Raw genomic sequence first — 144179 nt, 5'->3', positions numbered from 1 at the left:
ACATAGTTGCACGCTGAGTCATTATGCAATACAAAGGCCGTTGTATAAAAGATTACAAAGGCTAAAAGCCATCTTTGTCGCTCTGGAGCGGATGTGATGTAAACAAACACATCAGGGTTGCACTGTTATGTGTTTGTGTTGCCGTGAGCCCACTCAGCAGGTACGTGACTTGACGTTGAAGGGGAACATTATCAGCAGACCTATGTACGCGTCAATATATACCTTGATGTTGCAGAAAAAAGACCATTCCTTTTTTTAACCGATTTCCGAACTCTAAAAGGGTGAATTTGGCGATCGAAACGCCTTTCAATTGTTCGCTGTCGGAGCAATGACCTTTCACCCGTGACGTCACAACAGGAAGCAATCCGCCATTTTCTCAAACACATTACAAGTCAAATCAGCTCTGTTATTTTCCGTTTTTTTTTACTGTTTTCCCGTACCTTGGAGACATCATGCCTCGTCGGTGTGTTGTCGGAGGGTGTAACAACACCATCAGGGACGGATTCAAGTTGACTTACGTGGAGTGTGCTAATCAGACATATCAATGGTCACGGCATGCTAATCGATGCTAAAATGCTATTTAAGCATCATTATGCCTCATTTGTAGCTATATTTGCATCCAGCCTTTCCCTCCACCCACTTTTAATGCCAAACAAACACATACCAATCGACGGATTCAAGTTGCACCAGTTGTCAAAAGATGCGAAAGTCCCTCGTTTGTTCTGAATCTGAGCTAATGTGGCTATATAATAATCATTATCCATGCGTTTGTTACGTCTCGCCTCGACTACTGTAACGTATTATTTTCGGGTCTCCCCATGTCTAGCATTAAAAGATTACAGTTGGTACAAAATGCGGCTGCTAGACTTTTGACAAGAACAAGAAAGTTTGATCACATTACGCCTGTACTGTATATACCTTTATATACATATATACATACATATATACCTATACTGTATATACCTTTATATACATATATACATACATATATACCTGTACTGGCTCACCTGCACTGGCTTCCTGTGCACTTAAGATGTGACTTTAAGGTTTTACTACTTACGTATAAAATACTACACGGTCTAGCTCCATCCTATCTTGCCGATTGTATTGTACCATATGTCCCGGCAAGAAATCTGCGTTCAAAAGACTCCGGCTTGTTAGTGATTCCCAAAGCCCAAAAAAAGTCTGCGGGCTATAGAGCGTTTTCCGTTCGGGCTCCAGTACTCTGGAATGCCCTCCCGGTAACAGTTCGAGATGCCACCTCAGTAGAAGCATTTAAGTCTCACCTTAAAACTCATTTGTATACTCTAGCCTTTAAATAGACTCCCTTTTTAGACCAGTTGATCTGCTGTTTCTTTTCTTTTTCTCCTATGTCCCACTCTCCCTTGTGGAGGGGGTCCGGTCCGATCCGGTGGCCATGAACTGCTTGCCTGTGTATCGGCTGGGGACATCTCTGCGCTGCTGATCCGCCTCCGCTTGGGATGGTTTCCTGCTGGCTCCGCTGTGAACGGGACTCTCGCTGCTGTGTTGGATCCGCTTTGGACTGGACTCTCGCGACTGTGTTGGATCCGTTATGGATTGAACTTTCACAGTATCATGTTAGACCCGCTCGACATCCATTGCTTTCGTCCTCTCCAAGGTTCTCATAGTCATCATTGTCACCGACGTCCCACTGGGTGTGAGTTTTCCTTGCCCTTATGTGGGCCTACCGAGGATGTCGTGGTGGTTTGTGCAGCCCTTTGAGACACTAGTGATTTAGGGCTATATAAGTAAACATTGATTGATTGATTGATATCTTTCTGTTCTATCCGCCATGTTTGTTTGTATTGGCATCACGCAGTGACGTCACAGGAAAATGGACGGGTGGATACAGCGATGGTGAAAATAAGGCACTTTGAAGCAGTTTTTCGGGATATTGCGTGATGTGTAAAACATTTTTAAAAACTTCAAAAAATAAAATAAGCCACTGGGGACTGATTTTTATTGGTTTTAACCCTTCTGAAATTGTGATAATGTTCCCCTTTAAGTTGCTGGGGCTGTGTCACCGCGAGAGGGAGGGACTTAAGCCATGAGACAATGCTGGTGTTTGTGCAACAGCCCCTGAGTGGAGGCTGGCTTGCTCTCGCTTGGCAACCACCGATGCGCTCATGGCTGACCGGAGAGGAAAGTGGACGGCTTGATCGCGGCTGTGAGATGCACCGGCGCAGGTAGGACGGACGGGATGGCAGAATATTGTTGTTGTTTTTTTACCAACCCTACTTTTCTAGCCTGGGAGGTATAGAGGTCGGCTAGGGGTCTCTTGGGTTTTGGCACGGTCACTTCCCCTCGGAGTGTGTGAATGCAGCCTGGCTGAAAGAAAGTTGCACTGAAAGAGGGATCAGTGAGAAGCATGTGCAGAATGTGGCTGGGATCCAGCAATGAAAACAACCGAGTTTAGGATAGGGATAGGATGCGGTAATTAATGATTAATGACAACATCTTTTGTAGTCGGGGCTCACGTGGTTAGAAGGGTATGGAGACGGTTTATGGTGGTAAGAATAGAGGTGGAGAGATTAAGACAAGATTAATTAGAGAGATGAGGGAAGAGGAGGAAGTCAGGGGAAGAAGAAATGAAAAGACAATATTTGTCCTGTAATATCTGCAATATTTAATATCCTCATGGTGTGCATGTGCTCTTATCCAGACCAAAGAGACTCTTGCCTTGTTGTTCTGTGTTATTATATCCACCCTCATGGCCGATTTGTATTTGGTTCATCTTATGCAATCCCGTTTTCTGTATGTTTTCCATTCAAGGCAGCAGTGGGAGAAAGTTGATGCAGTGGCGTGAGGGCAAGGGGCGGAAAAGAAAAAAAAAGCAAGAGGGGCTGGCCTTGAAGATACAGACCCGGGCATTGGTTTGGACCAAAACAGGAAAAAAAAGGGCGTCCACTCCTGCAGTGTCAGAGGAAAAAAAAAAAAAAAAGCAGTCCATTGGTGTCACGGTAAAAGAGCGCTGTTGAATTTGTTTGCAAAAGTACAGTAGGCGACCTTCTGGGGCTCAGCGCCGAAGTGTGGACAGGAAGAGGAGCTGTGGGCCAACACAAGCAGGATGACGGAGAATAAGATAAGGTCTTTGTTTTGTTCGAAAAAATCCTATTACTGGATACATATGTTCGACTCTAAAAATATGTTTTACTTTAATCATTCTATTTGATTATTGGTCTTAGCAGGCGCTTGTTGTGCCGAGAGCTGCGTGTGAATGTGTGCATGCATGTGTACCATGTGTCTATATGTTGATCCCTTTGCAGCCTCCCTGCTAAGCTGATTAATGGAGGCGTGGCGGGCCTTGTTGGTGTGACATGTGTATTTCCTATTGATCTGGCCAAGACCCGCCTACAGAACCAGCAGGGTGCCCAGGTGTACAAAGGAATGTGAGTACAGCCCTCACGACACACAATTAACACTAATATGTTCCTCTAGTCCCAGCATTTTTTGGTATATGTACAAACCCCGTTTCCATATGAGTTGGGAAATTGTGTTAGATGTAAATATAAACGGATTACAATAATTTGCAAATCCTTTTCAAGCCATATTCAGTTGAATATGCTACAAAGACAACATATTTGATGTTCAAACTCATAAACTTTATTTTATTTTTTTAGCAAATAATAATTGGCCGCAACAGGTGCCAAAGTAGTTGGGAAGGGCATGTTCACCACTGTGTTACATCACGTTTTCTTTTAACAACACTCAATAAACGTTTGGGAATTGAGGAAACTAATTGTTGAAGCTTTGAAAGTGGAATTATTTGATGTTCAAACTGATAAACATTATTTTTTTTGCAAGTAAGCATTAACTTTGGAATTTGATGCAAGGAACAGGTGACAAAAGAGTTGGAAAATGTGGCGATACATACTGATAAAGTTGAGGAATGCTCATCAAACACTTATTTGGAACATCCCACAGGTGTGCAGGCTAATTGGGAACAGGTGGGTGCCATGATTGGGTATATAAACAATTTCCCAAAAAATGCTCAGTCTTTCACAAGAAAGGATGGGGCGAGGTACACCCCTTTGTCCACAACTGCGTGAGCAAATAGTCAAACAGTTTAAGAACAACCTTTCTCAAAGTGACATTGCAAGAAATTTTGGGATTTCAACATCTACGCTCCATAATATCATCAAAAGGTTCAGATAATCTGGAGAAATCACTCCACGTAAGCGGCATGGCCGGAAACCAACATTGAATGACCGTGACCTTCGATCCTTCAAAAACCGACATCAATCTCTAAAGGATATCACCACATGGGCTCAGGAACAGTTCAGAAAACCAATGTCACTAAATAAAGTTTGTCGCTACATCTGTAAGTGCAATTTAAAGCTCTACTATGCAAAGCGAAAGCCATTTATCAACAACATCCAGAAACGCCGCCGGCTTCTCTGGGCCCGAGATCATCTAAGATGGACTGATGCAAAGTGGAAAAGTGTTCTGTGGTTTGACGAGTCCACATTTCAAATTGTTTTTGGAAATATTCGACAAAGGGGAAGCGAACCATCCAGACTGTTATCGACGCAAAGTTCAAAAGCCAGCATCTGTGATGGTATGGGGGTGTATTAGTGCCCAAGGCATGGGTAACTTCCACATTTGTGAAGGCACCATTAATGCTTAAAGGTACATACAGGTTTTGGAGCAACATATGTTGCCATCTATGTGCCGTCTTTTCAGCAAGACAATGCCAAGCCACACTCAGCACGTAAAAAAAGGGTACGGGTACTTTCCTGGCCCGCCTGCAGTCCAGTACTGTCTCCCATCAAAAATGTGTGGCGCATTATGAAGCGTAAAATACGACAGAGGAGACCCCGGACTGTTGAACAACTGAAGCTCTACATAAAACAAGAATGGGAAAGAATTCAACTTTCAAAGCTTCAACAATTAGTTTCCTCAGTTCCCAAACGTTTATTGAGTGTTGTTAAAAGAAAAGGTGATGTAACACAGTGGTGAACATGCCCTTTCCCAACTACTTTGGCACGTGTTACAGCCATGAAATTCTAAGTTAATCATTATTTACAAAAAAAAATTAAAGTTTATGAGTTTGAACATCAAATATGTTGTCTTTGTAGCATATTCAACTGAATATGGGTTGAAAAGGATTTGCAAATCATTGTATTCCGTTTATATTTACATCTAACCCTATTTCCCAACTCATATGGAAACGGGGTTTGTATTTTAGTATTACTACCCATGTGTCCCTTACGTTTCCCTCTCTAATGCAACCTAACCAATGAAAGCAGTTCATAGTCGGGGTTTGCTACCATTAATGGAGTTTTTCCTTGTCTCCGTCACCAATTTTAGACTTGTCTTTTGTTAATTAGTGCTATGTAAATACAATGTACTTAAAATGTAATCAACCGTTTTAAAACTGCTGGACGTTTAAAAAGGTTACAGGGCAGCATTTGCCAGGTACTCCAGTTGTCAGAGCTAGACATCCATCCATCTATCCATTTTCTACCGCTTGTCCTTTTGGGGGGAAAAATAGCCTTGTTGGGCAAAATACAAATGTCCACCGCAGAGGACACAGGTTCTCAGGGGAATATACACATGCACGAGCGATGGTCCATACGGGCTTCAATCTATATTGTGATATAAGTGCAGCCTCTTGCGATATCGATATATATCACAATATATCATTTGGTGTATAAAAGACAACACAAGCATTTCAAAACAGGTTATGAAGGCTCCTGATGGAGCTGCTGACATGTGTGGTAACATATTGTCAACGATCAGGGCGCATGGTGATGCGGGATTTTTGTTCTCCCAGGATGCAAACTTAAAACTTGATTTAATTATAAAATAACAATACTGGTACAAAAACAGAAAACAAACCGACTGGATGAGGTGCCGAGCGCACCGGAAGCTAAAGCTAACACTTAGCACAGACTGTGATACTTAGCAGGGGCTAGGAGACAAGAATAAACAAACGCGGCAGTCGCGTGATGCTAAAACAAAGAAGCCAGACCGACTGACTGGCGAAGGCAGGCTTAAATAATAATGTCAGTGATGACAAACAGGTGTGCTTCGGGTACGCGAGCGGCAGGTGAAAGTAATAAGTTGCTATGGTAACAAACTCAGGTGCATGAACAGGTACAAAAGGAGTCCGAGACCAACAGAAAAACACACGTGACCCGAAAACCCAAACAGAATATGATCCGCACAGTGGATCCTAACACCTATTGTGTCATTTAGAGTTGTGTAATTTTATTTTAAAGTATTATTAATGTTTTTGCAAATTTTCTGTTGATATTTGGTTACTTTCTGTCGTACCATGGCTCTGCTTACACTTCTGAAGAGCAGGCTTTGCCGAAGAGCAGTAAAACCCTGAAAAGCAGGGAAACCTGCAAAACAGGCCTGAAGGGATGAAATAGCCTCAGTGCGATCAGGGCGCATGGTGATGCGGGACTTTTGTTCTCCCAGGATGCAAACTTAAAACTTAAAACTTGATTTAATTATAAAATAACAATACTGGTACAAAAACAGAAAACAAACCGACTGGATGAGGTGCCGAGCGCACCGGAAGCTAAAGCTAACACTTAGCACAGACTGTGATACTTAGCAGGGGCTAGGAGACAAGAATAAACTTACGCGGCAGTCGCGTGATGCTAAAACAAAGAAGCCAGACCGACTGACTGGCAAAGGCAGGCTTAAATAATAATGTCAGTGATGACAAACAGGTGTGCTTCGGGTACGCAAGCGGCAGGTGAAAGTAATAAGTTGCTATGGTAACAAACTCAGGTGCATGAACAGGTACAAAAGGAGTCCGAGACCAACAGAAAAACACACGTGACCCGAAAACCCAAACAGAATATGATCCGCACAGTGGATCCTAACTCATATTGTGTCATTTAGAGTTGTGTTATTTTATTTTAAAGTATTATTAATGTTTTTGCAAATTTTCTGTTGATATTTGGTTACTTTCTGTCGTACCATGGCTCTGCTTACACTTCTGAAGAGCAGGCTTTGCCGAAGAGCAGTAAAACCCTGAAAAGCAGGGAAACCTGCAAAACAGGCCTGAAGGGATGAAATAGCCTCAGTGCGATCAGGGCGCATGGTGATGCGGGACTTTTGTTCTCCCAGGATGCAAACTTAAAACTTAAAACTTGATTTAATTATAAAATAACAATACTGGTACAAAAACAGAAAACAAACCGACTGGATGAGGTGCCGAGCGCACCGGAAGCTAAAGCTAACACTTAGCACAGACTGTTATACAGGGGGTAGGAGACAAGAATAAACTTACGCTGCAGTCGCGTGATGCTAAAACAAAGAAGCCAGACCGACTGACTGGCAAAGGCAGGCTTAAATAATAATGTCAGTGATGACAAACAGGTGTGCTTCGGGTACGCAAGCGGCAGGTGAAAGTAATAAGTTGCTATGGTAACAAACTCAGGTGCATGAACAGGTACAAAAGGAGTCCGAGACCAACAGAAAAACACACGTGACCCGAAAACCCAAACAGAATATGATCCGCACCGTGGATCCTAACACATATTGTGTCATTTAGAGTTGTGTTATTTTATTTTAAAGTATTATTAATGTTTTTGCAAATTTTCTGTTGATATTTGGTTACTTTCTGTCGTACCATGGCTCTGCTTACACTTCTGAAGAGCAGGCTTTGCCGAAGAGCAGTAAAACCCTGAAAAGCAGGGAAACCTGCAAAACAGGCCTGAAGGGATGAAATAGCCTCAGTGTTTTTTTTCCCCCCTGACTTAAGGACTATTGCTCTGTACTCCGGTATTGAGCACTGTTTTAACGGACAAACTACAGTAGTAATTTCCACAACTCTTATTTTTTTGTGATGGAGTGATTGGAGCTAATACTTGTTGGTTACAAAAAAAACAGTCATTAAGTTTGGTTCTTTTATGAATTTAGTATGGGTCTACTGAAAATGTGAGCAAATGTGCTGGGTCAAAAGTATACATACAGCAATGTTAATATTTGCTTACATGTCCCTTGGTGAGTTTCACTGCAATAAGGCGCTTTTGGTAGCCATCCACAAGCTTCTGGCAAGCCTCTGTTGAATTTTTGACCACTCCCCTTGACAAAATTGGTGCAGTTCAGCTAAATTTGTTGGTTTTCTGACATGAACTTCTTTCTTCAGCATTGTCCACATGTTTAAGTCAGGACTTTGGTAAGGCCATTCTAAAACCTTAATTGTAGTCTGATTTAGGCATTCCTTTACCACTTTTGACGTGTGTTTGGGGTCATTGTCCTGTTGGAACACCCAACTGCGCCCAAGACCCAACCTCCGGGCTGAGGATTTTTGGTTGTCCTGCACAATTTGGAGGTACTCCTCCAATTTTAATTTTCAAATTTACTCTCTGTACATCACCCGTTCCATTGGCAGCAAAACAGGCCCAGACACTACCACCACCATGCTAGGTGTGGTGTTCCTGGAAATAAAGGCCTCACCTTTTCTCCTCCAAACATATTGCTGGGTATTGTGGCCTAACAGCTAGATTTTTGCTTCATCTGACATCAAATGGACAAAGATAAGACCTTCTGGAGGAAAGTTCTGTGGCCAACAATATTAAATATAATTGTTAAATAAAATCTCGGCCTTGTTTTTATTGAATATTCAGGCCTACTGCGCTACTGCATTTTATTGTGGGTCATTATGGTTGTACCTAGAGAGCAAAGTTTTTTCTGGGGTGGTAGTTGGTGAAAAAAAGTTACAGAACCACTGATCTAGCGCTAAATGCGTGGGACGGCATGGCGCAGTGGAAGAGTGGCCGTGCGCAACCCGAGGGTCCCTGGTTCAATCCCCACCTAGTACCAACCTCGTCATGTCCGTTGTGTCCTGACCAAGACACTTCACCCTTGCTCCTGATGGGTGCTGGTTGGCGCCTTGCATGGCAGCTCCCTCCATCAGTGTGTGAATGTGTGTGTGAATGGGTAAATGTGGCAGTAGTGTCAAAGCGCTTTGAGTACCTTGAAGGTAGAAAAGCGCTATACAAGTACCGCCCATTTATCATATATGGGATTCTGGGTATTTGTTCTGTTGTGTTTATGTTGTGTTACAGTGCGGATGTTCTCCCGAAACGTGTTTGTCATTCTTGTTTGGTGTGGGTTCACAGTGTGGCGCATATTTGTAACAGTGTTAAAGTTGTTTATATCACAACCCTCAGTGTAACCTGTATGGCTGGTGACCAAGTATGCCTTGCAATCACTTGTGACCGGCCGGCACGCAGATAACATGGTGTAAAAACGGGCGCGACGACATGTTGTAGACATGTTGTGAAATACGGTAAAGACGTTGCCATCACGGCACGCCCTCAATAATGTAGTTCGAGTGATAATCGGAGACTGTTTTCCCCGAGTGATTTCTGGGAGAGGCACTTAAATCCGGAAACCTCCCGGAATAATCGAGGAGGTCGGCCATTATGCAGCTGAGCCACATCAGAGTGGTCAAAGAGCCGCGGGTTGCTGACCCCTGCTGTAGATGTAGAGAAAAACACTATTGATTTTGGGTATGTCTTTTCCAATCAAGCCCATGCTTTAGGACAGGGGTAGGGAACCTATGGCTCTAGAGCCAGATGTGGCTCTTTTGATGACTGCATCTGGCTCTCAGATAAATCTGAGCTGACATTGCTTAACAGGATAAGTAACGAATAATTCCACTTGTAATCATAGTGTTAAAAATAACATTCAAAATATAAAAAATTCTCATGCATTTTTATGTTCAAGAAGTTGCGTTAATGGCAAGAAGTAATTTATTTATTATTGGTTAGTGTTGGGCTTGCCCTCCTGGGAGTTCTTCAGACCACCAAGCACCGACATGAGAGCCTGTTTTACGGTAAAATATTGTTTAGTTTTTTCAATTAGTCTCTGTTGCGTTCCTGCAATTGTCTTTTTCTCTTTCGTCCTCACTCACGCTCTGGCTCCAGCTCCAACCCTGTCTCTCTTCCTGGCTGCTGCTTATAATAGAGCGACAGGTGATAAGATAAAAAGTTCCAGGTGGGCCTTCTACACACCTGTCGCTGATTTCGAGGCCGGTCCTGACAACATCTCGCTTTGCTGCAGGCCCACAGGCCACGCCCCCTCCACAGTTTGCTTCAGACTAACAATGTTATTACAAAGAATAAGAGACTTATTATACTCTGGAAATGCTGGTCTTACTTAAAAATGCACTCGTTTAGTTGTGTTCAGTGTTAAAAATATATCATATGGCTCTCAGGGAAATACATTTTAAAATATTAGTGATCCCCAAAGCCCAAAAAAAGTCTGCGGGCTGTAGAGCTTTTTCATTTCGGGCTCCAGTACTCTGGAATGCCCTCCCGGTAACAGTTCGAGATGCTACCTCAGTAGAAGCATTTAAGTCTCACCTTAAAACTCATTTGTATACTCTAGCCTTTAAATAGACTCCCTTTTTAGACCAGTTGATCTGCCGTTTCTTTTCTTTTTCTTCTATGTCCCACTCTCCTTTGTGGAGGGGGTCCGGTCCGATCCGGTGGCCATGTACTGCTCGCCTGTGTATCGGCTGGGGACATCTCTGCGCTGTTGATCAGCTTCCTCTTGGGATGGTTTCCTGCTGGCTCCGCTGTGAACGGGACTCTCGCTGCTGTGTTGGATCCGCTTTGGACTGGACTCTCGCGACTGTGTTGGATCCATTATGGATTGAACTTTCACAGTATCATGTTAGACCCGCTCGACATCCATTGATTTCCTCCTCTCCAAGGTTCTCATAGTCATTATTGTCACCGACGTCCCACTGGGTGTGAGTTTTCCTTGCCCTTATGTGGGCCTACCGAGGATGTCGTAGTGGTTTGTGCAGCCCTTTGAGACACTAGTGATTTAGGGCTATATAAGTAAACATTGATTGATTGATTGATATTTGGCTTCTTGGCTCTCTCAGCCAAAAAGGTTCCCGACCCCTGCTTTAGGAGGTAACTAATGGGATTCTTGCCACCATGCTCTTTTTATTTCATGGTAACTGGATTGTCCGGTCATATGAAACATTAGAGAGGAACATGAGCAACAAGAACAAATCTGTGTCCTTATAAGACCCTGAGAGATCATGTGCTGGGCTGTCCTGCCTCCTGGATGGGTGTGGCCGGACGCCCAGAATGTGGTTTTCCACTGTGACTCACAGATGGAAAAATAGCAGGAATGACTTATTCCCTTCAAGGCCTAATGATAATAAAGTTGGATTTTCAGCGCCGAGTAGAACATTTGTAAAGACACGATTATTCTGTGTTCTAAGTTCCATGCTGCAGTGATAATCCCATAAACATAGTGGTCGAGTTCAGTCTTTGTCTTTTGTCTTTATAGGTGGGACTGTCTGGCGAAGACGGTGCGCTCAGAAGGCTATTTTGGATGCTACAGAGGTATTCTTTGCATTTCTACTGCCTGTCACAAACAAACCTGCAGCTGTGCTTTACTATAAACGTAAACCCTGCCACCCACTCGCTTGTTTTTCTTGTCCCGCATTGGAGTAAGCTTAAGCCGCTGCCTTGAATCATTCTAATTCTGTTTTTCTTTGGGACCGTGTCATTAGTTTGTTTGTGTCCTTCAGGTGCAGCAGTCAACCTCACTCTTGTCACACCAGAAAAAGCCATAAAACTGGCAGCCAATGATGCCTTCAGACAGAAACTCTCCAAGAACGGGTAAACGGCAAAACACTAGATTTGAAGTTCACAAGGTGTAGTCTGAGCTCAAGTAAATAAGTGAAGTGAATTATATTTATACAGCACTTTTTCTCTAGTGACTCAAAGCGCTTTACATAGTGAAACCCAATATCTCATTTTTACATTTAAAGCAGTGTGGGTGGCACTGGAAGCAAGTGGGTATAGTGTCTTGCCCAAGGACACAACAGCAGTGACTAGGATGGCGGAAGTGTGGAGGGGGTCCGGTCCGATGACCATGGATGAAGTACTGGCTGTCCAGAGTCGAGACCCAGGATGGACCGCTCGCCTGTGTATCGATTGGGGACATCTCTACGCTGCTGATCCGCCTCCGCTTGGGATGGTTTCCTGTGGACGGGACTCTCGCTGCTGTCTTGGATCCGCTTTGAACTGAACTCTCGCGGCGGTGTTGGAGCCACTATGGATTGAACTTTCACAGTATCATGTTAGACCCGCTCCACATCCATTGCTTTCGGTCCCCTAGAGGGGGGGGGTTGCCCACATCTGAGGTCCTCTCCAAGGTTTCTCATAGTCAGCATTGTCACTGGCGTCCCACTGGATGTGAATTCTCCCTGCCCACTGGGTGTGAGTTTTCCTTGCCCTTTTGTGGGTTCTTCCGAGGATGTTGTAGTCGTAATGATTTGTGCAGTCCTTTGAGACATTTGTGATTTGGGGCTATATAAATAAACATTGATTGATTGATTGAAGTGGGGATCGAACCTGCAACCCTCAAGTTGCTGGCACGGCCGCTCTACCAACCGAGCTATACCACCCCATCAGTAGAAAGTGAGAAACAGTTTCCCCACAATGAATAGTCTGTCATTTCCAATCAGTAGAAAACTCGCTGGTTAAATAAAAAATAACTTAAATCCAAATTTGCCAGGGTTGGAAAAATAAAATAGCAGATCCACGTGGTGGGAATATTCCGGGACCATTTAGAATAGAATAGAGTTTTTATTGTCATTATTGCAGTGAACTGGTTCAAAGAACAACAGAATTGGAGCACATCCCCTAAGGTGCATATACACTTTGGTAATATAAATAGCAAAAAACATAGAAATAAGAGATGTATCCATATATATATATATATATATATATATATATATATATATATATATATATCCACACACATGCATGTATGCATAGATATGAATATATATACACACATATAACATTATTGCACATTATAGTCCGAAAAAATAAAAAATAAAAAGACACTCAGTGCCTGTTTAATGCTACTCTGGCTCTTGGGTAAAAGCTGTTTTTTAGTCTATTTGCTCCAGCTTTTAGCACCCTATAGCAGTGGTCCCCGTACCAGGCCGTGGCCTGATTGGTACCGGGCCGCAGAATAATTTTTTTATTCATTTTTATATATACATTAAAAAAATAAAAATAAAATAAAACATTTTTTTTTAAATAAATCAACATAAAAAACACAATATACACTTACAATTAGTGCACCAACCACAAAAGCCTCCCTTTTTCATGACAAGAAAAAAGTGAAGTGAAGTGAAGTGAATTATATTTATATAGCGCTTTTCTCTAGCGACTCAAAGCGCTTTACATAGTGAAACCCAATATCTAAGTTACATTTTTAAAGCAGTGTGGGTGGCACTGGGAGCAGGTGGATAAAGTGTCTTGCCCAAGGACACAACGGCAGTGACTAGGATGGCGGAAGCGGGAAAAAAAAAAAAGGTTCCCCCCTGGGCCGCAGGACAAATTAGTGAAGTGAAGTGAATTATATTTATATCTTCTATGTCCCACCCTCCCTTGTGGAGGGGGTCCGGTCCGATCCGGTGGCCATGTACTGCTTGCCTGTGTATCGGATGGGGACATCTCTGCGCTGCTGATCCGCCTCCGCTTGGGATGGTTTCCTGCTGGCTCCGCTGTGAACGGGACTCTCGCTGCTGTGTTGGATCCGCTTTGGACTGGACTCTCGCGACTGTGTTGGATCCATTGTGGATTGAACTTTCACAGTATCATGTTAGACCCGCTCGACATCCATTGCTTTCCTCCTCTCCAAGGTTCTCATAGTCATCATTGTCACCGACGTCCCACTGGGTGTGAGTTTTCCTTGCCCTTATGTGGGCCTACCGAGGATGTCGTAGTGGTTTGTGCAGCCCTTTGAGACACTAGTGATTTAGGGCTAAATAAGTAAACATTGATTGATTGATTGATTGTTTGATATATAGCGCTTTTTCTCTAGTGACTCAAAGCACTTTACATAGTGAAACCCAATATCTAAGTTACATTTAAACCAGTGTGGGTGGCACTGGGAGCAGATGGGTAAAGTGTCTTGCCCAAGGACACAACGGCAGTGACTAGGATGGCGGAAGCGGGAATCGAACCTGCAACCCTCAAGTTGCTGGCACGGCCGCTCTACCAACCGAGCTATGCCGCCCCAACTATAACTGAGTTGATGATTTCTGCTGGTGGTGTGCCTCCGGATTTTTTCAACGCAAAAAATGTGCCTTGGCTCAAAAAAGGTTGAAAAACACTGAATTAGATCATCTCCCACGGCACATTGGAATGTATGTTACGGCCGCGGCACAGTGGTTGAAAAACACTGCCTTAATCCACATGCAGATGGAGTTGGATAGACCCAGGTCTGACAGTTTGGACAACAGGTATTATGGTGTTAAATGCCCAACTATAATCCACAAAAAGCAGGCCCCCCCCCCCGTCTCCAGGTGACCCAGGGAGGAGTGTAGGGCTGTGGCGATGGCGTCCTCTGTGGACTTGTTGGCTCTGGAGGGCAAACTGGTGTGGGTGGAGCTCGGGAGGGAGGACTCAGGTAATATGGGTCCGCACCAGCTTCTGGAAGCACTTCATGGCTATAGCTGTAAGTGCGACTGGACGCTAGTCATTCAGACAGCTGACAGAGTTTTATGCAGGTGCAACTAGCAAATAAAGAAAATGTTTGACTCTTTAATAAAAGCTGGATGGATGTTGCTGCATTGAGGAATGTTGCATCAACTCGACCCTCCCTCTCCAAACAATCCTGCTAGCGCATGGGTGTCAAAGTCATTTCAGCTCAGGGGCCGCATGGAGGAAAATCTATTCCCTGGTGGGCCGTAATGGTAAAATAATGGCATGATAACTTAACAACAAAGTGAAGTGAAGTGAATCATTTTTATATAGCGCTTTTTCCTCAAGTGACTCAAAGCGCTTTACATAGTGAAACCCAATATCTAAGTTACATTTAAACCAGTGTGGGTGGCACTGGGAGCAGGTGGGTAAAGTCTCTTGCCCAAGGACACAATGGCAGTGAGTAGGATGGCGGAAGCGGGATTCAAACCTGCAACCCTCACGTTGCTGGCCCGGCCGCTCTACCAACCGAGCTAAACCACCACAAGACAACTCCAGGTTGTTTTCTTTGTTTTATCTTGGCCAAATATATAACAAGTTCTAGTTTGTTGAAAATTCTGAGGAAATTGGTGCAGCTTCAAAAACACAAGAAGGTTCTTTTTGCAAAAATGTATACAGTATATCTATTTTTATATTGCTATTTTTATCTTTGGTATGAGAATTATTATGTAACAACATTTATTAATATTTTTTTGGTTCTTTGTTGTGGGCTTCACGGTGGCAGAGGGGTTAGTGCGTCTGCCTCACAATAAGAAGGTCCTGCAGTCCTGGGTTCAAATCCAGGCTCGGGATCTTTCTGTGTGTAGTTTGCATGTTCTCCCCGTGACTGCGTGGGTTCCCTCCGGGTACTCCGGCTTCCTCCCACTTCCAAAGACATGCACCTGGGGATAGGTTGATTGGCAACACTAAATTGTCCCTAGTGTGTGAATGTTGTCTGTCTATCTGTGTTGGCCCTGCGATGAGGTGGCGACTTGTCCAGGGTGTACCCCGCCTTCCGCCCGATTGTAGCTGAGATAGGCGCCAGCACCCCCCGCGACCCCAAAAGGGAATAAGCGGTAGAAAATGGATGGGATGGTTCTTTGTTGTTGCTATTTTTGTATTATGACAATTTATTATTGGATCATGTTGTACTGCATTTTAATCATTTGTTCTGTGGTTGTGTGATGTTTTTTGCCTGGACCTCAGGAAGAATAGTCTCCACTGCGGTGTAGACTAATGGGGATCCTTAATAAACTAAACTAAACTAGATTTCTATCTACAAAGCCAGGAATAAATCAATCAATCAATCAATGTTTATTTATATAGCCCCAAATCACAAATGTCTCAAAGGACTGCACAAATAAACTTTAAGTCACAGTTTTTCTGGAATTGAAAAAAAAAAAAAATCACAACATGTTAACTCTTCTAAGTATCAAAGACCTCCTTTGTCATGTCCACGGATCAATCCAGTGCTATCTCAACAAACCGTAAGAAACGGAGGTAAAAACGATTCAAAAGGGTCAAGTTCACTTTTCTCGTGTTTGGCAGAAACATTTTGGGGCAACGAGGGTGCCAAATGACTATTTGTCCGAAGAAAAAGGAGACATTGGGCGGTTTAGCTCGGTTGGTAATGCGGCCGTGCCAGCAACTTGAGGGCTGCAGGTTCGATTCCCGCTTCCGCCATCCTAGTCAATGCCGTTGTGTCCTTGGGCAAGACACTTTACCCACCTGCTCCCAGTGCCACCCACACTGGTTTAAATGTTACTTAGATATTGGGTTTCACTATGTAAAGCGCTTTGAGTCACTAGAGAAAAGCACTATATAAATATAATTCACTTCACTTCACATAAAACGGCAGGTTTTAAGTTTCATTTGGGTCGACGCAAATCCCATAGGGGTGATGACTGGATGGTCAGCGCCTGAGAGCTGCGACCTACCACCATGACCTTGAACTACCTTCCCTCTGTTGCTAGATATCTGGAGATGTATGTTGTAATATGTATATGTGCCTGGCTTGGGAGTTTTTTTTCCCACTCCAGACTGGGCCCCCTTAGGAGCCCAGTCTGGATTGTATTTTTTTTACTCATCTTTCCCCAGCGTTGACCTTTTTCCCATCTTTTACGGGGCGCCTTATGACGACCCATCAGCGTTCTTGTTCTGTTTTGTCTAATCTTGAACAGGTTTGTGCTGAAAACAAAGTTTTGTTGTACTTGTGCAATGACAATCAATCAATCAATCAATCAATGTTTACTTATATAGCCCTAAATCACTAGTGTCTCAAAGGGCTGCACAAACCACTACGACATCCTCGGTAGGCCCACATAAGGGCAAGGAAAACTCACACCCAGTGGGACGTCGGTGACAATGATGACTATGAGAACCTTGGAGAGGAGGAAAGCAATGGATGTCGAGCGGGTCTAACATGATACTGTGAAAGTTCAATCCATAATGGATCCAACACAGTCGCGAGAGTCCAGTCCAAAGCGGATCCAACACAGCAGCGAGAGTCCCGTTCACAGCGGAGCCAGCAGGAAACCATCCCAAGCGGAGGCGGATCAGCAGCGCAGAGATGTCCCCAGCCGATACACAGGCAAGCAGTACATGGCCACCGGATCGGACCGGACCCCCTCCACAAGGGAGAGTGGGACATAGGAGAAAAAGAAAAGAAACGGCAGATCAACTGGTCTAAAAAGGGAGTCTATTTAAAGGCTAGAGTATACAATCAATCAATCAATCAATGTTTACTTATATAGCCCTAAATCAATGAGTTTTAAGGTGAAACTTAAATGCTTCTACTGAGGTGGCATCTCGAACTTTTACTGGGAGGGCACTCCAGAGTACTGGAGCCCGAAATATAGCCCGCAGACTTTTTTTGGGCTTTGGGAATCACTAATAAGCCGGAGTCCTTTGAACGCAGATTTCTTGCCATCAATTGAATAAATATAAGCAAGTCACTGTGATTAATCAAAATGGCCACCACAAAGCGGCACAACATTGTTAAGCAGAACAAAATTGATCCATGATTTTCCTTTTATATTTACAAATTTAAAAACTGAAAATGAAGAGTTGCTTGACCTATAAAGACCTATCCTATCCTTATTACATATAACTACATTTCACTTATGTATTCTTCTCCAACCTAAATAAAAAAAAAAGTCCAAAACTTTCTTTCGGGACTTCAAAAATCCTGAATTCTGAATTTGCTGGAATTTCCAAACATTTTCCACCTCTTTGTAAGCCGACACACTCCACAGTCATTTAGCATCTTGTAGGAGCAACACAACAAACAATAGGTTGTTTGCATAAGTGTATTGTTTATGTTTGCTCTGTCTCTGTCATCAGCCATTTACCCCTGTGGGGGGAGGTTCTGGCAGGGTGCGGGGCTGGCACCTGTCAGGTGGTGGTAACCACGCCCATGGAGATGCTTAAAATCCAACTACAGGATGCAGGGAGGCTGGGTGAGATATTCCATGAAATATTATTTCTACAGTCTTGAGTTTGGTCTCATTATAGAGATCGAAATCCTTTGTTCCGCGACAAAATGACGTTCTGTGAGAAGAATGCAGGCTCACATTTGATTCCTTTGATCAGCTGCCCAGAGGAAGGTCCCGACCTCAGCTCAGGCTTCTGGTCCTGGTCCAGCTCCATCATTGGTGGCCAGCCGGCCAGCGCGGTCCAATCCTCCCCAAAGGACATCAGCCACCAGCATCACAGTAGAGCTGCTGAAGACGCGAGGTCTGGCGGGTCTCTACCGGGGAGCAGGGGCCACCTTGATGAGGTACCACACACACACACACGTTTTTTTTACACATTTATGGGTTGCTAGCACAGTACAGTCGTTCATATCAGTGCATTAAGTATCATAAGTTAAATGTCAATAATGTCTGGGATAGGCTCCAGCTCAGGCCCGGGAAAAATACGGCCCGCGGGCCACATCTCCCAGCCCACTTCTCCAAAGTGGGCTGGCTCAGAATGGAGGACAGAGTAAAACAACTTGCACTGAGCCTGGTCTATAAAATCCGCTACACCTCCCTGATACCGAAGTACATGTCAAACTACTTCCTTAACGTAAATCAATCAATCAATCAATGTTTATTTATATAGCCCCAAATCACAAATGTCTCAAAGGACTGCACAAATCATTACGACTACAACATCCTCGGAAGAACCCACAAAAGGGCAAGGAAAACTCACACCCAGTGGGCAGGGAGAATTCACATTCAGTGGGACGCCAGTGACAATGCTGACTATGAGAAACCTTGGAGAGGACCTCAGATGTGGGCAACCCCCCCCCCTCTAGGGGACCGAAAGCAATGGATGTCGAGCGGGTCTAACATGATACTGTGAAAGTTCAATCCATAGTGGCTCCAAGACAGCAGTGAGAGTCCCGTCCACAGGAAACCATCTCAAGCGGATCAGCAGCGTAGAGATGTCCCCAACCGATACAGGCGAGCGGTCCATCCTGGGTCCCGACGAGCGGTCCATCCTGGGTCTCGACTCTGGACAGTCAGTACTTCATCCATGGTCATCGGACCGGACCCCCTCCACAAGGGAGGGGGGGACATAGGAGAAAGAAAAGAAGCGGCAGATCAACTGGTCTAAAAAGGAGGTCTATTTAAAGGCTAGAGTATACAGATGAGTTTTAAGGTGAGACTTAAATGCTTCTACTGAGGTGGCATCTCGAACTGTTACCGGGAGGGCATTCCAGAGTACTGGAGCCCGAACGGAAAACGCTCTATAGCCCGCAGACTTTTTTTGAGCTCTAGGAATCACTAATAAGCCGGAGTCTTTTGACCGCCATAACCACAACACCAGGGGGAGCTCCACAAACCACGTTAAACCCAGATTTCGATCTAACAAAGGTCTTAACTCATTCTCTTTCTATGCCACATCAATGTGGAATGCACTCCCAACAGGTATAAAAGTAAGTGCATCTCTATATTCCTTCAAAAGCGCTCTAAAACAACACCTCCAGGCAACTTCAACACTTTACTAATACCCTCCTCCATTCACATCCCATCTCCCCGGATTATAAACAACTCAAATGTACTTCTAATGTATATACTTGTTCTTATGCTATGTGAACTCACTATGTTCTCTGCTGGCTGTACATATCCTACTAAATAAGACCTACACTGTTTCAATGTCCACATTTCTCTGTTGATGCAATTGTTGATGACTGAAGTTCTGATATCAACCAAAGCTCCTCATCCCACCCCCCGGATTGTAAATAATGTAAATAATTCAATGTACATACTCTGATGATTAACTTGTGTGATGACTGTATTATGCTGATAGTATATATTTGTACCATGAATTGATTAACGTGGACCCCGACTTAAACAAGGTGAAAAACTTATTGGGGTGTTACCATTTAGTGGTCAATTGTACAGAATATGTACTGAACTGTGCAATCTACTAATAAAAGTATCAATCAATCAATCAACATGCAGCCCATTAAGATTTTCAATCCAGCCCGCCGGACGTTCTACATAATTCATTTTAGACCTTTAAAGGCCTACTTAAACCCACTACTAGCGACCACGCAGTCTGATAGTTTATATATCAATGATGAAATATTAACATTGCAACACATGCCAATACGGCCGCTTTAGTTTACTAAATTGCAATTTTAAATGTCCCTCCCTGTTGAAAACGTTGCGGGATGATGACGGGTGTTTGTGACATTATTTGTTGGAGGGGACATTTTATCTCGGCACCACTTACAGCTAAAAGTCGTCTCTTTTCATCGCACAATTACACAGTATTTTGGACATCTGTGTTGCTGAATCTTTTGCAATTTGTTCAATTAATAATGGAGACGTCAAAGAAGAATGCTGTTGGTGGAAAGCGGTGGATTGCAGCTGCCTTTAGCAACCCAAACACAGCCGGTGTTTCTTTGTTTGTCGTGAAGCTTTAACACAGAGCGGTCAAGCGAACATGTTTTCTCTACGTCAACCAGCAAGTTTTTGGATGGGGAATTGTGATATATATCTTACCGGAGAAATCATTGGATTATTCGTCGTCCTGCAGCAGCTGTTTAAAAGGCAGCTGTGAGCTTGGCTCCTCGGCTTCTTTCTGAGACCTCGAGGTATGTCTTTACAATTTTTAAAATCTCACTAAAACACTATTAAAACAATAAGCAGATAAGGGATCTTCCAGAATTATCCCAGTAAATGTGTTCTAATTACATCTGAAACGCTCACAATGCCGCCGCCCGGAGCCGTCGCTTTATTTTTTATTCATTCTAGTCCTTCACTATCAATATCCTAATTCACGAATCTTTCATCCTCGCTCAAATTAATGGGGAAATTGTCGCTTTCTCGGTCGGAATTGCTCTTACTGCTGGTGGCTCCCATTAAAAACAATGTGAATATGTGTGGAGCCCTACAACTCGTGATGTCACGCGCACATACTTCCAGTACAGGCAAGGCTTTTCTATTAGCGACCAAAAGTTGCGAACTTTATCGTGGATGTTCTCTACTAAATCCTTTCAGCAAAAATATGGCAATATGGCGAAATGATCAAGTATGACACATAGAATGGACCTGATATCCCCGTTTAAATAAGAACATCTCATTTTAGTAGGCCATTAAAGTACCAGGTGTGGTGAAATTCGTCCTCTGCATTGGACCCATCCCCTGGTTCGCTCCCTGGGAGGTGAGGGGAGCGGTGAGCAGCAGCGGTGGCTGCGCCCGGGAATAGTTTTTGGTGATTTAACCCCCAATTACAACCCTTGATGCTTGATTGTCCCATTTTTATAGTCTTTGGTATGACTCGGCCGGGGTTTGAACTCACAACCTACCGATCTCAAGGCGGACACTCTAACCCAGGGGTCACCAACGCGGTGCCCACGGGCACCAGGTCGCCCGTAAGGACCAGATGAGTCGCCCGCTGGCCTGTTCTAAAAATAGCTCAAATAGCAGCACTTACCAGTGAGCTGCCTCTATTTTTGAAATTTTATTTATTTACTAGCAAGCTGGTCTCGCTTTGCTGGACATTTTTAATTCTAAGAGAGACAAAACTCAAATAGAATTTGAAAATCCAAGAAAATATTTTAAAGACTTGGTCTTCACTTGTTTAAATAAATTCATTTATTTTTTTACTTTGCTTCTTATAACTTTCTGAAAGGCAATTTTAGAGAAAAAAATCCAACCTTAAAAATGATTTTAGGATTTTTAAACACATATACCTTTTTACCTTTTAAATTCCTTCCTCTTCTTTCCTGACAATTTAAATCAATGTTCAAGTAAGTTTATTTTTTTTATCGTAAAGAATAATGAATACATTTTAATTTAATTCTTCATTTTAGCTTCTTTTTTTTTGACAAAGAATATTTGTGAAATATTTCTTCAAACGTATTATGATTAAAATTCCCCCCCAAAAATATTCTGGCAAATCTAGAAAATCTTTAGAATCAAATTCAAATCTTATTTCAAAGTCTTTTGAATTTCTTTTCAAATTTTTGTTCCGGAAAATCTAGAAGAAATAATGATTTGTCTTTGTTAGAAATATTGTTACGCCTGTTCGGCATTGTGACGGGTTCAATTCCCTCGTGGCTGCGTCAACAAGTGAACAGAGCAAAGGTAAGAATATAAACAATTTATTTAACGAAAAGGATCTATGAAACAAAACACTGGTGCTAATGAAAGGCAGACCAAAGACGCTAGCATAAAAGCTAGGATATACAAAAATGAGAACTAAACTGGCACATAGACACATTAAAGAGTAAAACAAAACATACAGCATGAGAGCCGGAATAAACAAATGGCTGAGCGTGAAAAGCTAGCGAGAATATACATACGATGTAGAGTGCAGGCGTAACTTGTTGCGTGAAAGCAAATTTGGATCCCAGACTGAACGACAAAAGATGCAGGGTTATATAAGGCAGGTGATTAGTGAGGACAGGTGTGCAGGGCCGTGAGAAACAGGTGAAAACTGATAAGCTACCATGGTGACCGACATAAACAGGAAATAATAGGATCAGATGGAGAGTGAAAATAAAAATGGAACCCATCCATCCATCCATTTTCTACCGCTTATTCCCTTTCGGGGTCGCGGGGGGCGCTGGCGCCTATCTCAGCTACAATCGGGCGGAAGGCGGGGTACACCCTGGACAAGTCGCCACCTCGTCGCAGGGCCAACACAGATAGACAGACAACACTCGCACTCACATTCACACACTAGGGTGGAACAATAAACAATAATATGTGGAGGATCCAAAAAGCGGATCTAAACAAATATAGCTTGGTCCAATTTTTTATATATTTTGACAAAGTGCAGATTGAATTTTAATTTATTTAAAACATGTCATCAAAATTCTAAAAGTAATCTTAATCAGGAAAAATTACTAATGATGTTTTATAATTTATTATTATTATTTTTTTTTTTTCAAAAAGATTCGAATTAGCTAGTTTTTCTCTTCTTTTTTTCGGTTGAATTTTGAATTTTAAAGAGTCGAAATTGAAGATAAACTATGTTTGAAAATTACATTTTCTTTTTTTCCCCTGATTTCTTCTCTTTTAAACCGTTCAATTAAGTGTTTTTTTCATCATTTATTTTCTACAAAAAACCTTCTGTAGAAGGAAAAAAAATGTACGACGGAATGACAGACAGAAATACCCATTTTTTATATATATATATATATATATATATATATATATATATATATTAATATATATATATATATATAGATTTATTTACTTAAGGTAAATTGAGCAAATTGGCTATTTCCGGCAATTTATTTAAGTGTGTATCAAACTGGTAGCCCTTCGCACTAATCAGTACCCAAGAAGTATCTCTTGCTTTCAAAAAGGTTGCTGACCCCTCCTCTAACCACTAGTCCACCGAAAAAAAAAAGTATTAATAAAACAAATCAACATTAACAACTGAATGTATAGAATGTGTTTGTACTTGAAGTCAAACCTGGTCATTACTCTTTAGATTGTTACCGTGTGGATTACATAACCAACATGTTTGTTGTCGTCTTTCCTGACACCTCCTAATCAACACTAATCAATACGTCCCTCCAGCTATGTCTGGCTGCCATGTAGTAACGTGAAAGGCTCGCTCCCTGCTTGCATCCAATAGCTATTTGTCGTTTTCTTTTCCGTTTATCTCTACCACTCCTATTCGGACATGTTGAATTCTGCAGGTGCCGTCGTTATTACCTGTCCCAGACACAATCATAACTGGACACCATCTGCTTTCACACTTTTTCCAGAGATGTCCCCTTCTCAATGATCTACTTCCCGCTGTTCGCCAACCTGAACTCGCTGGGCAGGGAAAAACAGGGAAGCCCGGGCGAAGTGCAGGCCCGAGCGCCTTTCTGGCAGTCCTTTGTGGCAGGTTGCTCCGCAGGCTCAGTGGCAGCTGTGGCCGTCACGCCGCTGGATGGTGAGGAAGGAAAGCAGAGCGCCATTAGAAAAGCTGAACTGAATTGTAGCTGCAGGTCATCTTATTAGAGCTGCTCAAAAGATTGATTCACAACCACATTGCGATTGTCAGTGATCCCGATTCCAAATCGATTCATAATTTCCGAGAATCCCCCCCCCCAAAAAAAAAATATATATATACTGTATATATGTCTTGATTGGATTATCCAGAGAATATTGCTCGATACCGTGGTAGAGCGCAATATGTAGGTGTGGGAAAAATCACAAGACTACTTCGTCTCTACAGAACTGTTTCATGAGGGGTTCCCTCAATCATCAGGAGATTTTTAATGGAAGCATTCACATACAATGGTTTATATAGGGCACAGAGTGGGTGGGTACAGGCAGGGGTGGGGGCATGATGATTGGCTCATGTGTTACCTAGGAGGTGTTTCCGTCTGTGGCGGCATGTTGAAATGATTTCACTGCGCTTGTTGAGGGATGATAGATCTGGATGATATATAATAAACAGTTTCTCTTTTAAGCATAGGTTGCATCTTTTATTACCACTGTTGTAAGGTGTGCTGGATGCAAGAATTTGACATGTTATGGAATATTCAACATTATTGTCTTTGAGGTTCCAAATGTGTTTGCTGAGTTCTGTAGAATTCTGAATTGCTGAATTCTGTAGAATTCTGTAGAATTCTGTAGAACCAGACTTTGCGGAATTCTACAGAACTCAGCAAACACATTTGGAACCTCAAATTGTGGGTTCTTCCGAGGATGTTGTAGTCGTAATAATTTGTGCAGTCCTTTGAGACATTTGTGATTTGGGGCTATATAAATAAACATTGATTGATTTATTGAAAGACAATAATGTTGAATATTCAATAACATGGCAAATTCTTGCATCCAGCACACCTTACAACTGTGGTAATAAAAGATGCAACCTATGCTTAAAAGAGAAGCTGTTTATTATATATCATCCAGATCCATCATCCCTCAACAAGCGCATGAAATCATTTCAACATGCCGCCACAGACGGAAACTTTTCCACCTCCTAGGTAACACATGAGCCAATCACCACACCCTACGCCTGCCTGTACCCACCCACTCTGTGCCCTATATAAACCATTGTATGTGAATGCTTCCATTAAAATCTCCTGATGATTGAGGGAACCCCTCATGAAACAGTTCTGTAGAGACGAAGTAGTCTTGTGATTTTTCCCACACCTACCTATATATATTGTATATATATGTATATAAATAAATATATATCTACACACATACACACATATATATATATATATATATATACATACAGTGGGGCAAAAAAATATTTAGTCAGCCAGCGATTGTGCAAGTTCTCCCACTTCAAAGGATGACAGAGGTCTGTCATTTTCATCATAGGTACACTTCAACTGTGAGAGACAGAATGTGAAAAAAATCCAAGAATTCACATTATAGGAATTTTTAAATAATTTATTTGTAAATTATGGTGGAAAATAAGTATTTGGTCAACCATTCAAAGCTCTCACTGATGGAAGGAGGTTTTGGCTCCAAATCTCAGGATACATGGCCCCATTCATTCTTTCCTTAACACGGATCAATCGTCCTGTCCCCTTAGCAGAAAAACAGCCCCAAAGCATGATGTTTCCACCCCCATACTTCACAGTAGGTTTGGTGTTCTTGGGATGCAACTCAGTATTCTTCTTCCTCCAAACACGACGAGTTGAGTTTATAGCAAAAAGTTCTATTTTGGTTTCATCTGACCGCATGACATTCTCCCAATCCTCTGCTGTATCATCCATGTATCCATTTTGGTATAAACTCATGCATAGTATTCATACAGCACTGAACATGCCCTTTCCCAACTACTTTGGCATGTGTTGCAGCCACAAAATTCTAAGTTATTATTTGCAAAAAAAAAAATAAAGTTATGAGTTTGAACATGAAATATCTTGTCTTTGTAAGGCATTCAACTGAATATGGGTTGAAAATGATTTGCAAATCATTGTATTCGGTTTATATTTACATCTAACACAATTTCCCAACTCATATGGAAACGGGGTTTGTATGTATGATGTGATTTCTTTGATGGAAAAAGCCTTCAGTAACAAAATGTCTTTCCCACCCGTAGTCATAAAAACCCGCCTGCAAACACTGCAAAAAGGTGAAGGGGAGGACAGCTACAGAGGAATCGCTGACTGCACACGGTAAATATTTCAGAATAAAAACAGTTATTTGTCTTATTGCGATCTGTTTGAGCTGTGATCGCGTGTCCTTCTGCAGGCGCATCCTGAGGCGAGAGGGCCCGTCGGCGTTCCTAAAGGGTGCAGCGTGTCGTGCGCTGGTCATCGCCCCGCTTTTTGGCATCGCACAGGGCGTCTACTTTCTCGGCGTCGGGGAGACGCTGCTCGGCTTGCTGGGATAGCAAACACGACAAGTTTTGCTGCCTCAATCAGCAGATCCATGAACACAAAGAGGGTGAGGAGGAGAAGAAGAAGAAGGTGTCCTTGTGGGGACCCTGCAGGCAACAGGGTGGCATTGGGTAACAGGGTCCTCTTTGTGGGCTTCATGTCCTGAAAACCAGCCTCATTGTTGCAATAGGAGCTGGTTCTTCAACCCCCAAAAAAGATCATCTAGTCTCGTTAAGGCTGTGAGCTAAAACTCGTCACGATTAAACGACAATCATGCATAGTATTCATACAGCACTTATTGAATCTACAGTGCCTTGCAAAAGTATTCACCTCCTTCGGCCTTTTAGCTACCGTATTTCCTTGAATTGCCGCCAGGGCACTAATTAATTTAAAACCTCTTCTCACTCCTGCGCTTACCAAAGGCATGCGGTAAAAGTAAGCATGCGCTAATTAATTTAAAACCTCTTCTCACTCCTGCGCTTACCAAAGGCATGCGGTAAAAGTAAGCATGCGCTAATTAATTTAAAACCTCTTCTAACTCCTGCGCTTACCAAAGGCATGCGGTAAAAGTAAGCATGCGCTAATTAATTTAAAACCTCTTCTCACTCCTGCGCTTACCAAAGGCATGCGGTAAAAGTAAGCATGCGCTAATTAATTTAAAACCTCTTCTCCTGCGCTTACCAAAGGCATGCGGTAAAAGTAAGCATGCGCTAATTATTTTAAAACCTCTTCTCCAGGGGTCACCAACCTTTTTGAAAGCAAGAGCTACTTCTTGGGTACTGATTAATGTGGAAGGGCTACCAGTTTGATACACACTTCAATAAATAGCCAGAAATAGCCAAATTGCTCAATTTACCTTTAACTCTGTTATTATTAATAATTAATTATATTTATCTTTGTGGAAACACTGATCATCTTAATGATTTCTCACAATAAATATATATAGAAACAGATAAATATATAAAGAAAGGGGTATTTCTGTCTGTCATTCCGTCTTACATTTTTTTTCCTTCTACGGAAGGTTTTTTGTAGAGAATAAATGGGGGGAAAAAAACACTTAATTGAACGGTTTAAAAGAGGAGAAACACGAAAAAAATGAAAATTACATTTTGAAACGTAGTTTATCTTCAATTTCCACTCTTCAAAATTCAACCGAAAAAAAGAAGAGGAAAAACTAGCTAATTCTTTTTTTTTTTTTTAATTATTGTGCGGACTGGTGGGCATTGTGATGCCGGGTTCGATTCCCTCGAGGATGCGTTGACGTGAACACAACAAAAGGTAGGATCTTAAAGTATTTATTTAACAAAAAGAGAGCTCTGAACAGAAATGCTGGAGCTAATAAAAAGGCAAACCAAAAACGCTAGTATGAAAACTAGGAAATACAAACAGAAAACTAAACTTGGCATGAAAGCACAAACGAGAAAACAAATCATCAGTATGAAAACTGGAATAATCAAGTGGCATAGCATGAGAGCTAGCGAGACTAAAAGTAGAAAAAGTAGCAGTCGTCACTTGTTGCATGAGAGCAATTTATGAACCCAGGAAGAAATGAACAAAGAGGCTGTCTTAAATAGGAGGGTGATTAGACCAAACAGGTGTGTGTGGACCGGGATTGGCAGGTGGACTGATGAGTTACCATGGTGACAGGCTAAACAGGAAATAAACAGTCACTTGACGGAGAGTGATACCAGAAAGGAAAAATAACTAATATGTGTAGATAGGAGCAGCGGATCGCAACAATTATAATAATTAATGGAACATCATTAGTAGTTTTTCCTGATTAAGATTACTTTTAGAATTTTAATGACATGTTTTAAATAGGTTAAAATCCAATCTGCACTTTGTTAGAATATATAACAAATTGGACCAAGCTATATTTCAAAGACAAATCATTATTTCTTCTAGATTTTCCAGAACAAAAATTTTAAAAGAAATTCAAAAGACTTTGAAATAAGATTTAAATTTGGTTCTACAGATTTTCTAGATTTGCCAGAATATTTTTTTTGAGTTTTAATCATAAATTTGAAGAAATATTTCACAAATATTCTTCGTCAAAAAAACAGAAGCTAAAATGAAGAATTAAATTAAAATGTATTTATTATTCTTTACAATAACACAAAAATAATTTACTTGAACATGATTTAAATTGTCAGGAAAGAAGAGGAAGGAATTTAAAAGGTAAACAAGTATATGTGTTTAAAAATCCTAAAATCATTTTTAAGGTTGTATTTTTTCTCTAAAATTGTCTTTCTGAAAGTTATAAGAAGCAAAGTAAAAAAATAAATGAATTTATTTAAACAAGTGAAGACCAAGTCTTTAAAATATGTTCTTGAATTTTCAAATTTTATTTGAGTTTTGTCTCTCTTCGAATTAAACCAGACCAGCTTGCTAGTAAATAAAAAAAAAATCAAAAATAGAGGCAGCTCACTGGTAAGTGCTGCTATTTGAGCTATTTTTAAAACAGGCCAGCGGGCGACTCAACTGGTCCTTACGAGCTACCTGGTGCCCGCGGGCACCGTGTTGGTGACACCAGCTCTTCTCACTCCAGCACTTACCAAAGGCATGCAGTATAAATTTGAGTGTGATGTAAGCTTGGACCTTAAATCCTACTGAATAGCTGTTAATCTTCTTCCCTTTATGCGATTTCAAATTACCGGTATTGAAATCAGCCTCCTCCATTTTGAAAATGATGACAGGAGTTTGACCAGGCGGTAGTTGAAGGCAGGCACTTACTATATATGCCCTGCGGCAATTCAAGGAAATACAGTATTTTGTTACATTTCAAGCTGTTTTTAATCAGAATATTACGAGATGGATCCGTACAAAATAGTCTAAACCGGGGGCACCCACATTTTTTTCCCTTCCAAGGACCAAAGTGAAAAAGTGTTAATGGCATGTGACCTAGCCTAAATGTAAATAATTAAGTTCATGTAATTATTTAATTAGACGGATGAATAACTTTTATTTGGAGGCCGCAACTCACACCTCCTGATGTTTTTCCCCATTTTTTATGTGTACCAAACATGTTTTATTCCAGTTCACGAAAACTTGAATTTAATTTGAATAATGTTTTGAACGACGATTTTATGGGGAAAAATTTGGTTAAATACAGTATTTATCGGACCATAAGCCGCTATTTTTTGACCCCCGTCGGCTTATAAAACGGTGCGGCTAAATTATGGCTTTTTCTTCGCTACCGGTCACGTTTTGTATTCAACAAATTGTTTTCATAAAACACTCGACAGAGACACTGAAAAGGTGTTGTTGTTGTTTGTGCTATGGCGCCCTCTTTTGGACGACTACTCTCACTGCAGGTGCTGCTGGTCGAAAATGTATTTCCTGTTCCGTTCTTAGAACCGGAAGTACATTAGGTTTCGTTAACTATTCGTAGATAGCGTTTCTGCTCGAAAGGATTCTTCATTCATCACTCCAAGCAACGTACAACAAAAACATTTCACACCTACTAAACTGTGTGTGATGTCTGTAGTAGTGTTTTCAAGCATATTTGTACGTGCTATCACAATGTAATCAAGCTAGCGTCGTTTGCATTAGCAAATATGCTAACACATTTACAAGTGTGTGTGTTAGTATTATTAATTTACAATGGCATTTTTTTTGTATTGTTTCAGTTTCGTAAATTCGCCAAAATACTACCGTGGAATTAATTGTGAAGTGAAGTGAATTATATTTATATAGCGCTTTTCTCTAGTGACTCAAAGCTCTTTACATAGTGAAACCCAATATCTAAGTTACATTAAACCAGTGTGGGTGGCACTGGGAGCAGGTGGGTAAAGTGTCTTGCCCAAGGACACAACGGCAGTGACTAGGATGGCGGAAGCGGGAATCGAACCTGCAACCCTTTGAGTTGCTGGCACGGCCACTCTACCAACCGAGCTACGCCGCCATTGGTCTGTTTATATGACTTCTGTTTTGTTTGATCAGCCGTTTTACTACCCTGTGACAGGCACCGTTTAGAAACAATTACGGTATGTAAAATATTAAAAAAATATATTTTATACTGGTATATATCTGCAGTTTATAGTCCGGTGAGGCTAATATATGTAAACATATTAATTTCTTATAAACCGGTGCAATCTACAGTCCTGAAATTACGGTCATGTTTCCTTTCAAAAACGCAAATTTCAAACATAAATTTTGCCTCGACTCCCTCCAAGGATCAAAGCCGGTATGTCTGACCTGCAAGTGACGTACGATAGAAATGAGGTGAAAGGAAATTTGCTATTATATTCTTCTCACTGATGGAGCAGGAATGGGCTTGGAATAAGTCTGTTTCAAATAACATGAAGCAGCCTGTAGTTAAATAATTGAGATTTTACTTGCGTTTAACGCAAAATGGGGTCCGAAGTGTGTGATCTGCGTATAAACAGGGGCAGCCCTGGTTAGATTGCAAAAAGTCAGCCAACGGTAAATGACAGAGGTCAGTATGAATATTTACAGTGGGGCAAAAAAGTATTTAGTCAGCCAGCGATTGTGCAAGTTCTCCCGCTTAAAATGATGACAGAGGTCTGTAATTTTCATCATAGGTACACTTCAACTGTGAGAGACAGAATGTGAAAAAAAAATCCAGGAATTCACATTGTATGAATTTTAAAGAATTTATTTGTAGATTATGGTGGAAAATAAGTATTTGGTCAACCATTCAAAGCTCTCACTGATGGAAGGAGGTTTTGGCTCCAAATCTCACGATACATGGCCCCATTCATTCTTTCCTTAACACGGATCAATCGTCCTGTCCCCTTAGCAGAAAAACAGCCCCAAAGCATGATGTTTCCACCCCCATGCTTTACAGTAGGTATGGTGTTCTTGGGATGCAACTCAGTATTCTTCTTCCTCCAAACACGACAAGTTGAGTTTATACCAAAAAGTTCTATTTTGTGTCAGAGTTATTTGGTGTTGAACCCCAAGATGCAGAGATGGAGGCAGGCATGGAATGTGAAAACATGATTTAATTAAATACTAAGACAAAACCAAAACCAAAAGGGTACAAACACAAAGCGCGCAAGAGGCGGATAATCATACAAAAGGAGGTAGCCTGGGAGCTAGGAAATAACGAACAGGAGCTTAGCGTGGAAGCTAGCGAACAGGCAAACAGAAGTCGTACTTGTATAATGAAAGATAAAACGGAAGCAGGGAACACAAAACAGTAAGCTACAAACATCAACTGAATATAGCTTACCGCTACGCTGCAAAGACAAGGTAGGACACGACAGGAGCGATAAAACATCACAAGAACGACTAGACGTGACATCGACAAGACAATACAATGATCCAGCCCTGACTGGAGGAACATCCATCCATTTTCTACCGCTTATTCCCTTTTCGGGTTGCGGGGGGCACTGGCGCCTATCTCAGCTACAATCGGGCGGAAGGCGGGGTACACCCTGGACAAGTCGCCACCTCATCGCAGGGCCAACACAGATAGACAGACAACATTCACACACTAGGGCCAATTTAGTGTTGCCAATCAAACTATCCCCAGGTGCATGTCTTTGGAGGTGGGAGGAAGCCGGAGTACCCGGAGGGAACCCACGCAGTCACGGGGAGAACATGCAAACTCCACACAGAAAGATCCCGAGCCTGGATTTGAACCCAGGACTGCAGGACCTTCGTATTGTGAGGCAGACGCACTAACCCCTCTGCCACCGTGAAGCCCCACTGGAAGAACAAAGCAGGTAAAATAGGAGCTGGCTGATTGACACCAGGTGTGACCAGATGCCAATCAGCCGCAGCTGAGTGAAAACAGGACACAGGGAGACAAACAGGAAGCTGAACCAAAATAAGAGCACTAGACAGGAACTAAGGACAGGAAACACTAAACACACAGAGGAGAAGCTAAAACACAAACAAACTGTCAGTGGCAACTCTGACAGTTTTGGTTTCATCTGACCACATGACATTCTCTCAATCCTCTGCTGTATCATCCATGTATCCATTTTGGTATAAACTCAACTCGTCGATGCCTGCCTCCATCTCTGCATCTTGGGGTTCAACACCAAATAACTCTGACACAAAATAGAACTTTTTGGTATAAACTCAACTTGTCGTGTTTGGAGGAAGAAGAATACTGAGTTGCATCCCAAGAACACCACACCTACTGTAAAGCATGGGGGTGGAAACATCATGCTTTGGGGCTGTTTTTCTGCTAAGGGGACAGGAAGATTGATCCGTGTTAAGGAAAGAATGAATGGGGCCATGTATCGTGAGATTTGGAGCCAAAACCTCCTTCGATCAGTGAGAGCTTTGAATGGTTGACCAAATACTTATTTTCCACCATAATCTACAAATAAATTCTTTAAAATTCCTATAATGTGAATTCCTGGATTTCTTTCCCACATTCTGTCTCTCCCAGTTGAAGTGTACCTATGATGAAAAGTACAGACCTCTGTCATCATTTGAAGTGGGAGAACTTGCACAATCGCTGGCTGACTAAATACTTTTTTGCCCCACTGTATTACATTTTGAACGCCATCATTGGTGGCCAAAGCCCCATTGTGGACACGCCTAATCTAAACAAGCCATTTTCATTCCAGTTTGTGAGGCAACAAAACACAAGTTAATACTTCTGCCAGGTACTGTATTTACACCTGCACTGTTATGCATCCCTCCCACTCCATCCGTGTGCTCTGAGTTGTAATCTTGGATTCCCTGCCTGTGCGGCCTGTCAGTAGGTTGTTTGCTAATCTGATGATAATGATTTAATCCCTGCATTAGCGTAAAACATACACACACACACGCAGCTCACTTCCAACAAACTGTAAGCCTTGACTTCCTCCTCTTCAAAGCTTGAGAGCTAAATAAATTGGACCAAACCCTGACTAAGTACGAACGCCTTATTGTTGTAAGTGGAAAACAAACTATGAGCTGTTTTGAGTATTATTTTGGAGTACCATTTAAAAAAAAAAAACACTAAAAGAATTTTTCTATACTGCAAATGCATTATTGTAGTTTATATACAGTGGGGCAAAAAAGTATTTAGCAAGTTCTCCCATTTAAAATGATGACGGAGGTCTGTAAAAAGATCTATTTTGGTTTCATCTGACCACATGACATTCTCCCAATCCTCTGCTGTATCATCCATGTATCCATTTTGGTATAAACTCAACTCGTCATGTTTGGAGGAAGACAAATACTGAGTTGCATTTCAAGAACACCACACCTACTGTGAAGCATGGGGGTGGAAACATCATGCTTTGGGGCTGTTTTTCTGCTAAGGGGACAGGACGATTGATCCGTGTTAAGGAAAGAATGAATGGGGCCATGTATCGTGAGATTTGGAGCCAAAACCTCCTTCCATCAGTGAGAGCTTTGAATGGTTGACCAAATACTTATTTTCCACCATCATTTACAAATAAATTCTTTAAAATTCCTACAATGTGAATTCCTGGATTTTTTTTTCCACATTCTGTCTCTCACAGTTGAAGTGTACCTATGATGAAAATGACAGACCTCTGTCATCATTTGAAGTGGGAGAACTTGCACAATCGCTGGCTGACTAAATACTTTTTTACCCCACTGTAATTAGACTACCGTATTTCGTTGAATTGCCGCCGGGGCGCTAATTAATTTAAAACCCCTTCTCAGTCCTGCGCTTACCAGAGGCATGCGGTAAAAGTAAGCATGTGCTAATTATTTTAAAACCTCTTCTCACTCCGGCACTTACCAAAGGCATGCAGTAAAAATTTAAGTGTGATGTAAGCTTGGACCTACTGAATAGCTCTTATTCTTCTTCCCTTTATGCGATTTCAAATGATTGAAATCAGCCTCCTCCATTTTGAAAATGACGACAGGGGAATTTTGACCAGGCGGTAATACTAAGCATGCGCTAATTATTTTGCGAAGCGAGTTTGACCCGGCAGTAATTCAAGGCAGGCGCTTACTTTATGCCCGGCGGCAATTCAAAAAAATACGGTATTTCATTTCACCAATGTAGAAAACAACTGTTTATTTACAACTTGTAAATAAAGATACACAAGTTTTCCGTCTCCCACTTGTTTATTACTTTGGTTTTTGATTATGAAATACTTTGTAACATTAGTAAAGCTGCTCTTTGTTGGCTTCTGGACACGGTGAAGACATTTATGGTTTCAATTACATTCAAAGTATTCACCTGGGTTAAAACAACAACAACAAAAGTAAGGCACTGGGGTGTGTGAACTTGTTGTCGGACTAGGATTGTGCAACAAAGCTCCCCTTTCGGAAGAGTGTTCACCAAACATATTCCACCTGCGTGCACGCTGCTCCCTTCAAATCCACCGTTAATCTGTGAACTTGCGGTTGGGGTTGGCGCCAAACAAGGACACTCGGACTTCAGGCATCATCTGCACAGAGGATGAGCAGCATCCATAGGACACAAGTTAAATAACAATATGAAAGCAGAGAAGATCAGACACTAACGTACATACAGTATGTCCTATCTGCATTATTTGTGAACATACAAAGCAGAGTTTACATTGTCAATGTGTACTTTTGTGTTGTGCAACATGTGAAATGTGCAGTACTTACACATGAAGGCCAAAATTATAACCCCTCAAAAAGTACACATTTTAATTCTGCACCAAGCACTGAAATAACTTTGTGGACTGTAGTGCCCTCTACAGGCCAACACATGGAAACTCTATTGGTTGACTTTTAAAGCCCTCCAAAACAACCTCATAACCCTCTATCAATGTTTTGTATACACACTGCAAGTAAACATATAATGTAGTAACAAACATGTTCATAAAAATATGTAATATGTACAATATTTACCGTATTTCGATCATTCTAAGTAATACCGGAACTTATTTCCTCGGCGCAATTATTTCAGTTTCCAAAGCATTGCACTTGCGACTTCAGGCAACAAATGTGTGTTCCTGCTTCCGGAAACAAATGCTTCTGTGTTCTAATCATGGTAGACTTAGTAACAGTTAACAAAGATGATGACTATTTTTTGGACAAATGAGGATTCTTATATTTTTGAAGCTGAATATACGGAGGATGAACTGCTGCTCATAGACTTGAGCACGAAGGAGACGGAAGCCAAGAGAGTGAAAATAACTACAAATGTGCGCTTCATTTACTAACTAACCGTGTTGAAAAAAAGATCAGTTAGAATATTACATAATGTTGGATATAGAGTACATTCAAAACCCTTAATTTATTGAAAATAATGAAATTCCACAATATAGTGAATTTGCAAACAGCTGAAATTATGCAAAAAGCTACTCAAAAATATACACCAATTCAGAGAAAAATGTCAATTAAAACACTTGTATGCGCGTACAACACTTAAAAACTATAGTATATCAGTATGTGTAATTAAATTATGGAATGGATTAAGTTAAGTATTCTTTCGATATTATCTTTTTATTACAACATTAAATGTCTTTTACCTGATGTGCTAGAAGCTGTAGTCTGTTCTCTAAAGTGTTGGACACTTTTATCTTGCCGTTGTCATTATATAGCTCCACCCCTCCACAGCTGGGAAAACAAACACGTCAAAAAGATTAGCAACCCAGTGAAAGGAAGGGTAAAAAGGTAACTATTTAAATAGTCTTTTCTTACATGCTTGATGGTAGAAAATGGTGTGTGTCGATTTTAACGACTATGTGTTGTTTCACAGCCTCCTTGTAGATGGGGATGTTCTTATTCACTGCAGCCTGGCAGACAACCAACACTAGAAAGTTGAACTAATCCTACAAAATCAATGCATTGTTTTCCTAAGCGTTCCTAGTTCAACCCCGACCTCACCTGAACCATCTCCACATCCTGCTGTCGACAGCGAATGGTAACTTTTTCTTCCAGCAGCTGGTAGAATCCCTGCAAAGTGTAAGAGAAGACGGGATACATTATGTGCAAAAGCGTTGGGGTTTTACTATTGTCTATTGTTATTAAGGTGAGGGATCACCACCACTAGAGGGTGGTGTCCGCACTTAACAACTATTCACACCTACAGACAATCTATCTTACCTTTCTGAAATGCAAAGTTTGATCAACTCGAGAGCCAGAATGGACATATAAGATCACACAACCTATCGGAATTTGTCTGCTCGCTTGAAAAACAACAATCCTTAGCTACAATTCGGCTCCCTCCAGGTCTATAGACATGATAACACACACTATAGACCAGGGGTCGGGAACTTTTTTGGCTGAGGGAGCCAAAAAGCCAAATATTTTAAAATATATTTCCGTAAGAGCCATATAATATTTATTTTAACACTGAACACAACTAAACACGTGCATTTTTAAGTAAGACCAACATTTATAGAGTATAATAGGTCTGTTATTCTTTGTAATAACTGTTATTCTGAAGATAACTGTGGAGGGGGCGTGGCCTGCGGGCCTGCAGCGACAGGTGCGTAGATTGCCAACCTGGGCCTTGTTTTCTAATCACCTGTCGCTCTGTTATAAGCAGCAGCCAGGAGGGGAGACCGGGTTGGAGCTGGAAATACTATTGCTGGAAACTTATTGAAAAATAAAACAATATTGTAACCCCGAAACAGGCTCTCATTTCGGAGCTGGGGGGTCTGAAGAAACCCCAGGTCGGCAAGCCCCACACTAACCAATAATAAATAAATATCTTCTTACCATTAACGCAACTTCTTGAACAGGTGCGGTAGAAAACGGATGGATGGATTAAAAATGCATGAGAATGTTTTATATTTTTATTTTATTTTTTTAAACTCTGTGATTACAAGTGGAATTATTCATTACTTATCATGTTAAGCAACGTCAGCTCAGATTTATCAGAGAGCCAGATGCAGTCATCAAAAGAGCCACATCTGGCTCTAGAGCCATAGGTTCCCTACCCCTGCTATAGACCATGGGTGTCAAACTCTGGCCCGCGGGCCAAATTTGGCCCACCGTTTAATTTCATTTGGCCCTTGAGGCAATATCAAATTAACATTAGAGCTGGCCCGCCGGTAACACCACATTCACGCTAATACTCATACTTGCCAACCCTCCCGATTTTCCCGGAAGACTACCGAAGTTAAGTGCCCTTCCCGAAAATCTCCCTGGGCAACCATTCTCCCGATTTCCACCCGGACAACAATATTGGGAGCGTGCCTTAAAGGCACTGCCTTTAGCGTCCTCTACAACATGCCGTCCATATAAACAGCGTGCTGGCCAAGTCACATAATATTTGCAGCTTTCACACACACACACTTGGCCAACAGTCATACATGTCACAATGAGGGTGGCCGTATAAACAACTTTAACATTGTTACAAATTTGCGCCACACTGTGAACCCACACCAAACAAGAATGACAAAACACATTTCGGGAGAACACCCGCACCGTAACACAACATAAACACAACAGAACACATACCCAGAACCCCTTGCAGCACTAACTCTACCGGAACGCTATAATATACGCCCCCGCTACCACCAAACCCCGCCCACCTCATTTTTATTTTATTTTCGATTTTGTTAGCCTGTGGAAAAAGTTAATGTTGATCCGCTTGAGATGGTTTCCTGTGGACGGGACTCTCACTGCTGTCTTGGAGCCACTATGGATTGAACTTTCACAGTATCATGTTAGACCCGCTCGACATCCATTGCTTTCGGTCCCCTAGAGGGGGGGGGTTGCCCACATCTGAGGTCCTCTCCAAGGTTTCTCATAGTCAGCATTGTCACTGGCGTCCCACTGAATGTGAATTCTCCCTGCCCACTGGGTGTGAGTTTTCCTTGCCCTTTTGTGGGTTCTTCCGAGGATGTTGTAGTCGTAATGATTTGTGCAGTCCTTTGAGACATTTGTGATTTGGGGCTATATAAATAAACATTGATTGATTGATTGATATTTACCTCAGAAGGTTGCAAATAGAAAAGAGGCATTAATTTTTTAAATTACATTTTATTTAATACACCACTGATGTTTTTTCGTTTCTTTTTTGAAAGTTGATTTTGCACTATTACGTTATATAAGCTCTGAGATCGACAGGCGGATCGGTGCGGCGTCTTCAGTAATGCGGACGTTGTATCGATCCGTTGTGGTGAAGAAGGAGCTGAGCCGGAAGGCAAAGCTCTCAATTTACCGGTCGATCTACGTTCCCATCCTCACCTATGGTCATGAGCTTTGGGTCATGACCGAAAGGATAAGATCACGGGTACAAGCGGCCCAAATGAGTTTCCTCTCCCTTAGAGATAGGGTGAGAAGCTCTGCCATCCGGGAGGAACTCAAAGTAAAGCCGCTGCTCCTCCACATCGAGAGGAGCCAGATGAGGTGGTTCGGGCATCTGGTCAGGATGCCACCCGAACGCCTCCCTATGGAGGTGTTTAGGGCACGTCCAACCGGTAGGAGGCCACGGGGAAGACCCAGGACACGTTGGGAAGACTATGTCTCCCGGCTGGCCTGGGAACGCCTCGGGATCCCCCGGGAAGAGCTAGACGAAGTGGCTGGGGAGAAGGAAGTCTGGGTTTCCCTGCTTAGGCTGCTGCCCCCGCAACCTGACCTCGGATAAGTGGAAGAAGATGGATGGATGGATGGATGGATGGTTTTCTTACTGTACCGAAAATTAACTGAACTGTGACCTCTGAACCGAGGTACGTACCGAACCGAAATTGTTGTGTACCGTTACACCCCTAACTGTATCAGGTACAAACAAGATGGATTACATAATCAGTTGGAATTGTACCTGTAACACCAGTCCCTCCAGCAGTGTGGAGTACCTGGCAGGGTCCTGGGCAATCTCTGCTAGTCTTTGCCGGGATTCCATCAACAAATCCTGCGAGGGGTTAAAGAAACAGATTTGATTTATTATTGAAACATTCCAAAAATACATTTTTTGTGTGTAACGATGGGTAAATATTCATAAGACAACGTCGCTCACGTTGATCATGTCATCACGGGCTTTTAGCACCTTCAGCCTTGCTTGGTTCATCAGGTGGGACATCTGGCTGTGGACCACGGGAAGAACAGTCACAGAACAAATACGACTTCCACAGAGGCGCCATTGTCACCAATAAATGTGTGAATGACTAGATTTTCCTGTGTGGGATATTAGAAATAAGATATTGCACAGTCCCATACTCCGTGAAATTCCGAACCCTGTCCAAAATTCTGCTTTTGATGGCACTATTGTGTATGACTTGTGGGAGGAATAGGCCACCGATGCAAAATGTATTTTCCTTGGTTGACCAAGACATGTTGAGGAAGATTAATGTTCCAATCTTTCATGCACAAAGTCGACTTGTATTCACCGAAACAGAAAAGAAGAAACATTTTTAACACATTAATGGGTTCATTTTTTAAAAAATTTTTTTTGGCATGGGGTTATTGTATTCAATCAATCAATCAATGTTTATTTATATAGCCCCAAATCACAAATGTCTCAAAGGACTGCACAAATCATTACGACTACAACATCCTCGGAAGAACCCACAAAAGGGCGAGGAAAACTCACACCCAGTGGGCAGGGAGAATTCACATCCAGTGGGACGCCAGTGACAATGCTGACTATGAGAAACCTTGGAGAGGACCTCAGATGTGGGCAACCCCCCCCCCTCTAGGGGACCGAAAGCAATGGATGTCGAGCGGGTCTAACATGATACTTCGAAAGTTCAATCCATAGTGGCTCCAAGACAGCAGCGAGAGTCCCGTCCACAGGAAACCATCTCAAGCGGATCAGCAGCGTAGAGATGTCCCCAACCGATACAGGCGAGCGGTCCATCCTGGGTCCCGACGAGCGGTCCATCCTGGGTCTCGACTCTGGACAGTCAGTACTTCATCCATGGTCATCGGACCGGACCCCCTCCACAAGGGAGGGGGGGACATAGGAGAAAGAAAAGAAGCGGCAGATCAACTGGTCTAAAAAGGAGGTCTATTTAAAGGCTAGAGTATACAGATGAGTTTTAAGATGAGACTTAAATGCTTCTACTGAGGTAGCATCTCGAACTGTTACCGGGAGGGCATTCCAGAGTACTGGAGCCCGAACGGAAAACGCTCTATGGCCCGCAGACTTTTTTTGAGCTCTAGGAATCACTAATAAGCCGGAGTCTTTTGAGCGCAGATTTCTTGCCATTTCGTAGCCATTTCCTGCTCTGTCACTGATAAGAATACAATATCAAATTTCCCAAAACACCCTGACTGTCCCACATAGTGCGCAGCACTAGTGCTGGTCTTGGAAGGCAGTTGTACCGGGTTTGATCCCTGGTCAGTGGTGTTGCAGGAAGGGTTTTCTAATCAAGGTCACACCAGTTTGTTGGCAAAACAGGTGCCATGATTAGGGCCACACACACTCTATGAGGGCCTTATTTTGTGTGAAGAACCCCATGTAAAATGGCCGAGCGCTTCATATGAAATTTTATCGCAAACATATTCCTAGCCCCTTACCTCTCTGTCATTAAGAAGAATATAATGGCAGATGTATTCTACATACACACACAATATATATATATTGAAAATATAGCACATTACACAGGGTGCTCAAAAATCCATCAAAATGTTTCAGTACGACTTTGGTAAGCTATGAAGCCGCACCGCTTGATGGATTGTACTGTGCTTCAACGTACAAGCATTATTATGGTGTGTGTATAAGGTAAGAAATATTTGTCGTTTTGCTACGCAATATTATGCAAAAGCAACTTTTCTTACCTTCTGGTACCTGCTGATGTGTATTTAGGATCTGCATAAGTCCTGAAAATTTGCGCGCGTCCACCGTAGCCGATAAACTTCTTGTTTTTCTGTATCTTCTTGTTATAGGACATTCATCCTCCGCTGTTGCCATTTCTAATATAAAGTAGTGTGAAGTTCTTACTTTTATCTGTCAGTAAACTCGCCATGAAAGCGCTAAAACATACCGGTGTAGTGAGTTTACATTATTCACACAAGGAACTTTAGTTATTATCATATAATCATCTTATCTTATGATTATCGGTCCTGCTAGACACCGAACTCTATTTAATAATACAACTCTAACATTTGACAACCAAACAATTAAACAAGGCGACATGGTAAAGAATCTGGGTGTTATCTTCGACCCAACTCTCTCCTTTGAGGCACACATTAAAAGCGTTACTAAAACGGCCTTCTTTCATCTCCGTAATATCGCTAAAATTCGCTCCATTCTGTCCACTAAAGACGCTGGGATCATTATCCATGCGTTTGTTACGTCTCGCCTCGACTACTGTAACGTATTATTTTCGGGTCTCCCCATGTCTAGCATTAAAAGATTACAGTTGGTACAAAATGCGGCTGCTAGACTTTTGACAAGAACAAGAAAGTTTGATCACATTACGCCTGTACTGTATATACCTTTATATACATATATACATACATATATACCTATACTGTATATACCTTTATATACATATATACATACATATATACCTATACTGTATATACCTTTATATACATATATACATACATATATACCTATACTGTATATACCTTTATATACATATATACATACATATATACCTGTACTGGCTCACCTGCACTGGCTTCCTGTGCACTTAAGATGTGACTTTAAGGTTTTACTACTTACGTATAAAATACTACACGGTCTAGCTCCAGCCTATCTTGCCGATTGTATTGTACCATATGTCCCGGCAAGAAATCTGCGTTCAAAGGACTCCGGCTTATTAGTGATTCCCAAAGCCCAAAAAAAGTCTGCGGGCTATAGAGCGTTTTCCGTTCGGGCTCCAGTACTCTGGAATGCCCTCCCGGTAACAGTTCGAGATGCCACCTCAGTAGAAGCATTTAAGTCTCACCTTAAAACTCATTTGTATACTCTAGCCTTTAAATAGACTCCCTTTTTAGACCAGTTGATCTGCCGTTTCTTTTCTTTTTCTCCTATGTCCCACTCTCCCTTGTGGAGGGGGTCCGGTCCGATCCGGTGGCCATGTATTGCTCGCCTGTGTATCGGCTGGGGACATCTCTGCGCTGCTGATCCGCCTCCGCTTGGGATGTTTTCCTGCTGGCTCCGCTGTGAACGGGACTCTCGCTGCTGTGTTGGATCCGCTTTGGACTGGACTCTCGCGACTGTGTTGGATCCATTATGGATTGAACTTTCACAGTATCATGTTAGACCCGCTCGACATCCATTGCTTTCCTCCTCTCCAAGGTTCTCATAGTCATCATTGTCACCGATGTCCCACTGGGTGTGAGTTTTCCTTGCCCTTATGTGGGCCTACCGAGGATGTGGTAGTGGTTTGTGCAGCCCTTTGAGACACTAGTGATTTAGGGCTATATAAGTAAACATTGATTGATTATCTTATCTATCTTTGTTGTTGTCCTTTTTATCTAATTTGATTTTATTTTTTTGATTTTGTACGGTGTCCTTGAGTGACCAGAAAGGCTCCTTATAAGTAAAATGTATTATTATTATTAATATTATTAGAGAGTTCCGGTCTGATTTTTTTTCACGGCGTTGTTGTTACACGAGTTGTTGTTACTGCTCCGTTATTGATTGAAATAAAATCTGAATGTCATTAAAACAGTTAGCTTCATCTTTTGACACTTCCTCCACCACCGTCCTTGCACGCTACACCCCTACAACAAAGATGACAGAGATAAGACGCTGCCGAAGGTGAGCCACGTAAATAAGACCGCCCACAAAACGGCGCATCCAGAAGCGACTGTCAGAAAGCGGCTTTAAGATGGTCTGTAAAACATAATCTATGCAACATTTTGACCAAGACAGCATTACATGTTATGTAGACCACAAGGAAGTGTTTTCAATTTAAAAAAATATATATACAAAAATCACACCTTTAATAATCCGGTGCACCCTTTGGATGAAAAAAGACCTGACTAAACCCGCTCATCGGCAGTGCGCCTTATGGTTCGGAAAATTACTCACGAATCAGAATATTGTCTGTGTGATAGGGCAGAACATTATAAGGACACACAAAACGTTTCTTTCAATGTTATTATTGTTATTCTTTTTTCAAAACAAGTGATAATATTGTGTTAAAGGGGGATATTTTTCTTCTTTGAAGTGTGTGGATTTGGGTTAGTTGTTTCTGAAATAAATAGACACCAACACATTTGTAATGGAGGGAGCTAATACATGGACCCTGACTTAAAGGCCTACTGAAACTAACTACCGACCACACAGTCTGATAGTTTATATATCATTGATGAAATATTAACATTGCAACACATGCCAATACGGCCTTTTTAGTTTACTAAATTGCAATTTTAAATTTCCCGCCAAGTGTCCTGTTGAAAACGTCGCGGTATGATGACGCTTATGTTGACGCATGCTTGTGACGTAAATTGGTTGCAGCGGACATTTTATCCCAGCACCACTCACGGCTAAAAGTCGTCTGCTTTAATCGCATAATTACACAGTATTCTGGACATCTGTGTTGCTGAATCTTTTGCAAATTGTTCAATTAATAATGGAGACTACAAATAAGAATGCAGTTGGTGGAAAGCGGTGTGATGCAGCCGGCTGTAGCAACACAAACACAGCCGGTGTATCTTTGTTTGTTGTGAAGCTTTAATATGGAACAGAGCGGTCAAGCGAACATGTTTCTCTACCACATGTTAACCGGCAGGTTTCGGTGAGAAGATGGTGGTAATAAGTCGGCTCTTACCGTAAACATGAGCGGAGCTTGTGTCGTTCTTCCTGCAGCTGTCAAAGAGGCAGCTGTGACTTTCTTGGCTCCTCCATGGCTTCCCTCAGAGACACTGGCGGTCACCACATCCGTACGACTATATAATCTTACTAAAACACTAGTAACACAATAAGCAGATAAGGACTTTTCCAGAATTATCCTAGTAAATGTGTCTAACAACATCTGAATCGCTCCCACTGCCCTGTCTTTTTTCTTTTTTTTTTTCCTATAGTCCTTCACTCTCACTATCCTCATCCACAGATCTTTCATCCTCGCTCCAATTAATGGGGAAATTGTCGCTCTTGCTATTGGTGTCCATGATTGTAATCAATGTGCGGCTGTGAAGAGCCCTCACACCGGTGACGTCACGCGCACATCGGCTTCTCCTTCTGATACAGGCAAGGCTTTTTTTCAGCGACCAAAACTTGCGAACTTTATCGTCGATGTTCTCTACTAAATCCTTTCAGCAAAGATAAGGCAATATGGCGAAATTATCAAGTATGACACATAGAATGGACCTGCTATCCCCGTTTGAATAAGAAAATCTCATTTCAGTAGGCCTTTAAACAAGTTGAAAAAATTATTCGGTTTATTGTACGGAATATGTACTGTACTGGGCTTCACGGTGGGAGAGGGGTTAGTGCGTCCGCCTCACAATACAAAGGTCCTGAGTAGTTTAGGGTTCAATCCCGGGCTGGGGATCTTTCTGTGTGGAGTTTGCATGTTCTCCCCGTGAATGCGTGGGTTCCCTCCGGCTTCCTCCCACTTCCAAAGACATGCACCTGGGGTTAGGTTGATTGGCAACACTAAATTGGCCCTAGTGTGTGAATGTGAGTGTGAATGTTGTCTGTCTATCTGTGTTGGCCCTGCGATGAGGTGGCGACTTGTCCAGGGTGTACGGCGCCTTCTGCCTGATTGTAGCTAAGACAGGCACCAGTGCCCCCCGCGCCCCCAAAGGGAATAAGCGGTAGGAAATGGATGGATGGATGTACTGTGCTGTGCAATCTACTAATAAAAGTTGCAATCAATAAATACATGCAACAATTGCTCATGTCCCAACTTTGACTCACATTTTCTTGTGCTGTTCAATCTGCTTTTCCTTCTTTTCAAAGTATTCCATTATCTTCACCCTCTGAGTCTGCACCAGGCGACCTTTCTCGATGTTGAACTCTTCCTCTGCCTGTAATCAGTAGGACATGACAAACAAGACTCGTTTGCAGGACACCAGAAAAAAAAAAAACATGGAAAAAAAAAAGTACTTACTTTGGCGTCTATTTCCTCTACTTTCTCACTGGCCTCTTGCTCGATAAAGGCCATCATGTGTTTTATCTGACAAAACAACAGTATTTATATTCACATATTCTAATTATGATTTCAAACAAATAAGCATTATCTCAAATACATAACGGCAGTTTTTTTTTTTTTTTATCCCAGTCAAAGTTTTGCTTACTCTCAGTTTCGAGGCTGAATTACCTGTTTCTGCACGTCGGCGTCGGTTAGTGCCATGTTTGTGATTGATTCCAAAAAAAAGTTTTGTTTGGTTAAAAAAAAAAAGAGTTTTAAAAATGGGGTTTTGGCGTCAACTTTTTGCGCGAGTCTTTTCGCACGACAGGAACTTGAAGCTTCCCCGCTCGTCACAGCAAAGTGGATACAACAAGCTCGGACTACATTTCCGGTTTGTGTTTTTCAAAATAAAACACACGCGCAACGTGCCTCGTTGAAACGAAGGACAGCGAAGGGTTGCGCGGCGTGGAGCTCCATTTTGAGATATAAAAGACCAATACAATCTGGCTTTCTTTAATTGTCTGTTATGACGCGATCGGTCCCACGTATGGTTTTAGTTTGAAGGGTGAAAGACCAAAACTGCTGTTCCATCATCGCTAGCTTGTTTCGTGCAGCTCCCAGCGCACACTGGCGGCAGTGGCGTCTCCCTTTTCGTGCTAACACGTTAAAGCCGCAGGACTGTTGCTCCTTTCTCCTCCGGCCTCCCGTTTGTCAGAACCTGGCTGCCTTTATTCGAGGACGGTAGGTGTGTCCTTTTTATTTCGATCAAAGTTAGGCCTGACGTGGCTGAAATGGCTTCGTAAACATTTGCCAGTCAAGCTAGCAAAACGTTATTGGAGCTGTTGTGTGTGTGTGTGTGTGTGTTGTGTTGTGTGTGTGTGTGTGTGTGTGTGTGTGTGTGTGTGTGTGTGTGTGTGTGTGTGTTGTGGCGTGTGTGTGTGTGTGTGTGTGTGTGTGTGTGTGTGTGTGTGTGTGTGTGTGTGTGTTGTGTGTGTGTGTGTGTGTGTGTGTGTTGTGGCGTGTGTGTGTCGTGCCTGGGAGATGACCCGTCTAACTATATATGGACTTCCCTTCACTGTTGAGACACCTGTCTAATTTCACATTTGGAACCATGTTTAAAACTGTTATACAGAATTTTAGTAGGGTTGCCAAATACAAACCCCGTTTCCATATGAGTTGGGAAATTGTGTTAGATGTAAATATAAACGGAATGTAATCCATCCATCCATCCATCTATCTTCTTCCGCTTATCCGAGGTCAGGTCGCGGGGGCAGCAGCCTAAGCAGGGAAGCCCAGACTTCCCTCTCCCCAGCCACTTCGTCTAGCTCTTCCCGGGGGATCCCGAGGCGTTCCCAGGCCAGCCGGGAGACATAGTCTTCCCAACGTGTCCTGGGTCTTCCCCGTGGCCTCCTACCAGTTGGACGTGCCCTAAACACCTCCCTAGGGAGGCGTTCGGGTGGCATCCTGACCAGATGCCCGAACCACCTCATCTGGCTCCTCTCGATGTGGAGGAGCAGCGGCTTTACTTTGAGTTCCTCCCGGATGGCAGAACTTCTCACCCTATCTCTAAGGGAGAGCCCCGCTACACGGCGGAGGAAATTCATTTCGGCCGCTCGTACCCGTGATCTTGTCCTTTCGGTCATGACCCAAAGCTCATGACCATAGGTGAGGATGGGAACGTAGATCGACCGGTAAATTGAGAGCTTTGCCTTCCGGCTCAGCTCCTTCTTCACCACAACAGATCGGTACAACGTCCGCATTACTGAAGACGCCGCACCGATCCGCCTGTCGATCTCACGATCCACTCTTCCCTCACTCGTGAACAAGACTCCTAGGTACTTGAACTCCTCCACTTGGGGCAGGGTCTCCTCCCCAACCCGGAGATGGCATTCCACCCTTTTCCGGGAGAGAACCATGGACTCGGATTTGGAGGTGCTGATTCTCATTCCGGCCGCTCCACACTCGGCTGCGAACCGATCCAGTGAGAGCTGAAGATCCCGGCCAGATGAAGCCAACAGGACCACATCATCTGCAAAAAGCAGAGACCTAATCCCGTGGCCACTAAACCGGAACCCCTCAACGCCTTGGCTGCGCCTAGAAATTCTGTCCATAAAAGTTATGAACAGAATCGGTGACAAAGGACAGCCTTGGCGGAGTCCAACCTTCACTGGAAATGTGTTCGACTTACTGCCGGCAATGCGGACCAAGCTCTGGCACTGATCATACAGGGACCGGACCGCCACAATAAGACAGTCCGATACCCCATACTCTCTGAACACTCCCCACAGGACTTCCCGAGGGAAACGGTCGAATGCCTTCTCCAAGTCCACAAAGCACATGTAGACTGGTTGGGCCAACTCCCATGCACCCTCAAGAACCCTGCCGAGAGTATAGAGCTGGTCCACAGTTCCACGCCCAGGACGAAAACCACACTGTTCCTCCTGAATCCGAAGTTCGACTATCCGGCGTACAACGGAATACAATGACTTTGCAAATCATTTTCAACCCATATTCAGTTGTACATGCCACAAAGACAACATATTTGATGTTCAAACTGATAAACATTTATTTGTTTGCAAATAATCATTAACTTTAGAATTTGATGCCTGCAACACGTGACCAAGAAGTTGGGAAACGTGGCAATAAATACTGATAAAGTTGAGAAATTCTCATCAAACACTTATTTGGAACATCCCACAGGTGTGCAGGCTAATTGGGAACAGGTGGGTGCCATGATTGGATATAAAAGCAGCTTCCATGCAATGCTAAGTAATTCACAAACAAGGATGGGGCGAGCTGTCGTATTTTACGCTTCATAATGCGCCACACATTTTCCATGGGAGACAGGTCTGGACTGCAGGTGGGCCAGGAAAGTACCCGCACTCTTTTACTACGAAACCACGCTGTTGTAACACGTGGCTTGCATTGTCCATGATAACGTTGCTTGTATGACAACATATGTTGTTCAGAAACCTGTATGTACCTTTCAGCATTAATGGTGCCTTCACAGATGTGTAAGTTACCCATGCCTTGGGCACTAATACACCCCCATACCATCACTGATGCTGGCTTTTGAACTTTGCGCCTATAACTATCCGGATGGTTATTTTCATCTTTGTTCTGGAGAACACCACGTCCTCTGTTTCCAAATATAATTTGAAACGTAGACTTGTCAGACCACAGAACACCTTTCCACTTTGCATCAGTCCATCTTAGGTGAGCTCGGGCCCAGCGAAGCAAGCGGCGTTCCTTGGTGTTGTTGATAAATGGGTTTGGCTTTGCATAGTAGAGTTTTAACTTGCACTTACAGATGTAGCGACCAACTGTAGTTACTGACAGTGGTTTTATGAAGTGTTCCTGAGCCCATGTGGTGATATCCTTTACACACTGATGTCGGTTTTTGATGCAGTACCGCCTGAGGGATCAAAAGTCTGTTTATATCATCGCTTACGTGCAGTGATTTCTCCAGATTCTCTGAACTTTTTCATGATTTTACAGACCGTAGATGGTAAAATCCCTAAATTCCTTGCAATAGCTTGTTGAGAAATGTTGTTCTAAAACTATTTGACAATTTGCTTACAAATTGGTGACCCTCACCCCATCCTTGTTTGTGAATTACTTAGCATTTCATAGAACCTGTTTTTATAGCCAATCATGGCACCCACCTGTTCCCAATTAGCCTGCACACCTGTGGGATGTTCCATATAAGTGTTTGATGAGCATTCCTCAACTTTATCAGTATGTATTGCCACCTTTCCCAACTTCTTTGTCACGTGTTGCTGGCATCAAATTCTAAAGTTAATGATTATTTAAAAAAAAAAAAGGTTTATCAGTTTGAACATCAAATATGTTGTCTTTGTAGCATATTCAACTGAATATGGCTTGAAAATGATTCCGTTTATATTTACATCCAACACAATTTCCCAAACAGGGTTTGTATGTTTCTTAGGAGTGGCACTCTAGCACCTCTTAAGATAAAGTTTGGAACACCACCGGTATCACCATGGTGCACATTAGAATATTTTAACGTGTAGCCTATATCCTGTATTTATTTATACCAAGGGTCACCAACGCGGTGCCCGTGGGCACCAGGTCGCCCGTAAGGACCAGATGAATCACCCGCTGGCCTGTTCTAAAAATAGCACAAATAGCAGCACTTACCAGTGAGCTGCCTCTATTTTTTTTTTATTTTATCTATTGATTTGCAAGCTAGTCTCGCTTTGCTCGACATTTTTAATTCTAAGAGAGACAAAACTCAAATAGAATTTGAAAATCCAAGAAAATATTTTAAAAACTTGGTTTTCACTTGTTTGAATAAATTCATTTATTTTTTTTACTTTGCCTCTTATAACTTTCAGAAAGACAATTTTCGAGAAAAAATACAACCTTAAAAACTATTTTAGTATTTTTAAACACACCTTTTAACATACCTTTTAAATTCCTTCCTCTTCTTTCCTGACAATTTAAATCAATGTTCAAGTATTTTTTTTTTTTTATTGTAAAGAATAATAAATACATTTTAACTTAATTCTTCATTTTAGCTCCTGTTTTTTCGACGAAGAATATTTTTGAAATATTTCTTCAAACTTATTATGAAGAAATAATGATTTGTCTTTGTTAGAAATATAGCTTGGTCCAATTTGTTATATATTATAACAAAGTGCAGATTGGATTTTAACCTATTTAAAAGATGTCATCAAAATTCTAAAATTAATCTGAATCAGGAAAAATTACTAATGATGTGCCATAAATTATTTTTTTAATTTTTTCAAAAAGATTCAAATTAGCTGATTTTCTCTTCTTTTTTTCCGGTTGAATTTAGAATTTTAAAGAGTCGAAATTGAAGATAAACTATGTTTCAAAATTTTATTTTCCTGTTTTCTCCACTTTTAAACCGTTCAATTAAGTGTTTTCTTCATTATTTATTCTCGACAAAAATCCTTCCATAAAAGGAAAAAAAATGTACGACGGAATGACAGACAGAAATACCCATTTTTTAAAAAAACTATACAGTATATAGATTTATTTATTAAAGGTAAATTGAGCAAATTGGCTATTTCTGGCAATTTATTTAAGTGTATATCAAACTGGTAGCCCTTTCGCATTAATCAGTACCCAAGAAGTAGCTCTTGGTTTCTAAAAGGTTGGTGACCCCTGAATTATACAGTTTCCTATAATAGACAATGATTCTGTCAGTGATTTTATTACTTTATTTTTTAATTTATGTTTATTAGTATTTGTGATTAATTGTGTATTGATTAATTTGATGTTTTATTCATGTATTTTTAAACTTTTTTTTTTCTTTCATCTTTGCATAACTTGCATTTCAGTTATTTTCTGTCATGCCCCCGTCAAAAATAATGTTAAAAAAAAGTACCAATGACTGTCACACACACTAGGTGTGGCGAGGTTATCCTTGGCCCTAGTGTTTGAATGTGAGTGTGAATGTTGTCTGTCTGTGTTGGCCCTGCGATGAGGTGGCGACTTGTCCAGGGTGTACACCGCCTTCCGCTCGATTGTAGCTGAGATAGGCACCAGCGACCCCAAAGGGAATAAGCGGTAGAAAATGGATGGATGGATGGAACTGTGGCAGTGTAGCATGATTGTAGGTCACGGTGTCACTGTTTCAGAGCACACCTCATACCTGTCTGGTTTGCCAGAGAATGATGCACTATGTCACTATATTTAGACAGTAAAGGTACACAATACAAGTGGAAAAAAAGGTGTAGCTTGTGTCATGCATTTATTCAGTAATCAAATAAGAGCAGTCATAAAAGTATTTGCCGTCCGAGTGAGAACAGAAATCCGCCCCCACAAGCCCAAAGAGTGTTTACAAGTTTATTCACAATGCCATATAACATTTACAATAGTGGTGAATATCATCATTTAAAGATGTTGGTATGTGAAAGGGTCCCCCAAATAAGCTAGAAGAAGCTCTTAACAGGGGGTCCAAAGGACAATATATACATGGAAAGATCAAATATGGTAGCAAGCACAACAACGACAACGCTATATGATAAACACAAGATAATAGTAGTAAAGCAAGCATACACATACATACATTCATTCATTCAACCATGCAAAACCCAACAGTAGTCCACCCCACATGATGCATTAAAGATAGGTGGTTAATAGGTAATTTTTCAGTTTCTTTTTGAATTTGGAGAATGGATACAGCATCTTGAGGCTCTCATTAAGCTGGTTCCAAATCTTTGGTCCCCTGCATACGACACTGTGAGCGGCACAAGCCAGTAAACCATGTTTACCTGTTATCAGATCTAAGTTAGGAGTGTTGTGGGCATGCTGGGGATGTTAGATAGGATCCAAACTACAGAGCCTAAGATTCAGTTTGTAAATGACTTGATAGGTTAAACAAGCATTTTGATGAATATTGAACTCTGTCAGTCTTAAGAGATGATATTTATGAAATAGATGACGAGTGGGGGCATTAAACTTGGACCATGACAGGGCCCGTATCATTTTCTTTTGCATGGATTCTAATTTGTGAAGGTAGGTAGGGAAGGTGTTACACCAGATGATATTACAGTAGTTTAGATGTGGTTCAAAGAGAGTTTTGTACAAGGTAAGTAGAGCATAAAGAGGAAGATAATGACGAAGGTGAAAGAACAGGCCAACATATTTGGATAATTTGTTTAACAGATGGCTAATGTGACATTTGAAATTGAGGTATTCGTCAATGATGATCCCCAGGAATTTTGTGGAGTATACTCTCTGTATTTCCTGCCCGTTTATGTTGATATGGCAATGCTCAGTATTTGTCCAGTTTTTATTAGAACGAAATAGAATAACATTTGTTTTATTTACTTTAAGTGAGAGCTTATTGCATTTGAAACAGGAATCCACTTTCACAAGCTCTGAATTGACAGTTACTTGTAGATCGTGCAGGCTCCTGTGTGAGGTAAACAAATTTGTATCATCAGCAAAAATTATTTTATGAAAAGTGTGCATGACCGCAGTGCGTTTAAAAAAAAAAAAAAAAAAAAAATCCTCCAGAAGCGTGCAACCTAATCTTTATTACTTCTAGAAATGCTATGAAAACACAGCTTGGAGAAACTCTTCTGTTTTTGCCAACACTTTGAACACCACTGCTTATTTCACCAGGAAGGCAACATTTACTGAACACAGCTCTTTTTTTTTAATGGGCCTTTTGCACATTGTAGAAAAAGAATAAACAAAAAAACCCAGCAAACATGGAAAAATAAAGCAAGAATGCAAAACCTAATGAGAAACGGCTGAAATGTTGATACTAAATGAATAAAAACGCAAATAATTATATATAAATATGTTTTGGCCATTTTATTAGCCTACTACAATATACTTTATATGATGATTTCATGCTACCACCATATTGAAAGAATCTTAAGGAAAATACTGTTTTATATACTTGAAGGCTCCACGACATTATTTTAGGTTGGTAGAGGGGCCATGCCAGCAACCTGAGGGTTCCTGCTTCAATCCCCACCTTCTACCAACTTCGTCATGTCCGTTGTGTCCTTGAGCAAGACACTTCACCCTTGCTTCTGATGGGTCGTGGTTGGGGCCTTGCATGGCAGCTCCCTCCATCAGTGTGTGAATGTGGAAATAGTGTCAAAGCGCTTTGAGTACCTTGAAGGTAGAAAAGCACTATACAAGTATAACCCTTTTATTTTAGAATGTTATATAGTTGTAAGCACAGTATTGTTTTTTTATTTACGATTTTATTCTTTTTTGAAGGTATAGTAAGCTCTTGTCAGCTAAATTATCTGCAAAACTATGTTGAAGCTCAGTGATCTTAAATACTTGACACTTGAAACAGTTTTCAATAAAGTAGTGAATGTACAAGTACATTTTTTAAATGTTCATCTTGGTATCAGATAAGTATTGAGAATTGTGGAAATTATCGACCGTATCAGCAGTATCAATATCGACTTTTATGAACATAATTTTCAGTTCATATAATGTTAATAGGGGCTTCTATTCAGGACAGATGGCACTAACTCTACTGTTTATCCTCCTCGGGCTCTTCCCATCCTCAGGTGGAGTGACTGTAAGATCATATGTGCCTACGAGTGTGACACGCCTCTGATCAATGGCTACCTCAGGCTCCACCCCTCTTCCTACACCTGCCACTGTGCCTGAGGATTTCCACTTTGAGACCAAGTACATTGTGCTCAGCTACCTGGGACGGCTTCCTGGTGGCAGACCACAATCGGCTGAAGGTGGGAGGAAACATAATTCAGTGTACATTACTGTAGTTTATTTCATCACTATCAGAGCTACTTTTACTTAGTAAAAGTAGCTCTGAGTTACTTTTTATACGGCTGGCGACATTCAATTGTGTAATTTCATGCAGGTTTCTTTTTGTGCTATTTTGTGGTAATTTGTCATTAGCAATAAATATCGCAGGAACATTGTAATACATCTGGAATACGGTGCAAAGTGAATTTGAGTTCATTAAAGGGGAACATTATCACCAAACCTATGCAAGCGTCAATATATACCTTGATGTTGCAGAAAAAAGACCATGTATTTTTTTAACCGATTTCCGAACTCTAAATGGGTGAATTTTGGCAAATTAAACACCTTTCTGTTTATCGGTCTTTTAGTGATGACGTCAGAACGTGACGTCACCGAGGAAATACAGCCGCCATATTCATTTTCACATTACAAACACCGGGTCTCAGGTCTGTTATTTTCCGTTTTTTTGACTATTTTTTGGAACCTTGGAGACATCATGCCTCGTCGGTGTGTTGTCGGAGGGAGTAACAACACTAACAGGGAGGGATTCAGCCGATATGGGCATCTACTTCAACTATATGATTTGCCTGAGAAGCTGGACAGGACAAAAAAAAAAAAAATAAATAAAAATAAAAACATGAAATAACACTGCATATAAAGTTTTCTTTTTGCTTTGTGCTATGTATAAACAAACTATGATGGGTTACGTTTATGAAATCAATGAACGACTGCAGAGAAAATTAAATAAAATTTCTGCATGCACCAAAACGTTTTTAACTCAGAAAAAGACGTCGGGTTGAAGGTTAAGTAAAATACTTCATGTCTATTTAAGTCCTCCTTGTAGTAATGAAAAAACAAAAGGCCGAACTTAATTTATCCCCTGGCAGAGAACCAGAAATGCCGTCCTCTCTCTCTGTGTCGTCATCCTTTTACTGGCGCCGTGCATCAGCTGCCAACCTAAATAATAAAATGTCTATTTCACTGAACAATCAAAAAATGTGAATATATGCAAAATTATAGGAAATTAAAATATTTATCATACGTAGTCAACAATGTGATTTCTGCTCCTGAACCGCGCAGCGTCTCCACATCGGGGCTGAATGATGTCACCTTTATCTTCACACAGGATTGTAAGCTCTCATCTGAGGCGTGTGCCATGTTTGTTTTTAATAAAGTTCATGTTGGAGAACACCTACTCACATACATGTAATGGATCCAAAGATCGACAGGACTCCAAGTGCATACTTTTTCATGCTCACATAAAAGTCGGGGATAACGTTCCAAGTTTCGAACACAAGTTTGTCTGGTTTGGGGAGGTTTTCAATATCACACCATTTGTGATTCTGAGCAAAAACAGCCTTCCGGTGTGAAACATCTTCAAGGTGCGCTGTCAGGCGCTTTAACTTGGACACCATGTCTTTGTCCTGCAGCGCGTCCCTGGATATGCGCGGCCGTGGGCGTGTCCCGAGGTTTGACAAGCAGGATGACAAGCTGAGCTGGCCGTGACAGGCTGAGCCGCATCAGAGTGATCAAAAAGCCGCATGTGGCTCCGGAGCCGCGGGTTGCCGACCCCTGATATAGAACATGCTATACGTTTACCAAACAATCTGTCACTCCTAATCGATAAATCCCATGAAATCTTATACGTCTAGTCCAGGGGCGCTCACACTTTTTCTGCAGGCGAGCTACTTTTCAATTGACCAAGTCGAGGAGATCTACCTCATTCCTATTTATAATTTATATTTATTTATTTATGAAAGAGACATTTTTGTTAAGTTAATGGTGTTTAATGATAATACAAGCATGTTTAACACACATAGATTCCTTTCTTTCATGAAGACAAGAATATAAGTTGGTGTATTACCTGATTCTGATGACTTGCATTGATTGGAATCAGACAGTGGTGCTGATAACGTCCGCATTTTCAAATGGAGGAGAAAAAAAGTCCTCCTTTCTGTCCAATACCACATGAAAGTGGTTGGATTTGGCATCTCATTTGTCCAACTTGCATACTGGTTTTTAAACACTTTATGAGAGTAGCATATGTGTGTGGCCCTTTAATGTCTGGCAGCAGGTGAGTGACGTCAGTGAGTGTGTGGGCGAGCGAGGAGAGGGAGCGGTCGCTGAGGGCGGGGGAGAAATACATTGGCATCAAACTCCGTAGCTTGCTAGCTTGTGCACGCTAGCTTTCTGAGACTCTTATTTTGTTAGCACAGGCAGGATGAAACAGGTCTTTTATGGTGAAGACAGGAACTGTGCAGTCGCTCTTTAGAGTTTTGACAGTAGGTACGGAGTCTCTAGAAATAAAATGTGTTTCTCTGCGTCCGCCCTGTTAGGGATTTTCTTCTTAAATATGAGCTCGCAGCAGCCAGCGTCATCTCACAAGATCCTCGGGTGCCGAGAATGTCAAACAACTGACAAAAGTGAAGTCTTGGTATGATTGATGATTGCTCATTTTTATGTACATTTTTTAATGCCTGGCTTGAGATCGACTGACACACCCTCCGAGATCGACCAGTCGGTCGCGATCGACGTAATGCCCACCCATGGTCTAGTCTCTTATGTGAATGAGCTAAATAACATTATTTGATATTTTACGGTAACATGTTAATAATTTCACACATAAGTCGCTTCTGAGTATAAGTTGCAAACTATGAAAAAAAACTGCGACTTATAGTCTGAAAAATACGGTAATTGGTTTGAGAAGGTGTTTTTGACATGTTTTAACAACGTGACAAGATTAAAGAATATGAAGAATTAACACTAGCAATTTTCCCTCCAATTTTTCATATGTGTGAGCAAAAGCCAAAACTCAGTGGCGCACATGTGAGCGACGGCAGACGTGCACACTGTTCTGCGCTTATCTTTTTATTCGATTTTGTGCGCGGCCTAGATTTGCCGTGCGCAGAGGACGCGTGAGCAGAGTGCAATTGCACAGGCGCGTACCTTTTAGAGCAGTGGTCCCCAACCTTTTTGTAGCTGCGGACCGGTCAACGCTTGATAATTTGTCCCGCGGCCCGTGGGGGGGGATTTTTAAAAACAATGTGGACGTGAGGAGCCCTCACCCTTGTGACGTCATCGTCTGCGACTTCCGGTAAAGGCAAGGATTTTTTTTTATCAGCACCAAAAGTTGCGAACTTTATCGTGGATGTTCTCTACTAAATCCTTTCAGCAAAAATATGGCAATATCGCGAAATGATCAAGTATGACACATAGAATGGACCTGCTATCCCCGTTTGAATAAGAAAATCTCATTTCAGTAGGCCTTTAATTTATTTTTATTATGACATTATATCAGAAGTGTGATTCCCCAATGTGACACAAACTATGTAAAATGCATTTCATATTGGTATAACTTCGACAAACATTTATGAGTTAATGATAAATCTCACAACAGAATAAAAATGTATGAAACCATGTGCCTGCCTATAGTACAATAAAATACATGCAGCGATATTTAAAGGGTTTAGTGCAATATATTAAACGGGCAGAAAGAGTGTTAGAATAAAAGCAGAAGGAGTGCAAGTGAAGAGAAAGAGGAAGAAATGTTGTATATTTCCTGTGTCTCCTCACACTGTAAAAACTGAAATCTAAGTAAGATGAAATATCTCAAATAAGGGTGATGTTTGATTATTTTCTGTCTGATAAGATATTTCTTCCCACTAAGCAGATTTTATGTTCGAGTGTTTTACTTGTTTTAAGTGTTTTGGTTCTAAATGATCTCAGTAAGATATTACAGCTTGTTGCTGAGATTTGATGACCTATATTGAGTAAAGTATGCTTGAAACTAAAATATCAACTGTTGCAAAGCTGTGTCATCAACAATAACAAGTATTATATCCACTTTTTAAAATAATAATTTCTTACTTAAAGTATGAAAAAAATAAATTGTGATGCCAGGCGCATATCATTATGTCAAGGTAATGGCACTAGCGTTTACTCCATTTAAGAATATTTTTCAACATAACGTTTTTAGCATCCAATGAGACATTATTGCGAAGTTTTGTATTAGTTTGCCTAAAAATAGGTATACTGGCTCCCAGACATATTTTTTTTTCTCTAAATGTGGTCCCTGAGTCAAAATAATTGCCCAGGCCTGATCTATATTGAGTAAAACATGCATGAAACTAGAATATCAAGTGTTGCAAAGCTGTGTCATCAGCACTCACAAATATAAAACTGCTTTTTTTAAAGTAATAATTTCTTACTTCAAGCATGGAAAAAAAAATCGTGATGCCAAGCGCATATCATTATGTCAAGATAATGGCACTGGCATTTGCTTCATTTATGAACATTTTTCACCAGGGGATAGGTTAATTGGCGACACTAAATTGGCCCTAGTGTGTGAATGTGAGTGTGAATGTTGTCTGTCTATCTGTGTTGGCCCTGCGATGAGGGGGCGACTTGTCCAGGGTGTACCCTGCCTTCCGCCCGATTGTAGCTGAGATAGGCGCCAGCGCCCCCCGCGACCCCGAAAGGGAATAAGCGGTAGAAAATGGATGGAGTTTCTTACTTCAAGTATGAAATAAATACATTGTAATGCCAAGCGCATATCATTATGTCAAGGTAATGGCACTAGCGTTTACTTCATTTAAGAATATTTTTCAACATAACGTTTTTAGCATCCAATGAGACATTATTGCGAAGTTTTGTATTAGTTTGCCTAAAAATAGGTATACCGGCTCCCAGACATATTTTTTTTCTCTAAATGTGGTCCCTGAGTCAATATAATTGCCCAGGCCTGACCTATATTGAGTAAAACATGCATGAAACTAGAATATCAAGTGTTGCAAAGCTGTGTCATCAGCACTCACAAGTATAAAACTACTTTTTTTAAAGTAATAATTTCTTACTTCAAGCATGAAAAAATGAATGAATGAATTATATTTATATAGCGCTTTTCTCTAGTGACTCAAAGCACTTTACATAGTGACACCCAATATCTAAGTTACATTTAAACCAGTGTGGGTGGCACTGGGAGCGTGGGGGTAAAGTGTCTTGCCCAAGGACACAACAGCAGTGACTACGATGGCGGAAGCGGGAATCGAACCTGCAACCCTCAGGTTGATGGCACGGCCACTCTACCAACCGAGCTATACAGCTCGTGATGCCAAGCGCATATCGTTATATCAAGATAATGGCACTGGCATTTGCTTCATTTATGAATATTTTTCAACATATTGAGCAAAAAGGTCTCTTTTTTCTACCTAGAAAAGTACACTTGCTATTATTGAAAATATACTTATTTGAAGGTATTTTTGGGTTCAATGAGGTTAGCTAATTTTGCTTGTTTTGGAAAGTCTTGACAAGCTGAATTTTCTTGTTCTATTGGCAGATAATTTTGCTTAGTTCAAGTAAAATACCCCTCATTTTTGTATTTTTTTTCTTGTTTTTGAACACTGACTTTTTGCAGTGCATTTGTCATGCGTCTGTTAGGAGCGGGGTGTAGACGAGTGTCTGATCTCTTGTTTTCCGCATGACCTGGTCCAATTTCTGACAGCTTGTCATGTGCAATCACAGTAGGATTACTCACACGTACATGGACCAAAGCAGAATAGCTGGCCTTCTCGCTGCCTGATTGAATGCTGAGACAGCACCAAGCCAACAGCGAAAAAACAACAGTGATTCTACGGCCATTCATCCCTGAGCTCGAGGGCCACAGAATGGGAAGGGGGCACTTTTGGCCGTTGAAAAATGTCCAAAATGTCTGCGGGCTTCTTGTCCACAACAAAGTTCCACTTAAATGCACCAGACCTGTGTACAACAAGCAGAAGTTGAATAAATGACCGTTCATTCCACTCCTTATCAAATGCTTGCTTCACCTTTCCAGACTGAAGTTTTACGTTTCGAATTGAAAAGATTACGCTCACCGCCACCGTCAGTCGTGTGTACTTTACGTGATTCATCATGCCCTCGGCCGCGGAGAAGTAATCTTGCAAATATTTCACTCAGGGCGTGAGCTTGACTTGTGTGCACGCAATATCAGCTTGTTTTTGTGCAGCAACACATCGAGAGGGAACATCTGCTATGCTGTGTTTCCCACAGGACTGCAATGTATTTGTGGCAGGAGTAGTACGTTATGTCATCAAAAAACACAAAGTGCGAAATAGATATGTTTAGAAATACAAATGTGCTTCTGTCGCTTTTTTGTCACAAACTAGATTTTAGATGGGGGGAGTGGCCCAATGCAGGACCTGTTGCTCGTTGCCAATAGGACAAGAAGTCACCAAATGTGTTGCAAGTAGCCTTTTGGAAAAATCTAGAGGGGGCTCGCTAACTACAGTATAGTTTACCCTTTTGGAAAAGAGTAGTGCCTTACAAACCCCGTTTCCATATGAGTTGGGAAATTGTGTTAGATGTAAATATAAACGAAATACAATGATTTGCAAATCATTTTCAACCCATATTCAGTTGAATATGCTACAAAGACAACATATTTGATGTTCAAACTGATGAACATTTTTTTTTTTTGCAAATAATCATTAACTTTAGAATTTGAAGCCAGCAACACGTGACAAAGAAGTTGGGAAAGGTGGCAATAAATACTGATAAACTGGGACGGCGTGGCACAGTGGGAGAGTGGACGTGCGCAACCCAAGGGTCCCTAGTTCAATCCCCACCTAGTACCAACATCGTCACGTCCATTGTGTCCTGAGCACCCTTGCTCCTGATGGGTACTGGTTAGCGCCTTGCATGGCAGCTCCCATCATCAGTGTGTGTGAATGAGTAAATGTGGAAGTAGTGTCAAAGCGCTTTGAGTACCTTGAAGGTAGAAAAGCGCTATACAAGTACAACCCATTTATTTATTTATAAAGTTAAGGAATGCTCATCAAACACTTATTTGGAACATCCCACAGGTGTGCAGGCTAATTGGGAACAGGTGGGTGCCATGATTGGGTATACTAACAGCTTCCCAAAAAATGCTCAGTCTTTCGCAAAAAAGGATGGGGCGAGGTACACCCCTTTGTCCACAACTGCGTGAGCAAATAGTCAAACAGTTTAAGAACAACATTTCTCAAATTGCAATTGCAAGAAATGTAGGGATTTCAACACCTACGGTCCATAATATCATAGAAAATGTTCAGAGAATCTGAAGAAATCTCATTGAAAGACCGTGTCCTTCGATCCCTCAGACGGCACTATATCATAAACCAATATCAATCTCTAAAGGATATCAACAAAGGGGCTCAGGAACACTTCAGAAAACCACTATCACTAAATACAGTTGGTCGCTACATCTGGAAATGCAAGTAAAAGCTCTACTATGCAAAGTGAAAACCATTTATCAACAACATCCAGAAACCCCGACGGCTTCTCTGGGCCTGAGATCATCTAAGATGGACTGATGCAAAGTGGAAAAGTGTTCTGTGGTCTGACGAGTCCACATTTCAAATTATTTTTGGAAATATTCGACATCGTGTCATCCGGACTAAAGGGGAAGCGAACCATCCAGACTGCTATCGACGCAAAGTTGAAAAGCCACCATCTGTGATGGTATGGGTATCTAAGCGCCGTCTTTTTCATGGAAGCCCCTGCTTATTTCAGCAAGACAATGCCAAGCCACATTCAGCACGTGTTACAACAGCGTGGCTTCGTAAAAAAACAGTGTGGGTACTTGGGACGGCGTGGCGCAGTGGGGAGAGAAGCCGTGCGCAACCCGAGCATCCCTGGTTCAATTCCCACCTAGTACCAACCTCGTCACGTCCGTTGTGTCCTGAGCAAGACACTTCACCCTTGCTCCTGATGGGTGCTGGTTGGCGCCTTGCATGGCAGCTCCCTCCATCAGTGTGTGAATGTGTGTGTGAATGGGTAAATGTGGAAGTAGTGTCAAAGCGCTTTGAGTACCTTGAAGGTAGAAAAGCGCTATACAAGTACAACCCATTTATCATTTATTTTATTTACTTTCCTGGCCCGCCTGCAGTCCAGACCTGTCTCCCATCGAAAATCTGTGGTGCATTATGAAGCGTTGAATTTGACAGCGGAGACCCCGGACTGTTGAACGACTGAAGCTCTACATAAAACAAGAATGGGAAAGAATTCCACTTTCAAAACTTCAACAATTAATATCCTCAGTTCCCAAACGTTTATTGAGTTTTGTTAAAAGAAAAGGTGATGTAACACAGTGGAGAACATACCTTTTCCCAACTACTTTGGCACGTGTTGCAGCCATAAAATTCTAAGTTATTTATTATTTGCAAAAAAAAAATAAAGTTTATAGCGGTATAGCTCGGTTGGTAGAGTGGCCGTGCCAGCAACTTGAGGGTTGCAGGTTCGATTCCCGCTTCTGCCATCCTAGTCACTGCCGTTGTGTCCTTGGGCAAGACACTTTACCCACCTGCTCCCAGTGCCACCCACACTGGTTTAAATGTAACTTAGATATTGGGTTTCACTATGTAAAAGCGCTTTGAGTCACCAGAGAAAAGCGCTATATAAATATAATTCACTTCACTTCACATGAGTTCGAACATCAAAAATCTTGTCTTTGTAGTGCATTCAATTGAATATGGGTTGAAAATGATTTGCAAATCATTGTATTCTGTTTATATTTACATCTAACACAATTTCCCAACTCATATGGAAACGGGGTTTGTTTGTCCACGCCTGGGTGTTTATTAGGATGTCCTTGTCGCGCAGTCATAGGTTTGCATTAATAACTTTTTGTTGTTTTTGTTTGCACTGGAGGGGATGTTTTGGTTAATTCCACCCATGGCAGTCCAATATATTTGTGGCAATGAATGCATAGTAAACAGTCTTGTGAAACTAAAGAGTGTTTACCTTTTAATACGATGCCTCACAAAAAAGCACAAAAGTAGTGATGATTTTTGCAGTATTTTGCAAGACTGTGATACTTGACAAGAGACACCCCCACCACCTCCCTTATTGCACAGCATATCCAATCCATATATTGTATTTGTACACGTCTGTAACTGTCACATGATGCACGTCAAGCATCATGAGTGTGTAAAAGGAATGTCCCACTCCGGAGGAATAGGAAAGGCCTCTTCTTGTTCCCTCATCAAAACATCGCATGGCTGCAAATTATCAGTAAGCAACATGCACTCCAAAGAATTTAGCAGGAAATGAAAAGTCAAGCACACTTACTGGATTTAAACCAAAAGTATTTGGTTGTGAATTCATGCACGTACAGCAGTGGCTGTCATAAAGAGGCTATATTTTGCTTTTTCAAAGCTGCTTAGATCAGGATATTTTATGTTCATGCTATATCGTTTTTTAGTATTTTAATTTATTTGATAAGATTTTTTTTTCACACTATAATTTTTTTAAAAATAAATAATGTATAATTATTTTGTTTTAATCCTATAAAGTTTAGGGCAGCACGGTGTAAGAGGGGTTTGTGCGTCGGCCTCACAATACGAAGGTCCCGAGTGGTCCTGGGTTCAATTCTGGGTTCGGGATCTTTCTGTGTGGAGTTTGCATGTTCTCCCCGTGACTGCGTGGGTTCCCTCCGGGTACTCCGGCTTCCTCCCACCTCCAAAGACATGCACCTGGGGATAGGTTGATTGGCAACACTAAATTGGCCCTAGTGTGTGAATGTTGTCTGTCTATCTGTGTTGGCCCTGCGATGAGGTGGCGACTTGTCCAGGGTGTACGCTGCCTTCCGCCCGATTGTAGCTGAGATAGGCACCAAAAGGGACAAGAAAATGGATGGCTGGATTGCTATAAAGTTTAAAATATCATAAATGCTTTAAGTCAGTGGTTCTCAACCTTTTTTTTCAGTGATGTACCCCCTGTGAAGATTTTTTTTAATTCAAGTACCCCCTAATCGGAGCAAAGCATTTTTGGTTGAAAAAAAAGAGATAAACAAGTAAAATACAGCACTATGTCATCAGTTTCTGATTTATTAAATTGTATAACAGTGCAAAATATTGCTCATTTGTAGTGGTCTTTCTTGAACTATTTGGAAAAAAAGATATAAAAATAACTAAAAACTTGTTGAAAAATAAACCAGTGATTCAATTATGAATGACCACTCTCCCGTGTGGAGGGGGTCCGGTCCGATCCGGTGGCCATGTACTGCTCGCCTGTGTATCGGCTGGGGACATCTCTGCGCTGCTGATCCGCCTCCGCTCGGGATGGTTTCCTGCTGGCTCTGCTGTGAACGGGACTCTCGCTGCTGTGTTGGATCCGCTTTGGACTGGACTCTCGCGACTGTGTTGGATCCATTATGGATTGAACTTTCACAGTATCATGTTAGACCCGCTCGACATCCATTGCTTTCCTCCTCTCTAAGGTTCTCATAGTCATTATTGTCACAGACGTCCCACTGGGTGTGAGTTTTCCTTGCCCTTATGTGGGCCTACCGAGGATGTCGTGGTGGTTTGTGCAGCCCTTTGAGACACTAGTGATTTAGGGCTATATAAGTAAACATTGATTGATTGATTGAATAAAGATTTCTACACATAGAAGTAATCATCAACTTAAAGTGCCCTCTTTTGGGATTGTAGTAGAGATCTATCTGGATTCATGAACTTAATTCTAAACATTTCTTCACAAAAAAAAGAAACATGTCCACAAAAATTTCAGCTGTCAACACTGAATTGTTGCATTGTTGCATTATTGCATTGTTGCATTTCTTTTCACAGTTTATGAACTTACATTCATATTTTGTTGAAGTATTATTCAATAAATATATTTATAAAGGATTTTTGAATTGTTGCTATTTTTAGAATATTTAGAAAAAATCTCATGTACCCCTTGGCATACCTTCAAGTACCCCCAGGGGTACGCGTACCCCCATTTGAGAACCACTGCTTTAAATAATGCCTCTATTAAGTCAACCGCCGTGTTGTTTGGTCTATAGCGGGGGTCGGCAACCTGCGGTTCTGGAGCCACATGCGGCTCTTTATCGCCGCCCTAGTGGCTCCTTGGAGGCTGGGGTGCTTTTTCAAACATGTATGAAAAATGGAAAAAGATGAGGGAAAAAAAACATTTTTTGTTTTAATATGGTTTCTGTAGGAGGACAAACATGACACAAACCTCCCTAATTGCTATAAAGCACACTGTTTATATTAAACATGCTTCACTGATTCGAGTATTTGGCGAACGCCGTTTTGTCCTACTAATTTTGGCGGTCCTTGAACTCACCGTAGTTTGTTTACATGTAAAGCTTTTTCCGACATTCTAAGACGTGTTTTATGCCACTTCTTTCTCTGTCTCATTTTGTCCACCAAACTTTCAACGTTGTGCATAAATGCACAAAGGTGAGTTTTGTTGATGTTATTGACTTATGTGGAGTGCTAATCAGACATATTTGGTCACTGCATTACAGCAAGCTAATCGGTGCTAACATGCTATTTAGGCTAGCTGTATGTATATATTCCATCATTATGCCTCATTTAGTTTCCTTTAAGTCCTCTTAATTCAATTGATATCTCATGACACACTATCTGTATGTAATATGGCTTTTAATTTTTTGCGGCTCCAGACGGATTTGTTTTTGGTCCAATATGGCTCATTCAACATTTTGGGTTGCCCTGGTTTATAGTTACAAATATAACTACCATGGTCGCTAATAACTATTGCCGGGCCAAAAACACACTGCCATTCACATATGTGGCTGGAGAAAACCTTATTTAAATAAACTCCAAAGAGGGCAGAATTGTGGCCCCCAAATTGCCAATACACTTGTGGCGGTAGGGGCGTGGCCAATATGATGTCATAATTTACATAACCATCAATGATTTTTAAAAAGGCGAAACAAAATTATAAACATAGTGTCTATTACAAAATAAATCAATTATAATTTTTTCTTATGTTGTATTGTTTTGCTCTCTTTTTCAATTGAATTCATTTCAACACACTGCACTATATCCTACCCTCCTTGAATGTAGCAATTCAGTTTGTCAAATATGTAAACAGTCCATGAAGTCACTGTAAAACCAAGCACACAAAGTAATGTACACTAATATACACATTAAGTGCACTTGCATGTAGGAATCACATTAAATTAATAATACAGTTGGCTACAAATTGAAAAAAAAAGCAATACTGATAATACTTTGATTTGGTAAATACCTTTAAAAAAAAACAAGGACACTTTACTATATACAGATAAAGTAATTGATGATAAAATAAAGATAATGATATCAGAACAAGGATAAAATCAGCACACAACAAACAAATACGGACAGTGTAGACCAGGGGTAAGTAACCTATGGCTTTAGAGCCAGATGTGGCTCTTTTGATGGATGCATCTGGCTCGCAGATTAATCTTAGCTGACATTGCTTAACACGATAAGAAATTAATATTTCCACTGGTAATCGGAGTTAAAAATATTGTTCAAAATACAAAACATTCTTCTGCATTTTAATCCATCCAGTCGTTTTCTAACGCATCTGTTCAAGAAGGCGCATTAACGGTAAGAAGTATTCTATTTATTATTGGTTAGCTTCAGAATAAAAATGTTATTAAAAAGAATATGAGAGTTATTGTACTCAAAAAATGTTGAAGTTACTTAAAAATGCACGCCTTTAGTTGTATTCATCCATCCATCCATCCATCCTTCTTCCGCTTAACCGAGGTCGGGTCGCGGGGGCAGCAGCCTAAGCAGGGAAGCCCAGACTTCCCTCTCCCCAGCCACTTCGTCTAGCTCTTCCCGGGGGATCCCGAGGCGTTCCCAGGCCAGCCAGGAGACATAGTCTTCCCAACGTGTCCTGGGTCTTCCCCGTGGCCTCCTACCGGTTGGACGTGCCCTAAACACCTCCCTCGGGAGGCGTTCGGGTGGCATCCTGACCAGATGCCCGAACCACCTCATCTGGCTCCTCTCGATGTGGAGGAGCAGCGGCTTTACTTTGAGTTCCTCCCGGATGACAGCGCTTCTCACCCTATCTATAAGGGAGAGACCTGGAAACTCATTTGGGCCGCTTGTACCCGTGATCTTATCCTTTCGGTCATGACCCAAAGCTCATGACCAAAGGTGAGGATGGGAACGTAGATCGACCGGTAAATTGAGAGCTTTGCCTTCCGGCTCAGCTCCTTCTTCACCACAACAGATCGGTACAACGTCCGCGTTACTGAAGACGCCGCACCGATCCGCCTGTCGATCTCACGATCCACTCTTCCCCCACTCGTGAACAAGACTCCTAGGTACTTGAACTCCTCCACTTGGGGCAGGGTCTCCTCCCCAACCCGGAGATGGCACTCCACCCTTTTCCGGGAGAGAACAATGGACTCGGATTTGGAGGTGCTGATTCTCATTCCGACCGCTTCACACTCGGCTGCGAACCGATCCAGTGAGAGCTGAAGATCCCGGTCAGATGAAGCCAACAGGCAGAGACCTAATCCCGCGGCCACCAAACAGGAACCCCTCAATGCCTTGACTGCGCCTAGAAATTCTGTCCAAATTAGTTGTATTCAGTGTTAAAAAAATAATATAAGGCTCTCATCGAAATACATTTTAAAATATTTGGCTTCCATGGCTCTCTCAGCCAAAAAGGTTCCCGACCCCTGGTGTAGACTAAGGCAGTTACAGTGAGTTTACAATTTTGAACAGGTGGAATTTCAGTCTGTATTCGAATGTATGAAGGCAGTCAATATTGCAGATTGTTGAGAGTTCCACAGTTTGGGAGCAGAGTGACTGGAAGCTGTACTAGCCATGGCAAAGAGGTGGGTTGATGGCACAGCAAGATGGATGGAAGAGGAGGATCGGAGGGAGTTTTTCAGGAGGAAGTTTGGCCAAATGCAGCCAGCTTAATATCAGCGTACAATGTACCAGCTCATTGCCAGGCTAATGTATCTCAGCAGAACAAATGTGTACATCCATCCATTTTCTATGCTGCTTATCCTCATTAGGGTCACGGGTTTAAGAGGAACCAATCCCGGCGGACTTCAGGCGAGAGGTGGACTACACTCTAGCCTGGATGCCAGCCACTTGCAGAGCACACATAGACAGACAACTATTGACACTTATATTTATACCTATGAACAATTTAGAGTCTCCAATGAACCTAACAAGCAGATTTTTGGAATGTGGGCATGGAGAATCCCCCACACATGCATGGGGAGATCATGCAAACTCCACAGAGAAGTCTGAACGGAGATTCGAAGAGGTTGGACGTTAGTGTCTTAATTATTAACTGGAAATACCTTTTCTTTTGAAACTTATTTCTTTACTTTTGCAGAGAGCCAACTTTGTAGCCGATGTTGACAGACGATTCAGATGCACATTTTTCCAAATAAAGCATAGAACATTTTCAATGTTTTTCAAACGACTTTTGGCTAATAGTGCTTAAATAATTAGCATCAGGTGGCAAATGAAAAAAACACAATATAGAGCAGGGGTCACCAACCTTTTTGAAACCAAGAGCTACTTCTTGGGTACTGATTAATGCGAAGGGCTACCAGTTTGATACACACTTAAATAAATTGCCAGACATAGCCAATTTGCTCAATTTACCTTTAACTCTGTTATTATTAATAATTAATGATATTTATCTTTATGGAAACACTGATCATCTTAATGATTTTTCGCAATACATATATATAGAAACAGATAAATATTTTTAAAAAAGGGGTATTTCTGTCTGTCATTCCGTCGTACATTTTTTTTCCTTCAACGGAAGGTTTTTTGTAGAGAATAAATGATGAAAAAAACCACTCAATTGAAAGGTTTAAAAAAGGAGAAACACGAAAAAAATGAAAATTACATTTTGAAACATAGTTTATCTTCAATTTCCACTTTTCAAAATTCAACCGAAAAAAAGAAGAGAAAAACTAGCTAATTCTTTTTGATAAAATAATAATTTATGGAACATCATTAGTAGTTTTTCCTGATTAAGATTACTTTTAAAATTTTGATGACATGTTTAAATAGGTTAAAATCCAATCTGCACTTTGTTAGAATGTATAACAAATTGGACCAAGCTATATTTCTAACAAAGACAAATCAATATTTCTTCTAGATTCTCCTGAACAAAAATTTTAAAAGAAATTCAAAAGACTTTGAAATAAGATTTAAATTTGATTCTACAGATTTTCTAGATTTGCCAGAATATTTTTTTTTAATTTTAATCATAAATTTGAAGAAATATTTCACAAATATTTTTTGTCGAAAAAACAGAAGCTAAAATGAAGAAATGTATTTATTATTCTTCACAATAAAAAAATAAATTTGAACATTGATTTAAATTGTCAGGAAAGAAGAGGAAGGAATTTAAAAGGTATGTTTGTTTAAAAATCCTAAAATCATTTTTAAGGTTGTATTTTTTCTCTAAAATTGTCTTTCTGAAAGTTATAAGAAGCAAATTAAAAAACAAATGAATTTATTTAAACAAGTGAAGACCAAGTCTTTTGAAATATTTTCTTGGATTTTCAAATTCCATTTGAGTGTTGTCTCTCTTAGAATTAAAAATGTCGAGCAAAGCGAGAACAGCTTGCCAGTAAATAAATACAATAGAAGCAGCTCACTGGTAAGTGCTGCTATTTGAGCTATTTTTAGAACAGGCCAGCGGGCGACTCATCTGGTCCTTACAGGCACCGTGTTGGTGACCCCTGATATAGAGGCTGAGTGGATCAGAAAGTTCAACTGTGACAGTCGCTGAAAAAAAGGTTATGAATCTGGTAACCGGAGTTCTCGTGCAACCTTCCTCATAAATAGCCTTTCTCCAATTAGGATCCAGTGTGTTCTCTTTGCATTCTCGGAAATAATAATAATAATAATTAAAACAATGTTGTCTTCTTGTACTTTTAAAGCCCATAACGCTCTTCTATCTAACTAAACATTTTGAAATGTCATTTCAGGAGAACCCACAAGCATAGATAAAGAGCAGGTAGAAGGAGAGCTGAAACGACTAGAAGAAGAAGTTGCTGCTTGTAAGTAGCTCAACTAGCTCCTCTTTAGTTTCTTGGACTCAATCGGAGGCAACTTGACATTTCGTGCTTAGCATTACTTCATGTTTCCAAATCTGTCTAAGATTCCATTCTTTGTGTGCACGCAGCCTTTTCCAGCACGGGTTTTGACTGCCGCGCATCACTGGTTTTCAGTCCAGCCAACCCTGACATGGCAATTGAAGACTGTCTCGCTGAGCTGGGAGAGCGCATGGTCCGAGAGCTGGACACACACCTGAAAGCAGCCGTACACACACTTCTATCAGGGTCAGTTTATTGTTTGGGAGAAGGATGGCCGCAGGCTTGATTTCATTCTATTTAAACTACAGTCATTCTTACTACAAACTTTGTTTCCATATGAGTTGGGAAATTTAGTTAGATGAAAATATAAACGGAATACAAATCATTTTCAACCCGTATTCAGTTGAATATGCTACAAAGACAACATATTTGATGTTCAAACTGATAAACTTTGTTTTTTTGCAAATCATTAACTTTAGAATTTGATGCCAGCAACACGTGACAAAGAAGTTGGGAAAGGTGGCAATAAATACTGATAAATTTAAGGAATTCTCGTCAAACACTTATATGGAACATCCCACAGGTGTGCAGGCTAATTGGGAACAGTTGGGTGCCATGATTGGGTATAAAAACAGCGTCCATGAAATGCTAAGTAATTCACAAACAAGGATAGGGCGAGAGTCACGACTTTGAAAGCAAATTGTCGAACAGTTTTAGAACATTTCTCAACGAGCTATTGCAAGGAATTTAGGGATTTTACCATCTACGGTCCGTAAAATCATCAAAAAGTTCTAGAGAATCTGGAGAAATTACTGCACGTAAGCGATGATATTACGGACATTTGATCCCTCAGGCGGTACTGCATCAAATACCGACATCAGTGTGTAAAGGATATCACCACATGGGCTCAGGAACTCTTCATAAAACCACTGTCAGTAACTACAGTTGGTCGCTACATCTGTAAGTGCAAGTTAAAACTCTGCTATGCAAAGCCAAACCCATTTATCAACAATATCCTGAAACGCCGCCGGCTTGCCTCGGCTCGAGCTCACCTAAGATGGACTGATGCAAAGTGGAAAGGTGTTCTATCATCTGAGTCCACATTTCAAAGTATATTTAGAAACAGAGGACGTGGTGTCCTCCAGAACAAAGAGGAAAATAACCATTCGAATTGTTATAGGCGCAAAGTTCAAAAGCCAAAATTTATGATGGTATGGGGGTGTATTAGTGTCCAACGCATGAGTAACTTATACATCAGTGAAGGCACCATTAATGCTGAAAGGTCCATACAGGTTTTGGAGCAACATTCTGTATGTTGTCGTTCAAGCAACATTATCATGGACGCCCCTGCTTATTTCAGCAAGACTTAAGTGTGACAGCAGCGTGGCTTCGTAAAAAAAGAGTGCGGGTACTTTCCTGGCCCGCCTGCAGTCCAGACCTGTCTCCCATCGAAAATCTGTGGCGCATTATGAAGTGTAAAATACGACTGAAGCACTACATAAAACAAGAATGGGAAAGACTTCCACTTTCAAAGCTTCAACAGTTAGTTTCCTCAGTTCCCAAACGTTTATTGAGTGTTGTTAAAAGAAAAGGTGATGTAACACAGTGGTGAACATGCCCTTTCCCAACTAGTTTGGCATGTGTTAATTATTAGTTTTGAAAAAAAAAAATTTTTTATGAGTTACAACATCAAATATCTTGTCTTTGTAGTGCATTCAACTGAATATGGGTGGAAAAGGATTTGCAAATCATTGTATTTTGTTTATATTTACATCTAACACAATTTCCCAACTCATGGAAACGGGGTTTGTTCATGCAACTTGCAAGTCGACCATCTCATCTCGTCCTTGTACACCATCTTCTTCTTATTGCTAAAAAAGACCTGCTTAAGTTGATGTCGACTGCTTTTGTCGACATACAATTTGAGACTCAAAGGCAGACTTGCAACCCACTTGCAGGCTTATATGTTGTGGCCCTCTACTTAACTTCATAGTTAAATGTAATTAATCAAAATATATCATGGCGGTCTTAAATCCCTCTAGACCAGAGGTGCCCATTACGTCGATCGCGAGCTACCAGTCGACCGCGGGGGGTGTGTCAGTCGATCTCCAGCCAGGCTTTTAAAAAAAATTGACCTAAAAATTAGTGATCATCAATCTTCACCAAGACGTCGCTTAAATGACATTCACGGTACCGGAGGGTCTTGTGAGATGACGCTGGCTGCTGCAAGATCATTATTATGAAAATATGACCGAGAGGAAGGCGAGAAACACTTTTTATTTCAACAGACTCTCGCGCCGTACCTTCCGTCAAAACTCTAAAGGCCGACTGCACATTTCCTATCTTCACAATAAAAGCCCTGCTTCATGCTGCCTGCGCTAACTAAATACAGAGTCTCGGAAAACTGGCGTGCAGAAGCGATCCCTCAGAAATCTGGCGTGCACATCACTTGTGCACGCCAGCTTTCCGAGACTCTTATTTTGTTAGCGCAGGCAGCATGAAGCAGGGCTTTTATTGTGAAGATAGGAAATGTGCAGTCGGCCTTTAGAGTTTTGACGGAAGGGACGGCGCGAAAGTCTGTTGAAATAAAAAGTGTTTCTCGCCTTCCTCTCTGTCATTTTTTCCTAATAATGAACTGGCAGCAGCCAGCGTCATCTCACAAGACCCTCGGGTGCCGTGAATGTCAATCAAGCAAGCTACGGAATTTGCCGCCAATGTTTTTCTTGTAAAGTGTATGGAAGCTGGATGAATTAGATGCCAAAAACCAACCACTTTCATGTGGTATTGTACAGAAAGGACAACTTTTTTTCTCCTCCATTTGAAAATGTGGGCGTTATCATCATTACTGTCTGATTCCAATCAATGCAAGTCATCAGAATCAGGTAATACACCAACTTATATTCTTGTCTTTGTGAAAGAAAGACATCTATATGTGTTACACATGCTTGTATTATCATTAAACACATTTAACTTGTTTACAAAAATGTCTCTTTCATAAATAAATAAATATAAATGATATATATAAATGAGGTAGATCCCCTCTAGTTGGTCAATTGAAAAGTAACTCGCCTGCAGAAAAAGTGTGGGCACCCCTGCTCTAGACATAAAATACACAAACACACATTGGGCAAGACAAAGAGCTACAAGCAAGAGGAAGTGTCTCTGACCTTATCCTGGGGAACTAAACATAGTCAAAATATAAAATGTTTGCAATCAATACTATATTGATAATAACTTAAGGCCTACCATAGCTCAGGGTCTCTATGATTTGGTGATGGAAGCAGTTAACAAATGTACTCCCATGTTTAAAACGTTATTCTGAAGGGAATACTTTGTTTTTCCCAGCCTCAACCTGAATACCTCGAGCGGCCACCAGGTAAATTTAGTTTGAGGCTTCTGCCCCAAGGGGTCATTTCTATGAAAATCGGGTCTGTTTATGTCAATGTAAGGTTGCTAGCTTTGTCATTATCGCTAAGCCCCATGAAATTTGGCAGCTCAGACACCTTGAAAGAAGAGGCAGAAGAGTGGGTACTGTCTAAAATGTAACTTAAAAGTAAAAGCACAGCAGTAATGACCTTGATCTCACCACTGCAACAAACATTTTTTTAGACTTTTGTAGTTAAAGTTAAAGTACCAATGATTGTCACACACACTAGGTGTGGTGAAATGTGTCCTCTGCATTTGACCCATCACCCTTGATCACCCCCTGTGAGGTGAGGGGAGTAGTGAGCAGCAGCGGTGGCCGTGCCCGGGTATAATTTTTGGTGATTTAACCCCCAATTCCAACCCTTGATGTAGAGTGCCAAGCAGGGAGATAATGGGTCCCATTTTTATAGTCTTTGGTATGACTCAGCCGGGGTTTGAACTCATAACGTAGTGATTTAGGGCTACATAAGTAAACATTGATTGATTGATTGAAACTCAGGGCGGACACTCTAACCACTAGGCCACTAAGTAGGTATAGATTGTTAGTCACCCGAAGAAAGCTTGCAAGCGAGTGAAAGCCGGGCCAATGTGGATCCTTGACTGTCCTTTTATCCGGGTAGCCTACCTTTTTCTATTTTTTTTTTGTCTCCTCACACTGTAAAAACTGAAATCTAAGTAGGATGAAATATCTCAAATAAGGGTGATATTTGCTTATTTCTTCTCACTAGGCAGATTTTATGTTCGAGTGTTTTACTTATTTGAAGTGTTTTGGTTCTAAATGATCTCAGTAAGATATTACAGCTTGTTGCTGAGATTTGATGACCTATATTGAGTAAAACATGCTTCAAATTAGAATATCAACTGTTGCAAAGCTGTGTCGTCAACCCTCACAAGTATAAATCCACTTTTTTAAAGTAATACTTTCTTACTTCAAGCTTGAAAAAAAATCATTATGTCAAGGTAATGGCACTAGCATTTACTTCATTTAAGAATATTTTTCAACATAACGTTTTTAGCATTCAATGAGACATTATTGCGAAGTTTTGTATTAGTTTGCCTAAAAATAGGTATACCGGCTCCCAGACATATTTTTTTTCTCTAAATGTGGTCCCTGAGTCAAAATAATTGCCCAGGCCTGACCTATATTGAGTAAAACATGCTTGAAACTAGAATATCAAGTGTTGCAAAGCTGTGTCATCAACACTCACAAGTATAAAACGGCATAGCTCGGTTGGTAGAGCGGCCGTGCCAGCAACTTGAGGGTTGCAGGTTCGATTCCCGCTTGTGCCATCCTAGTCACTGCCGTTGTGTCCTTGGGCAAGACACTTTACCCACATGCTCCCAGTGCCACCCACAACTGGTTTAAATGTAACTTAGATATTGGGTGTCACTATGTAAAGCGCTTTGAGTCACTTGAGAAAAGCGCTATATAAATATAATTCACTTCACTTCACTTACTTCAAGCATGAAAAAAAAATCGTGATGCCAAGCGCATATCGTTATGTCAAGGTAATGGCACTGGCATTTGCTTCATTTATGAATATCTTTCAACATATTGAGCAAAAAGGTCTCTTTTTTTCTGCCTAGAAAAGTACATTTGTTATTAGTGAAAATATACTTATTTTAAGGTATTTTTGGGTTCAATGAGGTTAGCTAATTTTGCTTGTTTTGACAAGCTGAATTTTCTTGTTCTATTGTCAGATAATTTTGCTTAGTTCAAGTAAAATACCCCTCATTCTAGTATTTTTTTTCTCGTTTTTGAACACTGACTTTTTGCAGTGCAGACAACACTTCGTTTCTTTGGTTATTTTGGAGCTTCTGCCATGATAGCAGTAACTGCACGTAGGCATTCGCATCGACTTCCGTCTTTGCAACTAATGGGGAAAGTTGGGATTGACGTATGCCATAAAGCACGTCACCAAATGTGTAGTTTGTTGTGTGGCAGGGTTCCTGCCACCCTCCTCCAAGTTGCTTAGTGCCAGTGAGAGCGACACAGACCCCCTCAGGCTGAGACAGAGGTGCCATTCAACTAGTTGTAAGGCGATGTATCATCCAAAAAAGTTAGGCAAATATTTTATGAAGGTTGAAAAGTTACTGAGTGCTGCATTAACTGGATTCTACCACAGTAACAAAAAAAACACGCTTTTAAAGGCCTACTGACATGAGATAGCAGGTCCATTCTATGTGTCATACTTGATCATTTCGCGATATTGCCATATTTTTGCTGAAAGGATTTAGTAGAGAACATCCACCATAAAGTTTGCAACTTTTGGTCGCTAATAAAAAAGCCTTGCCTGTACCGGAAGTAGCAGACGATGTGCGCGTGACGTCACGGGTTGTGGAGCTCCTCACATTGTTTATAATGATAGCCAGCAGCAGCTAGAGGTATTGAGACCGAGAAAGCGACAATTTCCCCATTAATTTGAGCGAGGATGAAAGATTCGTGGATGAGGAAATTTAGGGTGAAGGACTAGAAAAAGAAAAAAATGTTAAAAAAAAAAAAAAGGCATTTGCAGTGGGAGCGATTCAGATGTTATTGGACACATTTACTAGGATAATTCTGGAAAATCCCTTATCTGCTTTTTGTGTTGCTAGTGTTTTAGTGAGATTAAATAGTACCTGAAAGTCGGAGGGGTGTGGCCACGGGTGTGTTGACGGCAGAGTCTCTAAGGGAAGTCACGGCAGCTGCAGCAGGACGGAAGCTCTGCTTATGTCTCCAGTAAGAGGCGACTTATTACCACAATTTTCTCACCGAAAACTGCCGGTTGACATGTAGTCTGGATCCATGTTCGCTTGACCGCTCTGATCCATAGTAAAGCTTCATCTTCGGGAATTTTGAACAAGGAAACACCGGCTTTTGATTGATTGATTGATACTTTTATTAGTAGATTGCACAGTACAGTACATATTCCGTACAATTGACCACTAAATGGTAACACCCCAATAAGTTTTTCAACTTGTTTAAGTCGGGGTCCACGTTAATCAATTCATGGCTGTGTTTTTGTGGCTAAAGGCTTCCCACCTCCATCTTTCTACTTTGACTTTTCCATTATTAATTGATCAAATTGCAAAAGATTCAGCAACACAGATGTCCAGAATACTGTGTAATTATGCGATTAAAGCAGACTACTTATAGCTTGGATCGGGCTGGAAAATAACGTCCGCTACAACCGGTGACGTCAAACGCACGCGTCATCTTACCGTGACGTTTTCAACACGACACTTAGCGGAAATTTAAAATTGCAATTTAGTAAACTAAAAAGGCCGTATTGGCATGTGTTGCAATGTTAATATTTCATCATTGATATATAAACTATCAGACTGCGTGGTCGCTAGTAGTGGCTTTCAGTAGGCCTTTAATCTTCTCAAATATGCGCAGGGCTAGTTTAAATTTGGGTTAAGTTGGCAACTGCTTATATCGATGCGAGTCTGACGCAATGTGGACTTAAACAGGTTCCACTGTATCATATTGACTCATTCAACAGCAACATAACTACTGTCTAGGTACACAGCAGTAAAATGAGGCAATACAAAAGAAAAAATCATGGTGGTGTTGATCTGAATTTTATAACAGCAATTAAAGAAGTACATTTAAATTTTTCAAGTGAATATGCTTGCACAATGGCAGGTTTCAGTTTTGGTTATGTCGGCAACTGCTTATGTCGACGTTAGTCAGCAAGGGGTGTCAATGTAAACATGTTCCATTGTATCAGTCAGTTGTGAAGTGATTTTCATTTTACTAAGTCTATAAAGATTCTCCCTTTCTTCACAATCCATCCCTCTTTATTGTACATGAGTCGGTGGTCAAAGTCAGTGCCTTTTGGTAATTCTCAATTTTATTATGCTATTACAGTACAATAATAATGTGTGCTGATTGGTAAAACATCAGTAAAACATAAGCAAAATGAGCATTTAAAGAGATCACTACTTCACCTAAAGAAAGTAAAGGTTGAAATATACCCTGATTGATTTATAGTTCTTTTGTGGGGGGTGGTGCTAGACTTGTAATTCTCTTCCAAGACACTAAGGGGCAGTGTTGATTGTTTGAATGAGACTTTTATTAGTAGATTGCACAGTACAGTACATATTCCGTACAATTGACCACTAAATGGTAACACCCGAATAAGTTTTTCAACTTGTTTAAGTCAGGGTCCACGTAAATTAATTCCTTAAGGCAGGGGTCCCCGAACTACGGCCCGCGGGCAAGGTCCAGCCCGCCAGCGTCCAAAATCCGGCGGGCTGGACTTGGACCTATTTTTGATTATTTTTTCAAATCTGTCCTTTCTAATTCATTTTCTACTGCTTGTTACTCTGTGTATCCTGGCCGCTCAGGCAAATCATATCGTCTAAAAATCCATTTTTCCATCGATGGAGTGTGCACTTGATGACAGGTTTTCAGTCAATTAAGTCAATTATTGCGTGAGGAATATGTATGTATGTGTATATTTGTGAATATACATCGGCCAAATTATTAGATGTTTACCTTCTTATAAAGAGTGATGACATCCACGACATCGACAACTAATCATTCAGAAAAAAATGGTTAACTTTAATGGATGTTTTACTTATAAACCAGCGGAAAATACCTTCGTAATGATGAACTGTGTAGTCACAGCAGACTATTATTATTTGCAAAGGTATTCAGTATGTAGAACAAGAGAGATCTATGTAATTGTAAATAAACAAAACTGTTATATAACTATTATATTTCTTCTGGATGCAGCAACAACACAATTGGCTGAAAAACAACACATTCAGTAATTTTTTTAGATTGAGATAAGTACACAATATTCGTTTTCATGCACATGTGTAATCACGGTCGCTTTGTTTCAAACAATACATTTTTGCATTTCGCCACCGATGCAAGGCTTGCGGGAAAGATGCCGAGAGTACTCACAAAGTTTAAATGAGTACATTATTACATCATGCTGTCATTTATGTTTTTTTAGATCTTTGGAGTACGAAACATTCCGAGATGCAACACTGGACCTGTCAACACACACACAAGGAGCGTGGAGCAAAGTGAGCTCCGTTTCGCTCTAAGAGTGCTGTTTTAGTTAATTCTGTTATGCTCTCCCTCCTTTCTATTTTCTCCCTTGATCCCTTATTACTTCCTTCATCCCTCTCTTCTGCTTGACTATTTCCCCTATTATTGTTCCTGATTCATTATTTCCCGCATGTATCCCAGGTTCTGGTGCCTTTGGTGTTGCTTCAGGCTTTACAAAACCAAGGTCAGTCCCTGGTAAATCTGCTGCATCTTGGAGTGCGCTTCCTGGAGGAGGCTCACGGTGAATACATCATCCAACATGGGGGATATGTGAGTACATGTTAATGTTTTGTCATCTGCAGCGTCCATAGATGCTGTTTGATTTAGGACAGCATGGCAACCTGATACAAATACATTAGAACAGCATGGAAACCTGATACAAATACATTAGAACAGCATGGCAACCTGATACGAATACATTAGAACAGCATGGCAACCTGCTACAAATACATTAGAACAGCATGGCAACCTGATACAAATACATTAGAACAGCATGGCAACCTGATACGAATACAATAGAACAGCATGGCAACCTGCTACAAATACATTAGAACAGCATGGAAACCTGATAAAAACACATGATACAAATGCAATGCAGACACGATGAAATGTTGAAGTTTGAGGAGGTGACACATGATAAGCTGGAACAACAAAAAGGTCAAATGCAGTGTTTCTCATACCTTCATTTATTTTTGGTGGACCGCCTCTAATGAATTGGACAGCCACAAATAGATTTGGTGCCACCTGCACATTATGATGAAATAGATACAGCTTGTTGATCCAACAGTAAATTACATTGTAACTTTGCTTTCGAACACACGGCATATGCATCTGGTCTTTCCAGAGAATAAGAAGACTTAGCAAGAAAGATCAGTGTTGCCAACTAAGCGACTTTGTCGTTATATTTAGTAAGTATTCAAACTCCTCGAGATTATCTTTTATTATACACTTTTGGAGACTCTAACATAAATGCATGTACAGTCATGCCTCACCACATTGCACTTAGAAGTTTGCAGCCTCAAATTGTCACGGATTTATGTTTTGAGCATATTTTTTGTATATTGGTCTAAATTAGGTATTTCAAGTAAGGCTGGGCGATACGGCCTTTTTTTAATATCTCGATATTCTTGGGCAATATCGCCGTACGCAATATATATCTCGATATTTTGCGTTAGCCTTGAACGAACACTTAATACTTATAATCACAGCAGTATGATGATTCTATGTGTCTACATTAAAACATTTTTGTTCATACTGCATTAAAATATGTTCATTTTAAACTTTCATGCAGAGAAGGAAATAACAACTACTGTAAGTCAATTGACCAAAAGTGTATTCGTTTAAGTTATTAGCAGGTGACTTTTCAAATGATGCTACATATTAGCAGTAATGCTACTTTTGGTAGCAACGCTTGTGCCCCACACTTGACATATTAAAGTTGTCTATTCGACATATTCCCGCTTGAAGCCTAACCACCGCCAAAGGATGGACCCCTGCTGTTTTTCTTGGGAATTAATTCTTCCTTCATTAGCACCAATTTTCCCTCCAATTTTTCATATGTGTGAGCAAACGCCAAAACTCCTTGAGCATTCAGTGGCGCACATGTGAGCGACGGCAGACGTGCACACTGTTATGCGCTTATCTTTTTATTCGATTTTGTGTGTGGCCGAGATTTGCCGTGCGCAGAGGACGCGTGAGCAGTGTGCAATTGCACAGGTGCGCGCCTTAGAGGGAACGTTGATTAGCACCTTCATTCTCTCGTATTACCACTCGCACGGCTCCGCTAGCATCACAGCTAACGTTACCTATGCTGCTAGCTCTCTGCTGCGCGAGGGCGTATACGTATGTGATGTATGTCGTGACAGTATGTGACGTATAGAAGTTTGTGCGCTTGCTGTCTGTGGAAAAGAGACACAAGAAGGAATGGGAAGAGCATGTAGTGTAATGCCCGCAGCTAAAAGCAACTGCGTGAGAACGTATACTCGGATATCACGATATAGTCATTTTCTATATCGCCCAGAGACAATATATCGTTTATATTGATATATCACCCAGCCCTAATTTCAAGTATAGAATGGTTAAATTAACTACAAAAACAACAATACTATAGTATATTTTTTATACTCCAGCTATGGAAATAATCTATTTTTATCTAATTCCTACTATGCGGAAATGTATTTACCACAGCGAGGCCCTGAACCAATTACTGTATCACTCTTTTCAATAGGGCTTCACGGTGGAAGAGGGGTTAGTGCGTCTGCCTCACAATACGAAGGTCCTGCAGTCCTGGGTTCAAATCCAGGCTCGGGATCTTTCTGTGTGGAGTTTGCATGTTCTCCCCGTGACTGCGTGGGTTCCCTCCGGGTACTCCGGCTTCTTCCCACCTCCAAAGACATGCACCTGGGGATAGGTTGATTGGCAACACTAAATTGGCCCTAGTGTGTGAATGTTGTCTGTCTATCTGTGTTGGCCCTGCGATGAGGTGGCGACTTGTCCAGGGTGTACACCGCCTTCCGCCCGACTGTAGCTGAGATAGTCGAACCCAAAAGGGAATAAGCGGTAGAAATGGATGGACTCTTTTCAATAAGCAGCTGGCCAGTGCTTCTTCTAAAAGCAACCACAGGCGTTTCAGTCTTGCTTGTGACATAAAAAGAGCGACAGAAGAAAGTTAATTTAAATTTCTAAATGTGCTGTCAAACGATTATTTTTAAAATCAAATTAATAACCATTTTGAATTTGGAATAATCGCAGTTAATTCATAATTTAAATTAACTTTAAAAACATACTTTTGAATAGTCGGAATGTCATGCACAAACATGTTTTACTTAATTGGATGACGTTTTATTGCTCAAACCTTGCTTAATCTAAAGTAGGGCTTTATTTTAAAGCAACATTTTGGCACTGACCTGATCACTGACTGTCAAACCACCTGCTTTGCTTTTCAGGTAAGCATTCGCAGTTAAGATAAAGTAGCATGTGCCTTCAAAATAAATTGCCTAATTAATTAGTGTCTACATGTGAATACTATGATCCATTTTTTGTGAATAGTCAAATTAGTAAAATTATTATTTTTGACAGCAATAATGTCTAAACAAACTTGTTTTAAATATTGTTTTTTAACTCACTTTTTGTTGCCCACAAAGTCCATTAAAGTTCCATGCTCATGCATTTTAATTTTCCTTGTTTCTTGTTTTGAACAAAGACAGCACAGTCTACCAAGTCCAATTACTTTTGTGTAAGTCATACTTGGCCAATAAATGTGATTCTGATTCCGATTCGGATCATGGCCAAAGATGCAAATCAGATGTTGGTATCCTCTCTGCCCCGTCCCCACAAATAGATTGCAGTCCTGTGGATAACTGCAAAATTTAACACACATTTTTATACATACCTTATAGCAGTGGTCCTCAAATGGGGGTACACGTACTCCTGGGGGTGCTTGAAGGTATGCCAAGGGGTACGTGAGATTTTTTTTTAAATATTCTAAAAATAGCCACAATTAAAAAATCCTTTATAAATATATTTATTGAATAATACTTCAACAAAATATGAATATAAGTTCATTAACTGTGAAAATAAATGCAACAATTCAATATTCAGTGTTGACAGTTAGATTTTTTGTGGACATGTTCCATAAATATTGATGTTAAAGATTTCTTTTTTTGTAAAGAAATGTTTGGAATTAAGTTGATGAATCCAGATGGATCTCTATTACAATCCCCAAAGAGGGCACTTTAAGTTGATGATTACTTCTATGTGGAGAAATCTTAATTATAATTGAATCACTTGTTCATTTTTCAACAAGTTTTTAGTTATTTTTATATCTTTTTTTCCAAATAGTTCAAGACCACTACAAATGAGCAATATTTTGCACTGTTATACAATTTAATAAATCAGAAACTGATGACATAGTGCTGTATTTTACTTCTTTATCTCTTTTTTTCTACCAAAAATGCTTTGCTCTGATTAAGGGTTACTTGAATTAAAAAAATGTTCACAGGGGGTACGTCACTGAAAAAAGGTTGAGAACCACTGATATAGACTGCATATTGTAGAATTATCAATGAGCACAAGAGGGCGTCAGTGAGCCAATTTTAAAAGGTCTCATTTGGTGCTGACACTACAGAAGTACGTCTATCCATCCATTTTCTACCGCTTATTCCCATTTGGGTTTGCGGGGGGCGCTGGCGCCTATCTCAGCTACAATCGGGCGGAAGGCGGGGTACACCCTGGACAAGTCGCCACCTCATCGCAGGGCCAACACACAACATTCACAGTCACGCCCTGTAATTAATTACATTGTTCCCTACAAATCCTGTTCTTTTATTTTCATCAATTTCGGCAAGTGAATTTTAATTGTTCAAATGACATGTTTACTAATGCAATAGAACATTCTGTTCTATCATTTTGTCCATCTTGATGAGTCATGTAGATTTTATTGTACAAATGACCAATATCTTAAATGTAAATCCTGCAGTTCAAAAAGCTGCTGAGGAAAACCTGGAAAATGTTGGTTTTCTTTTTAGATTAACATTGTTGTATAATATCAGTGAGTCCAGTGATGGCACTAAAATATTGCGTCACTAATCCTTATCTATGACAAGGTCATGTTGACGTATGCGGCGCTGCTTTGGACCGCATTACGTGTTTTTTTTTTATATGCAATGTATTATGAACACAGTGTGCTGGCTCCAAACAAGGCTTCCTTCTAGCCCAGCGTTATGTCACAGGGCATGAACAGATGATATGCTGGGGCAGGATCAGGAAAGGAGGGATGAGGAGAAAGGAGGAGGCCGCCAGCGTAAAGACTGACGATAATAGTTAGGGAGGGGTGGGGGTTTGGTCTGCCAGCAACGCGAAATCTGTGTCTTTTCAACGGGCTTTTCTACGCTGCTCTGTGTTTGCGACTCTTTTGAGCTTCGTTTGTGCAGCTCCGAGAGACTTTGCACTCAGGTAGGATATGCTTTATCTATTTTTTGTGATGTAATTTGCATAATTGTCTTGATCAGAGCGTTAAAAAAACCTTGATAGAGCTTTAATATCTGATATTATTTGTAGCATTTGTCATTTTTTAATTGCTTTTTTAAAAATGTAGACATTGCATGAATAAATAAGGAGGTTTTCAGGTGATGACCAAGTTTTTATAGTGCAGACTCATCTTCATTTCACACGGTCCAACAAAAATATGCCATTTTGTGCAGCATATCATTGTCATGGATAAGAAAATTCCTTTGTAAAATGTTTAGATTTTTGTTAAACAATGTTGCACATTAAGCATTTTAGTAAGCAAATACAACAATACACTGCAGAATTTAGCCCCATGTAATGCATTAAATCATTAAAAAAATGATATTTTATATCCGTATACGTGGTGTCCAAACTACAGGCGATTTGATGATATTTAATGCTTGGTTTGTTTTGTCGCTTGACAATACAATACAATACAGATTATTAGGCCCAGAATGGTGTGTACACTTCATTTGGCGGGAACAAAACTAGTCGGCCTCCTAAACAATACACAGTTTAGACCTGTATTCTGTATTAAGTCATAAAAATAAAATATATATCGTTATACCTAGTGTCCAAAGTACTGGGGCTTTGATGAAATAATGCCCGGTAATGAGTGGTTTGTTTTGTCACTTGACAATACAATACGGATCATTACGCCTAGAATGCTGTGTACACTTCATTTGGCAGGAACAAAACTAGTCAACCTCCGAGACAATGCACAGCCGGGGGCACAAGGGGGGAAGACACGCATTGGGGTGCAGGGACAAGAATATGGCCTACAAAAAGGAAGAGGGTAGTGTACTTTGTATTATTAATTTTGTTTTGTTGGTTTGGTGTGCAGATATCTCACGCGACACTTCAGCTGAATGTAATCCTGTGAGACACAGACGGTTGCAAGCAGCATATTTTGGCAAACGACAGCAATGTTAATGTTAAAAGCGTTGTCAGTATACAGGTTCCTGTCGTGTCAGGACATGTTATACTGCGCCCTGCACGGTGGAAGCGTGTTTTCCCCTTCTTACATAAGCACCAACGTGCCAGCTCAAGTGTGAAATATGTGCATCACCATGCCATCGCATTGACACGAATCTGGAATAGAGCACAGGGTTTGGCTGCCTGCCTCATAAAAATAACTCTCATTCCCCTAGAAACTTCATCACTCGGGATTAGAATGGCCCACTAGTAGCTTTTGTATAACGTTTAAAGTTAGACACCTGATTTTAAAAATATATTCATTAGATTCAATGGGGCAAAAAAGTATTTAGTCAGCCACTGATTGTGCAAGTTCTCCCACTTAAAATGATGACAGAGGTCTGTAGTTTTCATCATAGGTACACTTCAACTGGGAGAGACAGAATGTGGGAAAAAAATCCAGGTATTCACATTGTAGGAATTTTAAAGAATTTATTTGTAAATTATGGTGGAAAATAAGTATTTGGTCAACCATTCAAAGCTCTCACTGATGGAAGGAGGTTTTGGCTCAAAATCTCACGATACATGGCCCCATTCATTCTTTCCTTAACACGGATCAATCGTCCTGTCCCCTTAGCAGAAAAACAGCCCCAAAGCATGATGTTTCCACCCCCATGCTTCACAGTAGGTGTGGTGTTCTTGGGATGCAACTCAGTATTCTTCTTCTTCCAAACACGACGAGTTGAGTTTATACCAAAAAGTTCTAATTTGGTTTCATCTGACCACATGACATTCTCCCAATCCTCTGCTGTATCATCCATGTATCCATTTTGGTATAAACTCAACTTGTCGTGTTTGGAGGAAGAAGAATACGGAGTTGCATCCCAAGAACACCATACCTACTGTGAAGCATGGGGGTGGAAACGCCATGCTTTGGGGCTGTTTTTCTGCTAAGGGGACAGGACGATTGATCCGTGTTAAGGAAAGAATGAATGGGGCCATGTATTGTGAGATCTGGAGCCAAAACCTCCTTCCACCAGTGAGAGCTTTGAATGGTTGACCAAATACTTATTTTCCTGCATAATTTACAAATAAATTATTTAAAATTCCTACAATGTGAATTCCTGGATTTTTTTTCACATAGTTGAAGTGTACCTCTGTCATCATTTTAAGTGGGAGAACGTGCACATCGGTGGCTTACTAAATACTTTTTTGCCCCTTTGTATTTTGGTCCTTATAATTTAGTATTTTTTTGTGTTATTTTTAGATTGGTCTGAGCTGCAGAGGCGTTGATTTTTCTCTTTATCAGTAGCCTGCTGCCGTGGACTTAATACCACATGACAGCAATGTCCGCTTTGGTCCAGCTGATGGAGAGCCTGTATCCTGAGGTTGCAGGTTTTTATAAAACAGTCTCTCATGCAAATCAGCTTAAAAGAGAAATCCAATGTTAGATAACTATTATGGCCATTAGACTTAATCTCTTTCCTGAAGGGCAAAGTTACAACATTATAAGTGTCCTTCTAATGGGAAATGTTATTTTTACCAATACTATATGTCAAGCGATAGCACTGTGAAGGCTGTTTGGCAACTGCTTTGTTATAGTTCTGTGCATTATTGAGGGCTTTAGCATGCATTAAAACTCAGCAAAAATTTTAAGTGCGACAGGCACTGTGGACAATTTTATATTTAGAGAGTCCGAATACTAACCTTTAAAGACTACTCAGTAGCCCTCTATATAAATATTTTGTATTAAATCAGCCCATTGTCACCAAATTCATTGTATATGTCTGCAGTGTTTCCCCCTGAAAATGTGTTAGTTAAGGTGGTGTCTCTCCGGAAGGGGGTGGGTGGGTGGTTGTAAGGATCGGTATAACTCAGCCTGTCGCCATCACGTCCCCACCTCGTTGCTGCCACCACGTTCGGGGGGGCAATAGACTACAGACTGTGGTGAAGTAGGCCGGCTTCGTCGCGTGAAGAAGTCTACAATTTTTGGTTTTGTTTTCCGCTCCATTTGCTGAATGGCAATGTACGATATACATCCCGATATTTTCTCCACAAAGTAAAAACAAAACACTCTTAGTTACCTGAGATACTAAGTATGTCATTATAATGACAAGTCAAAATAATGACGTACTAAGTTAAATTAACGACTCACTGGAAGTAAGCGTTTGCAATGAGCGTTTGAAAAAAATAATTAAAAGTGGGGCCACATGCTGACATATTTTCAACTCATCGTGCTTAATTTATTACAGCATTTGGGAAGCCTGTAGTTGATTTTTATTATGTAAATGTTATATTTTTATCAACATGTGATAGCAGGGATCCTGCCATTCAAAACTAGGCTGCTACATTACTAATTATTAATGTAAGTATATCTGAAAAACATAGTACAATAGCAATAAGAGAAACTATTTATCCCAGAACACCATGGAGTTCATGTAGGCTTTATGATGCACTTACCTTATTATATCGACTATCAGAGACAGCTTCAGGAAACTCTTCATTTAACACGTTGTTTTTTGCTGCTTCAACACAGCTCAATCAACACAGAAAAAGGTAAAGTGAAATAACTTTGTTTTTAACTGTAGGTCAATAATGCTTGTCTTTCTCTCAGACAGACACGTCTTTGCTGTCCGTAGCACGCACGAACACACCGCACAGTGAGCTAACGTTACGCTAAAAGCTAACTAGCCTTCATCTCAAGGACTGCGAGAGAGCTGAGCTGCCGCTTATGTTCCAAGAATGTCAACGGGCTCATATCGATGTTACTAGTATTTGACTGGGAGGTGTTTATTATAATTTGGGGAGAGTCCGCTGCCTTACCTGCTAAACACCTTTCTGCGGCAGGAGCACCGACTACATGCGCTCTGAATACGCACTGCTGATTGGCTGTTGCTGCTCTGCGTGTAACCAATCAGATGGTTCTGTGGGTGGGACAATGCTGGGTGCTGCAGAGACATACTGACAGAGGCAGCAGCAGAATTAAGCTGAGCAGCTTCTTAAGACTTTTGTTTAGACGGTGGCCCTTAGTTGTTAAAGCGGCCGCCTTAACAACAAAGTGCTGCGGGAAACCCTGGTCTGTCATGAAAGGTGAAACAAAAAGTTGCTAACAGGAAGTTGGCCGTTTTGTTTCGGACCAGCCATTTCTAATTTATTATTTTTTTTCTTGTTTTAGGACACTGACTTTTTGCAGTGTGTGTCCAAACTTTCGGCCCTTACTGTACATGGTCAACCGCTTTTGTCGACATAAAATTTGAGGGACAAAAAGGTCAACATGTGTAGCATGGTTCAATGCATTGTCTTAAGCAGCACGTACCAACTGTAGCAAGCATGTTGTCAGTATCTTATTCACGCCAAACACCTTCAGTAAGAAATGGCGTCCCTGTCACCTGTACTTGATTGCTAGTTTGCACTGAACACGGCACTGTTATGCTAATGTGCATTCCAAACAGAGAGGCCGATAAATGCTTTAAAATGTAATATCGCAAATTATCGATATCTGTTTCAAAAAGTAAAATTCAAGACTTTTTATAACGCCGCTGTAGGGAGTGGTGCACGGACGTAGGGAGAAGTACAGAGCACCAATAAACCTTAAAGGTGCTGCCTTTATATTTTCGGCTTTTCACACACACAAGTGGATGCAAGGCTTACCTGATCAACAGCCATACATGTCACACTGAGGGTGGCCGTATAAACAACTTTAACACTGTTACAAATATGCGCCACACTGTGAACCCACACCAAACAAGAATGACAAACACATTTCGGGAGAACATCCGCACCGTAACACAAGAAAAATGAACATGATTTAAATATTGTCTCTGTACTAAGGTTATTTAATACAGTGGTTCTCAACCTTTTTTCAGTGATGTACCCCCTGTGAACATTTTTTTTAAATCAAGTACCCCCTAATCAGAGCAAAGCATTTTTGGTTGTAAAAAAGAGACGGGACGGCGTGGCGCAGTGGGAGAGTGGCCGTGCGCAACCCGAGGGTCCCTGGTTCAAATCCCACCTAGTACCAACCTCGTCACGTCCGTTGTGTCCTGAGCAAGACACTTCACCCTTGCTCCTGATGGGTCCTGGTTGGCGCCTTGCATGGCAGCTCCCTCCATCAGTGTGTGAATGTGTGTGTGAATGGGTAAATGTGGAAATAGTGTCAAAGCGCTTTGAGTACCTTGAAGGTAGAAAAGCGCTATACAAGTACAACCCATTTACCCATTTATTTAAACACAACAGAAGAAATGCCCAGAAGCCCTTGCAGCACTAACTATTCCGGGACACTACAATATACACCCCGCTCCCCCCAACCTCAACCTCCTCATGCTCTCTCAGTGAGAGCATGTCCCAAATTCCAAGCTGCTGTTTTGAGGTATGTTAAAAAAAAATAATGCACTTCAATAATAAATATGGCAGTGCCATGTTGGCATTTTTTTCTATAACTTGAGTTGATTTTTGGGGGAAAACATTGTTACATTGTTTAATGCATCCAGCAGGGCATCACAACAAAATTAGGCATAATAATGTGTTAATTCCACGACTGTATATATCTGTATCGGTTGTTATCGGAATCGGTCATTAAGAGTTGAACAATATCTAAATATCGGCAAGAAAAGCCATTATCGGACATCTCTAATTTCAAGTATATTTTTTGGGGTATAATATTTATTTGCAATAGCAGTTTATTAGTATACTTGCAGTCCTTTATTTACAAGAGAAAATGAACATGATTTAAATATTGTCTCTGTACTAAGGTTATTTAATACAGCGGTTCTCGACCTTTTTTCAGTGATGTACCCCCCGTGAACATTTTTTTTAATTCAAGTACCCCTTAATGAGAGCAAAGCATTTTTGGTTGTAAACAGCACTATGTCATCAGTTTCTGATTTATTAAATTGTACAACAGTGCAAAATATTGCTCATTTGTAGTGGTCTTTCTTGAACTATTAGGGGGAAAAAGATATGAAAATAACTAAAAACTTGTTGAAAAATAAACAAGTGATTCAATTATAAATAAAGATTTCTACACAGAAGTAATCATCAACTAAAAGTGCTCTCTTTGGGGATTGTAATAGAGATCCATCTGGATTCATCAACTTAAATGATAAATGGGTTGTACTTGTATAGCGCTTTTCTACCTTCAAGGTACTCAAAGCGCTTTGACACTACTTCCACATTTACCCATTCACACACTGATGGAGGGAGCTGCCATGCAAGGCGCTAACCAGCACCCATCAGGAGCAAGGGTGAAGTGTCTTGCTCAGGACACAACGGACGTGACGAGGTTGGTACTCGGTGGGGATTGAACCAGGGACCCTCGGGTTGCGCACGGCCACTCTCCCACTGCGCCACGCCGTCCCTTATTCAATACATATATTTATAAAGGATTTTTGAATTGTTTCTTTTTTTTTTAGCATACTTTTTAAAAATCTCACGTACCCCTTGGCATACCTTCAAGTACCCCCAGGGGTAGCATACTCCCATTTGAGAACCACTGCTCTACGTGACAGAAAGGCTCTGTTGGTTTTAAATAATCTACCGGGAAAATCCGAATCAGAAATCTTCGAAATGTTTTAAAGAACATCCTGCAAAAAAGGCTAATCAAACATCCTCCATTTGACGGGAGCACTCTAGTGGGTTTTAAGCACCTACTGCAAAAAGGCTAGTCAAACATCCCTCTCTATGTGACAGACTGTATATTCTGCTGTTTATTTGTCACTTTGGGGTTTCACATGCATCACAGCTGGAGAGAGACGGTGTAGTTGACAAAGGGGAGTGTCTTACTTAATTCTAAACATTTCTTCACAAAAAAATAAATCTTTAACATTAATATTTATGGGACATCCATCCATCCATCCATTTTCTACCGCTTATTCCCTTTTGGGGTCGCGGGGGGCGCTGGCGCCTATCTCAGCTACAATCGGGCGGAAAGCGGGGTACACCCTGGACAAGTCGCCACCTCATCGCAGGGCCAACACAGATAGACAGACAACATTCACACACTAGGGCCAATTTAGTGTTGCCAATCAACCTATCCCCAGGTGCATGTCTTTGGAAGTGGGAGGAAGCCGGAGTACCCGGAGGGAACCCACGCATTCACGGGGAGAACATGCAAACTCCACACAGAAAGATCCCGAGCCTGGATTTGAACCCAGGACTGCAGGAACTTCGTATTGTGAGGCAGACGCACTAACCCCTCTCCCACCGTGACATGTCCACAAAAAATCTAGCTGTCAACACTGAATATTGCATTGTTGTATTTGTTTTTCAAAGTTTATGAACTTACAATCATATTTTGTTGAAGTATTATTCAATAAATATATTTATAAAGGATTTTTGAATTGTTGCTGTTTTTAGAATATTTAAAAAAAAAAATCTCACGTACCCCTTGGCATACCTTCAAGTACACCCAGGAGTACGCGTACCCCCATTTGAGAACCACCATAAAACATGGTCAAGCGTGACCTTCTGATTGATGACTTCAGGTCAATGTGCAATCATTGCAGCAGCAGCAACTGCCTGCTTCAGGCTTTGGCAAACTGAGCCGTGTCATCCATTTGTCCCCGCAGGACTGCATGATATGTTTGTTACATAATAAAAGGGCACAGATTGCTGTGTAGTGGGTTAGTGGTTTCTTACCACTTGGTGCCATGCAAGACTGAATTAAGGCGTGAAGAACAGCTACAGTGAATTAAAACTCCATCCATACACAGAATTGGTCGGGAGAGCGTCCGTGTAAGCAACTTAAGGGTTCCTGGTTCAGAATCAGAATCAGAATCGGCTTTTTTGTCATTGCGCAGGGTGACGAGATTGAGGCCATTCCATGCAGTGCGATGTGTGCATGCAAGAAAACAATGTGTAAATATATAAAAATATGACAAATATAGAAGTTAAGGGGTGGAGTGCCATCTCCGGGTTGGGGAGGAGACCCTGCCCCAAGTGGAGGAGTTCAAGTACCTAGGAGTCTTGTTCACGAGTGAGGGAAGAGTGGATCGTGAGATCGACAGGCGGATCGGTGCAGCGTCTTCAGTAATGCGGACGTTGTACCGATCCGTTGTGGTGAAGAAGGAGCTGAGCCGGAAGGCAAAGCTCTCAATTTACTGGCCGATCTACGTTCCCATCCTCACCTATGGTCATGAGCTTTGGGTCATGACCGAAAGGATAAGATCACGGGTACAAGCGGCCCAAATGAGTTTGGGTCTCTCCCTTAGAGATAGGGTGAGAAGCTCTGCCATCCGGGAGGAACTCAAAGTAAAGCCGCTGCTCCTCCTCATCGAGAGGAGCCAGATGAGGTGGTTCGGGCATCTGGTCAGGATGCCACCCGAACGCCTCCCTAGGGAGGTGTTTAGGGCACGTCCAGCTGGTAGGAGGCCACGGGTAAGACCCAGGACACGTTGGGAAGACTATGTCTCCCGGCTGGCCTGGGAACGCCTCGGGATCCCCCGGGAAGAGCTAGACGAAGTGGCTGGGGAGAGGGAAGTCTGGGTTTCCCTGCTTAGGCTGCTGCCCCCGCGACCCGACCTCGGATAAGCGGAAGATGATGGATGGATAGAAGTTATAAAAAGTATAGAAGTGATAAAAAATATAGAAGTGTTTTTTTTTTTTTACAAATGTACACTTTATAGCAGGGGTAGGGAACCTGTGGCTCGCGAGCCAGACGTGGCTCTTTTGATGACTGCATCTGGCTCTCGGATAAATCTGAGCTGACATTGCTTAACACGATAAGTCATGAATAATTCCACTTGTAATAAGTGGTAAAAATAATGTTGGAAACATAAAACATTCTCATGCATTTTTAGTCCATCCATCCGTTTACTACCGTACATGTTCAAGAAGTTGCGTTAAGAAGTTATTTATTTATTATTGGTTAGTGTGGGGCTTGTCCTCCTGGGGGTTCTTCAGACCACCAAGCACCAACATGAGAGCCCGTTTCAGGGTTACAATATTGTTTTATTTTTCAATAAGTCTCTCAGTTGCTTTCCAGCAATTGTATTTTTCTCTTTCGTTCTCGCTCGCGCTCTAGCTCCAGCCCCAACCCCGTCTCTCCTCCTGGCTGCTGCTTATAAGAGAGCGACAGGTGATTAGATAACAAGGCTCAGGTGGGCCATCTACGCAGCTCCCACTGATTTCGAGGCCGGTCCTGGCACACCCCAGTTCGCTGCAGGCCCGCGGGCCACACCCCCTCCCCAGTTAGCTTCAGAATAACAATGTTATTACAAAGAATAAGAGACCTATTATACTCTAGAAATGTTGGTCTTACTTAAAAATGCACGCGTTTGGTTGTGTTCAGTGTTAAAAAAAATATTTTATGACTCTTACAGAAATACATTTTAAAATATTTGGCTTTTTGGCTCTCTCTGCCAAAAAGGTTCCCGACCCCTGCTCTAGAGCCAGATGTGGCTCTTTTAATGATTGCATCTGGCTCTCAGATAAATCGTAGCTGACATTGCTTAACACGATAAGTCAGGGCACCCCACCAGCAGAAAACATAAAAAAATGAAACTCAGTAGCCAATACTGACAATAAAAAATCGTTCTCGCAATTTGATATGAATTCAAACCATAACCAACCATGCATCGATATAGCTCAGGGGTGCCCACACTTTTTCTGCAGGTGAGCTACTTTTCAATTGACCAACTCGAGGGGATCTACCTCATTTATATATATCATTTATATTTATTTATTTATGAAAGAGACGTTTTTGTAAACAAGTTAAATGTTTTTAATGATAATACAAGCATGTGTAACACATATAGATGTCTTTCTTTCATGAAGACAAGAATATAAGTTGGTGTATTACCTGATTCTGATGACTTGCATTGATTGGAATCAGACAGTAATGATGATAACGCCCACATTTTCAAATGGAGGAGAAAAAAAGTTGTCCTTTCTGTACAATACCACATGAAAGTGGTTGGTTTTTGGCATCTAATTCATCCAGCTTCCATACACTTTACAAGAAAAACATTGGCGGCAAATTCCGTAGCTTGCTTGATTGACATTCACGGCACCCGAGGGTCTTGTGAGATGACGCTGGCTGCTGCCAGTTCATTATTATGAAAAAATGACAGAGAGGAAGGCGAGGAACACTTTTTATTTCAACAGACTTTCGCGCCGTCCCTTCCGTCAAAACTCTAAAGGCCGACTGCACATTTCCTATCTTCACAATAAAAGCCCTGCTTCATGCTGCCTGCGCTAACAAAATAAGAGTCTCGGAAAGCTGGCGTGCACAAGTGATGTGCACGCCAGCTTTCTGAGGGATCGCTTGTGCACGCCAGTTTTCCGAGACTCTGTATTTAGTTAGCGCAGGCAGCATGAAGCAGGGCTTTTATTGTGAAGATAGGAAGTGTGCAGTCGGCCTTTAGAGTTTTGACGGAAGGTACGGCGCGAGAGTCTGTTGAAATAAAAAGTGTTTCTCGCCTTCCTCTCGGTCATATTTTCATAATAATGATCTTGCAGCAGCCAGCGTCATCTCACAAGACCCTCCGGTACCGTGAATGTCATTTAAGTGACGTCTTGGTGAAGATTGATGATCACTCATTTTTAGGTCTATTTTTTTTAAAAGCCTGGCTGGAGATGGACTGACACACCCCCCGCGGTCGACTGGTAGATCGCGATCGACGTAATGGGCACCCCTGATATAGTTCTTGTCTCAATGTCGGTGTACTGTCACAACCTATCAGATCGTGCCGTAACTTATTTAGAGTTTTTTGGTGTTTTCCTGTGTCTTGCGCTCCTATTTTGGTGGCTTTTCCTCTTTTGTTGGTATTTTCCTCTGGCAGTTTCATGTATTCCTTGAATGCTATTCCCCGCACCTGCCTTGTTTTTGTAATCAAGACTAAGTTGTGCAGACGCACTGCTTCTTTGTGGGGACATTGTTGATTGTCATGTCATGTACGCATTTACTTTGTGGACGCCATCTGCTCCACACGCTGTAAGTCTTTGCTGTCGTCCAGCATTCTGTTTTTGTTTACTTTACAGCCAGTTCAGTTTTAGTTTGGTTTTGCTTCAATGCCTTTTCTTAGCGTCACTCGCCTTTTGTTTATTTTTGGTTTAAGTGTTGGATACCTTTTTACCTACACACCGCCTCCCGCATATTGGGATCACACCATACCATGTTCTCGACATCTACAAAGAAATTGGCTACCTGCTGCCACCTACTGATATGTAAGAGTATTACACGGTTTCTCTGCCAAGCTCTAGACAGCACAGACACTCAACAAAGACACATTTGCAGGTTTGAAAAACATATTTTTAACCCAATTAGGTGAAATTACATAATCTTCCCCGGCACACCTGAATGTATCTCATGGCACACTAGTGTACCACGGCACAGCGGTTGAAAAACACAGCGATAAGTGATGAATAATTCCGCTGGTAAAAGTGTGAAAAATAACGTTCAAAATATAAAACATTCTCATACGTTTTAATCCATCCATCCGTTTTCTACCCCACTTGTTCAAGAAGTCGCATTAATGGTAAAAACTATTTTATTCATTATTGGTTAATTTCAGAAAAACAACGTTATTAAAAAGGACGTACTTATAATACTTTGGAAATGTTTGGTCGTACTTAAAAATGCACGCATTTAGTTGTATTCCGTGTTAAAAAATATTATATGGCTCTAAGGAAATACATAGTAAAATATTTGGCTTTCATGGCTCTCTCAAGCCAAAAGGTTCCCGACCCCTGCTTCTACCATCCTGGTCACGTCCATTTTGTCCTTGAGCACGACACTTCACCCTTGCTCCTGATGGTGGTTAGGGCCTTACATGGCCGTTCCCGCCATCAGTGTGTGAATGTGTGTCAAATAGTGTCTTTACAAGTCTAACCCATTGACCATTTAGAAGAGTATCATCAGTGGATAATAATATATATCATAATAATACATCATTATTATGATTTGAGATGTCCGATAATGGCTTTTTTGCAGATATCCGATATTCTGATATTGTCCAACTCTTAATTACCGATTCCGATATCAACCGATACCGACATACACAGTCGTGGAATTAACACATTATAATGCTTAATTTTGTGGTGATGCTCCGCTGGATGCATTAAAGCAGTGGTTCTCAAATGGGGGTACTTGAAGGTATGCCAGGGGGTACATGAGATTTTTTTTTTAAATATTCTAAAAATAGCAACAATTCTAAAATCCTTAATATTTTTTTTTAATGATACCTCAACAAAATACGAATGTAAGTTCATAAAATGTGAAAAAAAAAAAAATACAACAATGCAATATTCAGTGTTGACAGCTACATTTTTTGTGGACATCCATCCATCCATCCGTCTTCTTCCGCTTATCCGAGGTCGGGTCGCGGGGGCAGCAGCCTAAGCAGGGAAACCCAGACTTCCCTCTCCCCAGCCACTTCGTCTAGCTCTTCCCGGGGGATCCCGAGGCGTTCCCAGGCCAGCCGGGAGACATAGTCTTCCCAACGTGTCCTGGGTCTTCCCCGTGGCCTCCTACCGGTTGGACGTGCCCTAAACACCTCCCTAGGGAGGCGTTCGGGTGGCATCCTGACCAGATGCCCGAACCACCTCATCTGGCTCCTCTTGATGTGAAGGAGCAGCGGCTTTACTTTGAGTTCCTCCCGGATGGCAGAGCTTCTCACCCTATCTCTAAGGGAGAGACCCAAACTCATTTGGGCCGCTTGTACCCGTGATCTTATCCTTTCGGTCATGACCCAAAGCTCATGACCATAGGTGAGGATGGGAACGTAGATCGACCGGTAAATTGAGAGCTTTGCCTTCCGGCTCAGCTCCTTCTTCACCACAACGGATCGGTACAACGTCCGCATTACTGAAGACGCCGCACCGATCCGCCTGTCGATCTCACGATCCACTCTTCCCCCACTCGTGAACAAGACTCCTAGGTACTTGAACTCCTCCACTTGGGGCAGGGTCTCCTCCCCAACCCGGAGATGGCGCTCCACCCTTTTCCGGGCGAGAACCATGGACTCGATATACATATTTCTTTAATTATTTAAATACCTTTTGGCCAAAGGGGGCGCATTTAAATTTCTTACACACACTTGTATTACATAGTTTGGCCAGAGAGGGAGCACTTCAAAGTTTTACATACACTTGTTGTTTCATATGCTGACTGGAGGGGGGAGCACTTTTAAAACCGACACACAGTCAATTTGAAAAATCCCTCCTTTTTGGGCACACCAGAGGTGCCAAATGAGACATTCTCTAAAAGATGCAATGGTGCTCTGTATTGGGACCATGATTTATGTCCTAACTTGTTCACCGGTCCTCATATGGAAGCTACTTTTCCTTCTTGATGTCTCAGGAAGGGTAGCAATACAAAAGAACGCACACATCTGTTGACTATATTATTGATGGCATAGTCTGCTTGTTGACTGCAATACTGTGTTTCAGGGTGAAATATTTGGACTGGGTTCAGAGGAGGAGCAGAGCGTTGCCATCGCTGAAGACAGCAACGACATCTACATCCTGTCGGGGGATCCGGCGCCCGATCAGCTGAGCCCTCCGTCGTCTCTGCTGTGCACGGGCGACAACAGCAGCGGGCTCAGCTCCTGGCAGACCGAGAGCTTACCCGTGTCGCTGGCCGGCCACGAGTCGTGGGCGCAGGTGTGCGCGATGGACCCCGAGGACATCAAGAGCCTGGACAGCAACGAGGGCGGGGCTCTGGCCGAGGAGCGCAGCGAGAACAACTCCTCCAACTCGGACATCGTCCACGTGGAGCGCGAGGAAGCCGAGCTGCTGGACGAAGGCGGAGCCATAGAGGAGAGCATGATGAGCGTTTTAGGTACGGAGAGCGAGCTCGCTCAGCTCCGGGAGGAAATTAGTAGCCAGATGACCGCAGCTCCTGCGACGTCAGAGGTAGAACCCGCAGCACCCGCCTCTTTGATCTCTCTAGAACAACCTGTCGTTGTCTTAGAGACGTCAACAGAACCTCCCCTCATCTCTATAGAACCACAGCTTCCTCCTCCGGTCCTGGAAGCTTTTGCTCCCCCTGCGTCAGACCCTGAACCTCCAGCACCGTTACCTGTTCCTGCAGTAGAACCAGAGCCTGAGCCAAAATGGCTGTCTGCTGAGGGTCCGCCCCCATCTCCAGCAGCGGCCACAGATCCCGAAGCACACTCGGAGCCTGTAATGTTGCCCACTCTGCAGGAGCCAGAGACCGCCAGAGAGTCGGAGGTACCCGGGGCCCAGCCGGACCCAGCGTCAGAGCTCCAGGTTCTGCTCTGCGGAGGAGCGACCCTGGTGCTCCTTGTTGCCGTCATGGCGTACGGTGTCATCAGATACAGGAGGAAGTAGTATAGACGTAGTTCCTGCTCGGGGTGGGTTTAGTGTACCCGTGAAAGGATGATCCAAGTACTTAGTCCACTGAAGATTGCAGGGGGGGGGCTGCTTTTGAAGGTCTCCAGTCCAGGACAATCCCTCTCACTTGAACCTCCACCTCTCCTCATCCACAACCTTCTCAGCAGATGCAAGCACAGAAAAAAGGGAATTAAATGCACTTCCTGTCTGATGTTCAAAGCCCACCTCTCCTGCTTTTGCTCTCCTGAGTGTCTTTTTTCATTTAAAGACCTACTGAAAGCCACTACTAGCCACCACGCAGTCTGATAGTTTATATATCAATGATGAAATATTAACATTGCAACACATGACAATACGGCCGCTTTAGTTTACTAAATTGCAATTTTAAATTTCCCGCGGAGTTTCTTGTTGAAAACGTCGCGGAATGATGACGTGTGTTTGTGACGTTATTGGATGGAGGCGACATATTAGTCGTCTCTTTTCATCGCATAATTACACAGTATTCTGGATATCTGTGTTGATGAATCTGTTGCAATTTGTTCAATTAATAATGGAGAAGTCAAAGTAGAAAGATGGAGGTGGGAAGCTTTTATCCTTTAGCCACACAAACACACGGTGTTTCCTTGTTTAAAATTCCCGAAGGTGAAGCTTTACTATGGATCAGAGCGGTCAAGCGAACATGGATCCCGACTACATGTCAACCGGCAGTTTTCGGTGAGAAAATTGTGGAAATAAGTCGCCTCCTACCGGAGATCAGCAGAGCCAGCGTCCTCCTGCAGCTGCCGTGACTTCTGTCAGAACACACCCGTGGCCACACCACTCCGACTTTAAGGTACTATTTAACTCACTAAAACACTAGCAACACTACAGGCAGATAAGGGATTTTTCCCATAATTATCCTAGTAAATGTGTCTAAAAACATCTGAATCGCTCTCACTGCCCTTGCCTTTTTTTTTTTTCTAGGCCTTCACTCTAAATTTCCTCATCCACGAATCTGTCGTCCTCGCTCAAATTAATGGGGAAATTGACGCTTTCTCGGTCCGAATCGCTCTAGCTGCTGGTGGCTATGATTATAAATAATGTTCAGATGTGAAGAGCCTTACAACCAGTGACATCACGCACACATCGTCTGCTACTTCCGGTACAGGCAAGGCTTTTTTTATTAGCGACCAAAAGTTGCGAACTTTATCGTGGATGTTCTCTACTAAATCCTTTCAGCAAAAATATGGCAATATGGCGAAATGATCAAGTATGACACATAGAATGGACCTGCTATCCCCGTTTAAATAAAAACATCTCATTTCAGTAGGCCTTTAAAAACATTCGTGTCATTTTCTATTACACGGTTTGAATGCCCAAATGGAAAGTAGGAAATTATATTTTACGTTGCATATAAATGCTACCCTACTTTAAGTCTTTTATTAAAAGGAAACTGCAGCACAATGTAAATAATATTTATAAGTAAAGGAAATCAAGTCGATCATTGGCTGCAGTGTTAATATAATTATGCCACGTTAACAACTTTACAATTAAGTTGTTTTTCCTTATTTGCTGTCCCTTTTATTTATGCACAACAACAAGCTGTGGTTGAAAATGTCCAACTATTAACACTCCCAAAGTTCATGTCGAGGGCAACTTTTTTTCTCAGTAAAAATCAAGTGAATGTTCCATCAAACTTTGTACCTTGAATTTCCAACAAGACGCTCTTGAGAATAAAGAAAGTGTGAATGTGTTTGATTCCAAAACATTTATTTCAACAAATCAGAGGTAATATTATGCATACAGTACATTTTTGTTCTTTTTTTGTTTTTACATGAAACAACTTTTAAAGCAAAATAAATTCAAAGTTCAAAATCAAAAAATTCAACTTAACACAACCTCCTGTTTTCAAAATAAGATTCAAAAAACGTTTTGTTCACATTCCTGTTTTTTCCCCAGTAAACATTTATTCGATTCACCGTGTTGTCAAAGGGCTGACACTCTGCAGCGCCACCCTAAAGAGACCTCTGAGCAGTCGCGGGGCGTGTTTACACACCTGCTTCACCAAGGTGAGGCTGAGGGCCATGATGACCTTCTCCTGCGGCAGCTGCTCCAGACCCACACTCTGCCTCATCACCCTCTGCACTTCACCGGTGAGGAGGTCAAGCCACTGCTGCACAACGACAATGGGCAGAGAAGTCAGTACAAGGGTCACCAACGCAGTGCCTGCGGGCACCAGGTAGCCCGTAAGGACCAGATGAGTCGCCTGCTGGCCTGTTCTAAGAATAGCTCAATTAGCAGCACTTACCAGTGAGCTGCCTCTATTTTTTAAATTTCATTCATTTACTGGCAAGCTGGTCTCGCTTTACTCGACATTTTTAATTCTAAGAGAGACAAAACTCAAATAGAATTTGGAAATCCAAGAAAATATTTTAAAGACTTGGTCTTCACTTGTTTAAATAAATTCATTTATTTTTTACTTTGCTTTTTCTAACTTTCAGAAGGACAATTTTAGAGAAAAAATACTACCTTAAAAAGGATTTTTAAACACATATACTTTTTACCTTTTAAAGTCCTTCCTCTTCTTTCCTGATAATTTAAATCAATGTTCAAGTATTTTTTTTTTACCGTAAAGAATAATAAATAAATCTTAATTTAATTCTTCACTTAAGTTTCTGTTTTTTCGACGAAGAATATTTGTGAAATATTTCTTCAAATTTATAAATAATATTCAAAAAAATTATTCTGGCAAATCTGTAGAATCTAATTTAAATCTTATTTCAAAGTCTTTTGGATTTCTTTTAACATTTTTGTTCTGGAAAATCTAGAAGAAATGATTTGTCTTTGTTAGAAATATAGCTTGGTCCAATTTGTTATATATTCTAACAAAGTGCAGATTGGATTTTAAACTATTTAAAACATGTCATCAAAATTTTAAAATTAATCTTAATCAGGAAAAATTACTAATGATGTTCCAAAAATTCTTTATTTTTTTTCAAAAAGATTTGAATTAGCTGGTTCTTCTATTCATTTTTTTTGGTTGAATTTTGAATTTTAAAGAGTTGAAATTGAAAATAAGCTGTTTCAAAATTTTATTTATTTTTTTCGTGTTTTCTCCTCTTTTAAACCGTTCAATTAAGTGTTTTTTTCATCATTTATTCTCTACAAAAAACCTTCCGTAAAAGGAACAAAAATCTACGACGGAATGACAGACAGAAATACCCATTTTTCAAAATATATATATAGATTTATTTATTAAAGGTAAATTGAGCAAATTGGCTATTTCTGGCCAATTATTTAAGTGTGTATCAAACTGGTAGCCCTTTGCATTAATCAGTACCCAAGAAGTAGTTCTTGGTTTCAAAAAGGTTGCTGACCCCTACTGTACACGTTGTTTTTTTCTATTACATTTTTATGACTCAAGAAGACAAAAAAAAAAAAAATAGACAGCAAAAATGGGTTAATTGTACAACCCTGGTAAACTCTGGTACAATAACTTGTCATTTCCCACCTGGCAACAGATCTCGATCTTGCCCTTGTCGTTCACACAACAGACATGTTTGGTGGTGTGCGGTGAGATTTGTGTCTAATAAAAAAAAATTGGTGGAGACTTTAGAGCAGACTTACATCACTCGGCGTGGACATGATGTTCCTGTGCAGGTTTCGGGCAGCCTGGTCCACAACATGCTGCTGAAATTGGTCGCCGATTTGTCTCAGTCTGGCGGCGACCTGCAGGGCTGCTTCGTCCTGAGCACCTAAAAAGAATAATAGTTTCATTCAATGCTTTTATTTGATTAGATATTTTTCATAGTAGCAGCATAACAATGTTCATATACCTCGTGATGATGCAGTGACATCTGGTTGTTGAGGGCCACAATCACTACAGGAGCCACATGATCATGGCCTGGGTTTTTGTAAAGTTTTGAACATATTTTTCTTAAATTTAAATCCATAAGTTAGAAAATTAAATGCCCTAAAAGTTCAAGTAAAGTCCATTTTGGAACCAGGAAAAGAAGAAAAAGTTAAATGAGCAATAAGAAGAGTCAGAGTGAAACCATGAATTGACCCCGACTTAAACAAGTTGAAAAACTTATTGGGGTGTTACCATTTAGTGGTCAATTGTACGAAATATGTACTGTTCTCTCTATACTCTCGGCAGGGTTCTTGAGGGTGCATGGGAGTTTGCCCAACCAGTCTACATGTGCTTTGTGGACTTGGAGAAGGCATTCGACCGTGTCCCTCGGGAAGTCCTGTGGGGAGTGCTCAGAGAGTATGGGGTATCGGACTGTCTTATTGTGGCGGTCCGCTTCCTGTATGATCAGTGCCAGAGCTTGGTCCGCATTGCCGGAAGTAAGTCGGACACATTTCCAGTGAGGGTTGGACTCCGCCAAGGCTGTCCTTTGTCACCGATTCTGTTCATAACTTTTATGGACAGAATTTCTAGGCGCAGTCAAGGCGTTGAGGGGTTCCGGTTTGGTGGCCGCAGGATTACGTCTCTGCTTTTTGCAGATGATGTGGTCCTGATGGCTTCATCTGACCGGGATCTTCAGCTCTCACTGGATCGGTTCGCAGCCGAGTGTGAAGCGACCGGAATGAGAATCAGCACCTCCAAGTCCGAGTCCATGGTTCTCGCCCGGAAAAGGGTGGAGTGCCATCTCCGGGTTGGGGAGGAGACCCTGCCCCAAGTGGAGGAGTTCAAGTACCTCGGAGTCTTGTTCACGAGTGAGGGAAGAGTGGATCGTGAGATCGACAGGCGGATCGGTGCGGCGTCTTCAGTAATGCGGACGTTGTACCGATCCGTTGTGGTGAAGAAGGAGCTGAGCCGGAAGGCAAAGCTCTCAATTTACCGGTCGATCTACGTTCCCATCCTCACCTATGGTCATGAGCTTTGGGTCATGACCGAAAGGATAAGATCACGGGTACAAGCGGCCCAAATGAGTTTCCTCCACCGTGTGGCGGGTCTCTCCCTTAGAGATAGGGTGAGAAGCTCTGCCATCCGGGAGGAACTCAAAGTAAAGCCGCTGCTCCTCCACATCGAGAGGAGCCAGATGAGGTGGTTCGGGCATCTAGTCAGGATGCCACCCGAACGCCTCCCTAGGGAGGTGTTTAGGGCACGTCCAACCGGTAGGAGGCCACGGGGAAGACCCAGGACACGTTGGGAATACTCAATCAATCAATCAATGTTTACTTATATAGCCCTAAATCACTAGTGTCTCAAAGGGCTGCACAAACCACTACGACATCCTCGGTAGGCCCACATAAGGGCAAGGAAAACTCACACCCAGTGGGACGTCGGTGACAATGATGACTATGAGAACCTTGGAGAGGAGGAAAGCAATGGATGTCGAGCGGGTCTAACATGAAACTGTGAAAGTTCAATCCATAATGGATCCAACACAGTCGCAAGAGTCCAGTCCAAAGCAGATCCAACACAGCAGCGAGAGTCCCGTTCACAGCGGAGCCAGGAGGAAAACATCCCAAGCGGAGGCGGATCAGCAGCGCAGAGATGTCCCCAGCCGATACACGGGCGAGCAGTACATGGCCACCGGATTGGACCGGACCCCCTCCACAAGGGAGAGTGGGACATAGGAGAAAAAGAAAAGAAACGGCAGATCAACTGGTCTAAAAATTGAGTCTATTTAAAGGCTAGAGTATACAAATGAGTTTTAAGGTGAGACTTAAATGCTTCTACTAAGGTAGCATCTCGAACTGGGCATTCCAGAGTACTGGAGCCCGAACGGAAAACGCTCTATAGCCCGCAGACTTTTTTGGGGCTCTAGGAATCACTAATAAGCCGGAGTCTTTTGAACACAGATTTCTTGCCGGGACATATGGTACAATACAATCGGCAAGATAGGATGGAGCTAGACCGTGTGGTATTTTATACGTAAGTAGTAAAACCTTAAAGTCACATCTTAAGTGCACAGGAAGCCAGTGCAGGTGAGCCAGTATAGGTATATATGTATGTATATATGTATATAAAGGTATATACAGTATAGGTATATATGTATGTATATATGTATATAAAGGTATATACAGTATAGGTATATATGTATGTATATATGTATATAAAGGTATATACAGTATAGGTATATATGTATGTATATATGTATATAAAGGTATATACAGTATAGGTATATATGTATGTATATATGTATATAAAGGTATATACAGTATAGGTATATATGTATGTATATATGTATATAAAGGTATATACAGTATAGGTATATATGTATGTATATATGTATATAAAGGTATATACAGTATAGGTATATATGTATGTATATATGTATATAAAGGTATATACAGTATAGGTATATATGTATGTATATATGTATATAAAGGTATATACAGTACAGGCGTAATGTGATCAAACTTTCTTGTTCTTGTCAAAAGTCTAGCAGCCGCATTTTGTACCAACTGTAATCTTTTAATGCTAGACATGGGGAGACCCGAAAATAATATGTTACAGTAATCGAGGCGAGACGTAACAAACGCATGGATAATGATCTCACCGGGAAGAGCTAGACGAATTGGCTGGGGAGAGGGAAGTCTGGGCTTCCCTGCTTAGGCTGCTACCCCCGCGACCCGACCTCGGATAAGGAAGAAGAAGATGGATGGATGGATGGATATCAATAAAGGGTATTATGTGACGACGTCTGAATGACCACGCCCCCATTGCTGCAGGTATCTTGTCAAACTTGGGGAAACCCTAAATAAGTACGATTAAAGCCCAAAATGGAGCAGCAAACAAAATGTTATATGTTTAGTACAGTCCATTTTCGTAAATATCGGTACAACATCCACAGGCGAGTCAGTCATAAATACGGACATGGAATAAAAAAAAACAAACACAGTTGGACTCACCGGGCCAGTTAAATTCAACTAATGGCTCGATGTCGTCGATGTAATCGGCGATGCTGCTGCTTTGCAGATGTCCGTCAATCTCCAGAGCTCCGTCGTCGTCGTCGCGGCGTGCTGCCCAGGTGTCAGTCAGCTCTTTGCCCAAAGAAACGACAGCTTGGCCGAACTCATCGTTGCCGCAGTCCGCTTGCAGGAAGCTCAGCACCACCAAAGCTGCGTTCTGCTCGCCGGACAAGGTGGGTGAAGCCTCCATCGCCTCTACGCTCCTCACACTTGAGGGGGGCAGAAACAAAAGGGAGCTCGCCATTAAACTATTAATAGAGAAGTGATAAGTGCGGGAAAAGTTGCTAAACGTTGCTAACTTACGAGCTATAGCAGCTAGCTTTACTTACCTGGTCGTCGCGGCGAGCTAGTTGATGCTAGCTAGCTAATGCTAAGTCAAAGTTCGAACGAAATAAACTCCTCTCTGCCCAGAAACATTTTTTTGTGGTTACGTTATCAGAAGTTCGGTGGTTATTTGGTGCAGCGGCTCTACATGAGAGAGACAGCCTGTCGGTCTCCAGGCTGAGTTCAAAGTAGGTGTGGATCTTCTCTACTTCCCTAAAGTCATGCAAAGAAAAACTACGATAAACTTGTTTCACTTTGCTGCTAAGTTGACGTTTCACCACACATGTTTTTCAACCTTTTTTTTTTTTTTTAGCCAAGGCATATTTTTTTTTACCATGAATTGATTAACCCCGACTTAAACAAGTTTTAAAACTTATTCGTGTGTTACCATTTAGTGGTCAATTGTACGGAATATGTACTGTACTGTGCAATCTACTAATAAAAGTATCAATCAATCAAATTGCATTGAAAAAATCTGGAAGCACACCACCAGCAGAAATCATAAACTCAGTTGACACTTAAAAGTATTTGTCGCAATTGTTGGATAGGTTGATTGGCAACACTAAATTGGCCCTAGTGTGTGAATGTGAGTGTGAATGTTGTCTGTCTATCTGTGTTGGCCCTGCGATGAGGTGGCGACTTGTCCAGGGTGTACCCCGCCTTCTGCCCGATTGTAGCTGAGATAGGCGCCAGCGCCCCCCGCGACCCCAAAGGGGAATAAGCGGTAGAAAATGGATGGATGGATGGACTTTCAAACATAAACAAGCATGCATCAATATAGCTCTTGTCTCAAAGTAGGTGTGGATCTTCTCTACTTCCCTAAAGTCATGCAAAGAAAAACTACGATAAACTTGTTTCACTTTGCTGCTAAGTTGACGTTTCACCACACATGCTTTTCAACCTTTTTTTTTAGCCAAGGCACATTTTTTTTTACCATGAATTGATTAACCCCGACTTAAACACGTTTTAAAACTTATTCGTGTGTTACCATTTAGTGGTCAATTGTACGGAATATGTACTGTACTGTGCAATCTACTAATAAAAGTATCAATCAATCAAATTGCATTGAAAAAATCTGGAAGCACACCACCAGCGGAAATTATAAATTCAGTTGACACTTAAAAGTCTTTGTCGCAATTGTTGGATAGGTTGATTGGCAACACTAAATTGGCCCTAGTGTGTGAATGTTGTCTGTCTATCTGTGTTGGCCCTGCGATGAGGTGGCGACTTGTCCAGGGTGTACCCCGCCTTCTGCCCGATTGTAGCTGAGATAGGCGCCAGCGCCCCCCGCGACCCCAAAGGGGAATAAGCGGTAGAAAATGGATGGATGGATGGACTTTCAAACATAAACAAGCATGCATCAATATAGCTCTTGTCTCAAAGTAGGTGTGGATCTTCTCTACTTCCCTAAAGTCATGCAAAGAAAAACTGCGATAAACTTGTTTCACTTTGCTGCTAAGTTGACGTTTCACCACACATGTTTTTCAACCTTTTTTTTTGAGCCAAGGAACATTTTTTACAATGAATTGATTAACCCCGACTTAAACAAGTTTTAAAACTTATTTGTGTGTTACCATTTAGTGGTCAATTGTACGGAATATGTACTGTACTGTGCAATCTACTAATAAAAGTATCAATCAATCAAATTGCATTGAAAAAATCTGGAAGCACACCACCAGCGGAAATTATAAATTCAGTTGACACTTAAAAGTCTTTGTCGCAATTGTTGGATAGGTTGATTGGCAACACTAAATTGTCCCTATTGTGTGAATGTTGTCTGTCTATCTGTGTTGGTCCTGCGATGAGGTGGCGACTTGTCCAGGGTGTACCCCGCCTTCTGCCCGATTGTAGCTGAGATAGGCGCCAGCGCCCCCCGCGACCCCAAAGAGGAATAAGCGGTAGAAAATGGATGGATGGATGGACTTTCAAACATAAACAAGCATGCATCAATATAGCTCTTGTCTCAAAGTAGGTGTGGATCTTCTCTACTTCCCTAAAGTCATGCAAAGAAAAACTGCGATAAACTTGTTTCACTTTGCTGCTAAGTTGACGTTTCACCACACATGACATCAGTTTTTTTCAACCTTTTTTTTGAGCCGAGGAACATTTTTTACAATGAATTGATTAACCCCGACTGAAACAAGTTTTAAAACTTATTTGTGTGTTACCATTTAGTAGTCAATTGTACGGAATATGTACTGTACTGTGCAATCTACTAATAAACGTATCAATCAATCAAATTGAATTGAAAAAATCTGGAAGCACACCACCAGCGGAAATGATAAACTCAGTTGACACTTAAAAGTCTTTGTCGCAATTGTTGGATGTGACTTACAACCATAAACAAGCATGTATCAATATAGCTCTTGTCTCAAAGTAGGTGTACTGTCACTGTTGTAAGCACAATACCAATGGGCGCGCAATTTGCAAAATGCGCAACCACATTCTGCAAATTTAAAGGCCTACTGAAAGCCACTACTACCCACCATGCAGTCTGATAGTTTATATATCAATGATGAAATATTAACATTGCAACACATGCCAATACGGCCGGTTTAGTTTACTAAATTACAATTTTGAATTTCCCGGGAGTTTCGTCTTCGAAACGTCGTGTAATGATGACGTGTACGCAAGACGTCACGGGTTTTTTAGCAAGTATGAGCGCTGCACATTAGAGATGTGCGGTTTGCGGTCTCGTCTGCGGATAAACCGCGGGTCGGGCGGGTGACGTGACGAAAAATTACATTTTAAATAAATTCGGGCGGGTGGCGGTTGAACCATTCGGAAATATTTGATATACATGGTTCAGGGATCGGTATCCTTTACCATTCAAAGAGCCATTTAGGACCAGTGTCATAAAGCGAAGAAGACAATAGGAGACGCAAACATTCTCTAGAATGACTGCCGGCAGTCACCCAGTTAATAAGTATTAGGGCGTGCTATGAAGCCATTGGATTTGTCACCTTCTACGGCATGTGCGATCTGCTTGTCAGTCCAGCAACATGTTGTGTGTGGCATCCGCAGACCCACGCACACGACTGCAAGGCATACTGGGTGACACAGAGTACACCAATGGTTGTGATATAAACAATTTTAACACTCTTAGTAATATGCGCCACACTGTGAAGCCACACCAAACAAGAATGACAAACACATTTCGGGAGAACATCCTCACATAAACGCAACACAACAAATACCCAGAATCCTTTGCATCCATGACAAATCCTGACTGCGTCGGTAAGGTGGGTGGGGTTGGGAGCGCGGGGGTGTAAAATAAATTCAGGAAGTCTCACGGATGCAAAGGATTCTGGGTATTTGTTGTGTTGCGTTTATGTTGTGTTACTGTAAGGATGTTGTCCCGAAATGTGTTTGTCATTGTTGTTTGGTGTGGGTTCACAGCATGGCGCATATTAGTAAGAGTGTTAAAATTGTTTATATCACAACCATCAGTGTACGGTGTGTCACCCAATATGCCTTTCAATCTTGTATTACGGAAGCCACATGCAACATGTTGCTGGATTAACAATCGTTTTTTACATGTTGTTGAAGGTGTCAAAGGCAATGGCTTCACAGCACGCCCATGTTCTTGTCATCAGGATGAACACCATTGGATATTAGCGAGAACGTTAGCGGCTCCCATTGCGTTCTTTACTCTGTGAAACGAGTTTAAATAGCTCTTTGAATGGTAAAGGTGGCCGACCTCTGATGTATTACAACGGGCGGGTGGCGGCCGGTTGCGGTTCTGATAAAATGTTGGTTCGGGTGGGCGGCGGGTGGATGACGACTTTGGAGATGCAGTTACGGATTATATAATTGCCTATCCGCGCATCTCTACTGCACACACACATAGCTAAATGTTGTCTGCTTTAACGGCATAAATATACAATTTTTTGGACATCTGTGTTGCTGAATCTTTTGCAATTTGTTCAATTAATATTGGAGAAGTCACAGTAGAAAGATGGAGTTGGGAAGCTTTAGCCTTTAGCCACACAAACACACGGGGATTCCTTGTTTAAAATTCCTGGAGGTGAAACTTTCCTATGGATCACAGCGCGGTCAAGAGAACATGGATCCCTACCAAATGTCAACCAGCAGGTTGGAGCCTATCTCAGCACCATTCGGGCGGAAGGCGGGGTACACCCTCGCACAAGTCGCCACCTCATCACAGGGCCAACACAGATAGACGACAGACAACATTCACACAAATACAACCTTAGAGGAAAATCTCATTTAAAACATTTGTTTGCATGTACAACACTTAGAACCATTGGCATATTCATCCATCCATTTTCTACCGCTTGTCCCTTTTGGGGTGGCGGGGGTGCTGGAGGTTATCTCAACACCATTCGGGCGTAAGGCGGGGTACACCCTTGGACAAGTCGCCACCTAATCGCAGGACCAACACAGATAGACAGACAACATTCACACACTAGGGCCAATTTAGTGTTGCCAATCAACCTATCCCCAGGTGCATGTCTTTGGAAGTGGGAGGAAGCCGGAGTACCCGGAGGGAACCCACGCAGTCACAGGGAGAACATGCAAACTCCACACAGAAAGATCCCGAAGCCGGGATTGAACTCAGCACTACTCAGGACTTTGGTATTGTGAGGCACATGCACTAACCCCTGTGCATATCAATATGTGGTACAATTATGCTACGGATTAAGTAAAGAAGTTCAACAATGTACTGATATGGTCCAGTTTAAGAGATTGTTCAAATTAATAGTGCTTACAAAATACAAAGAAGAAGAATTATGGGAAACACTTTCAACTAGGGCTGGACGAGATGGCCTTTTTATAATATCTTGATATTTTTTAGGCCATATCGCGATACACAATATATATCTCAATATTTTGCCTTAGCCTTGAATGAACACTTGATGCATATAATCACAGCAGTATGATGATTCTATGTGTCTACATTAAAACATTCTTCTTCATACTGTATTAATATAAACTCATTTTAAACTTTCATGCAGAGAAGGAAATCGCAATTAAGTCAATTGACCAAAACTGTATTTATTAAAGTTATTAAGCAGTGGCACAAACATTCATGTTTTTTCCAAAACAAAAAGTGCAAGATTGTCAGAGACATTTTAAAACAAGCTGTAAGTGCACTTTTGTGCATGATTTCACTAAGATGACATATCAAAACAACACTAAATTAAAGTGCACTTTTTGTACAGAACGCCGCTACAACAGTTTAAAAATTGTAAAAAAACAAAACAAAAAAACAGTAGTTTAAAACAAAGTGCACTTTTTTGCATGATCCATCCATCCATTTTCTACCGCTTATTCCCTTTGGGGTCGCGGGGGGCGCTGGTGCCTATCTCAGCTACAATATGACGGAAGGCGGGGTACACCCTTGACAAGTCGTCACCTCATCACAGGGCCAACACAGACAACATTCACACTCACATTCACACCCTAGGGCCAATTTAGCGTTGCCAATCAACCTCTTTGTGCATGATGTCCCACAAAATATTTCAATAACTGTCAAATAAAAATTAGCTTTATAATAGGAAATCAAATTGCTATGTGGTAGGTTACTGCGGACATTATGTCCTTATGTTGTTGACTATTTTTTTCATACAGTGTTGATGTGGAAATGGTTGCCTCGGCATTTTGTTGGTGTGGCACCAAACGGAGATGTTGCCATGCGGAGTAAGCACTCTTCATTCCCTAGAAGGTGACTTTTCAAATGATGCTACATATTTGCAGTAATGCTACTCTTTGTAGCAACGCTTTTGCCCCACACTTGACAAATTACGGTTGTGTGTTCGACATTCCCACTTGAAGCCAAACCAAAGCCAGACGATGGACCCCCTGCTGTTTTTCTTGGGAATTAATTCTTCCTTCATTTGTTACCAGATTCGCACCTTCTTTCGCTCGTATTACCCACTCGCGCCACACCTAATGTTACCATGCTGCTACCTCTCTGTTCCGCAAGGACGTATACATATGTGACGTATGTAAGAAAGTGTGCTTGTTTTATGTCTCTGTGAGAAGCAGAGGCAAGAAAGAGTGAGAAGAGCCTGTAGTGTAATGCCAGCAGCTAAAAGCAACTGCGTGAGAACGTATACTCGAATATCACAATAAAGACATTATCTATATCGCACGGAGACGAACCCGCGATATATCGAGTATATCGATATATCTGCCAGCCCTAGTACTGATATGGTCCAGTTTAAGAGGTTGTTCAAATTAATAGTGCTTACAAAGTACAAAGAAGAATTATGAGAAAGACTTTCAACCTTATTGAAAATAAGATATTTGTCATCTCAGTATGTGTATAATGACTAACTTAATTATCCATTACAAAAACTGCTGTATTAATCATTCACGGAAGTCATTGTGACTTCACTACTAAAGTGAGTGACGTTGTTTTCACCAGGAAAGACGAGGTCCCCTCCCTAGGTTCCATATTAGAGGCTAACCTTTCCTGTGATAAAATGGCAACCATTCATCTTCTTCCGCTTATCCGAGGTCTGGTCGCGAAGGCAGCAGCCTAAGCAGTGAAGCCCAGACTTTCCTCTTCCCAGCCACTTCGTCCAGCTCTTCCCCGGGGGATCCAGAGGCGTTCCCAGGCCAGCCGGGAGACATAGTCTTCCCAACGTGTCCTGGGTCTTCCCCGTGGCCTCCTACTGGTCGGACGAGCCCTAAACACCTCCCTACAATGGCAACCAAGGTAATCAAAAATGTCAACCACCAAACAAGATTTCTCTACAGAATCTCCTCTCTGGTCAACAAAAGCACCATAAAGATACTAGCGGGAACTCTCATTCAACCCTTTTTCGATTACGTATGCACCTCTAAAACCCTCAAATCAAGACTCCAAACATCCCAGAACAAGCTAGTCAGGTTACTTTTAGACCTCCACCCCAGATCACACCTCAATCCAACCCACTTCTCCAAAGTGGGCTGGCTCAGGGTGGAGGACAGAGTAAAATAACTTGCTCTGAGCCTAGTCTATAAAATCCGCTACACCTCCCTGATACCGAAGTACATGTCAAACTACTTCCAGAACACGAATGACCGCCATAACCACAACACCAGGGGGAGCTCCACAAACCACGTCAAACCCAGATTCCGATCTAACAAAGGTCTTAACTCATTCTCCTTCTATGCCACATCAATATGGAAAGCACTTCCAACAGGTGTAAAAGTAAGTGCATCTCTATCCTCCTTCAAAACCGCACTAAAAGAACACCTCCAGTCAACTAAAACAGTGGTTTTCCACCTTTTTTCAGTGATGTACCCCCTGTCAACATTTTTTAATTCAAGTACCCCCTAATCAGAGCAAAGCATTTTTGGTTGGAAAAAAACAGATAAAGAAATAAATTACATCACTATGTTTTCAGTTTCTGATTTATTAAATTGTATACCAGTGCCAAATATTGCTCATTTGTAGTGTTCTTTCTTAAACTATTTGGAAAAAAAAGTTACAAAAATAAAAAACTTGTTGAAAAATAAACAAGTGATTCAATTATAATTAAGGGTTTCTACACATAGAAGTGATCATCAAGTTAAAGTGCCCTCTTCGTGGTTTGCTACAAAGATCCATCTGGATTCATGAACTTAATTCTAAATATTTCCTCACCAAAAAATGAAATCTGTAGCATCAATATTTATGGAACATTTCCACAAAAAATCTAGCTGTCAACACTGAATATTGCATTGTTGCTCTTCTTTTCACAGTTTATGAACTTGCATTCATATTTTGAAGTACTATTCAATAAATAAATTTATAAAGGATTTTTTAATGGTTGCTATTTTTAGATTTTTTTTTTTTTTAATCTCACGTACCCCTTTGGTATACCTTCAAGTACCCCCATTTGAGAACCACTTAACTAAAACCTTAGCCTGACCCCCTGCCCGCACCACATTCCACTGTAAATAATTTAATATACACACTTGTTCTTATATCTGAGCTCACTATCTTACAAAGTGAGACTTACTGTTACAATGTCTATTTCTCAGATGATAAACTTGTATGACTGCCATATGCTGATAGCAACCTAAACTTAAACTTGAAAAACTTATTCGGATGTTACAATTTAGTGGTCAATTGTATGGCATATGTACTGATCTGTGTCATAATGTATTCTCTTCCTTCGCAATCTACTAATAAGTTTCAATCAATCAATGAATCGTGTTAAAAAAAGAAGTCAGTAAATGAACGTATATATTTGTAAATGCTTTGAAGTGGGAAAGGGGTAGGATAAAATAAGCTTTGCTTCTTCCTACTCCTTTCCAGACATGATGTAAAGTGAAATAAGAAATTGTGTGATATATTATGCTGAAAGTGTGTTCATGTTCGAAATAAACTAAAGAAAAAAAGTTGTGACACGCTTTATAAAAAAAAAAAAAACAGGAAGTTAAACCGCAGTTGAGTTCTGTAAGATAATTGGAAAGTCCCTGCCATAGCTTGCTTTTAAAAAAAAAAAAAGAAAAAGAAAAAAGTACACGTTAGAAGGAAACAGACATCACATTAAAGCTAAAAAATGTTAAAATGTTTATTCACATTTAAAAAGAATATAAAAGAAGTATGCTATTGCATCACATCTTATTTACAGAAGCTGACAAACTTCACTCTCACTAAAGTGGACAAGCTCAAATTGTAGTTAGGACTTCCTTCTCTCCACACTTAATACACTCCGTAACAACCAAAGCTCATAGACCGTGCAGTTTTCTTGCCCACAAGCCTTCTCCCAAGCTTGGGCACCGACCCCATCTTGACCGGAAGCTGTCGGCCCGACAAGGGGCTCCTTTTTTGGGACTCTGCAGCCTCGCGGGCCTCCTGGAGCTCCCTGTGAAGATCACATAGCAATTTAAACTAATCTGCATATCAGGGGAAAATGCTTACTAAAAAGGTTTAAATGACCATAAACTGATCGATCCAAATAGTTACCCTCTCGATACCATGGGTAGTTTAGCGCAGTCATTTCCAAACTGTGGTATGTGTACCACTAGTGGTACGCCAAAGAATCAATGGATTAAAGTACAGTGTTTTATTTTCCTACATTAAAACAGTGTTACTGTTCAAAATGTGTAATGTAAGTAGCCAAAAATATTAAATATACTTGTTAAGTAAAACCTCTGCCTAGGCCTACTACACTACTGCATTTTAATGTTGGCCAGTGTGGTGGTTCTTGGAGAGCCATTTTTTTTCCTGTACTTGGTACTTGGTGAAAAAAGTTTGAGAACCACAGGTTTAGCTTGATGACATTTTAAAGTTCTTAGTTTTCTTTCCTTCACAAATATATTTACATATGTATAGGTTTACAAACTAAGGGTATATAGTACTTGAACCTATAGTTTTTTTTTGTTCATGTTGCTGTAGTTCATCCCAATAAGGGAACAATTGTATTTAGTTTTCTTAAATTGTAATGTTATTTGTTGTCCCCCACAGTACTGCACTCTCAGAGTTGGTGCGTTATTCTTTGTTTCCTGAATTTTGTGTGTCAGCATACTTGGCCAATAAAGCTGACTCTGAGTCCAACTATTCTTATTTCCCATCTTTTTTATTCTGAATATAATAATCAGTAACTTAACACCCAATAGTCACGCACTGAAAGTCAAAAATTATTAAACAGTGACACCTATTGGTCACATTCATTAGTGCACTCAGAGTCATGAATGATAAAAAGGCTAGTATTTTTGTATTGAAATAAGTGATCATGTGATGACAAAGGCCGAAATGATCGCGTTTACTCCACCGGTTGTGATGAATCTTCACTCATATACGGCAAGGGCCCGACTCCCCGGCAGAAGAAATGCGATCATGTCAGCCTCTGCCATTACATGACGACTTATTTGAATACAAACTTACTTCTAATGACTAAGTTACAGCTAAAAAAAACAAAACAACAAGTTATGTACAGCAAGTGATGAGAAGTCTATTGTTCGTGGCTTCAAAGGCAACTCGAGTGTGAGTGGCTGCAAGGCGCCAGCAAGGGGGTCCGTCCATCCATCCATTTCCTACCGCTTATTCCCTTCGAGGTAGCTGGAGCCTATCTTAGCTTCAATCGGGCGGAAGGTGGGGTACACCATGGACAAGTCGGCACCTTATCACAGGGCCAACACAGACAACATTCACACACTAGGGCCAATTTAGTGTTGCCAATCAACCTATCCCCAGGTGCATGTCTTTGGAGGAGGGAGGAAGTCGGAGTACCCGGAGGGAAACCACGCAGTCACGGGGAGGACATGCAAACTCCACACAGAAAGATTCCGAGCCCAGGATTGAACCCAGGAGTACTCAGGACCTTTGTATTGTGAGGAAGACGCACTAACCCCTTTTAACACTCTGCTGCCCCCGGCAAGGGGGTGTTCCAGACAAATTATTTTACTTGTTCAAATCGCTGTACAGACAACTTGTATACGGCAGAAGTGTGGCAAAAGTAAAATAATGTTCCTGCTTCACACGCGTCAAAATGCGCATACACTTTTTAAAATATGTTTTTTTTTGTTTTTGTTTTTTTTACACACACCAACAAAAAGATTATATTAGGGCTGTGAATCTTTGGGTGTCCCACGATTCGATATCGATTCTTGGTGTCACGAATCGATATCGATTTTTTTCGATTCGATTCTCGATTCAAAAACGAGATTTTTCCGATTCAAAACGATTCTGTATTCATTCAATACATAGGATTTCAGCAGGATCTACCCCAGTCTGCTAACATGCTAGCAGAGTAGTAGATTTTTTTTTTTTTTTTTAACTTTTATAATTGTATAGGACAATGTTTTATCAACTGATTGCAATGTAAATTTGTTTTAATTATTAAACAAACCAAAAATATGACTTATTTTATCTTTGTGAAAACATTGGACACAGTGTGTTGTCCAGCTTATGAGATGCCATGCAAGTGTAAGCCACTGTGACACTATTGTTCTTTTTTTTATTTTGATAAATGTCTAATGATAATGTCAATGAGGGATTTTTAATCACTGCTATACTGAAATTATAACTAATATTGATACTGTTGTTGATAATATTCATTTTTGTTTCACTACTTTTGGTTTGTTCTGTGTGGTGTTTGTGTCTCCTCTCAATTGCTCTGTTTATTGCAGTTCTGAGTGTTGCTGGGTCAGGTTTGGTTTTGGAATTGGATTGCATTGTTATGGTATTGCTGTGTATTGTTTTGTTGATTAAAAAATATATTTTATTTTTATTAAGTTTTTTTAAATCGATTTTTTAAAAATGAGAATCGATTCTGAATTGCACAACGTATTGGAATCGATTTTTTCCAACATCCCTAATATATATATATATATATATATATATATATATAATATTTTTTTTTTTTTTTTTTTTAACAAATACGGAGAATTTTTTTTTTTTTTTTACACAGAAATAATACAAAACAATTAACACACATGCGGCTGTGATTATAAATACACACACGGGTATACAGACACGTTAGTACACACGCATGTGAATTGGCTTACACGCACAGATTTAAACTATGCGTTCGCAAATAATTTTGCTACAATAATACTTCCATGGGGAACGACCTCAGACGAGTTGAGTAAATCATGCAAACTTTGTGGGAGCCAAAAACAGCTACTTTGGGAGATATTACGATCCCGAACCTTGTATTGTTGATCCTAAATATATAAGGAAGATAAGCTACAAGTTTTAGAAGCTCTGCTAAAAAAGATCCAGCTTTAGTGAAACAGTGAGCATCATGTTGCTAAGTGCTAAACAATAAATAAACATAATTTAGTGATTGCTTATTGTACAATGTTTTCTCTCACTGTGATGACGACTGATGGGATGTCCATATTTTCTTCTTGAGATGAAAAAATATTTGTTGTCCATACAGAGGGTTAAAAAGTTGCTGCTGTCACTGTTTAATGTTAGTGCGTTTGTCTCCATCTCTGGGTCAAAATTGAATGTTACAGGTGAACAACTTCTAGATTCATTTAATTAAATCATCCAGATGACAGTCCATCCATCCATTTCCTACCACTTGTCCCTTTCAGGGTCGCCGGGGTGCTGGAGCCTATCTCAGCTGCATTTGAGCGGAAAGCGGGGTACACCTGGGGATAGGTTGATTGGCAACACTAAATTGGCCCAAGTGTGTGAATGTTTTCAGTCTGTGTCGGCCCTGCGATAAGGTGGCGACTTGTAATGATTTATAATATAGAATAAGTTTGACGAGCCGAGATGCGATAGAGCAGCTTTTTCTTCTTGACAGTTTTATGGAAGTTTGCTCCCATATGTTGCATTACTGAACATCTTCAGCTTCATTACATTAAAGTCTCTGCTAGACTCCAGGACAGCATAAACGATAGTTAGCTCTCGATTATTAATACTAAAAATACTTTGTGTTAGCGCTTATAATAACAACGTTGGTAATATTTGGTTAATATTCAGGTCACAAGATTTATAGAGTATTGTTGGATGGTTATTTAGAGGGTTTTGTGGGCAAATGGAGCCTCCATTGACTCCATGATGGTTAGCAGACTTTTTATTTAGTTATTTACGACTTAGAATGCATGATAAAAAGAAAAAACTTGTTTATGTCTTACATAAAGATTGTAACTGATAGACAGCACATCTCTTTCTACATGTCTTTGTAATTTTTGCGTGTTTCCAGTCTGACTGATTTGATACGATGGTCGGAGTGCACAAGTGTTACTCCAGTGTCGTCAATCTACAGAAATAGCTGAAGGTATTCGGAGCCCTGCAATGAGGTGGCGACTTGTCCAGGGTGTACACCGCCTTCTGCCTGAATGCATCTGAGATAGGCTCCAGCACCCCCCGCGACCCCAAAAGGGACAATCGTAGGAAATGGATGGATGGATATTCGGAGCTGAATATTCAAAATGACAGAATTATTGGCATTTTGTGATAATTAAACAATATTTTCACATACTTTGCGGATTGTAAATACAATTGGATATGGATTCATGGATTTAAACTATTAAGCATATAAAGCCAGCTTGTTTTTGCACTCTACTGGTACTTTAATCAGTCTAAGAGGAAACACCAGCTAGCAATGTAGAGCGTATTAAACATGAAATAAATGTAGTTTACTCTACAGCTGGGGTAGGGAACCTAAGGTTCTAGAGTCAGATGTGGCTCTTTTGATGACTGCATCTGGCTCTCAGATAAATCTTAGCTGACATTGCTTAACACGATAAGTAATGAATAATTCCGCTGGTAATCACAGTGTTACAGATAACCTCGTATCAACCAGACAACAAAGACATGCAGCACCAAAAGTTGCAATAATGGTAAGAAGCATTTTATTTATTGTTGGTTATCTTCAGAATAACAATATTATTAAAAATAAGAGACTTATACTCCAAACATGTTGGTCTTTCTTAAAAATGCACGCATTTAATTGTATTCAGTGTTTAAAAAAATATATGGCTCTCACGGAAATACATTTTAAAATATTTGGCTTTCATGGCTCTCTCAGCCAAAACAGTTCCTGACCCCTGCTCTACAGTAACGTTACCATACGTAAACATTTAACAATACAAAAATGGCTGATTTAGTGCAACAAAAACAAATTAGAATTGCTAATAATGGATATGGATATGTACCCCGCCTTCCGCCCGATTGTAGCTGAGATAGGCGCCAGCGCCCCCCGCGACCCCGAAAGGGAATAAGCGGTAGAAAATGGATGGATGGATATTAAAGAAATATATCAATATTTATACCCAGAGCAGCCGTCTTTGAAACGAGCTTAAGGGTGGTGAAAATGCTCCGATTTTCCAAGTCGGAAATCCAACCTCGACGGGCATTCCAGTTGAAATTCTGACTAGTAACTTGGAAATGATGGAATGCACAATCAGTCACAGTGGAGCGGACACTACGATTGGTCAAATATTCACATTCACATTATTTTTGTTACGGTATTTGGCATGATAAACACCAATCTAAAAATGTTGCCATCTGTCACATGATCCTCTGATTCATGACAATATTCATAAGCAAAATACCATGACAAATTACAGATGATTTTGAGGTCAATAGTGAGAAACTTCTGTGCACAATTTTTTTGCAGGTGTGATTTATGAGAAGAGTTCATACAAGTGATCAGCGTGCTTTTATAACTCTGTATATTTGTGTGTGCATGCATATTTTCGTAGGTCTCTATGTTTTAAGTTCGAGTCCACATACTCTTATAAATGAGTCCACAGGTGCTTGAGGTGTTTTAAGAATCGGAGTTACAATGCCCTTCACTGTTCAAAGTTGTAACTCCAGCATTCACAATCAATGTATTTGACTTTGCCCTCTTACTTTTCAAGCATGGCTGTCCTGAACTTCTCCACGTTGAGTTCTTGGCGCAGCTGAGCTGCCAGCCTCCCGGTCTTCTCCTGTCTTAAGACGCTGTGCTTGCAAAGCTCTTTAGCAGAAGGCCGTTTGGTCACGTCGGAATTCAACAACGACTAAACCAAAAAAGGGATCAATTTCAATCCGAGTGAGCAAGTGATGTTCTGCCATATGAAAGAAAGGTTGACCCGAGGATTACCTGAATCAGACTGTGGAAGGGAGCGGAGAGCTCCATTGGAAGCATGGGGACCTTTCCCTCTCTGAGGCGGTGCCACTCCTCTCCATTTTGGGGCATCGGCGGGGCGCCTGCAGCCAGCAGAGCTGTGAGGCCCAAAGCAAAGATGTCCGCCATTGGAAGATTGCTGTAATCCTGGTGCATATAAGAAAGAAACACTTAAAATACAGTTTGAAGATTTCATTTTTCTGTGCTCCATTTTACCTCATGCAGGACCTCGATGGCCAGAAAGCGGCTGTCACCTTCCTCAACTTGCGGATTATTGGTTGATGTCACATGACCCAGATCTCCTGGAAGGGTTTTAAAAAACCAAATAAAATAAATAAAAAGGGTAGACCTTTTACGCTTACATTTAACCACCAAATATAAACATACCAATTTTGTATACGACTCCTGCTGGATGGCTTCGTTCATCCTCTTCCTCACTTTCGCCTTCACCCAATGCGCTTGAGACTGAGCGCTGACAAATGAATATATTACCTGAAAGTACATTTGATACATTATATTCAGAGCAGTGGGTGAGCTATCGGCTGCTCTTGTCAAATTGTCTACACACACACGCGTGTGCAAGGTTACCAGGGTTACTTCACCTGTGCACTACGTATGTTAATTAAAGTGAGCATATGTCATGACAAAAGGAATCCCTGATGTCGTGATCCCGCCGATTCACGCAAATTCAACCCAGTCAAATTCCTTGTGTTAAAGCTGATTGTGATTCTGATCAAATAAGAAAAAAATGCCCATCTGTGTTGGCCCTGCGATAAGGTGGTGACTTGTCCGCGGTGTACGCCGCCTTCCGCCCGAATGCAGCCGAGATAGGCTCCAGCACCCCCTGAGACCCCGAGAGGGACAAGCGGTAGAAAATAGATGGATGTTAATGGTATTAACTAATATTATACGAAGGTCCTGAGTAGTCCCGGGTTCAATCCCGGGCTCGGGATCTTTCTGTGTGGAGTTTGCATGTTTTCCCCGTGACTGCGTGGGTTCCCTCCGGGTACTCCGGCTTCTTCCCACCTCCAAAGACATGCACCTGGGGATAGGTTGATTGGTAACACTAAATTGGCCCTAGTGTGTGAATGTTGTTTGTCTATCTGTGTTGGCCCTGCGATGAGATGCGACTTGTCCAGGGTGTACGCCGCCTTCCGCCCGATTGTAGCTGAGATAGGCACCAGTGCCCCCCGTTACCCCAAAGGGAATAAGCGGTAGAAAGTGGATGGATGGATGTTTTAAAATGTACATAAAACATTTATTTAGCCTTTTTAAATAAAATTCATTGCAATTTAATATTATGTCAAATATGTCATATTGACCACGCCCCCACCGCCGGGTATATCGTGGCAATCTCGGGGAAGCCCTGGAGTACGTCCATATTCCTATTTGGCTTTTCAAATGACTATATTATTGTCCTTTCACTTTTACAAATCCTGGAGAGCGAAACTATTGGGTATGTCTTGCATAATTAGTGAAGAAAATTCTGGAATCATTTACAGCAAAACCTTGATCCCTTGAATAAGATTTATTGTCCCATTAAAATGCATCACTGAGAAATGAAAGAATGTGTAAAAATCAAGTCCTGTTTTCATGCACCCTGATCCAGATCTGCACTAAAATTAATGTTCAAACAAACTAAACACCCTGGAACAAGTTGGAAGAAACAGACTCACTTGGTTTGATGTCCAGGTGCACAAGTCCTAAACTATGAATGTACTTCAGACCCAAAGACACTTGCAGTATCAAATCTTTTAGCTCTGCTTCTGAAAACATCTCCTTTGCCCGGATGACATCACTCAGACTTCCACCTGGCTCGCACGCAAAACATGAAATCATTAAAACTGCATATATTCATCCTGCGTGTAAAAAAAAAAAAAAATGCTTGCTGTTGTCTGCCTACCATTACAGTATTCATTCTGAATAATCATGTGGTCTTCCTCAGCCCAGGCGGAGTAATAGCGAACAACATGGGGATGATGGCCAAGAACTGCATGTGCGTAAACCTCCTTCAGGGCAAGCTTCCTAAGAGGACAATGGGACAAGAAATGGACCGGTCAGTAGCCAATCACAGGACACACTGGAAAAAGTCAGTGTTCAAAAACAAGAAAAAACTAAAAAATTAGGGGTATTTTATTTGAACTAAGCAAAATTATCTGCCAATAGAACAAGAACATTTGGCTTGTCAGGACTTTCCAAAACAAGTAAAATTAGCTAAACTCAATGAACCCAAAATACCTTAAAATAAAGTATATTCTCACAAATAACTATGAGTACATATTTTCTATTTTTTCATTGAAAATAAAACAGCAAAGTCTGAGACAAAAATGTGTCAAACTTAAGTCATGATTTTTTTTTTTCTTGACATGCTTGAAATAAGAAATTGTTACTTTAAAACAGTAGTTTTATACTTGTGAGTGTTGATGACACAGCTTTGCAACAGTGGATATTCTAGTTTCAAGCATGTTTTACTCAATATAGGTCATCAAATCTCAGCAAAAAGTTGTTATATTTTACTTAGATAATTTAAGACCAAAACCCTTAAAACAAGTAATACACTAACATAAAATCTGCTTAGTAAGAAGAATTATCTTATCAGACAGAAAATAAGCAAATATCACCCTTATTTGAGATATTTAATCTTACTTATATTTCAGTTTCTGCAGTGCATTAGTACAGAGGATCCTGGGCACATTTAAAGGGGAACATTATCACCAGACCTATGTAAGCGTAAATATATACCTTGATTGTGCAGAAAAAAGACCATATATTTTTTTAACCGATTTCTGAACTCTAAATGGGTGAATTTTGGCAAATTAAACGCCTTTCTGGTGATGACGTCAGAACGTGACGTCTCCGAGGTAACACAGCCGCCATTTTCATTTTCAACACATTACAAACACCGGGTCTCAGCTCTGTTATTTTCCGTTTTTTCGACTATTTTTTGGAACTTTGGAGACATCATGCCTCGTTGGTGTGTTGTCAGAGGGTGTAACAACAATAACAGGGAGGGATTCAAGTTGCACCACTGGCCCGAAGATGCGAAAGTGTCTGCCGCCAGACCCCCATTGAATGTGCCGGAGTGTCTCCACATTTTACATGGCACAGAGATGTATGGATAACCTGCAGATGCATTTGCAACGATAGTCAACGAAATCACAAAGGTGAGTTTTGTTGATGTTGACTGCCAGCTAATCGATGCTAACATGCTACGCTAATCGATGCTAACATGCTATTTACCGGCGGTGCTAAAGCAGACATGGCACAGAGATGTATGGATAACCTGCAGATGCATTTGCAACTATATTACGTTTCCTTCCACCCACTTTTAATGCGAAAAAAAACACTTACCAATCGACGGATTTAAGTTGCTCCAGTGTCAAAAGATGCGAAAGTCCTGATCGTTTGGTCCGCGCATTTTACCGGCGATGCTAACGCAGCTATTCGGCCCATGCTATGGCTATGAATAGCGTCAATAACTATTCGCTCAATAGCTTCAGTTTCTTCTTCAATACTTTCATACTCCAACCATCTGCTTCAATACATGCGTGATCTGTTGAATCGCTTAAACTGCTGAAATCCGAGTCTTGCTGTGGTATCTGCCATTGTTTGTTTACATTGGCAGCACTGTATGACGTCACAGGGAAATGGATAGTCGCATCGCAAATACCGAAAATCAAGCACTTTAAAGCTTTTTTTAGGGATATTCGGAGACCGGTAAAATTTTGAAAAAAACTTCAAAAAATACAACATGCCACTGGGAACTGATTTTTGTTGTTTTTAATCCTTTTGAAATTGTGATAATGTTCCCCTTTAAATACCACTGAATTTGGCATCTTTTATTTATTATGTATTTAATCTACTAAAAAGTAAAGTGCAAATTAACATACAGTCTTATATAATTTCCAAATTAATTTGATCCAATCAGGCATTACTCCTACAAGTGGTGGGAAAGTGTACTACAAGTGAGCATCTCATTGGTGCAAAACACATCTTGAGATGTCACAATAAAATGTATTTACTGCCGCTTAGTGGCACCACTTGTTTTGTATTTTTCTTCCCTTTAAGAGTCTGTTTGGAGCGTGGCGTTTCAAGTTGACTACAAATCCGGTGATAGTACCTATTCCGCCTATGAAGTGCTCTAAAAAAACCGCCAACAACTCTCCTTTTACATGCAGTGACCTGCATATTAACCAAGCTATAGCGACACGGTTATTGTAAGAAAACAGGAACTATTTTTTTTTACTTTTCTAGCCTTGTTACATCGTCTTGCTCATAGAGCTCCTCTGACCACTAGGGAGTAGCCAGCTTGCGACACTCTGGCTTAAGCTGCTAATAACGTTGGTGGCAACTCGCCATAAAATAAAGGAGCTTGTGCTTCTTCTGCTGTCGAATTAGGAAAAGTTCATGCTAAATCATTCATGCCACCCACCTGTATAGTTGAAAATTGTGGCAGCAAACTAATCAGTTGGTCAACTTTGAAAAATGTCACATTACGACACACTACCAACTTATTATGGCTCTTAAGATATGGAACGCAGCATAAGACCATCGCTAGAAAACATTGTGTATCTGATTAGTGAGGATTATTTTGAATTTAGCAGGTCAAAGAGTGCGCAAGTGCTGAAAGATACAACCATCATATCAATTGGCACCCCACTTAAAGCTGTTTGTTTTCATTTTAAACGTTCATCAATAGTGCTATATGATTATGCACCAAAGCTCTGACAGAGGTAGCAAACACATCAAGTGTTATTTATCTTGTTGCTATGTGAAATCAGTGTACCCAGGAGAGAAGTTCCAGCAATGCTTAAAATGACAAAAATACAGAAACGGCTTTATAGATGGAGTAGATGACTCCTTATCAGAGGTGGGTAGTAACGCGCTACATTTACTCCATTACATCTACTTGAGTAACTTTTGGGATAAATTATACTTCTAAGAGTAGTTTTTATGCAACATAATTTTACTTGAGTATATTTATAGAGAAGAAACGCTACTTTTACTCCGCTCCATTTATCTACGATCAGCTCACTACTCGCTACTTTTTTTTATCGATCTGTTAATGCACGCTTTGTTTGTTTTGATTTTGTCAGACACGCATTCAAAGTAGGAACTACGCATGCCTGCGTTTCACCAATCACATGCAGTCACTGGTGACGTTGGACCAATTAAACAAAACCAGGCAGTCACGTGACCGTCACACATAGAACCCGACATGTTGAAAAACTTATTGGGGTGTTACCATTTAGTGGTCAATTGTACGGAATATGTACTGTACTGTGCAATCTAATAATAAAAGTTTCAATCAATCAAAAGTGTAAAGGAAAAAATACTTTATTTCAACTGTACTTTCCGTCAAAAGCCTAAAGACTGATCGCAAAGTTCCTGTCTTCACAATAAAAGTGCCGCTTCTTCGCGCGTGCGCTAACAAAATAAGAGTCTCCGAAAGCCAGCGCAAACAAGCTAGCAAACTAAGGAGTTTGCCGCCAATGTATTTCTTAAAGTGTATAAAAACGAATATGGAAGCTGGACAAAAGATGCCAAAAACCAACGACTTTCATGTGGTATTAGACAGAAAGGAGGAACTTTTTTTCTCCTATGTCTCAAAGGGCTGCACAAGCCACAATGACATCCTAGACTCAGATCCCACATCAAGGCAAGAAAAAACTCAACCCAATGGGATGACATCGAGAAACCTTGGAGGGAACCGCAGATGAGGGGACCACAGATGTGGGAGCCTCGGTGAAATTTAATATAAATGTACCTATTTCTCTGTCTCTTTAATGCAAAAGAGAACAATGGGTGCCATTTTCTGCCCACAGCTCTATTTTTATTGGCATATTGTCAAAAAATAAAATAAAAAATGAAATCCTTATCAATGAGATTCACAGTATAATTATACTACACAAATAAGCATTGTCATTACAACTTTTTCACTTCCCATACCAATATTGGAGCCTTGAGTTTATCCGATACTGATATTAATCAGATACCACCACAAATCATAGTACATACTTTTATTATTGTGTAGTATTAGATAAGGTTTGATCAAGTGAAATTACTCAATGGTAGGTGGCAAAACATTAAACTTATAACTTAGTTTTTGACGACACGTAGTAACAGACTGTATTCAGTAACAAGTCTGCATAATTCAATTTACTAACATGCTTCTACTTTGGAGACTTTGTATATGCAATTAATATGCAAATATATTTGTTAATACTTGTTTATATTGACCAATTGTGTTTTAGACTGCGATATTTTTCAATTAACTATTGCGCATGTCAAGCTTGCTTAGCGGCTGTGTAGCTGCGAGTAGCTATAGCCTTCCATGCTTACCTTTTGTAAACAACTAAAATACAGGAAAAGACCAACCTGGCGTGCTAATTGGAGGACATTTTGATGTTAACTGGGTGTTCAGGTTTGCACAAGAGTTGGTTGCATCGGAGCATTTATCGAACATTTTAAATTAGATATGATCCGATATTTAATTTGACGATATCGGACCAATGTCCAATATCAATATAGTATTGGGACATGTGTTAGTTGTCACATATAACACAAAGCCAAGCCGTGGATATTGTAAATAGCCGAGCATATATTGATCAACATTAAATTTACTTTTATCCATTTTTTATTTTTTTTATGTATATATAATGTATAGTGAAGTGAATTTATATAGCGCTTTTCTCTAGTAACTCAAAGCGCTTTACATAGTGAAGCCCAATATCTACAGTTGTGATCAATATTATTCAAACCCCACACAATTTTGGTGTTTTAGCAAGTTGGACATTTATTCCGTGTTTTGTTTATAGTCATATCAAATAAAGATGCATTAAATAGACAAATGCAACTTGAATTACAACATTCTATCTTGTAACATACCAAACAGTGTCATTTCTCTTAATATCTCATTGACAAAATTATTCAACCCCTTGAAGATCATAACTCTTAAGAACAGAATTTGAATAAGGTCTTTTCAATCAGGTGCTGAAAACACCTGTAGATGTGATTAGAACCATAACGAGCAAAAATTAAACTGATTGAAAAAGACTGACGCTCAGCTTCTTGTAGATGGTCAAAGAAGTCAAGAGAAGAGGTAATTTCTCTTAATAAGAAAGGATATGGTTATAAGAAAATACCAAAGACATTACACATTCCAAGAGACACAGTTTGGAGCATAATTCGAAAGTTTAAAGCTAAAGGCACAGTGGAAACACTACCTGGGCGTGGTAGAAAGAGGATGCTGTGTGTGTACAGTGGTGAAAAACCCCCGGGTAACAGCGGAGGAACTACAACAGGACATTGCAGAGGGGGGAACGCAGGTTTCGTCCCAGACAATAAGGCGCACTACGAGATGAAGTACTCCATGCCAGAACTCCCAGGCGCACCCCACTTCTGACTACCAGGAACAAGAAAAATAAACTCCAGTATGCCAAAAATCATCTGGACAACCCCCAAAGATTTTGGGAAAGTTTTCTATGGAGTGATGAGACAAAAGTGGAACTCTTTGGGCCTTTGAATCAACATTATGTCTGGAGGAGAAAAAAATTAAGCTTACAAAGAGGAGAACACCTTGCCTACTGTTAAGCATGGTGGGGGGTCAAGGCATTATGAATTCTATTTCCTAGCAGGATATATTAGCTGCAAATGTCATGAAGTCAGTGAGGAAGCTGAGGCTTGGGAGACGTTGGACCTTCCAACAGGACAAGGATCCCAAGCATACCTCCAAATCTACATCAGAGTGGTTGCAGAAGAAGGGCTGGAAGACTCTGGAGTGGCCTTCACAGTCGCCAGACCTAAATCCTCTAGAAAAGCTGTGGTGGGACTTGAAGGCAGTTGCAGCACACAAGCCCAAGAATATGAATGAACTGGAGGCCTTTGCCCAAGAGGAATGGGCTAAAATACCTGTAGATGCTTGCAAGAAGCTTATGTATCACCTTTGAAGGATGTCATTACTGCCAAAGGCTGTTCTACTAAGTACTAAAGATGCATGGAACTAGGGGGTTGAATCATTTTGTCAATGAGATATTAAGAAAAATGTCCTCTTTTGGTATTTTGTAAAATACAGTGTTACAATTTAAGTTACATTTGTCTATTTGACACATATTTATTTGATATGACTATAAACAAAATATGGAATAAATGTCCAACTTGCTAACACACCAAAATTGTGTGGGTGTTGAATAATTGTGATCACAACTCTACGTTACATTTAAACCAGTGTGGGTAGGACTGGAAGCATAAAAATGGCCTACTACAGCTTTTAATTTTTCTGTAAAGTTGAAAGTTTGCACATCTTTGATTTTAATAGGAACATTTTACCTAATAGAGAGCTGTAAACAATTCAAGTTTAAGGCTTTGCAGTGTTAATCTGCCAACTCACTCGTCGGCGGAGCCTGCTAGGGGTCGACGGGATCGTTTGATGGCGTACAGGCATCCATCCAGCCTCTTCACACACTTGTAAACTGTCCCAAACTCGCCCACGCCGATGCGCTCCAGCTCCAGGAAGTCGCTCTCATATCGTGACAGCATGAAAGCTTGGACAGCTTGCCTCTGGACACACAGTCAAAAGGACAAACCGTTTTTAAAAATACCATGGATCACAATGAAACGTCGAGTTTGATTAAAGCCATGACAAAATACATATTTTGTCAATATATTCCTTTGGATAATTCAGTAAAAGCTTTGCTCGCATCGGTCAAGAGATTCCTTCAAGGAATTCCGGAAGTGTCCGTTTGTCATTTTGGACAAGAAGAGAATGGAGGCGGCAGCAGGGGATGACGCAGCCAAGGATGAAGAGAAGCAGTCAGTGATAAAAATAGCTACCTTTGGTGGGAGGAAGTAGTCATCATCGTCCTCTGACGACATCAGGCTGTGCTTCAACCTGGACGACAAAATAGTACATTCAAATATTAATACATTTTCACTAAAAACGTGTACAGTTACATGCACGACTGTACATCAAAGTGAATGTTTTGGTTTCGACAGGTCAACATATTTTTTTACACTTGTGTAACTTTGTCACATAAGTGTAAAAATGTATAAATGATAGTTTCACCCTGGAATTATTTATTTCTAATGCCGATATTTTTTATTGGTTAGCAGAGTGTTTTCAGGGATGAGCCGATCAATCAGAATTAGCCAATTTTTGTGAAAAAGTATGTGATCAGCATTACCGTATTTTTCGGACTATAAGTCGCAGTTTTTTTTCATGGTTTGGCCGGGGGTGCGACTTATACTCAGGGGCGACTTGTGTGTGAAATTATCAACATCCATCCATCCATCATCCTCCGCTTATCCGAGGTCGGGTCGCGGGGGCAGCAGCCTAAGCAGGGAAGCCCAGACTTCCCTCTCCCCAGCCACTTCGTCTAGCTCTTCCCGGGGGATCCCGAGGCGTTCCCAGGCCAGCCGGGAGACATAGTCTTCCCAACGTGTCCTGGGTCTTCCCCGTGGCCTCCTACCAGCTGGACGTGCCCGAACGCCTCCCTAGGGAGGCGTTCGGGTGGCATCCTGACCAGATGCCCGAACCACCTCATCTGGCTCCTCTCCATGTGGAGGAGCAGCGGCTTTACTTTGAGTTCCTCCCGGATGGCAGAGCTTCTCACCCTATCTCTAAGGGAGAGCCCCGCCACCCGGCGGAGGAAACTCATTTCGGCCGCTTGTACCCGTGATCTTATCCTTTCGGTCATGACCCAAAGCTCATCGCCATAGGTGAGGATGGGAACGTAGATCGACCGGTAAATTGAGAGCTTTGCCTTCCGGCTCAGCTCCTTCTTCACCACAACGGATCGATACAACATATTACCGTAAAATATAAAATAATATTATTTAGCTCATTCACATAACAGACTAGACGTATAAGATTTCATCGGATTTAGCGATTAGGAGTGACAGATTGTTTGGTAAATTTATAGCTTTTTCTATATGTTATAGTTATTTGAATGACTCTTACCATAATATGTTAGGTTAACATAGCAGTTGGTTATTTATGCCTCATATAACCTACACTTATTCAGCCTGTTGTTCACTATTCTTTATTTATTTTAAATTGCCTTTACATGTCTATTCTTGGTGTTGGGTTTTATCAAATTTTCCCCAAAAATGTGACTTATACTCCAGTGCGACTTATATGTTTTTTTCCTTCTTTATTGTGCATTTTCGGCAGGTGCGACTTATACTCCGAAAAATACGGTAATCGGAAATGGTGATCACAAACGCTGACTCCTTCTGGCCAATTGTAGTCCCACGGTTCACAAGCGGCTAGCAGCTAATTATATATCTCCATACACAGTGTGGAGATGCTCCCCTGAGCTAATCTTAATCACCGCCATTACAGAATATAAAGAAAGAAGTCGTTCATAAAGGTATGAAGTCAGGGAAAAAATGAAGTGAGTTGAAGGAAATGGCTTTTAAAAATATCACTTATCTTGTGGAATACAAACAGACATGCTTGTGTCTGCAATAATCAATTTGTAAAATGTTTGAACATTTGATTTGTTTGAGAAACTTCCTGTACGATAGTAGTAGTGTTAGAGAAGAACTAAACGTAAAAAAAGGACAATAAATTGCATGGATTTGTGTTCTTCTGAGGCTGCTATGCCTAAATATAACTACGAAAACCTTTATGTGTGCAGTTTTATTAATTAATATTGTAATTGTTGGTCCAATCCATCGTATTTTCGTTGTTGATTTTCATAACAGAAACTAAAAGCTTTGTTGTAGAGCAGGAAAGCTCTACAGTGTTCATTCAAGGCTAAGGCAAAATAGAGATATATATAGTGTATCGCGATACGGCCTAAAAATATCGAGATATTAAAAAAAGACCATATCGCCCACCCCTATTGGGAATCCTGCCTAGGGATGATGTTCGTTAAGAAATTATCAAGTTCGAGCCCATTTTCGAACAGATTCCTTAGCGAATCCAGATAGGTTGTGTGCACTGAGTTCCAAAAGCCAGAGATGTTATACGACTGGGCCGGCACGCTGTTTATATGGAGGGAAAGCAGACGTGACTGACAGCATGCGAACGTTATAGAGGGAAGGTTTCAGGGGAGAGAGGACGCTAATGACACGCCTCCAGTGAGCATATAGTGCTGCTATGTATGTGCATGGTAAATCAAAAAATTGCCGACAAACACATCACCAACATGGACAAGGTGCTGCTCACTTTCGACATCCCGGTGAAGCACACTGGAGAAGGGGGCCAGCACGGTAGCGAATTGATATGCACAACTCGGCAAGAGAAGTCGGCTTTTACTGTTGTGATAGCTTGAGACTGACTTTGAAAATGAGAGGGAATCTGGCGCCTTTGATGGAGAACTTGCCCAGCTGTTCATTTCGGACACAGAAGATGAGGACTTTTATGGATTTGCGGATGGGGATTGATCAAAAAAATAATGTGAGTACATTGATAAATACTTTAATAAAGTACAACCGAACTCAGCTTTGCTCCTGCTCATTTTTAAAACATTGTCCATGCATGCTCGCGTATGTTTTAAGCTAGCGTATATTTAACCATGCCTGCGCCCAAAAATACACTGAGTCTTATTTATGTGTTAAATACAGAAATAGCACCCGGAACTGACACGGCGTCTTTTAATACGGTGCGCCCTATGGTCGCGAAAATACGGTATAGTATTTTCGACGGTAATAGACTCAAAAACTCCTTTGTCCCACACGCCATTAGACTGTACAAGTCCTCTCTGGGATGGGGGACGGGGGGTAATAGGATGACAGGGGATGCAAAACAATAACAGTGCAATACGTTTTCATAACATTGTCACTACTGCCTACTTTGTCTTGTTATATTCTTATTTTACTGTTATATTTGTATTCCCATTGTTGCTTTTTAGTTTTTATTCATATTGTAATATTTCTCTATTTTGTTTCCACTTAAACCCCCATTATTTACTTTTTACTTTTATTTAAATTGATCTCAACTCTGTACACTGCTGCTGGAATTTTAATTTTCCTGAAGGAACTCTCCTGAAGGAATCAATAAAGTACTATCTATCTATCTAGTGGCATCGATAACAGGAATCGGTTCTCAATAAGGGATTCGAATCCATGAAATCGGTTCTTTTCTTATCGAACAATCGGGAGAACCGGTTTCGAACATCATCCCTAATCCTGTCTGATTCCAATAAATGCAAGTCATCAGAGTCAGGTGACACTAACTTATATTCACGAAAGAAAGGAATCTATATAACACAAGTAATATTAAAAGACTGAAATGGGCCCACAGACCAAATATTGTTTATGGCCACAAAAAGCCCAGGTGCACACAATCACATGCTCGTATTTTACCTGCGTCCGTAATCCTCATAACTGTCGCTCCTGCAGCTCCGCTTCCACGGCTGCTCGCTGCTCCTGCCCTCGGAGTTGGGAGTGAAAGGGTTCACGTTGACTGAAGGCACCTGGAACAGGTTTGCCGCTAATGAGGAGGAGCGCCAAATCCTTGGATTTATCTTTGTGTTGGAGTAAGGCTGTGAGGACTTGAACAACAGACTCTGCAGCAAAGAGCGAAGTAAAAAAACATCTAGGATTATTGTTTATGTATTAGAAGGTCACCGGAGAGACGCCCCTACCTTGGGGGTGTTTGGGGAGTCACAGACCCTCAGTTTCTTCCAGGAGGCGTAAGGTATGGGGGTGGTGCAACGTAAAGGGGACGACAAAGCATAGCTTCGACTGCGGTGGCGGTGCACCCTGGGTGTTCTGCACACGGAGCTGTTGGGGCTTCGCAGTCTGGAGGTGCAGTCGTCCGAGTTGTCACTGCTGCTGCTGCTTTCTTCTCCACAGCTGGAGAAGACGAGCCTCTCTGAGATATCGTCAAACAACATCGCCATGCTGGGACCTTCAGTTAGGAGAGAGATTGATTGATTGATTAAAACTTTTATTAGTAGATTGCACAGTACAGTACATATTCCGTACAATTGACCACTAAATGGTAACACCAGAATAAGTTTTTCAACTTGTTTAAGTCGGGGTCCACGTAACTCAATTCATGGTAAGATTCATTTCAGGTTTGACTGACCTAATTAAATCGACAGAATTTTTGGATCTATCTTATTGATACTAATATTCTCATTTATTCAGGTCATATTTATCATCAAGACATTGAATCGATTGCAACTGGACTGTTCAGGTTGTATTAGATGGATAGATAGATAGTACTTTATTGATTCCTTCAGGAGAGTTCCTTCAGGAAAATTAAAATTTCAGCAGCAGTGTACAGAGTTGAGATCAATTAAAAAAAAAAAATAAAAAAAAAAATTAGGAGGTAGTATCAAGATATGATCGAATCTAGTGTGTTGATATTTGTCAGTTTTCTTTGTTTATTTGTACAAACATCTGTCTTTTTTAGTTTTTTCATATTGCTATACAGAATCTGGAATGTATTCACAGCGCTTCACTCTTTCCGCATTTTGTTATGTTACAAACTTACAGCATTATTGTACAATAGAATAATTTATTTTTGTCCTCAACATTCTACAGACAATACCCCGTAATGACAATGTGAAAAGTAAAATATTTTATTGCAAATGTACTTAAAAAAAATCAAATTCACATAAGCAATCGTGGCATTTGCTCAATACTTTGGCGATGCACCTTTGGCAGCAATTACAGCCTCAAGTCTTTTTGAATACGATGCCACAAGCTTGGCACACCTATCTTTGGGCAGTTTCGCCCATTCCTCTTTGGAGCACCTCTCAAGCTTCATCAGGTTGCATGTAAAGTATTGGTTTTCATCCAGAATATTTGATTACATTGCTGCCTTCAGCTTTCCCTCTCTCCTGACTAGTCTTCCGGCTTCTGCCGCTGAAAAACACCCCCACATCATGATGCTGCCACCACCATGTTTCACTGTAGGGATGGCATTGGCCTGGTGTCTGGTGTCCTCTCAACAGAATGACTGACATTCCGTTCAATCTTTGTTTAATCAGACCAGAGAATTCCGTTACTCATGGTGTGAGAGTCTTTCTGGTGCATTTTGTCAAACTTTTTTAGTAAGAAATGGCGTCCATCTAGGCCAGGGGTAGGGAACCTTTGGCTCTAGAGCCAGATGAGGCTCTTTTGATGACTGCATCTGGCTCTCAGATAAATCTTAGCTGACATTGCTTAACACGATAATTATGAATAATTCCGCTGGAATTCGCAGTGCTAAAAATAACGTTCAAAATATAAAACATTCTCATGCATTTTAATCCAACCATCCATTTTCTATCGCACCTGTTCAAGAAGTCGCATTAATGGTAAGAAGTATTTTATGTCATGATGGGGGAGGGTCGCAGCTTGCTGCGGGGTCGTTCTCCCAGGAAGGCAGACGGACTACTCGGAACATGGCATTTAGGTAAAAACATGACTTAATTTAAACTAAAAAAATCGCTCACAGCGGAGGCATAACTTGGGCTAAGGAACAAAGCTAACGGATAAACAGACTATGAACATAAATCAAAACAAAACTTACTTGGCATGGCATGAAGCAGGAAACTATGGCAAGGCATGAAACAAGTCAGCACAGAGCAAGAAAAGATCACATTGACGCCAGGGCGACTGACTGGCAAAGACAAGCTTAAATACTGCCTCCGATTAGTGCTCAGGAAGCAGGTGAGCGGGCATTTTGTCCACCAGAGACAGGTGGACAAAATGAGTAACCAAGGAAACCAGACAAGGGAGTGGAAAAAAACAGGAACTTAAAGAGTCCAAAAGACAAACAGCACATGGCCAAACAAAAACATGATCAACAGACATGACATTTGATTTATTATTGGTTAGCTTCAGAATAACAATGTTATTAAAATAATAAGAGACTTATTGTACTCAAAACATGTTGGTCTTACTTAAAAATGCACGCATTTAGTTGTATTCAGTGTTAAAATATATGATATGGCTCTCACGAAAATACATTTTGAAATATTTGGCTTTCATGGCTCTCTCAGCCTAAAAGGTTCCCGACCCCTGATCTAGACACTATGCCATATAGGCTTGATTGGTGGATTGCAGCAGAGGTTGTCTTCTGGAAGGTTCTCCTCCCTCAACAGAATGATGCTGTAGCTCTGACAGAGTGACCATCGGGTTCCTTACGCACCTTCCTGGAAACATGACCATATCACACCAACTCTCAAATCCCTTCACTGGCTTCCTGTTCCACTCAGGATTGAATTCAAAATCTCCCTACTAACTCACCAGTGCCTCCATGGAAATGCCCCCCTCTACCTCAAAGAACTGCTCACCCCCAAATCCTCCACACGACACCTCAGCTCCATACAGGCTAACCTCCTTCAACCTCCAAGGACAAAGCTACAAACAATGGGAGACCGGGCTTTCTGATCCGCTGCTCCCAGTCTGTGGAACGCTCTCCCTGACCACCTGAGGGCACCTCAGACTGTGGATGCTTTTAAAAAAGCCTTAAAAACCCATCTTTTAAAAAAAAAAACTTTTTATAGACATGCATGCTGGTTTTAGCTATTGGGCCGTTTCTAGTTTTATATTTTATTTATTTGTATTATCTTTTTACTATTATTATTATGACTACTTTTTACACTGTGGCACTTTTCTCAACATAAAGAGCTTTTTTACAAATAAAATCTATTATAATCATATCAAAAATACTTAACATTCAAGCCAAGACATTTGTAAATAAGAGTATTGTTTAAGCATTTTAAATGTTTTGAGGGATTTTTGGATGTAACAGAGGACCTCCCATTGACTCTGTTATAAGTGCCATCCATCCATCTTCTTCCGCTTATCCGAGGTCGGGTCGCGGGGGCAACAGCCTAAGCAGGGAAACCCAGACTTCCCTTTCCCCAGCCACTTCGTCTAGCTCTTCCCGGGGGATCCCGAGGCGTTCCCAGGCCAGCCGGGAGACATAGTCTTCCCAACGTGTCCTGGGTCTTCCCCGTGGCCTCCTACCGGTTGGACGTGCCCTAAACACCTCCCTAGGGAGGCGTTCGGGTGGCATCCTGACCAGATGCCCGAACCACCTCATCTGGCTCCTCTCCATGTGGAGGAGCAGCGGCTTTACTTTGAGTTCCTCCCGGATGGCAGAGCTTCTCACCCTATCTCTAAGGGAGAGACCCGCCACACGGCGGAAGAAACTCATTTGGGCCGCTTGTACCCGTGATCTTATCCTTTCGGTCATGACCCAAAGCTCATGACCATAGGTGAGGATGGGAACGTAGATCGACCGGTAAATTGAGAGCTTTGCCTTCCGGCTCAGCTCCTTCTTCACCACAACGGATCGGTACAACGTCCGCATTACTGAAGACGCCGCACCGATCCGCCTGTCGATCTCACGATCCACTCTTCCCCCACTCGTGAACAAGACTCCTAGGTACTTGAACTCCTCCACTTGGGGCAGGGTCTCCTCCCCAATCCGGAGATGGCACTCCACCCTTTTCCGGGCGAGAACCATGGACTCGGACTTGGAGGTGCTGATTCTCATTCCGGTCGCTTCACACTCGGCTGCGAACCGATCCAGTGAGAGCTGAAGATCCCGGTCAGATGAAGCCATCAGGACCACATCATCTGCAAAAAGCAGAGACCTAATCCTGCGGTCACCAAACCGGAACCCCTCAACGCCTTGACTGCGCCTAGAAATTCTGTCCATAAAAGTTATGAACAGAATCGGTGACAAAGGACAGCCTTGGCGGAGTCCAACCCTCACTGGAAATGTGTTCGACTTACTGCCAGCAATGCGGACCAAGCTCTGACACTGATCGTACAGGAAGCGGACCGCCACAATAGGACAGTCAGATACCCCATACTCTCTGAGCACTCCCCACAGGACTTCCCGAGGGACACGGTCAAATGCCTTCTCCAAGTCCACAAAGCACATGTAGACTGGTTGGGCAAACTCCCATGCACCCTCAAGAACCCTGCAGAGAGTATAGAGCTGGTCCACAGTTCCACGACCAGGACGAAAACCACACTGTTCCTCCTGAATCCGAGGTTCGACTATCCGGCGTAGCCTCCTCTCCAGTACACCTGAATAAACCTTACCGGGAAGGCTCAGGAGTGTGATCCCACCATAGTTGGAACACACCCTCCGGTCCCCCTTCTTAAAGAGAGGAACCACCACCCCGGTCTGCCAATCCAGAGGTACCGCCCCTGATGTCCACGCGATGCTGCAGAGTCTGTTATAAGTGGGCTTTTATTAAAGAGTTAGAATGCATTAAGAAAAAAAAATAGATTGGTTGACGATAGGCAAAATTATTTTAAAAAAGTGCCGTTCCCCTTGACCTTAAGATCTATACAAGCAGGGGCTTAGTCTTAAGGTGTTCTTTGTAAAGGCGTGAAGGCAGCGGCCTGAGAAAGTGCAATCCACGCCTCTAGGGTGGAGTTTGACACACAGCGAGCAACCAAATCCAACAACGAAGGCAGCAATGTTGCTACTGTATTAGCACAGAAAAAACGAGCTGCAACATGATGTAACAACATGTATACATGATGCCCCCTCATACACGTCTGCCTAGAAACGCCGCTGATGCATTGTATCAGGAGAATATAGGAAACAATATTTTAATAGACAAATATTTTTGTTCAGCTGTGATGCATAATTTAAATAATGCTAAGGCATCCATCCATTTTTCTACCGCTTGTCCCTTTCGGTGTCGCTGAAGCCTATCTCAGTTGCATTCAGGCAGAAGGCAGCGTACACCCTGGACAAGTCGCTAATTCATCACAGAGCCAACACAGATAGACAGACAACATTCACAAACTAGGGCCAATTTAGTGTTGCCAATCAACCAGGTGCATGTCTTAGGAATAATATTTCAACAGACAAATATTATTTTTGTTCATCTGTGATGTATAATTGAAATAATGCAAAGTCATTATCAGCAAATTAAAAAGCCTAAGCACCCTTTGATCTTAACAAATCTAAATACTCTTGTTCGAGCGATACGGGTCCTGTATTTACCTGGTATCGGCTCGATATCAATATTTGCAGTAATGCCCACCATTATCACACAAACCGTTTGTTTCTCACACTTGCCAAATGCTGAGCAAACGACGAACACATGCTTGGAAGTGACAAGAGACAACGAAAAGGTTGACGTTAGAATCCCTGCAAAAACAAGCTGGAAGGTCAGTCTGTCATTAGTTGGACAAATACCGGAAGTACATCAATTAAGTCCAGGGAACAAAACTTTTACCGGCACCAAACCGTTTTATGATAAGACAATTATATTTAACATTTTATTTTTAAAACGGGTCAACAATACGTCCATGTTTTTTAATCACTATACTCACAAAAGAGATCCCTTTCCGAGCCGCCACGCTGAAACCTCGCGCCACATATGCAAATGACTTCCTGTTTAAATAATTTACGTCACCGGGTTAATGTGTAATTGGACACGTGACCAACTCAGCCAGACAAACTTTTTTTTTTTACTTTTATTTTTTAAATTCTAACGTTTGCAAACAAACAGACGAGAAACAACAATCAAAATAAGTGCAAAAACAGTACAAAAAGTACTCAATAAAATAGCGACAGGGGTTTTTGAATTCAAAGTAACTAAAATAGAATTAAAAAAAAAAAATATATATATATATATACATATATATATATTTATGGGTGTGGGAATTCTCGCGATTCTCACGTTGAGCGATTCAGAATCAATTCTCATTTTTTTTTAAATCGATTATTTTTATTATTTTCTTTATTTTTTATCAATCCAACAAACCACTACACAGCAATACCATAACAATGCAATCCAATTCCAAAAGCAAACCTGACCCAGCAACACTCAGAACTGCAATAAACAGAGCAATTGAGAGGAGACACAAACACCACACAGAACAAACCAAAAGTAGTGAAACAAAAATGAATATTATCAACAACAGTATCAATATCAGTTATAATTTCAGCATAGCAGTGATTAAAAATCCCTCATTGATATTATCATTAGACATTTATAAAAATAATAAAAAAGAACAATAGTGTCACAGTGGCTTACACTTGCATGGCATCTCATAAGCTTGACAACACACAGTGTCCAATGTTTTCACAAAGATAAAATAAGTCATATTTTTAGTTTGTTTAATAGTTAAAACAAATTTACATTATTGCAGTCAGTTGATAAAACATTGTCCTTTACAATTATAAAAGCTTTTAAAAAAAATCTACTACTGTGCTAGCATGTCAGCAGACTGGGGTAGATCCTGCTGAAATCCTATGTATTGAATGAATACAGAAGCGGTTTGAATCGGGAATATATCGTTTTTGAATCAAGAATTGAATAGTAAAAATCGATATATATTCGAATCGCGACCCCAAGAATCGATATTGAATCGAATTGTGGGACACCCAAAGATTTGCAGCACTAATATATATATATATATATATATATATATATATCTTTGGGTGTCCCATGATTCGATGCATATATAAAATAAATAAAGTGCAAAGCCATAGGCCAGGGGTGTCAAACTCATTTTAGATGGGGGGGGCCACATCGAAAAATATCTACTCCCAGGTGGGCCGGATGTGTAAAATCACGGCACGATAACTTAAAAATAAAGACAACTTCGGATTGTTTTCTTTGTTTAGAAATAGAACAAGCACATTCTGAAATTTTACAAATCATAATCTTGTTGGCTTTTTTTTACACTTACATGTTGCGGTTAATAGTATTCTATCTTTATTTGTCGTTATAGATATTTTCTGGACAAATGATATGATAATGTTCCTCAGTCAACTCACTTGCTAACACTTTAGTATGGGGAACACATATTCACCATTAATTAGTTGTTTATTAACATGCAAATTAGCAACATATTGGCTCTTAATTAGTCATTATTAGGTACTTATTAATGCATTATTCTGCATGGCCTTATTATACATCCAGTAAGCCATTAACTAAGAGTCTTCGCTCAATAACCTCAGAATTATTGCTTATTAGTAACCCTGACCCGTATATATAACTCTAAATTAAGTCTTTGTTGCATTAATAAGAAACTAATTAATGGTGAATATGTTCCCTATACTAAAGTGTTACCAAAAATGTTTCTCAAACTCAAATTACAGAATGTTATTTATGTCACATTACACCTGTACTGGCTCACCTGCACTGGCTTCCTGTGCACTTAAGATGTGACTTTAAGGTTTTACTACTTACGTATAAAATACTACACGGTCTAGCTCCAGCCTATCTTGCCGATTGTATTGTACCATATGTCCCGGCAAGAAATCTGCGTTCAAAAGTGATTAGTGATTAGTGATTCCTAGAGCCCAAAAAAAGTCTGCGGGCTATAGAGCGTTTTCCGTTCGGGCTCCAGTACTCTGGAATGCCCTCCCGGTAACAGTTCGAGATGCTACCTCAGTAGAAGCATTTAAGTCTCACCTTAAAACTCATTTGTATACTCTAGCCTTTAAATAGACTCCCTTTTTAGACCAGTTGATCTGCCGCTTCTTTTCTTTCTCCTATGTCCCCCCCTCCCTTGTGGAGGGGGTCCGGTCCGATGACCATGGATGAAGTACTGGCTGTCCAGAGTCGAGACCCAGGATGGACCGCTCGTCGGGACCCAGGATGGACCGCTCGCCTGTATCTGTTGGGGACATCTCTACGCTGCTGATCCGCTTGAGATGGTTTCCTGTGGACGGGACTCTCGCTGCTGTCTTGGATCCGCTTGAACTGAACTCTCGCGGCTGTGTTGGAGCCACTATGGATTGAACTTTCACAGTATCATGTTAGACCCGCTCGACATCCATTGCTTTCGGTCCCCTAGAGGAGGGGGGGGTTGCCCACATCTGAGGTCCTCTCCAAGGTTTCTCATAGTCAGCATTGTCACTGGCGTCCCACTGGATGTGAATTCTCCCTGCCCACTGGGTGTGAGTTTTCCTTGCCCTTTTGTGGGTTCTTCCGAGGATGTTGTAGTCGTAATGATTTGTGCAGTCCTTTGAGACATTTGTGATTTGGGGCTATATAAATAAACATTGATTGATTGATTGATTGATGTAGTTTGATCATTTTCCTTGACTGGTGTACTGACAGCATGTGGTTTATTTTGTACATATGTAGCATCATCGACAAAGATACAAATACTTGCTACTGTGACATCCAGTGCACACATTTACAACAGCAGTTTCTTTCATTCAAAAATTTCAGGATCATTTTCAAACTTAGCAAACTCATGCCGCGGGCCGAATAAAACCTGTTTGCGGGCCTGATCCGGCCCTCGGGCCGTGCGTTTGACACCCCTGCCATAGGCTCACTCAATTTCAGTAAAGGACTTAAATTTGGACCACAGTATCATCGTTTTCACAGCTTTTTTGTTGTTAGAGGTAGAGTGTGTTTTAATGTAGAGTTCGAAATCTTTTTTAAAGGCACAAAAGACAGGTCGTGTATTGAGAAACGTACATTTATGAATATAAAACTTGAGGTTGCAAAGGTAGAATTCCTTTTCAAATTTGTGTTCATACAGTGTAAAACCAAATGTCACATCTTTAAAACAAAGCACAAATTTGTCATGAATATTGTCCAGCATGAAGCGACAGATGCCCTGCCATAGTGATCGAGTGCTTTCACAAATCCAAAACAGGTGGTAAACAGTCTCTGGAAGCCAGACAAACCTTTTCCAGCGTCGTTTCTATTGTTTTTACGTCACTCCTCATTTATTGACTTTTCAGCAAGTGTCTTTTAATAAAACACACATTTACCATGAATTGATTAACGTGGACCCCGAGTTAAAAAAGTTAAAAAACGTATTCGGGTGTTACCATTTAGTGGTCAATTGTACGGAATATCTACTGGATCAGTTCGCAGCCGAGTGTGAAGCGACCGGAATGAGAATCAGCACCTCCAAGTCCGAGTCCATGGTTCTCGCCCGGAAAAGGGTGGCGGGCAATCTCCGGATTGGTGAGGAGACCCTGCCCCAAGTGGAGGAGTTCAAGTACCTAGGAGTCTTGTTCACGAGTGGGGGAAGAGTGGATCGTGAGATCGACAGGCGGATCGGTGCGGCGTCTTCAGTAATGCGGACGTTGTACCGATCTGTTGTGGTGAAGAAGGAGCTGAGCCGGAAGGCAAAGCTCTCAATTTACCGGTCGATCTACGTTCCCATCCTCACCTATGGTCATGAGCTTTGGGTCATGACCGAAAGGATAAGATCACGGGTACAAGTGGCCCAAATGAGTTTCCTCCGCCGTGTGGCGGATCTCTCCCTTAGAGATAGGGTGAGAAGCTCTGTCATCCGGGAGGAACTCAAAGTAAAGCCGCTGCTCCTCCACATCAAGAGGAGCCAGATGAGGTGGTTCGGGCATCTGGTCAGGATGCCACCCGAACGCCTCCCTAGGGAGGTGTTTAGGGCACGTCCAACCGGTAGGAGGCCACGGGGAAGACCCAGGACACGTTGGGAAGACTATGTCTCCCGGCTGGCCTGGGAACGCCTCGGGATTCCCCGGGAAGAGCTAGACGAAGTGGCTGGGGAGAGGGAAGTCTGGGCTTCCCTGCTTAGGCTGTTGCCCCTGCGACCCGACCTCGGATATGCGGAAGAGGATGGATGGATGGATGTATTGTACTGTGCAATCTACTAATAACAGTTTCAATCAACCAATCACATAAACATTAAAGGCCTACTGAAAGCCACTACTAGCCACCACACAGTCTGATAGTTTATATATCAATGATGAAATATTAACATTGCAACACATGCCAATACGGCCGCTTTAGTTTACTAAATTACAATTTTAAATTTCCCGCGAGGTATCCTGTTGAAAACGTCGTGGAATGATGACGCATGCGCATGGCATCACCGGTGGTAGCGGACATATTCTCTCAGCACCGATCACAGCTAAAAGTAGTCTGTTTTTATCGCATAATTAAACAGTATTCTGGACATCTGTGTTGCTGAATCTTTTGCAAATTGTTCAATTAATAATGGAGACTACAAATAAGAATGCAGTTGGTGGAAAGCGGTGTATTGCAGCCGGCTGTAGCAACACAAACACAGCCGGTGTTTCTTTGTTTGTTGTGAAGCTTTAATAAGGAACAGAGCGGTCAAGCGAACATGTTTCTCTACCACATGTCAACCGGCAGGTTTCGGTGAGAAAATTGTGGTAATAAGTCGGCTCTTACCGTAAACATGAGCGGAGCTTGTGTCGTTCCTCCTGCAGCTGTCAAAGAGGAAGCAGCAACTTTCTTGGCTCCTCCATGGCTTTCCTCAGAGACACTGGCGGTCACCACACCCCTCCGACTTTCAGGTATGACGATATAATCTCACTAAAACACTAGTAACACAATAAGCAGATAAGGGATTTTTCAGAATTATCATAGTAAATGTGTCTAATAACATCTGAATCACTCCCACTGCCCTCATCTTTTCTTCTTCTTCTTCTTCTAGTCCTTCACTCTCACTATCCTCATCCACAAATCTTTCCTCCTCGCTCAAATTAATGGAGAAATTGTCGCTTATTTGGTCCGAATCGCTCTAGCTCCTGGTGGCCATGATTGTAAACAATGTGAGGATGTGAGGAGCTCTACAACCAGTGATGTCACGCGCACATCGTCTGCTACTTCCGGTATAGGCAAGACTTTTTATTAGCAACCAAAAGTTGCGAAATTTATCGTGGATGTTCTCTACTAAATCCTTTCAGCAAAAATATGGCAATATTGCAAAATGATCAACTATGACACATAGAATGGACCTGCTATCCCCGTTTAAATAAGAACATTTCATTTCAGTAGGGCTTCACGGTGGCAGAGGGGTTAGTGCGTCGGCCTCACATTACGAAGGTCCTGCAGTCCTGGGTTCAATCCCAGGCTCGGGATCTTTCTGTGTGGAGTTTGCATGTTCTCCCCGTGAATGCGTGGGTTCCCTCCGGGTACTCCGGCTTCCTCCCACTTCCAAAGACATGCACCTGGGGATAGGTTGATTGGCAACACTAAATTGGCCCTAGTGTGTGGATGAGTGTGAATATTGTCTGTCTATCTGTGTGGCGACTTGTGCAGGGTGTACCCGCCTTCCACCCGATTGTAGCTGAGATAGGCGCCAGCGCCCCCCGCGACCCCAAGAGGGAATAAGTGGTAGAAAAATGGATGGATGGATGCATCATGCACAAAAGTGCACTTTGTTTTAAACTACTGCTTTTTTTTGGGTTTTTTTTTTTACAATTTTTAAACTGTTGTAGTGGCGTTCTGTACAAAAAGTGCACTTTAATTTAGTGTTGTTTTGATATGTCATCTTAGTGAAATCATGCACAAAAGTGCACTTACAGCTTGTTTTAAAATGTCTCGGACAATCTTGCACTGCTTAATAACTTTAATAAATACAGTTTTGGTCAATTGACTTAATTGTGATTTCCCTCTCTGCATGAAAGTTTAAAATGAGTTTATATTAATACAGTATGAAGAAGAATGTTTTAATGTAGACACATAGAATCATCATACTGCTGTGATTATATGCATCAAGTGTTCATTCAAGGCCAAGGCAAAATATTGAGATATATATTGTGTATCGCGATATGGCCTAAAAAATATCGAGATATTATAAAAAGGCCATCTCGGCTTCCTCCCACTTCCAAAGACATGCACCTGGGGATAGGTTGATTGGCAACACTAAATTGGCCCTAGTGTGTGAATGTTGTCTGTCTATCTGTGTGGCGACTTGTCCAGGGTGTACCCGCCTTCCACCCGATTGTAGCTGAGATAGGCGCCAGCGCCCCCCGCGACCCCAAGAGGGAATAAGTGGTAGAAAAATGGATGGATGGATGCATCATGCACAAAAGTGCACTTTGTTTTAAACTACTGCTTTTTTTTGGGTTTTTTTTTTTACAATTTTTAAACTGTTGTAGTGGCGTTCTGTACAAAAAGTGCACTTTAATTTAGTGTTGTTTTGATATGTCATCTTAGTGAAATCATGCACAAAAGTGCACTTACAGCTTGTTTTAAAATGTCTCGGACAATCTTGCACTGCTTAATAACTTTAATAAATACAGTTTTGGTCAATTGACTTAATTGTGATTTCCCTCTCTGCATGAAAGTTTAAAATGAGTTTATATTAATACAGTATGAAGAAGAATGTTTTAATGTAGACACATAGAATCATCATACTGCTGTGATTATATGCATCAAGTGTTCATTCAAGGCCAAGGCAAAATATTGAGATATATATTGTGTATCGCGATATGGCCTAAAAAATATCGAGATATTATAAAAAGGCCATCTCGGCTTCCTCCCACTTCCAAAGACATGCACCTGGGGATAGGTTGATTGGCAACACTAAATTGGCCCTAGTGTGTGAAGGTTGTCTGTCTATCTGTGTGGCGACTTGTCCAGGGTGTACCCCGCCTTCCACCCGATTGTAGCTGAGATAGGCGCCAGCGCCTCCCCCGCGACCCCAAGAGGGAATAAGCGGTAGGAAATGGATGGATGGCCTTTAAACCACTGGATGAATAAATACAAATAATTATATTTTTAACAACACCAATGCATATTTAGGGATAGGATGAATAATCATTATATTTTTCGTGTAATAAAATGACG

At 41.2% G+C, this 144179-nt stretch overlaps 4 protein-coding genes across 8 annotated transcripts in view; 2 read left to right on the top strand and 2 right to left on the bottom strand.

The window, feature by feature from the left end:
- The first annotated feature begins 2062 nt into the window (after positions 1 to 2062).
- slc25a18 (solute carrier family 25 member 18) lies at positions 2063 to 27486 on the top strand. Its single transcript, XM_061917980.1, has 10 exons — positions 2063 to 2207; positions 2794 to 3108; positions 3288 to 3410; positions 11305 to 11360; positions 11549 to 11639; positions 17847 to 17962; positions 18096 to 18282; positions 23728 to 23900; positions 26019 to 26094; positions 26171 to 27486. Exons 2-10 carry the CDS (start codon positions 3089 to 3091, stop codon positions 26310 to 26312), a joined length of 984 nt encoding a protein of 327 aa, XP_061773964.1. The 5' UTR covers positions 2063 to 2207; positions 2794 to 3088; the 3' UTR covers positions 26313 to 27486.
- A 5282-nt stretch (positions 27487 to 32768) lies between these two features.
- atp6v1e1a (ATPase H+ transporting V1 subunit E1a) lies at positions 32769 to 45874 on the bottom strand. 2 transcript variants are annotated; one of them, XM_061917981.1, is made up of 9 exons: positions 45339 to 45874; positions 45129 to 45194; positions 44936 to 45045; positions 39131 to 39197; positions 38936 to 39025; positions 36049 to 36117; positions 35863 to 35957; positions 35691 to 35778; positions 32769 to 34637 (listed from the first exon to the last, which is right to left on the bottom strand). In XM_061917981.1, exons 1-9 carry the CDS (start codon positions 45369 to 45371, stop codon positions 34575 to 34577), a joined length of 681 nt encoding a protein of 226 aa, XP_061773965.1. In that variant the 5' UTR covers positions 45372 to 45874; the 3' UTR covers positions 32769 to 34574. The 2 variants fall into 2 exon arrangements, with proteins under 2 accessions (XP_061773965.1, XP_061773966.1); XM_061917982.1 differs by lacking the exon at positions 45339 to 45874 and adding an exon at positions 45316 to 45338.
- Positions 45598 to 98675, top strand: bcl2l13 (BCL2 like 13). Of its 2 annotated transcripts, none has more exons than XM_061917978.1 (7): positions 45598 to 45894; positions 53186 to 53368; positions 69148 to 69219; positions 69345 to 69501; positions 77631 to 77703; positions 77870 to 77998; positions 96038 to 98675. In XM_061917978.1, the coding sequence occupies exons 2-7, from the start codon at positions 53239 to 53241 to the stop codon at positions 96938 to 96940; spliced, it is 1464 nt and encodes a 487-aa protein (XP_061773962.1). In that variant the 5' UTR covers positions 45598 to 45894; positions 53186 to 53238; the 3' UTR covers positions 96941 to 98675. The 2 variants fall into 2 exon arrangements, with proteins under 2 accessions (XP_061773962.1, XP_061773961.1); XM_061917977.1 differs by having other exon boundaries at positions 45602 to 45890.
- A 13989-nt stretch (positions 98676 to 112664) lies between these two features.
- The window catches only part of wee2 (WEE2 oocyte meiosis inhibiting kinase), a 32050-nt gene continuing 535 nt past the window's right edge, over positions 112665 to 144179 (bottom strand). Inside the window, exons 1-12 of one of the 3 annotated variants that reach the window (XM_061917971.1) lie at positions 136951 to 137065; positions 131286 to 131551; positions 131005 to 131207; positions 127525 to 127582; positions 127082 to 127251; positions 120596 to 120717; positions 120369 to 120503; positions 119080 to 119184; positions 118909 to 118994; positions 118669 to 118839; positions 118437 to 118585; positions 112665 to 112983 (exon numbers count right to left, since the gene is read on the bottom strand). In XM_061917971.1, coding sequence (XP_061773955.1) covers positions 112821 to 112983; positions 118437 to 118585; positions 118669 to 118839; positions 118909 to 118994; positions 119080 to 119184; positions 120369 to 120503; positions 120596 to 120717; positions 127082 to 127251; positions 127525 to 127582; positions 131005 to 131207; positions 131286 to 131543 — 1620 coding nt within the window. In that variant the 5' untranslated portion in view covers positions 131544 to 131551; positions 136951 to 137065 and the 3' untranslated portion in view covers positions 112665 to 112820. Of the gene's footprint in view, positions 112984 to 118436; positions 118586 to 118668; positions 118840 to 118908; positions 118995 to 119079; positions 119185 to 120368; positions 120504 to 120595; positions 120718 to 127081; positions 127252 to 127524; positions 127583 to 131004; positions 131208 to 131285; positions 131552 to 136618; positions 136677 to 136950; positions 137066 to 144179 lie in introns of those variants that run through there. The other 2 variants (XM_061917969.1, XM_061917970.1) reach the window with 2 other exon arrangements.

This window comes from Nerophis ophidion, linkage group LG12 (assembly GCF_033978795.1).
Source record: "Nerophis ophidion isolate RoL-2023_Sa linkage group LG12, RoL_Noph_v1.0, whole genome shotgun sequence".
Taxonomy (NCBI): Eukaryota; Metazoa; Chordata; class Actinopteri; order Syngnathiformes; family Syngnathidae; genus Nerophis; species Nerophis ophidion.
Note: the sequence above shows the minus strand (reverse complement) of the source record. Positions and strands in the feature narration are given on the sequence as shown.

What these genes read in the sequence shown, in the direction of transcription:
- slc25a18 (XM_061917980.1), top strand. Translation starts at nt 3,089, where the DNA reads ATGACGGAGAATAAGATAAG. An exon ending in ACAGGATGCAGGGAGGCTGG is followed by an intron (nt 17,963 to 18,095) that starts GTGAGATATTCC and finishes TCCTTTGATCAG; the next exon opens with CTGCCCAGAGGAAGGTCCCG. An exon ending in GCAGGGGCCACCTTGATGAG is followed by an intron (nt 18,283 to 23,727) that starts GTACCACACACA and finishes CACTTTTTCCAG; the next exon opens with AGATGTCCCCTTCTCAATGA.
- atp6v1e1a (XM_061917981.1), bottom strand. Translation starts at nt 45,371, where the DNA reads ATGGCACTAACCGACGCCGACGTGCAGAAACAG. An exon ending in ACGCCGACGTGCAGAAACAG is followed by an intron (nt 45,195 to 45,338) that starts GTAATTCAGCCT and finishes TTGTTTTGTCAG; the next exon opens with ATAAAACACATGATGGCCTT. An exon ending in TAGAGGAAATAGACGCCAAA is followed by an intron (nt 45,046 to 45,128) that starts GTAAGTACTTTT and finishes TACTGATTACAG; the next exon opens with GCAGAGGAAGAGTTCAACAT.
- bcl2l13 (XM_061917978.1), top strand. Translation starts at nt 53,239, where the DNA reads ATGGCTACCTCAGGCTCCACCCCTCTTCCTACACCTGCCACTGTGCCT. An exon ending in GTACACACACTTCTATCAGG is followed by an intron (nt 69,502 to 77,630) that starts GTCAGTTTATTG and finishes ATGTTTTTTTAG; the next exon opens with ATCTTTGGAGTACGAAACAT. An exon ending in TCATCCAACATGGGGGATAT is followed by an intron (nt 77,999 to 96,037) that starts GTGAGTACATGT and finishes ACTGTGTTTCAG; the next exon opens with GGTGAAATATTTGGACTGGG.